General features: G+C 40.1%; 8 protein-coding genes across 14 annotated transcripts in view; 7 read left to right on the forward strand and 1 right to left on the reverse strand.

The window, feature by feature from the left end:
- The window catches only part of PRTG (protogenin), a gene marked incomplete at its 5' end in the record, with an annotated part of 76,888 nt that extends 69,294 nt beyond the window's left edge, over positions 1-7,594 (forward strand). The window contains 5 exon segments of the mRNA XM_084213631.1: positions 2,692-2,874; positions 3,407-3,527; positions 4,465-4,630; positions 5,601-5,705; positions 6,788-7,594. Coding sequence (XP_084069757.1) covers positions 2,692-2,874; positions 3,407-3,527; positions 4,465-4,630; positions 5,601-5,705; positions 6,788-7,159 — 947 coding nt within the window. The 3' untranslated portion in view covers positions 7,160-7,594.
- Positions 7,595-21,509: 13,915 nt separating this feature from the next.
- PYGO1 (pygopus family PHD finger 1) lies at positions 21,510-30,239 on the forward strand. The gene is made up of 3 exons (XM_084213372.1): positions 21,510-21,628; positions 26,041-26,126; positions 27,850-30,239. Exons 1-3 carry the CDS (start codon positions 21,580-21,582, stop codon positions 28,969-28,971), a joined length of 1,257 nt encoding a protein of 418 aa, XP_084069498.1. The 5' UTR covers positions 21,510-21,579; the 3' UTR covers positions 28,972-30,239.
- A 7,686-nt stretch (positions 30,240-37,925) lies between these two features.
- Positions 37,926-45,742, forward strand: DNAAF4 (dynein axonemal assembly factor 4). Its single transcript, XM_084213370.1, has 9 exons — positions 37,926-38,143; positions 38,744-38,891; positions 39,254-39,387; positions 40,399-40,639; positions 41,380-41,525; positions 42,115-42,224; positions 42,936-43,089; positions 44,105-44,210; positions 45,254-45,742. Exons 1-9 carry the CDS (start codon positions 38,021-38,023, stop codon positions 45,361-45,363), a joined length of 1,272 nt encoding a protein of 423 aa, XP_084069496.1. The 5' UTR covers positions 37,926-38,020; the 3' UTR covers positions 45,364-45,742.
- A 1,838-nt stretch (positions 45,743-47,580) lies between these two features.
- CCPG1 (cell cycle progression 1) lies at positions 47,581-69,040 on the forward strand. 5 transcript variants are annotated; one of them, XM_084213995.1, is made up of 12 exons: positions 47,582-47,764; positions 49,329-49,376; positions 51,977-52,048; positions 55,908-56,022; positions 56,501-56,580; positions 56,780-56,987; positions 57,987-58,082; positions 61,018-61,272; positions 61,675-61,686; positions 64,253-64,374; positions 65,424-66,835; positions 67,995-69,040. In XM_084213995.1, the coding sequence occupies exons 3-12, from the start codon at positions 51,989-51,991 to the stop codon at positions 68,170-68,172; spliced, it is 2,538 nt and encodes an 845-aa protein (XP_084070121.1). In that variant the 5' UTR covers positions 47,582-47,764; positions 49,329-49,376; positions 51,977-51,988; the 3' UTR covers positions 68,173-69,040. The 5 variants fall into 5 exon arrangements, with proteins under 5 accessions (XP_084070122.1, XP_084070121.1, XP_084070120.1 ...); XM_084213994.1 differs by lacking the exon at positions 49,329-49,376; XM_084213996.1 differs by lacking the exons at positions 49,329-49,376; positions 61,675-61,686 and having other exon boundaries at positions 47,581-47,764.
- Positions 69,041-69,062: 22 nt separating this feature from the next.
- Positions 69,063-76,514, reverse strand: PIGB (phosphatidylinositol glycan anchor biosynthesis class B). The gene is made up of 12 exons (XM_084213999.1): positions 76,416-76,514; positions 76,193-76,325; positions 75,805-75,922; positions 75,082-75,186; positions 74,791-74,921; positions 74,052-74,192; positions 73,606-73,657; positions 72,984-73,195; positions 71,735-71,799; positions 70,716-70,926; positions 69,773-69,953; positions 69,063-69,210 (listed from the first exon to the last, which is right to left on the reverse strand). Exons 1-12 carry the CDS (start codon positions 76,495-76,497, stop codon positions 69,079-69,081), a joined length of 1,563 nt encoding a protein of 520 aa, XP_084070125.1. The 5' UTR covers positions 76,498-76,514; the 3' UTR covers positions 69,063-69,078.
- LOC311158541 (uncharacterized protein) lies at positions 76,436-77,262 on the forward strand. Its single transcript, XM_084214000.1, has one exon. The coding sequence runs from the start codon at positions 76,525-76,527 to the stop codon at positions 76,885-76,887; it is 363 nt and encodes a 120-aa protein (XP_084070126.1). The 5' UTR covers positions 76,436-76,524; the 3' UTR covers positions 76,888-77,262.
- A 1,490-nt stretch (positions 77,263-78,752) lies between these two features.
- Positions 78,753-109,710, forward strand: RAB27A (RAB27A, member RAS oncogene family). 3 transcript variants are annotated; one of them, XM_084213842.1, is made up of 7 exons: positions 78,782-78,857; positions 89,224-89,341; positions 101,753-101,925; positions 103,498-103,583; positions 104,219-104,322; positions 105,034-105,157; positions 107,357-109,710. In XM_084213842.1, exons 3-7 carry the CDS (start codon positions 101,773-101,775, stop codon positions 107,553-107,555), a joined length of 666 nt encoding a protein of 221 aa, XP_084069968.1. In that variant the 5' UTR covers positions 78,782-78,857; positions 89,224-89,341; positions 101,753-101,772; the 3' UTR covers positions 107,556-109,710. The 3 variants fall into 3 exon arrangements, with proteins under 3 accessions (XP_084069969.1, XP_084069968.1, XP_084069967.1); XM_084213843.1 differs by lacking the exon at positions 89,224-89,341 and having other exon boundaries at positions 78,753-78,857; XM_084213841.1 differs by lacking the exon at positions 78,782-78,857 and having other exon boundaries at positions 89,062-89,341.
- A 3,245-nt stretch (positions 109,711-112,955) lies between these two features.
- On the forward strand, positions 112,956-119,496 carry RSL24D1 (ribosomal L24 domain containing 1). The gene is made up of 6 exons (XM_084213678.1): positions 112,956-113,073; positions 114,902-115,015; positions 116,580-116,652; positions 117,372-117,435; positions 117,896-117,981; positions 119,090-119,496. Exons 1-6 carry the CDS (start codon positions 112,993-112,995, stop codon positions 119,161-119,163), a joined length of 492 nt encoding a protein of 163 aa, XP_084069804.1. The 5' UTR covers positions 112,956-112,992; the 3' UTR covers positions 119,164-119,496.
- The last annotated feature ends 22,004 nt before the right edge of the window (positions 119,497-141,500 follow it).

Genomic DNA, 141,500 nt, shown 5'->3' on the forward strand with positions numbered 1-141,500 from the left:
GAGATAATTCTAAAAACTTGATGACTATGCTCTCACAGAGGATAATTCATTTCACCATCACGGAGAGTGAGCTGTTCTAGTTCAGAGCTGTTGTTCTTCATGCTGCTCCTGAAGAGAGGGCAAAGGACCAACAGGCCCTCTGAAAGGTGGCAGTGCCACTTTGTCTGCTGTAGCACAATGGAGTTTGTCAGGCTGGCCTCAAAGAGAATGGGCAGCTATGAAGAGTAGCAGAAAAAGGACTATTAAACTAAATTTGTGACAAATAACTACTCTGAAATATCAGTCAGGTCTAACTGCAGGGGAAGATTGAGCCCATGGGTTTTCACTATTAAAATTGTTCAGCAAAACAGTAATTTTAATAAAGTTGTCCAACTAAATTGTTGGAAGAAACAGTGATATTGTTATATTAAAAGACAAATTTACTGTTATTTTTTACTCAGTAAAAACCCCAGCAGATTTAAATTCACAGAGAGCTTATACTTGAAGACTAAATCTTGTCATTCTGTTGATGATACACTGTCTTTGCTGCATGCAGCAAAGTGGCTGAATTGCTTTCAGATGCATTGTTCAGCTCAGTCATGCCTGTGAAACTGAGCAGCATCTCTGGTAGTATTTCACCAGAGATTTCAGATGGCAGCATGGCAATAACAGTAAACATTTTCATGTGTTCCCATACTGAAAGTGTTGGAGGGAATGAGCAAATGGAGAGCTATAAATCTCAGTGTATTACTGTGTCCATCAATGTTAGAGCCACAAATTTTGCATTTTGACAGATATATTGGGGTTTGAGGCATGGTGTGGAATTCAGGCATCTTGACACACTAGGCCAATCTGTTATGCTCTTAGTTAAAGTATAGATGAAAAGGTCTGTGAAAGGAAATTAGTATGTAGAGATAAAATTGGGCCTGTACCCTGATTGGTCCTGTGACAGTCCTTTCATAGGTAATTTGAGATAGAATCTGGGTTTGGGTTTTTTAATGCATTTATTCTGATTAGATCAGTTAACCCTATGCAATAAATAGCATTGTTTTGTCTTGATGCTAAACTTTCTTCTTGATGCTAAACTTGATGCAGAAGATTTGTGAAATCTTGACTCCATTCCATTCTCATACCTCCAGAAATCCCCTCAAATTTAAAAAAAAAATTTAAACAATCACCAAACCAAACAATCTCAAACCAACCCTGCCACTTTTAAAAGTCCTAGCATGGGCTTTAGTTCATACAGGAAATTTTCTCCCAATCCACCCCCTAATTGGACTGAGCTTGTGTTAGGCCTGGCAAAACCAGAAAATATAACTGCATTTTGGTGCTGATTGATGGTGTGAGTTATGTTCCAGTCACCTCCCCCTTTTTCCCGAGCTCTCTTCAAGTGGATCAGAAGTTACAGCCCTTGCACACTTGGTGTGCAGTAAATCAGTTCCAAGTGCTCCCTTGCTTTAGCAATGCAGCAGATTGGAAAGGAGCTGGTGGCAAGGAGCCTGTGATATTGAAATGTGACCTTTCACCCTTGCTGGTGCTAAATATTACAGCTCCTTTGGTTACAGATACCTCACATTTACTTCAAATGCTTTCAGCTAATGGGCTTTTTTTATAGAAGAACTGAAACAGCTTTTGAAGTAGCTTCCTTTTTGCCAAATGTATAATCTTTTCTGTCAACAAAACAACCTTGTATTTTATAGGCTCCCATGATGCTATAAATTTGGACTTCTCAAACTGATTTAAAAAGTTAAAATTTTGACTTCAATCTGAGAAAGTAAATGGAATATGTGAAAGCAAAGAGATAGATTTAGTGCTGTAACTGCCACTGTAGGGAAATAAAAGCAGCATATTCCTGTGGTAGCAAGAAACACAAGCGTTTTAGAAATGAATTGGAATTCTAAGCAGTAGTTGCAGTCCCTGGGCAGGCAAAGCTCTCATTGACTTTGATAGGAGTTTTGCCTGTCTAAGGACAATGCTAGTGAATCCTATTTATGTTCTTAATCTTTTTTCCTGCCTTCAGGGACTTTAAGAAATGAATCCCTAGCATACGAAAAAGACATTTTCTGTAATATTCTTAGTAGCACAGCTTAGATGCACAGTAATCAAGGAAGCCTACACAGGTCTAAATAGGGTTTAATTTTATTTTAAAATCGTGTATAAGGTACTCTTGCAGAGCTTCCTGTTCATTTAACCAGACCTGAAATTCGATAAACTGAACCTGGATTCTTTTGTTATGTCAATTTTCATTCACATTCATGGTGCAGTAGGTGGAGGAGAGGCACATGTGCTCTGTATGAGAGAGGTTTGATGTTCTGGTTTCTCTGCCCGAGAGTCTGGTTAATGCTGGGTGCATCTCATTGCAGATGGGATCACAACATAAAGACTGTCACACTGAAATGCAGCTGCGCTAGATTTAGGGTTGGAGTGCTGTGTGCCACAGCCAATACTTGAATCTTGGTTTTGAACTATACTGGCACTTCACAGTGTCCTATGTTCAAATAGAATGGAGAGAAAGGAAACCAGGGATGAGAAGGCAAGTCCAGTGTTCAAGCTGTAGCTTGTATATGCAGGGTAGAGGGTATCAAAGTGATCACAATCCTCAAGCAAGATTTAGAGGTGCTATTGGGAAAAAAGTGTAGGTCCCAATGTCTAAATCTGAGTCTTTCCCCAAAATTTTGTCAAACTGGAACTGTTTATTGTATCTTTTCCTAGGAGCAATGACTATGGCTTTGCTGGAAAACCTTGTAGCCGGAAACATCTACTTGGTTAAAATAGCAGCCTCCAATGAAGTGGGAGAAGGACCCTTCTCAAATGCAGTGGAATTTGCTGTCCTGCCAAAGGAGACATCAGAGTCTAACCAGAGACCTAAACGCTTGGATTCTGGAGATTCCACAGGTCAGGAGCAGTGTTTTGATTACTCTGTCACAAGTACTGGGGAGAAAAGATCCCTATTTGTTTTAAACCATTCTGTTTTATGCGAGGAAGTCCTAATAGTGTAGCATTTTCTTCTTCTAAATGAAACAATTTTGGATTTTTTCTCTCAGTTCAACTCAGAACTGGTCTAATTCTCTTGCTCAGAAATGGAAAGTTTGCCTTTCAAATAAGAATACATAACTGGTTTGAATTTTACATCAGTAAATTTGCAGCCAGTCTTCTAAGACATTTCCTTTTAGTTCTTTATCTGTACCAGTAGCTCTGGGTCTGTCCTCTTCCTCCCCTCCCAGGACTGCACTGACCAGACACTCCTCTGGTCTACAAGTTTTATTTTCAAAGGTATAAAAATGTATGACAGAGAAGGCCTGGAAATCTCATTAGAAGGAAGCATTTGTCTCTGTGGTTGTAACTGTAACCCTATTAATTTCCTGACAGGGAGCAGGGGTTAACTCTTCTTATTTACTGAGCCTTTCTGTGTTCCTTTTTGATACAGCTTATTCTGACTATTACCATCTGGACCAGAAATCAATGACTGGCATTGTTGTTGGGGTTTGCATAGCCTTGACCTGCATCCTTATCTGCATCCTGATCTTAATTTATCGCAGTAAAGCCAGGTATGTTTTTGTTCTCAAAGACTGAGCTCTTTTTCATTGCACTCGCTCTTGGACATGCCTTCTCCTCCAGGAGTGCTAAGTTCTCTGAAGTACTCTCTCTTCACCTGTTTCTACCAGTGCTGGAAACAAAGTACTTTGTTGGCACATCCTACTCTACCTGAGCTCTCTCTCAGGGGAAGGAGGAAGAAGCCACTGAGTCAGTGGTGGTGCTTTGACAACTCAGTATGAGGCATGTTTGCAGCTGAGCCCCTGTTTTGGGTCAGATAAGCATGCTGCTGCTCATCATCTGCTCCTCCTGCTGAGCCCTCCAGCCTGCCCACACCTGGCTGGCAAGGTTTTAAGCCCCCTGGTGCTGCTGGACAAGAGGAACTCTGACATAAAGGAGTTCCATGATGCAGATTTTAAAGCAGATCCATGATGCAGTGGTGCAAGCCACCATCTATGTCTGTCATCAGCTGCTAAAGGGTATAAACTGGCCCAGTGACTCTGCCCAAAACTTTGGGATCAGAACAAATATAAGTAACTTGAAATAATGAATTAAAAAACTCACTTAAAGTGTTTTCCAGTACAAGGGCTTTTTAGCTTACAGGCAGGAAAAAATATGGACTGGGAGACAGTCTCTGTGTAGTATGGTGGAAAGGTCTTAATGTCATTAGTGGTTACTTCCTCCAAGTAATATTATGACAATAATCATGACAATTCCTGTCTGCACATAAGCTTGTAGCCTACTGTGTATGATTAACTGGAAGCAGATGTTATTTTTATCACAAGCAATAAAATTTAAATTCCATGTGAGTTAGGAGTATCATATAACAAAATGTTAATACCAAGAATATACCGGGATTACTTGATTAATAATAGCTTTGAAGTTTATCCTTGATTTTTTTTTATATTGTATTCCTGTGGGTCAATTTTATTCCTCCTTAACACTGTGTAGGAAAGCATCTGCTCCTAAGGCTGTGCAGCAAAGCACTGACCAGCTGTCACATACCAGCATCTCATTAGCCAGTCCTAATGAGGTGGAGAAGAATATTGAAGGAATTGCAGAGAATGAAGAATCCTTATTGCCAATGATAGTGGGAAACAGCTTCATTGATGCTAAGGTACTGTGAGTTTTGCTAACTCCCAGGTCAGAAATCTTTCTTTAGAATTCATTGTTATAATATCAGAGTTCTTATCAAAAGTAAAATATATATCCTATGAACCTCCAGGAGGCTGTTTTACTAATGGGACAAGCACAAAGTTGGCAATCCAGGCTGAAATTTTCAAGACTTATCTGCAAGGTCAGCTGGAGATCTGGTTGAGTACACTTGTCTTCAACTGTGCTCTGCAGATTGCAGAGTTTGGCCCTGGCACAGCATCAAAGGATAAAGGCTCCACAGACTCAGGGCTGCTCTGTGGCCTCTGCTGGTCCCATGAGAAAAGTGAGAGTTCCTGTCAGCACCTGGCTCAGTCAGTGCCTGTGCACAGTCTAGTCAACTATGGCACTAAGCAGGTGTTCAGAAAAGTATTATTTTTCCCTATATTTACTGGTAAGACAATGTTGCAGTTTATAAACTCATACTCAGTCACATTATAAATTAGCCTGGATGGCAGAAAGTACCAATGGATGTGCAGAACCTTCAGTCCAGGAGTCCAGTGGGACACCACCACAGTGGCCTTCCTTCCACATGCTGTGCTCAGGCTCATTCTGTTCACACTGCAAACATGAGTGCAGCTGCTCCCTGAGGAGGTGTGTGAGAGCTGAGGAGCTGAGGCATGGAAATGGACCCAGCAGAGCACAGACACTGGCAGGAATGGCCTCATTCTAAGTACTGGAGCAGGAGCTGGAATATTTTGCTGTGTGCCTGCAGTAGTGCGGCTTTGGGCCTTGCCAGATTTAGTGGGTCTGCTCTTGACTTGTCTTGAGCAGAGATGTACCAGACCACTGGTACAGAAAATGTGACTCACTACTGAGGCTTCATTTGTCTTCATTTTCAGTATGGAACCAATAGGTAGGAATAGAAAAATATTTTCAAGTCTCTTAGAAATTTACTTTATTAAAATAAATGTCTGCATTTTCCTCTGTTGTAGGGAGGATCTGATCTGATTATTAACAGCTATGGGCCTGTCACAAAGACTAATGGCAAGAAAAGGTGGTTGTTCTTCCAAGATGCTAAGAAGGCAAAGGCTGAAGAGGTAATTGCTTTAATGGGAAGAGATGCACAGTCTTTACTGTAATACCCTCTTTGCAAAGGAAGATACATAGTTTTCTGTTCATGGAAAAACATGTTTAGTGGTCTTAGTATTAATTGGTACATTTCAATTGTGTAAGGTTGATGTGTTCTATCTCACCATACTAAAGTCTGACAGAAATTCCATTTTCTGACAGATATTGTTGTCAGGACACTGTGACTCTTTACCATTGGCAGACACTGTAACTCTACTGTTAACTGATTGCTTACTTGCCTTTTCCTTTGTATCTGAAAACAGAAGGATTTCTGTGTACTTTGCACTGCATGAACTACTTCTGTAGAGACTCTATAAATATAAACACAAATTAAATATGCATTTACAAACAAAAATAATATTAAAATAGAATCCTTTCCTACTCTGGCAGCTAAATTTTTTTTTGGCTGAAGAGAAACAAAGAGGGGAAACTAGATGATATACCCACAGTACTGAGAAAATTGAGAACTGTCTGGCTTCTGAAATTGTTGGTCTGGATGTATTTGTTATTTGGCTGAGAAAAAAGAGCAGTTTAAAACTGAAGTGTTAAACCAAATCTGGAACATTGCGATGCAAATTCATGCCTATGGAGCATATAACCATTCTTCATTGCATTTTAACTTGTATTGTGCTCCTGTGTGTTTAAGAATTAGAAAGTCTTGATATCCATGTTGTAAAATCGTATTGAAAACTATTTCTATAAACAACTGTTTATTTCTGATGCCTCTATATGGAAAATTTTTTCTGTTGCCTAAGGAGTAATGCTTGAAGAATATGCATGAGGGGATGGGAGGGAGCTCTACCAAGTGTGTTTTTAAAATACTCTTCACTACTCTCCAACAAAATAATTTTTTATTAGCCATGCTTATCTAGAAGGATTGTTTCATCTACTGTGGAAAAGTATGTGCAAGACTTGAGATTGCTTCTCTCAGGGCTTTCCTAGAGGAGTTTAAAAATAATCATTCTGTTGGAAGAGGAGCTAGGAAATGCAGTAAAAAATTCCAGTTATGGCTCAGCTTTTCTGAGGCTCTTTTCCCTGTGCTCTTGTGCAGCCGCAGCGGAGGTTCGTGTGCCTGTACCAGCCGGGCCCCGCCGTGCTGCTGGGCCGGGCCGGCTCCCCCGGCTGCCCCGTTCCGCAGCCCGGCTTCCCGCTGCCCTTCGGCGCGGCGGCCGACACGGAGCATTCGGCCAACAGCGAGGGCAGCCACGAGACCGGCGACTCCGGCCGCTTTTCGCACGAGTCCAACGATGAGATTCACCTCTCCTCCGTGCCCGGTGCCACCCCTCCGGGCAGCAGCCCTCTGGCCGGCCGGGACTCGGCCGCGGGGAGCCCTCGGGGCAGCGGCGGCTGCGGGGAGGCCCCGGGGCTGCCGCCGGCCGCTGCCCCCCGGCCGCTGCAGAGCCTCCCCGCCGCGCCCAACTGAGCCCCGCGTTCGCAGCCCGTGTCTGTTCGAAGGACAATGAACAGGGAGCCAAAGTCGCGTTGTGGAAAGCCTGGCTGACCTAGCAGGTGATCCGTAGCTCAGTTGAATGTTGGGGTTGTTGTTTTTTTTTTTTTTTCCTATGGTTTGGTTTGTTTTTTTAAAGCTCACTCATTTTGAATGTTCAGTGGTCAAAAAATGTGAAAGGAGTGAAGATTTCTGCCGAAGGTTAAAAATACGTCACTGGAGCAAAGGGAAGGCTGTTGGCCCTTTTGCTGACTATCTACCTCAGTTTGCCGAGAGGCGAACTCTGAATGACGACTGCTTTACCTCATTTGTGTTCTAGTTGGTCTCAGCTATGGAACTGATGATACTTCCTAGTAGTGTTGTTTTATTTTGGGGTTTTTGTTTTCGTTCCCCACCCCAAGTGGTGTGGAGAGAGAGAGAGAGTGTGTGTGTGCGTGCGTGTGTGCTTGTGCATGTATGTACTCAGTGATCAGGGAGTTGTATAGGTTGGTGGACAAGATTGTTTAGCTGAAGCTCTGTCTTTAAAAAGAAGGAAACCTCAGAGTATAAAATGTTATGATTTCATGTGGTTGACACAGAGTATGTTAGAAACTGGGAGAACTGTGACTTCCACATATACAGCCACATGAAATCTTTTGTACCTCTTGATTTCTTAGACCCTCAGTAAGCCTAGGACAGTGCCTTTCCTCAGAACCCTGTGCCAGCAGCTGCTGGCAGCATATATGCTGTACCCTTGGGGCTCTGGGACATGCTGGATTTCCCACAGTGTGACAGATATTGCCCCTGTATTCACAGTTAAGGCTAAAAATCATAGCAAAATGAAGAAGTACTCAGCATTTTCAAACAGCTTGGCTTTGCCTGAGAGTTATGGAATAGATAACAACACTGAGTATTCCAGTATCACAGTACTTCTTAGCAGTGGTGCCTTGCATTATATATTATGAAATTACTGATTTGCCTTATTCCTTTTTAGCATTCGTAAAGTTCCTTTGGAGTACAGAAAGATGCCTTAAATGCTTCTTAGATCTTTTAAATAAGCTGTAACATGAGTTTATAGTTCATTTTTACCCATCTTTGAGTGCTGACAAGCAGTGCTTGTAGTATTTCTCTGAACTGTTGTTAGGAAGCAAACCTGCTCCTTGCCTTCACCTAGTGTGCTATTAGCCAGGAATTTTAGCTCAGGGAGTGACTTTACCTATATGTCAATCTAAAACTCTGATAGGCTACCATGAGAAATAAAAAAGCCAGAGCTTGAGTTGAAGAGTCTGTTGAAAGAGGTGAGTACTGCTACTGCCTCGAACCCATGCAATTCCTGTTTTATACTACCTCCTTTAAAAATGATTCTAGTGTTTTTTTGGATTTTGTTGTTGTTGTTTTTTCCTGTACTCAGGGAACAGTCTGTTACTTTTAAGCTGCCTCACGGAAACGTGGAGCAAACTGACAGGGTATCATTTTGTGTTTTAATAGGAGAGAGCGAGAGACAGAGAGGAGGCTGGAATCATCCAATGTTATAAACTTGCCTGTATCTATATCCAGTCCTCTTCTCACTCCTCCTCTTTCCCTGTTCTACTTAAAAAAAAGTAGGAAAGAAAGAAAGAAAAAGAAAAAAAATTAGGCATATGTTTTTACTTTTAAAATTTGTTTAAAATATAATGATGTGAGAAATCAACCATAGGAACTCCTGGCTCTATTTAAGTCTGTCAGAACTCCCACTGACATTACTGGGACTGAGATGTCACCTCCAGGTGTGCCAGGCTGATGTCACCTCCTGTGTTGCTCCTCAGTATCAGTAGGCGGTCAGAAGTTTTGGGCAAGCCCTACTCTCATGGTTGGATTGTGCTGAGGAATCGGGCTCTGGTTCCTGGAGTTCTTTCCCCTGGAGCTGTTGCCAGTCCTGAAGCACACAGTACACACTCACCAGTGGCCATTCAAATGCTTGAAGAATGATCTTGTACCAAAGACTTTTCTGTGGAGGAAAAGGAAGCCACATATTATCCAAAAGGAATTAAACTAGTTAAAAACCTCTAGGTTTGAAGAGCTGAATACATTTATTGAATAAGTAGTAACTAACAAAAGCCTATAGGACTTGATTGTAGTAGCCAATTGCATAGGTGAGTTGTATTCAACAATTTTAACTACCTTGTTGTTACAAGAGCCTTTAAAGAAAGTTAAAATGCCAGCAGATATCTCCAAAGAATTCCAAGTGTAATTTTTTTCTCCAGCTTGTAGTTGATGAACAGTACAGTATTAAGAAAAATATTTTTAAACAGTTTTTTTACTACTTGCTGAAGAAAAAGAAAACTTTTCACCAAAGATTTATTTTCGGTCTTGTCAGGCAGAACATGTAGTGTACAGCAGAGTACTGTTTTTAGTTAAGTAGAGTGTGAATTAATCAAAACTAGAGTAAGAATGTGTAACTGTAGAATGAAGTTTCACACTTCATCTTTCAGAGTAGCCTCTTGTGTTAGTTGCATTCAGAAAGAGCTGATATGCAGATGGTAACTGCTTCTCCAAAGACTTGTTTGCTGTAAGTACTGGCAATGGGGTATAATTTAATGATCCTCGTTACAGGTAAATACTATAAATCCTAAACTCTTCCTTCCAAGGACTCATTCTGTAGTTTAACCTATGGATAATCTGAGAGAAAGAGGCTTCAAATAAAATCTGCCAATCTGATGTAGACGCTTGAAGTTCAATAGCCAAAGAGTTGAAAATACTCAGTGCATTAGAGAGCAGCATGTCCAGAGCTGGATTCATCACCTAATGCTTTATCAAGGTACTTCTTATCAGCAAATAAAGAAAACCAAAGATATTTAAGGTTACCTCAGCATATAGGAAAGCTTAGTTAGGCATTAATTATTCTGTCTTTTTCTTTATTTTTATGTTAACCAAATATGAAACACTTCTCCAGAACCCAGTCTACATTCATGCGCTTCCCTTTGGCACAGTCATGATTTTTACAGAACAAAAAACCCTCTCCTCAAAATTCATGGCCTAGTACTAATATATCACAAGATTTTGTGAGAGAAAATTTGTCTTATGATTCAAAACACCAATAAGGTAAGCAAAGGAATATCCAGAAAAATTGTAGAAATTGATAATGTCTCTGTTGAATTTAATAGCAGAATCAATCCTTCATAATTGTAATAGTGCAAAATTTCAAAGTTTAAATGCTTCATAGCCTCGAAGGCAATGCATGTAATTATAAATATGATCTTACAGATGATAATTTTTTTCAAAGTCTATACCCATGGCTGTCTAAGGGAATGAGTTTTTCCCTTTGTTCATTCCATTTGCCTAGAAAGAGCTGGTAGAACACAGCAGGCAGACTGGTTTCAGGTTTTCCAGGTTTTTCTTCTAGGTTATGTCTGTAGAAACTGGGTCCTGGAGAAGAAAAAAGAAAATTTCTTAATTATGAATTTTGCTAAATATGTTCTGGAAAATGAACATAAATGTGAAATTTAGTGTTACACTATGTGAATTGATTTTGTTTAAGTGTTGTAAGAACTAAGGGGCCATGGCAGATGCAATGAGTGTATGTGCAACCCTTGTGTTTAAAAAAAAAAGGCAAAAATGTTCCTGTTGATGTGACTTGAAAAGCATCAAAACTTACAGAGGAAACCTCAAAACTGATTTACCATGGTGACAATGTAAGAGAGGATCTGCCCTTCAGTGCCACAGCAAGGCCTGGAGTCAAAACTAAATGATCAATCTGCCCACAGCTACACTTGTGTGCTTCCTTCATGTTTCACAAAGGCAAAGCACTGCCACCTTTCAGGAGCTAGCCAGGACTGGGAGTGTGTGTGCTGTGCAGGACAAGGCACAGCACCTGGTTACTTTTTAATAGCTCTGCTATGGTAAGAGAAACCTGACAAATCTATGTATCACTTTCCTATATTAGTAATTTCCTATATTAGCTCTCCATTTTTTGGATAACTGGTGAGATTTTTAACAGAAAAGAGTATCAAGAGATTTCTTTGCCTGTTTTTAATGATTCTTGTAGTTCATTCCTTCTCTGGGTTTAATCCCAAGCTTTTGATATGAGCTTCATCTTGTCTGTCTTATTCAAATCAGGGTCCTCATCCTGTTTCTTTTTAAGCCAGTGGGAGAATTAATTTGTATTTCAGTTTGCATAGTCTGGACAAACAAAATAAGCTTCTGTTTGTTTTTTAAATTTTCACAGTACTATTATTTTAAAAGGACAAAAGTCTTAGAACTCTCCATGAATCTGGTATTAGCCTGTAGTATAAACACTGAGTATTTCAAGTCAGTTTACCCCTTTTTCATTGCAAATCAAGTCAACTTGAATGACTTCTGCAGCCTGGGTGTACACAAGCATAGCTACTGCTGGCTCTCAGTAAAATGTTACTCTGAGCAAACTCTGAGCTTTTGTTCATTTTGCGAATTTTTGCTCATTTAATGAAGTTCATGCAGGGAAAATTCCATCTCCTAACATGGGGAACATTGGTAGGTTTTGCAGGGCACTCCATGTTTAGCCAAAATCCCATCCATGGCAACCAGAGAGAGCTGCCCAGGTGTAATGCTGGTGGTGTTCCACAGATATCAATTAACTGACATAATTCTCATAACATTGAAAGCAGAATTACACTTAGTGATTGGCTAAAGTGGAAGTTCTCAGCTTGAGCAATCATTACACACTTGCCAGTTGCTGCAGCTCTGCTAATGGCAGGCAACCTCTAAAGCAGAGAGATTCCTGTCTGCAGGAAATGCTGAGCACCTTTCTCCAATAACACTGTGTAGCATTTTGGAACATGTGTTTCAGAAACCACAGTTCTTCAATACAAGTCCAAATCACTTTCTGTTAACAGAGAAAAGAAATGGTTTGGCTCAAATGTAAGTTCATTTTTTTGAAATTCCTCTAGATTTACGCTGAGCCCACTCCTGACTGACTCAAAAGGGATATTAAAACATGCTTAAGGCTTTGCTCTGTTGGGCCCTCTGGTTCCATAGGCTCCTTCAAAAAAATAAGTTTTCAGCTTTTCATGGTTACATACACTCACATTGCATCTGCCTGGTGTGTTTTCAGTGAAGACTAACTGTATATGAAAAACTGATTTATACAAATGTTGCTTTTTGATTGTTTGGCTTCTTTTTTTTTATTTTTTTTTTTAAGTTGTGAATGACTTGCCAGTGTAGGAGCCAGGTGTGTATCTGACATTGTGGTGGTCTGGATCCTTTCACTCTGTGTGCCATTTTCTTCTAAGGGTAGCAATGGCTGACTGGCTAATGGAGGATGGAGCTGAATTGTATTAATTTTATATTTGTCTCAGGGGATCAGCTCCATGAATTCCATTGCATGAGGGAAGCTAATGTTTGCCCTGATTTGAATGTAACTTTTTAATGTCTTTTAAAAACTATTTTGTTTAATAATGTGGGTTTGTTTTTCTTTTTCTAGCATTCTAGTAAATGTTACCTAGTGTGTTGGTTCATTTTTCCCCTCCAGGGTTGTTTATATACTACCCCAAGGTCATGCCAAAAAATAATAGAAGTTTAAATGCCAAATGTTTATGAAACTGCTGTCTAAATACTGATTGATTGCACAGTTGAAATAAAAGTTTTCCTTAGTAAAAGTGTTGATTTTTTTTTTCAGTATCTCCAAGGAGTGTTTCAAAACAAAGAAGATAAAAGCTGCAGCACCTCATTTCAGGCTGAGCAGACAGAGTATTGTTGGCACTTGAAGTCATAAAAAGAGGTAGACAGTAAACTGAACGTATAATTGAATTTCATAGAAGTTGCCCAACCATGTATTAATGTATCACTTATGTACCTGGAATTATTTCCCACCTAAATCTCTGTGTCCCACTGCTGAACACCCATGCAAGGTCTCTGTTCTGCTTTATTTTCATGGGGTGTGAAACATGCGGTTCTCAGTGCAGTTGTTCTCCAAAGCCTGCAAAGCTGCTGACAAAGCTGCACTGCTGAATTTCCCCACTTTCCTCATTTACACCTGTTGAAGCCCATGTTCAATGTATGACAAGACTGAAAATGCAGCTGCTGTTGGTCAGGAGGCAAACTGCTGCTCTTACAAAGGACTGCATGCTAGATGGAAGTCAGTCGAGTTCAGTTAGTGAGGAAGTTGTGTTCTGGAGGGATTAAATGGTTTCTGTTCTGGCAGGTTGGTCACTGATTGCCACCTGAGAGCAACGAGAACTTGGCTGGGCAGTTCAGAGAGAGAGGTTCAGAGCTGGATTTAGAGTAATGGTGTCCATGCAAACTACTGGAAATGAAACCACAGAAATTACTGCTGTCATTTACAGGGTCTCTAGGGAGACTAAAATCAAAACATCAGTGGAAGTGGAATCTTGCAATACTTGGTAGGTGTGACTTCAATTTTTGTCTATGTTGTTCCCTAAAAGATATGAATTCTTTACTGGCACTGGATATACTTAATGGATATGGAAACATATTCACAGGTATTTCAAAGCTTTGAAAGTACTGGGCATTGAAGATTTGAAATAAATGTCTGCTCACTTTTTTCCATGTCCAGGAAATGACTCTTTCTGAATACATTTACTTCTTATTCTGACTATCTGTAAGAACATGGGCCCTGTCACTTCTGGGTGCCCCTAAGAGAGGGCACACTGTGAGCACCCCTGGGAGTCAGAGCTCCTCTGCTTTGTCAGTGTCTCCTGCTGAGCACTTGGAATGTCTGAATTCTGTGGTAGAACCATGAAGTCTCTTTCCTTTTGAATCCTCAGAAGACAAAGGAAATCCCAAAAGCCTCATCATGCTTCTTTATGAATCACAGCTGTTCCTACCTGCAGAGTCTGCTTATTGACCAATTCTTCCTAGCTTATATGACATTTATCCCTGGGAGTTTTAGAGCACCAGCTGTGGAGATTATTTATAAAATCAACTCTAATCCAAAAGTCTTTATTCCTTATGTTCAAATATAGGAGCACTGAAATATAGTTATTTAGAGATAATTGAGAAAATCAGACCAATGCTGAAAATATCATCAAGTATTTTAAGAGAGTACTTGTAAAAAATGAAAAAAGCCTAAATAGAGTAAATAAATCACATTTTAAAAGATAACAATTTCAAATAACTAGGGAACAGTCAGTCTTGGACTGTGCAGTGATACAAATGCTCTACTAGTGCAATCCACCAGAGATGTTGCTCTTTCTCTAGGTAAGAACAGGAACCAACTGCAGTTTCCAGTTATGTTCCAGGTTCATTTTACAGTCCAGAATCCTCGTTCTCAGTAGCAATAACTAAACAGTAAAGCTCCATCTTCCAAGGAGTTACTATTGCAAAGAAAGGCTTAGAAGCAGCCCTGGTTTGGGATCTGATGCTGTGCTACCTTCCTGCCTGAATGTCTGAGCTACAGACAGGTGAGTGCTGTGGGCCACTTGCACTGAATGGCCACATTCATTGAGGTGACAGCATTGCTATTGCTCTCTTTAGTTTATCAGTGACAACAAGCTACAGTCTAAGCTTGTCTGTTTTTTTGGATAAAGGGATGAATACCTTGGAATATGAAGGCCTGGGCTAAGAATCTCCTTTGCACCTGAAGCCAGACTTCACATCTTGTTATATATGAAAAAAGACCTCTGCTTTCCTTTCATTTATTAAAGTTACTTCTCTCAATATATACTAGTAAATGCAGTTGGGTTTTCTGTTTGGGGTTGCATAAACATTTGTTACCTGTAGGTTTAAACTATGCCTTATCTTATTTCTGATACATTTTGGCACTGTGCAGCCTAGCCTGTTTTCCCTTCTTCCTTCCTCTGCAGTCATGGCTCAGCAGTGCTTGCTGGACAGTAAAGCATATCCTCTGTCAGTAAGAGAGAAGCTGCAGGTGCTGATGTTGCTGCTGTCCACGTTGCAGGCTCCTACTCTTTCTATAACTGAGGTTTTAAGCCTTGGCTTCACCTTTTCCTCCCCACACAGCAAAGAAGACGGGATTTGAACCCCTCTCTCTTCGCATACTTGCATGTTAGAGCCCCAGGTAAACACATTCAGATTTGACAAGGAGAGATCAAGTTGTTTCTGCCTGAAAGAGGAGTGTAAGCTTTATTTAAATCCTGTAATTTAAATCCTATTTACACAGGAAAGCACCTTTAAAACATACAGCAAAGATAAATAATTCAGGATGTAGCTGTGCTCAGTGACAGATGCTGTTTGTGGATATCCCTGGTCCATAGGATCCCCCTTGGCTGCCAATAGAGGCCAGGGCTCTGACCTCTGAGAGACTCCTGCCTGTCCTGGTGGCTCTGAGGCCCCCGCAAGAAGCAGCAGAGATGGTTTTCTGGCAGTGCTGCCAAGTGGCCCAAGTTCCTCAGGGTTTCTCTGGAGAGATGAGACATGACTCAAGCATCACTGGAAGTTGACCAAAATTCCAGGTGGGTTCAGGGGGTGCTGGATACTGTAATTATCCATGGTTTTGACGGGTGAAAGTAAATTTTTATGGGCAATGGAAGATAATGTTTCCTATTATACTCTGTGGGACATTTTAAATCGCTGCTTAAAACACTGGATTCTACTTTAGCTGGAAATAAAATGGGGACTCCCCAGAGCTCCTGTTAATAGAATGGTTTTGAATTTCCTTTTATCTGCATAGCAATACACTGGGAAAAAAAGATTTTCATGAGTAAAGCCTCAGATTTCTGGCTAGGCTGCCAGGCTATTGCACCACATGAAAGCAGAAAAAGTGTTGCATACACTGCAGCTCACTACAGCCTTTTAACAATTTGCTGTTTGGTGTGCTGGTCTAGGAGATTAACCCCCCCTGGTTTGCTGAAAAACCAGGGGTTGGGTGACAGACCTCAATCTATGTTGCCTCCTCAATTTTTGCAGTTTACAGACACAATAGCATAAAACAATCCCACTGAACTACTTGCTCATAGCCTTCCTTGTGATAGGTTAGACAACTGAAGTTGGAAGTAAGATAGTTTACAGCACAGACTGTAAAATAATAATAATTTAAAAATTCCATTAAAATTATTCATGTTAGCAACCATCCTGCTTTGGAATAGGTCCTGAATATTTAAAAGTCAGTAACAGCTTGCTTGGGCTCTACCAAATAAAACAATCTGGCTTTGCTTTACACAAAACCCACAGTCAAGGCAGAATGAATCCCTTGAGATTGAGATTTCCAGCTTCAAAGGATAAGTAAACCCCAGGCTTGAGTTTCTAAGTATTTCAATTAAAATTCTTCTGATAAATCAAAAGCAAGACAACCTCTAGTTCATAATAGGAAGAATTCTGGCTTTTAAAACACTTTACAGAAAAATGGCTATATTAAAGAGGAAAGCACTCTCATTTTTTATAAGCTGCTTCTCTACCTCAGTGGTGTAGGCAGGATAGAGTAAAATCAGTGGGGAATGTCAGGGTGTCAGAAGCCATTGTAGCACAGCTGACAGTCCCAGGAGTTCACCTGTGCTGGGAAAGGCTCAGAGGCCACCTCCATGCTGGGCTGTTGGGCACAGGCCAGGGGTGGGACCCTGGCACCCAGCACCACAGCCTGGGGTTCAGAGGTCTCAGCCCAAGGGAGGAGGTTGCCATTTATAGTGGGGATGACTGGAAACAGCCTTTTAATAGGAGCATTCTGCAACTCAGTTTAGCATTCAACAAGGTTTTAAGAGTTTATGATTATGTTTCTTTTCTGTAGCTCAACTGGGCCAAAAAACGTAGAGCCCAGCCCTGCAGTTGCAGATAAGAAAATGACAGGATCCCCACAGGAACAGCTGTATAGCATCCTAAAACCTCTGCCTCTAAATTTCTGATTTGGAATTGTCCCCACTCAACATAATACACGCCAAGTAATTTAATCCAGTTTGGTGTTTGCAGACAGATAGTGCATATCTTTTAAATAATTCTACATTCTTTTCTTGAAATCCTGGATTTCATGTGAATTTTAGCCTGGGGATTAGGGAGGCTCCTCTCAGATGCAATGGGTGAGTGCAGCATCTATGTAACTAGGTCACGGTGTACTTAGGCATATTTAGTTTTCTGTTCTTGTGTTCTTCCCTACTTTAGTGGCACAATAAACAAAAGAGGGAATGAAGATGGATTTGTTATCTCCTCTCCTAGGATGGCAGAAGAGATTTCATAGTGGAGTTTTTTTGCTACATTTGCTAACAATGTTTGTGATTTTTCTTTTTTTTTTTTTCATTTTGCATTTTGTAAGCAATGAAGTGCAGGAATTAAATGCTTCCCTTCTTTTCATCAGACCACGATAAACAGGAAAATGCAAAGAATTCAAGATGATGATCCAGAAAGAGTGAGAAATTGCATTTCTTTCCTTTCCCCACAGAGTGTCCCCATTTCACTGTACGTTGCTCAACAGGCGACCACCTCTGAGCAGGCAGAAGTCCATTTTGCAGAGAAGCCTACAAAGGTTACTCAAGCATGTATTTGTCCCTTTCCAAAATGTATTCTATTGCAGTTAACAAGGCAAACTGAAAGTTCCTTTTTACTGATCAGAGAGGTTTTATCTGTCTTGGTGACTTGAAGATCATATGAGGTTTTTTAATGCATATACACACACACTGGATTTCCTGTCAAAACTTTTGTTATTTGTTGTATATATAGCTGTAAATACAATAATTAAACTTAAGTTCCTAGATAATCAATATCATCTTTATATTTTAATTATTTGGGTACTAATGAATTTTGATGTATTGGATATAAAATTTTATAGTTTAAAACGAATGGAAAATTGTAGGTTTTAACTTTATAAGTCTTGCAATGTTGGCAAGAGTATCCGAGTGCATGAAAGCTGCTTTTTCTGAGATACTTCAGCATATACATGTTTCAGACGTAAGCTGAAAAAATAAATAGGCACCCAAAAAAAATCAATTAGTCTCGCTAGGTTTCATAACTAAGAGCTTGCTTTGAACTTTAAAAATTTTGTTCCAGTATAGATACGACACTAGAGTGGCCTTTGTACAGCTGAGACATTTTTTGATCAGTTCACTTATAACTTGTCTTGCAAAGCTTAGCAAAATGTGTTTCATCAACCAGTGATTTGCAATGTAACTAGACAAAGGCATGATCATTCTCAGACTTGTGTCATATGGAAGAAAATTAATGTAATGGGCTACAGATAAAAACTTACATTCTTTCATGGATCAATTCATAAGCCAATATATTTTGCACTTTTTTCCTACAAACAGTTTTGAATTCATTTCAGACTGAAGTTAAAACATGAATAAGCAATTAATTAGATCTTGTTTTGTATTTTGTACTTTGTATTATGTGGCTAAGTGGCTAGTGCAGAAGTTTAGACAGTCCTAATTTTTGCTGATTAAAAGCAGAAACGAAACAGACGTGTGCTGGTGAGGCCTGGTTTGCATCACCAGAACAGATGCAGCATTCACCAGCAGGCAGAGCAGCTTGCACTGAAATGGCTTCAATGACTCATGCTAGAAGTGTTTCAGTTACAGCTGTAGCCCAGTCAGGTCGGCAGAGATGCTCTGCTTCTGACAGACCCAGAAGGGACCTGCTTAACACATTTTCCCAGAGTAGTATCAGCTGCATAGCCAGCCAGGCTAAAAAAGCATAAAAAACACATCTCGGTGTAACTTATAAACATGCACGTGTTCAGTTCTACTACCAACAAAGGGACGTGTGGAGGAGAAGAACAAATGAGTCTGGAGCAGGGGTTAACTCCAGCAGAACAACAAACCCAGATTTTGGTATTGTCTCAGGCCTGACAGAAACTCCCTCCAGCCTTGATAAACAGTCCTGTTTATCACAGTGGTGCTGTGAAACATGTACAAGGTTGTAGAATTAGCACTTATATTTGTTTAACATGAAAAGAGTCCTTTTAGAAAAATGAATTATTGTATTTTTTCCCTCATAGCAAGTGAGGGAATCAAATCTACTGATGCTGGAATGCTGTTACAAGCTAAGTCTATTGCAACCCAAATTTCCTTAAACGTGTCCCTTTTTTTCCAGAAGGAAATTATTTCAGAATGACAGCATCATTACAGTTCAAAACAACTTTGGAGGTCTTGCCTTTCAGTCCAGCCTCTTGTATAAAGCAAGTCTAATGCTGAACTTGGGCGAGGCAATTCTGGGGTTTGCCCCGTTGGAAGCTCATTTCAAATTATGGGTCTAATTTTTTTTGTCACACTTCTGTGAAGAGCTTTGTCTCTCTTTTCTTGGTAACTTCACTTAAGTGTTGGAAGGTTGCTAACTAGCTACCCCTAAGTCTTCTTAATTAATGCCAGCTTTTGAGAGGAAGAAATGTTGGAGTAATTTTAAGGACAACCAATGAGCAGTGAGGCTTACCAGGTAGTGAATTGTGTGTCATAATGATAACTTCAGTAGATTTTGGGGAAATATTTGGCATGCTGGTGTAGCAGGCACCTGAACCAGTGAATTAGTTCCTTTCAGACACCACATCAGCTATTTCCAATGAGAGTTTAGAAGTGAATCCAACAGGATTCCCACAGATTGCTCACAAAAGACCTGAGCCCGTTAAAAGCTGAATTTGGATGAACAGCAAAACAGACATAATTTTTTGCAAGTAGAGCACTGGGTTAAATCTGAATTCCCAGCTCCCATTTCTGATGCAGACAATGTCCCTGTAGGAATCTTCATAGACTCAGTGACATCAATCTGCGCATCCATAATTACAGTCTACATGCCATTACACGGCAGCCGTGCACAGAGCTCCTGCAGCCCTGGGAGAATCAGCTGGGCCTGCAGCAAGCTCTGTCACAGAAAATGCAAATCTCTTCACAGATAAGGCACATCTTCCTCCAAATATAGACAAGCTCACACCCACCTTGCTAATATTCTCTTCAGTAAGATTACACAGTATCAAGCAGCACATCCCATGAGAATACTGGTGGTGTGCTGTACTTTGAGGTACGCACATCTGGGATTGCTGCAAAGTAAGAGACTGTGGACAAATAAAAATGATGTCTAGGGAAGGGCAGAAATCAACATAAATTGAATTACTCTCTCCATTTTACTTTTGCATTTTGCAAAAGTAATAGCATACCAATATCTTGTATACTAAGTAATAGCCATACCAATATCTTAACCTTTACATGAATGTAACCTTTTCCGCTCAGAAAAAGTGTTTCAAATACTGGAAAAGTATCGACTATCCATCTAACAAGAAGGTACATAAAGAAATAGCCCTGACAAGTATTTTGAATTCAGGCACGTGAGCAAACCCCTTATTGTACAGCTGGGCATTTTTTATCCTTATAGGAAGAATAAATCTTTACTCAAATGGTACTTTTAATGCAGCTAATTAACAATTTTGATCTAGATCAAGAACTGCATACCTAACACCTCTAAAACGCAGCCACTTCAGATGATGGGAAGCTGAGGCAGAATCCGTTTGCACAAAATGACACCGACACCGGCAGCGATTTATCTGTCCCGTGTGTTTTTAAGGGTTCGGCAGGGTTTCCCGACGCCGTGAGGGCACCGGCTGGGCCCAGTGGTTTGCGCGGTACCCCCGGGCCAGAGACCCGGCCGGCGGGTGACACCCGGTGTGGGGAGTCCCTCCCTTCAGAAGGCCCCCGCGCCTGCCCGGGAGCCGCCGAAGCGCGGTGCTCCAACGCTTCAGACACCCACCCCCGTGGGCGGGAGAACGGGAGCCGCGGCCCGGAGGCGGGAAGCAGGCGTCAGGCACGTGCCGCACGGAGCCGCGCCGTGCAACCCCTGACGGCCCCGGACGCGGTCCCGGCCAGCGACTCCCCCCGCACGGCGGCTGAGGCGGCCCCTGCCCCCTCCTGCCGCGGCCCCCACGCTCACGGGCACTGCCGGCCCCGGCCCGCCCCGCGGCTGTCCCGCGGCCGGACCGAGTCCCAGCGGTGGCCAAGCGGAGGGTGGAGGCGCCGGCGGAGCCGCCCCGGCGCGACGCCTTTGTTCCGAGCGGCGGCGCGGCCGGGGCCGAGAGTCCCGCCGCGCTCATGGCGGGAGTAGGGGGAGCCCCGCGGAGCGCCCCGCGGCCGCTGCCGCCCCTGCGTTCCCGGGAGCCGGCGGGCAGCGGGGGCTCGGCGCGCTGAGCGGCGCCGTGTCCGGCGGGGGCGCTGCGCGGGGCCCGGCAGCCCCGGCGGCGGGGGCCGGGCAAGGCGGGCGCCTGCAGCCTGCGGGGGCCCTGGCCGGCGCGCCTCGGCGCACCGCGGACCCCGGGGCGGCCTCCGGGCAGCGGCGCTCCGCTCGCCGGACCCCGCCTGGCCTGGCCCCCGCCTCGGGCTGTAGCGGAGCCCTCCCGCGTCCAAACTTTGCAAAGTCTCGTAGCTCCGCTGCTGGGGCGGCGGCGGCGAGGGCAGCAGCGGGCGGGGGCGGCGGCGGAGGAGGCGGGGGCGGAGGGGGCGGGGTGCGGGCCGGCGGCGGCGGCGGCAGCAGCATCAAAGAGCCCCGATTCTTGCCGCCCTGGGAGCCATGCGCTGCTGTCTGTAATGTCAGCGGAACAGGAGAAGGACCCCATCGCGCTGAAGAGATCCCGAGGTACGGCGAGGGCTGGGCCGGGCCCGGGGGCGGCCGCCGCTGGGGCCTGGCTCCCGTGCGGAGCGCTGGCGGAGCCGCGGGATGCGCGCACCGGCCGCGCCGCCGCTCCCCGCCGGGCTCCCTTCGCCGCGCAGCGCGGCCCGGGCCGCCCCCGCCGCGGTGCCTCCCTGCGGCTGCGGCGGGGCCGGCGGTGCGGGGAACGCTCGAAGTTTGGTCGGTGGGGCCCGGCCGGGCCCCGCGGGCTCCCGCAGCCTGCGGGCCCTGAAAAGCAGCCCCGGGGCTCGCTGTGCGCGCAGGTGTGCCCCGCGGGGGAGGGCGGCGTGCGGTCCTGTCTCTTGTGTGTCTGGGGATGTGCAGCGCATTAGTATGCAGCGAGCATACTGCTGGTGCAAGGGAATACGGCGGCAGTGCCACATGTCCGAGTTCGTGCTGATGCAGAACCCATAAATTACACTTGAGTGTTCGCTCTTCTGCCCCCAGTCCTGGCTCTTGTGCTAGAGTCTAGTTGGGGTTTTGTCTTTCCCTTTTCGGGAAATGAAAAAAAAAAAAAAATCGAAATATTATTCTTTACTTATAGCACCGTTGTATGGCTCTGGTGAGATTTGAGGTATGCGTTTCTTTCAAAGGAGTAGGGAGAAGGGCAGAAATGCAGGGTCTCTTCCGACTTCGGCAGTGCAGCTGACTTTAATGGCAGTGGCACATCAGCCTGCGTAGTGATTGTTGTGTCCTTATAGTCCTTAGAAACAGAAATGCCTCTCTGAATGAAATAATCAAAGACAGCAGGATAGGTGACTGAGTTGGGTAAAATCATGGCAAAATTATAAAATTTGCAATTTATTGCTTCTTGTTTTCTTGCCCCGTTTTGCCTCTGGAATTCTATTGTTCTTGATGTTTTAAGCTTTTTTTCTGGTGTGATAAGTGGGAAAAGGTGTGGATTCCACGGTTCTTATTGTCATTGATTTACAGTTTGCTTTTCTAAAACTGCTATAGTAACAGCTGGATTGCAAGCTTGAAAATGTGAGAATGAAGACACGCAGCAGTGTTACAAAGGAAGCTGGGATTCATTAGACTCCTCCACTCTCAAGCCCTGATTCTGTAAATATTTAAGCATATATGGTTTCACATGCTGGAGTTACCCACCAAGTTCCACCTGATTATAGCTTATTATCAAAGCTGTTTACAGTCTCAGGGCCACAGAACAGGCTCACCCAATTTGGTTGAAATTAGACTATTTTTAGTTTTTTTTCTATAATGAAAAGTTTATTCAGCCATTTATGTTTCTTGGGAAAATGTTCTTACTGAGATAAAGTACTGTTTAAAAAGACTCTGGCATCCATCCTCTAAAAACCTAGACTGAGATTTGTCAATGAATATGAAAATATTCCATACTGTATTTGCAGTATGTTAAGTATGGCATAAATTACATGCAAAGTGAAAATCCCTTAATGTGTAAACCAAACTACAACTTGCAATTCTCCTAACTAACACTGAAAATGTCCATCTTAGGTATGTCCAAAGTAAAAGAGAATATGAGACTTCTCTTTTGCCCAAGTGTGAATGGCTGACATTAATTTTATCTGTAGTTAAATAGGGGAATAGTTATCAGATATGTATTTATATCTTTAGATCCATGAGATACGTGATGTCCCAGTCAAAAGGATTGTAGTTTTGCCCAAAAAATTAGTTTTGGACAATGAATAATTTTTCATTAGTTCAGCATTCCAAAATGCTTGGTACTCCTTTAATGAAAGTCTGTGTGGTAGGTACCAAAAGTGACTTTGTGGAAAGTTTATTTTGGCTTCATGAAAATGAGCCTTATTCACTCTTTTTTGGAGGTATGCTAGGACTAACATTCTGTTTCCTTTCATGTATAAATTAAATCATTATAGAACCCACAGGGAAAATATAAATTCTTAGGGCTGAATTAAATCATTGGCCTCACACAGTGAGAAGTGAAAATACAAAAGCTTTGTGCCTTTCCAGACACAGGACTCCCTTCTGTAAACCGAGGCATGTGAATGGCTCTGCTGATGAAAGTAATTCAGGTAGAAATTGATGGAACTTTTCACTGGAATTCTAACGTTCATATGCTTATGCTTTTGAAGAATGATGTCCCAGAGAGGGAATTTATATGTAGTTTTATTAAGTTTTAACTTCAGCTACTGTAAACCAGTACTTGTGTATGACCCTAAGTATTCTACTTGATCACAAATTTACTAATGTCTGTGCTGCTAGTTATTGAATTTATTAAAAGAAATCTGGATATTTGGAATATTTTGCTATCAGTGGTTAACATCAATTATTTTTTAAGAGTACAGGGACATGAAGAGGAGGGTAATTTATTCAGTTGTGAGGATGAGTGTTCACAGTGCAATCTTGCACTAAATTTAGTATAAACTTATAGGAATCCTGGAGAAGAAGCCAACAAAGTACAGGAATGGTTTTGAGAAAACAGATTATAAAGAAGAAGATTTATAGAGTTGAAATTTAGGGGAAATTTGCCATCATTCTTTATGTAAAACCTTATGCTGTAGTCATTTAGTATCTGCAGGTAATGTAGTAGCAATGCTTCATGGCACACTAAGTATATGCAGGATTTTACATTGTAAATCAAGGCAAAAAGGTTTCTTTTTAAAGAGTAATCCCTAGTTTCTCTGATTGTATCTTAGACCACAATATGTTATGTGCAAGCCTGAATTTATTTTGAGACCTTGATTGTGACATCATGCCCTTGTCTTTGAAGTTCAGACTTAAAATTTGATAGGTGTTGATCTGGCATGTCCATGTATGTTCCTTATGTGTAATGAAAAATAAAATCAAATTTTAACAGTGACAGCTAGACCCAAAAGGAACTTATTAAAGTGGAGGTAGAACTGGATTCTTACTTGAAGTAGGACTGGTAAATTCCTTGAAACCTCAAAATAAAAGGAGGCCTGGAGGAAGTACTAGGAGTGAAAATTTGTCAGGCCTCCTTGGATCAGGAGTATTTTGAATAACTTGGATACTCTGGTCTGCGTACAACAGGACTGCTGCTTCCCTGTGAGAAGAGATTTTGTGTTACCTTGCTGAATATTCCTGAAGCTGGTTTACCTGTCTGCTGGGAACACTTGTCTAACAGAGCAGTGTAATGTCATACATTGTGCTGCTTTGCATAATACTGTTGATAATTCACAGTTATCTCCAGGTTGTCTTTGGTAATGAAGACCTGTGTGTTCAGCAGGATGCTTGCATCTTGATAAAGTTTGACTTGTATTCTGAATATCAATTTTAAACAAAGAACAGTAAAATTTTTAGGTTGGATTGCCTGCTTACTGTTCTGTGCTGTTGTTATATATTTATATAAAAGAGCAAATAAGCTATTATCCTAATGGACCTGAGAAGAAAAAAGAATTAATATAGTTTCTTAATATAATGATGTTAGTACTTTAATATGTGTTGCTCTGGTATCACCTGAAAATGCTTCTCATACTTCAGCTCAGGGTTTTCTTTGCATTCCCATATTGTGGCAATTTCACTTGAGCCTGTGAAGACAGACTGACTGGGATAATAATGAGATTGCTAGATTTATTTTGCACTTAGGGTCTAACTAGGGTTTTAAAACGAAACCCACAATTTGTACAAATTTGAGAGCTTGTCCCACTGTTGTGAAAGGTGGAGAATCCCAGGGGAAGTACAGATATCTGTTTGTATTGCTCAGGGTGAAGTCTGATTGAGCAACCAGTGAAATGAACATTCCTTACTTTTTTTTGTGCCAGGATAGCCTTGTTCAGTTATTTTTAAGGTCTCTGCAGAGGTGGGCTGGTTCACTTATTATTGGCAGGTGTCTTTTTGTTTGATCAAGTCTTGCATTTAGTGAAATTTGGATTTGATGCACAGGAGATTAGTCTAAACAACATGGCAAGTTCTCAATGGTTTTTGTTCATGGATCTACAACTGCTGGCTTTTCTTTTCATTCATAGTAGATTGTAACAATATGTTGTATATTGCTACACTGATGCTGTGTCTATGTGAGTTAAGAGGTGAGTCTTAGACATGGCTTTTTGCAGTTCTTAGACATGGCTTTTTGCAGTTCTTTTGAAAGTTTTATTATTTATGCAAACAAGAAATATTTCTAACTGGTGATGTGGAGATGTTAAGAATCGAGGGACAGATAAAAATAAAATAAATGGAAATGTCTATTTCAATAAGAATGAGCATGAATGGGACATGAAAGTGGTAGCAGACAGAGGCATAGGAGGGATGTTAGCTTACCTCCAGATTTTTGCTCCTTTAGTACTTGCAACACAAGGCACCAGAGTCAATGCAAATTCAGTATTTGTAACAGATATCTGAGGCTATGGTAGTTAAAAGCAAACTTACAATACAGTCTGCAATAAAATTAATGTACTATTGCACTGATTGATGTCTTGTAGGTGGTGACAGTGGATTGGATGGGTTAGGAGGACCAGGAGTTCAGCTTGGGAGCCCTGATAAGAAAAAGCGCAAAGCCAATACACAGGTAAATTCTCTTTGCTTCTTTTGAATTCTTACTAAACAGTGCATTTAAATGTTTGCTGGTATGAGTATCTCTCATTGTTCAGAATATCAATTTCTTGTCAGAAATAGCAGCTACATACCAAGTATTTCAGTTTTACTTTGAAGTTGAAATCTTCCTGAATACTAGTATTTGCACTGAAGTTATTTTAATCCCTGTAAGTTGCCAAAAACACATAAAGAGAGGAGCACAGTGGAACTGCAATCACTTGGATTTTACCATAGGGATTTGATTCTGAGGCAGACGTTTATTTAATGACTTTGTAGCCATTGGTAGGAATCTGTCAAGCATGAGTAGTCACCATGAGACTACTTCTTACCTTACTTTCATTTCTATATGTGTAGGTTTGTGTGCTAATGGTACACGTTGTTAATGTGTTGACCAAGCTCTTGGCATACTCCCCAGGTGATTTCCAAGCAAAAGCTAAGACAGGTAGAGCTCTTTTCCAGTGAATCCTTGCAGTGACATTTGTATGCAGTTGCTCTCTTCAGAAAAGAAAGCCTCAATATTTTAAGCAAATGGGTATCTAGAAGGCCGAGTATTCCTTTGTATGTTCACTCAGCTTTGAGTATCTGTAAATTTGGTACTGCCCAGTGGGAAAACCATTATTTATGTATGTAGGTAAAAAAAACCACATTCTGTTATGCCTATGCAGAGTACATTGAGATGATGATCTGTTTTCTTCATGCCTGCCTCCACAGCTTTTTCCTTGGAAGCAGCCCTAGGCTAGGGCTGCTTTTCCTGTCTAGGGTTAGGGTTAGGCCTAGGGTTAGCGTCTCAGAAACCACAAAGCCCAGAGCTCCAGGCACACTGCAGCTGCGAAAGGCATCCCAAGGAGATTGCGAAACTGCCACAACATGCCTCCCTCCATGGCTTTTTCCTTGGAAGCATCCCTAGGCCAGGGTTGCTTTTCCTGCCTAGGGTTAGGGTTAGGCCTAGGGTTAGCATCTCGGAAACTGCAAAGCCCAGAGCTCCAGGCACACTGCAGCTGCAAAAGGCATCCCTATGGGAGCGCAAAACTGCCACAACATGTCTGCCTCCATGGCTCCAGTAAACACTTGATCATGCTCTGTAACCAGAGCATAATGCTTTTGCTTCATACTTAATGTCTATGCTTTGCAGACTGTACACAATCACTGAATGTTCCTTTTGGTATAGAAATGTACAGCATAGAGTATTCCACAGACTATTGAAAATACCAGTGTGGTTACTCCTATATTCTTAGTGCCTTTTTTAGGGATATATTGCCTTTAGACTTGTATATCCGCATGGAAATGAGGTGTTTTATCAGATGTTTTTTCAGTAACATCAACCCAAAATATAGTTAGGGAAATACTTCAAATCTGCTCTTCAACATTTGGAAATACTTTGCGTATGTATTTGTGAGAGTATGATTTCTGTATTGTTGCTTTTCTTTTGTAAAATATTTTAGAAGTCACATATCAAGTAGTATTTTCAACTGCAAACTTTTTAAAACTTTGAAACTACTCCACATTATCTGGAGCTCAAGCTAATCTTGTGCCTCTGAAATTCCAGACAGTTTGGCAGGGTACAGCGGGTGAATTTTACACAACAGCTGAACAGTTCTTTCAGCAGTTGTGTTGCTAATCCAGAACCTTTTGGTGTTGGTCTGTATTGCAGGGAAATATTAAAACTAATTCAAGTGTTGTATTTAAAATATTTGTAGGGGTCGTCATTTCCTCCTCCATCTGAATATGCTCCACCACCGAACCCAAGCTCTGACCACCTTGTAGCTGCAAATCCATTTGATGACAACTATAATACTGTGTCTTATAAACCACTTCCTTCAGGAAATCCATATTTTAGTAATCCTGGTTATCCTGGCTTTGGGGGCTATAACACCTTCAGAATGCCACCTCACATGTTGCCCAGAGTGTCCTCACCATATGGTGGTTCTTACTCCCTCAGAAACCAACCACATCCTCTTCCTCAAAACCCTGTTGGCATGGGTTTTAGTCGACCCCACTCTTTCAGCTTTGGTCCTCATGATAATCCAGGTTTTGGGAATCAACCACCTTATGGCAGTGGTCAGATAAATCAAAATGTCAATATGTCTGCTCAGCATTTCAGACCAAATCCTGGGGAGAACTTTGGCCATTCTGGTCAGATACCTCACCCTGATGTGCCAACTAACTTTGGTCCTGGAAACAATCCAAATTTTCCAAATTCTCAGCTAGAGTCAAACCATTCTTTTGTTCCTCCACCAAACACATACAACCAGACAAAATCATCAGCACAAAAGCAAGACTTTAGTCAAGGTGCAAGCAAAGCATCCAGCCAGAACACTGCTGCTCATCAGCATCATCACAGGACAGAGGACGTTGTGAGTCAAGATAACAGTGACCTGAAAAATGTTACTCGAAATAATGTGGTAAATCAGGATAACAGCCATTCTAACAGTGCTGAGAACACCAATGCTGGCCACTCAAATGGGACCCAGACCAAGTCCCGCCAGCCTCGAGGTACTGCTGAAGGATGTAACTCTGAAAAGAGCAGCAAAACACCCCTCCATCCCAGTCGTCATGGACATTCGTCCTCTGAACCCGTCTACCCGTGTGGAATTTGTACACATGAAGTCAATGATGACCAGGATGCCATCCTGTGTGAAGCCTCTTGTCAGAAATGGTTCCACCGGATCTGTACAGGCATGACAGAGTCAGCCTATGGCCTCCTCACGGCAGAGGCATCAGCAGTGTGGGGCTGTGACACTTGCATGGCTGACAAGGATGTGCAGTTAATGCGCACGAGAGAGACTGCAGGACCACCTGCGCTGAACACAGAGGGCTGACAGCCTGAATGGGTGCTAGTGGAGCAAATACTCGGTATGAAAATTCGGTTACAAATTGGGTACTTCACTTTCTGCAGACAATCAGTTGTGTTTGATTGCTGTCATGTTTTTTTCCCCTAATCTGTATTCATTCATAAACTTCCATCTCAGCTTTTGTACTCTTAGTTTTATGTGGGCAAATATTTTACAGGATGGAATATTTTTTGTTTCTGATTAAACTGTAACTGACAATTGATCGGAAGTAGGATGAGCATTGACAATATTATTGAAGGAAAAAATGTGCCTGTATGAATAGCCCTAATTTGCTAGTGTATATTAATGTGCTAACTAACACTAGCATTTAGTGCTTGGTTTTAATAGTACTATATTTGCAATTACTCATTACTTTGTTTTTTTCTTTTGGCGTGAATGTCTGTTATTGATGTTCTTGCTAGCCTTTCTTTGAATATAGTAGAGATGACATGGAGGAATGTGCAGTACTAATGGTTGTTATTTTAGGGTAAATACAGAGAATTTTGTATGTGCTTTTCCCTATTTTTGAAGTAAAGCATTTATGTGCTATTCAAAAATCATGAATTCATGCTTAGTAACACAATGAAACCCACTAACTGTTACACATTTGTTTCCTTGAAAAGGCAATAATCTCTTGACTTCTCAGCAATTACATGCTGAAGGCTCTTGCTAGGCCTTGCATTATTTGGAAATTGTTGTGAAATAAGATTAAATTGGAAAAAGAACACATTGAGTTTATGAAGTCCACTGCTTTAAATCTAGAGAATGCCAGAAGTAGGGTTGCACATGTAACCTTAATTCATTTATCTTGAGAACTTACCTTGGGATACAGTCTGTGCTCTGTCACGGTTGTGCAGTCATGCACCTCTCTATCATTCTTTCTCACTGATGGTTCCAGTCTCCTGCCTCAATGCTGCCTGAGAATTGGGGATGAAGTAGTGCACGGAAAATCCTGCCCAGCTTCTAGGGCTGTCAGCTCCAGCCTGCTCAGTCACCCTGAGCTTACACAGTCCACTTGGCATGAAGGAGGGGACAAGGCAATAGAGTGTGCTGTCTGAATTGCTTGATAATTTGGCAGCAAAGACTTAAAACTAAATTCCCACCACTGCCTCAGCCAGTCTTGCAGTGAGGGGGTAGGAAATCTAAGGTGAAGAATGAAAATAAGCTGTCATATCAGGTGAGTTCAGCTCACATCAAAACTAAGTAATCAGAAGTTTAGCTCCTTTGCTAAACCTGATATCCTACTGACAAGTAGGAATGGCACTAGAGCTTCATGTGTGATGCTAAGAAATTCTATTTTAATAAGGGTAATTTGATCTTATTCTTGATCTCAAAAATAACTCCCCTTCTTTTTTGAATGTCGGGAAGCATCTAGCCTTGATCAGTTCAGCCTTAGCAGTGTGATGAAGTTGCACATGCAACTGAAAAAGTTTCTTTTGAGAGAAATATTGTTTTGAATTAATAAAAGGAGGCACTGTGATAACAGATTCTGCTTGGAATATGTACCAGTGCTGGAAACAGTCTTTAAACAGCAATTAAATCATGTGTCAAGCTTACAGGTACTAGTCATGTTCCTTAATGTGATAAATTTTTCAGGTCTGTGATGATGAGTGATATAGGAGTTTATAGAGAATTCAGTCATCTAATAAAGAGGTAGTTTTCATGGTAAGCCATGCTAATGAGTGAAAGTAAGGCCTGTTTGATAGTTCACCATTGTGTTTGATTTTTGTGCTCCACTGTGTACATTCCTGGAAGATCCTGTGCAGATCTACAGAACTTGTTTTATTTTAAAAGTGAAAAGTTTTGCTGTATAAGTGCAGTATTACCCCACCGTTTTTTTTTTTGTTTTGTTTTGTTTGGTTGGTTGGTTTGTGGTTTTTGGTTTTTTGTTTGGTTGCTTTTTTGGGGGTTTTTTTTGTTCCTCTCATCAGGAAAAAGAAAATAATATCTAGAGTGTGACATATTTCATATCTTGAGAATTTTCCTGTATGGAGATGTAAAGTCTAAGATAGATCCAAAGCTGCTGTTTTCAACAATAGTTGCTTTAATTTAGTATATTAACTAGGCTTAATCTTGTTTTGTTAGAGGTGTGATTTTAAAAGCACCAAGAAAAAACCAAACAAGCAACAACCTCTGTTAAAGAGATTTATCTTCAGTAGTTCTCCTAATGACTGACAGACTGTTTGAATTTGCTTTTGCTACCTGAAGTAGCAATTTAACCAAACCTTGTTTAGATAGATTTGTTCCTCTAGGAATCAGTTTAACGTCTGCAACAATTAGCACTGTGAACATAATGGAGCTGGTTCACACCTACAGTAATGTAAGTGAAATCAGAATTTTGCTCAGTGAAAATCCAACCAAAGCTCCAATGATGATATTGTTACCTTTCCCACTCCCACACCCCAGGCCTCTTGTGAGAAGATTTTGGGGCATTTGTTCTCAGAAGTCTAATTCACGTTTTAACATTTGGAGCAGACATGGTATTTAAAATAGCCATGTATTTCTTATTTTCCTCAACCCAACATGAAGTTAGGCAACTGTTTTCTAGATTAGCTGTCAGGACATTAGTATTCAAACACAGTGTTCTTAAATACTTTAAATCATCTGGAATATAATTTTATAAGGCCTTAAATTGTGTATTTATGAAACTTATTCTAACAATTTATTTTAGATTTTTTTCTAAACTGGTATTATATGGGTTTGTAACTCAGTAAATCTTCCTCATTTATTAACTTGTAAATTCAAGGCATTAGCAAATGTCAATGATATGAAATAAAAACAAATGAACAACAAACTCCACACTTGTTAGCACACTGATCTTAGAGATAGGACTGACAAGGATCTCCAGAAGTCATCCAGCCAATATGCTTGCCCTACTGATATGCTCTTGGCATACTTGAACTCTTTATCTAGAGAGCCGTTATATTTTGATTTTCTCTGCATGTGTTGACTAAGTAGTAGTTCAAGTATGCACAGGAGAAACAGCAATCATGTTTAATTAGTGAGGTACTAGGAAAATGTCAGCTGATTAGCATTAGAAGTTAGTTCTAGAATGATAGGTGGGAGGGAGGGAGGGTTGGCTAGAATAGGTGAGGGTTTTTGTAATACATGAAACAATTTGTATTGAACTCTCATGTGCTTCTTTCATTACTGGCGATTTAGATTGTACTGGTGCTGCACACCAAAAATACTGCAAAGATTTTGTAAATCTTGCAAACCTTAACATTTTTGTGGGAAATGCCTGTGTCCTTTTACATGGTTTCTGGTCATGATCAGAAATGCAGCCTTATATTGCTCCCAAATTTATTTTCCCCCTCAGGCTGAAATAGACGTAAATTTGATTGTGCTGTCCTTAATACTTTTTTGCTAGTGACCAATTTTAAATGAGAAAACATGTAAGTGACAGTGCTGGATACAGACTAGAGGGCAGGTAGGAAAAATCCTGTTTTACTCATTCCTTCTACAACTTGAAACTAGCAGGTTTGTGCTTGTCTCTTGTGAAAGAAGATGGGACTGATGCTTACTTCCAAAGGTTGTTTAGAGGCCTAGTTTTTATTGAGATCTTCAGATGAAAGAAGCTAGAGAAATGTAATGAAGTTTGCTGTACTTAAAAGAAAACTATAATTTTGGGGGCTGCTCAAAGATTATACTTTGTGACCTCTGAAGTTTTAAATCTAAGAACCAGTTTTGTAATCACATTTTTCAGGCTTAATTTCAAGCATGTGATAATTAATGAAGTCAGTGAAACTGCATGCACCACACAGTCAAGAATGTTTTAGAGTGTTTGCAGTTTCGGGCCTGTGATATTTGCAAGTGAAATGCTTATATGGTTTGAGATTTTTACAAAATCAGTGGTGTTAAAATGTAGCACCTTTTATTTCAACTTAGTACAGTAACACATCTGCATTAAATATATCCCTCTCATTTTATAAATAAACATTGCCTGTCAGTAAAAGTATTGGTGTAACATTTTTAAAAAAAGGAAGTCATGCTTCTTATCATGTTGTATGTGACTTAAATGACTGTTTCATATTAAAACTAATCTTTCCTTATGTACTGCTTAAATATACCTGTTTTGGGATATCAGTTCAGTACTTTTTATACAATCTTGAATGTGTTCCACATTGGTGACATGTATTTTTGCAACAACTTTTTTGTTTTGATTTTAAATTAGAGCATGTCTGATGTAATACATGCATTAGTGCTGTGGTGTGTGACAAAGTTAATGTATGTAATTCAAATTGGAAAAGTTTCCAGACTTTGTCCAACATTAGCCCTGTGGCCAGGGATTAAATTACTATGTAATACAAATTATTTCATACCATGATGTGTTTTAAGCTACTCTATGAAGTATGTGAAACATTATTGTTTATGGATTGGGAGCTGGTGAGGTATCTTGCATAGAATGAGGTATGATAGATGGTAGCAATTCATAATTAAAACTGAGTACCTTTCAGAACACACAGCACTGATATGCATTATCATCTTGTTGCCATTACTTAACATGAATTTCTTAATATTATCCATTGATAAATGGGTGAACATTCGGTAATCAGCTCTTGTGTGTGAAAATTCTATTCTAACACTCTACTTGTTTCACAATACATAATTTTTTTGTTTGTTTAGAAGGCATATAATTTTTTGTCTATTGGATGTGATTAGATATGCACAGGAGGATGTAGAACTGGGTGTATTTTAAAGTTATTCTGCAGTAGCTAAGTTTTGGCAGAAGCTTTCTATATTAGAATAGACTCTTCCCTAAAATTGGAAACTAAGTGTACTTAGCAGAACTCTTTAAGGCAATAGAACTATCCTACACTGCATCTTGAGTTGTGCACATTCACTTCTTTATGTGGAAGTGATAACTTCTGCTTTTTATAGAAGAAAAGAAAGGTCCTTTTAGTGGCCTAGTGCTGTGTGTCATCAGTTCTGGGGTAATTAGTTCTGAGTAGTGTTCAGGCCCTCAGAGGTGCTGCCTCTAGCATAAAGTTTTCAGTGTCACCCTTTGTCTCCTGGTTTAGAAATGGCTTACCCAGCACCATGGGGAATAACTATTTCTGCATTGTTTACCATACATAATTTTCCTTTTCATGTTCAAAGAAACTGCTTCAAAATAATTTTTTGATCCAACCCCACCTTTTTCCTTAGAGATTTGTGCACTGTATTTCAGGAATTGCTGTACTGGAGACATTTTGGGATTGGAGTTATGAGAGCTGTCTGTTCCTAGACACTCATCTTTTCCTCTACAGAATGGTCTAAATCTGAGCTTCCTTATAACTTAAGGAGGGCAAGCTCTTAATATATTATTTTTCCTTTTTGTTTTTCTTTCTTGATAGTTTTATTTTTTTCTGAAATGTGAAATAATACAAAGTTGTTAGGGATTTTTATTCAAAACTTGGTCTTTCCTCCAAGCTTGTGTTTGTGGCCTTTAGAGCAGGCACTATGGTCTTTAGGGCCTTCTGACTTGGAATTTTTTGTCCACCTTCTCCTTTTAGAGTTAAAAGTGAGTAGAAAAAGGCAAGTTACCAATCTACTGCCATCCAAACAATGCAAAATATAAGCTGATTAAGATTGTTGACATTTAATTTTTTTTTTTGTTGTTAATAATGATGTGATATTTTTACCTTTTAGAAGAACATATATCAGAATCTGATTCAAGTGTTCTTGGAAAATGTATATGGTAGGCTTTGTCCAGCACTGTATGTAACTTTGTTGCTTTCTGTTGTCTAGTTTCAATTTCTTTTAAAATAAAGATAATTTTTGTGGGGAAATTGCATGTGGACTTTCTGAAGATGATGTAATGCCTAGATGGATGCTTCTCATATTCTGCCTGTGAGAAGGCATTTGGATTAGGTGTAATCCTGCAAGAAGCAGCATGAGGTCATATGGATCAGAAAATGCAGTTCCTGCCTCTCTTGGAGAGCTCCACTGTTCTGTAAAGGTGTTCATGTGCAGTGACTTCAAAGGAGATGGGAAAAGATCTTGTGCCTTCAGCCCTATTTCTTCATGGGATGGGAAGGAAGACTTAAGCACCATTTGTCCAAATAGATTTTTTAAAATAACTTTCTGCACTTGGAAAGTGATTATACAAAGAATTATTTATTCCAGTTTATAAAATTATTACTGAGCTCTTCCTGTTAGTTAAAATGCCAGAACTAACACATACGTTACCAATAATTTTTAAAAGTAACTGATATAGGTCCCAAGCTACATATGCAAAACAGTTTGTTGGAATAAACAGTGTCATAAAATGTTTCTGCTTTTTGTTAAAAATATGGAGGGATGGGAGAAATGAGAGAGAATTTAGAAAGGATGTGAGAAAAAAAGGTTAATAATGAAAGGTAAGAAAATGTAAACTATCTAAATTACTTTTTTTCCCTATATTAAAACTTCTGAAGCCATTAGAAGTGAAATTCCCCTGGAAAAGATTTATGTATGTATAGGCAGCTGGAAGGTGCAGAATATTAATAATATTATTAAGGTTTGTCTGGAACATAAATCTGCATCCTTCATAGAACAGGAGATGGGAATTTAGGAATCAGCTTTTCAATGGAAAAATTTATCTTCTTTCACTGCAAACTTTCCACTGCAGACTTTTGACTGATAAAGTTAGTGCCAGCAGAAGAACCATGCTGCGTGGGCATCTTTTGTTTATTTTTCAAGTGTGTGCCACAGTGAGAGCACAGCAGCTTTTCCAGGTAAGGCTGTGGAGTGGGTGGAGTGGGTGGAGTGGGTGGTTTTGCCCATACACATAAATTCAAAACCTTTAAGGTTGATCCCAGACCTTGCTGAATCCCTTTTGTGTCCTTTAGCAGACAAATCTGCTACTTTGATATAAAAACATGGTAGTGATATTTACTGTCTCTCCTACAAGCTTTGCATTGCAGATCTAGGTTTTAAGTAAACAGACATTTTGGTTGATGTATGGGAGCTCTTTTATGTAATTTGAGAAGAGTAAATACTGGTAACCATAACTGTGTCTTGTTAAGCATTATGCATAATATAGTTCTTCTAGCAGGAATAAATAATAAGCTGCTTCATTTCAGTATATTCTCTGTGATTAAGCTAAAAATGACACCTGGGTGACCAAGGCAGAAGACCTGCACTCAAACTTTTGGATGACTACAGCTGGAGTGGTAGGAGATTTTGAGTTACTACATTATAATCATTCTTGTCACTGTCATATTTTCTGAAAAATCCCTTTGCCAGGATTTCTTCTTCTGGGAAAATGAGAAGCCTCAGAGAAAAAACAATATTATCTTATCTACTTCTCCCTGCTGCTTTGGAATGTGGCTGGAGATTGTTTACCAACAGGTGCATGTCTGATTGGTTTCATGTGAATTGTTTTTACTTAGTGACCAATCACCATCAGCTGTGTCAGACTCTGAGGAGTCAGTCACGAAGTTTTCATCATCATTCTTGTTAAGCCTTCTGTCTGTATCCTTTCTCTTTCTTTAGTATAGTTTTACTATAGCATTCTTTTAATATAATATAAGTACATAAAATAATAAATCAGCCTTCTGAGAACATGGAGTCAGATTCCTCTCACCTCGTCCTGGGGACCCCAGCAAACTCAGCACATTCTAGCTGCTGCTGCTATGTACTTTGCATGTTCTTGGAAAGAGGAATTTAATTCAATTATCAGATTCCAGTCCATGCAAGGATTCTTCCAGATGATATTGATGTGGGTGAGTAAGGGTGAAGAATAACCCAGAAGTCATATAAGTTATAATGGATTTCTTGCTCTAAAAAAGTTATAAATCTCTGTAATACTAACTAATCTCTGTAATACTTTTATATATAAACAGTACTTAAAAGTAACCTCTACTATTTGAATATTGCTGTGTATGATATGTAATAGAACAGAAAAATTAAATCTTAACATAAAAATTAAATCTTCAGTGATACACATTAGAAATACTAGCTAATGTGAGCCATGTTAAACTCCATTACTCTTGGTCTCATTTTAAAAGAAAGAAGGAAAACGAGACTTTTTGTTCTGGATTTCTCCTAATATTTCTAGGCAATTGTATACTTTTGAGGAACTTAAACATACCTGAATTTTTATCCGGCTGTGTTTGGCTCATCTTTCAGGCCGTATTCTCCAGAAGCAGTGGCTTTCAATATACTAGACTTTATTTTGGCACATACAGTGTTACAGTTTGTTTGAGAAATGCGGCAGTAAAGCGCAAATTACCTCCTGAGTTCTTGGCAGAGACAATCAGCAGACGATATTGCTCAGCCGTAGCATGGGGCTGCCTGTATGACCCAGTTATTTTTAAGGGACATGTGGAAGTTTCAGTGCCAGCATTGCCAGAGTAGGTCGAGGAAGGTGACCCTTCCCTCTGCTGAGCCGTGGGGAGGCCGCTCTTGGAGTTGAGCAGTTCTGGGCTCCTCCGTACTGAAGACATGGAGATGCTGGAGCAAGTCCAACATAGAGCTACCAAGTTCTTTCAGGGGTTTGGAGAATCTCTCTTACAAGGACAGGCTGAGGGAGCTGGGCCTGTTTAGCCTCAAGGAGAGGTGGCTGGGAGGGGACCTCAGCAGTGTGTGTAAATGTCTGAAGGGAGGTGCCAGGGCATGGAGCCAGGCTCTTCTCAGTGGTTCTGAGCAATACAACAAGAGGCAACAGGCAGAAACTGATGCTCAGGAAGTTCTGCCTGAGCTGAGGGAGAACTTCTCTCCCTCAGGCTGCCCAGAGAGGCTGTGGAGTCTTCCTCACTGGAGATATTCCAGAACTATCTGGACACAATCCTGTGCTATGTGCTCTGGGATGACCCTACTTGAACAGGGAGGCTGGGCCAGATGTTTTTTTTTTTTTAATAAAAACTAATGTCTGGTAGTTTTTGTCAGCAGTTCGTCTCTTTCTAGAAACGTACGTGGATGACACGAGCTGCGTTCCTTCCCGCTCCGCGGAGCTGTGAGCGCCGGCAGCCGGAGCCGTGCCCGCGGCCCTCAGGCCCCCGGGGACTACAGCTCCCGGCGTGCGCCGCGGGGCCGAGGCCGGGAGCGCCCCGGAGCTGCTCCGGCCGCGGCGATGCCGGTGTGGCTGCGGGAGCACAGCTGGCGCCAGACCCTCACCGCCGTGTACCTCTCGCTGCCCTTGCGCGGCGCCCGGGCCACCGCCGCCAACATCTTCTGCAGCGAGCAGTACCTGAAGGTGGGGGCCGGCCCCGCTCGCCTCACGGGCCTCCGGCCGCGCACGGCCGCGGGGTGACTCCGGAACCCTGCTCAGAAGCAGGCGTGCCGTGCACCATGGCAACTCTTCAAATTCAGGACCTTTTACCTTTTCTCATCTCCCTCTGTCTGCTGCGGGCTGTTAAATGCCCGTCCTGCGGCAGAGCATGAGATCATGGCTTTAGCACTGTTCATTCCATACTAATGCTCTTGCCACTCAACAGGTGCTATCTGCCTTTACTGTCATAAATGGACTAAATTTATACATTTGCTTATACCGTGAGTTATACACTTGCTTATACCGTGAGTAATCCTAAATTTGAAATCCACGGCTTCTGTTGCAGTGCTGAAGAACCGACTTTTTCAATCTCACTAATGAAATACATAACCTCGTGATGGCCCACCTTTAACAGGAACCAAGCACCTTCTCTGGGCTTCTACAAACCTCCACAATGGATACCAAGCAAATTAGTTCTGTCAATTATACCTGTTTCTTGAGGTTTACTGTATGCATCTGCTCTGCTTTGAATATGTGAGAGTTAATTTAAAATAGTAAATATTAGCACACATTATATTTTTGTAGGTAAGCATCCCTCCCTTTTTATTTGAAGCCGTTTTATATGCTCCTATTGATGACACGAACAGCACAGCAAAGATTGGAAATGGAAACATTTTCTTCACTTTGTATAAAAAGGAACCGGCCATGTGGGATTCCCTAACTCTAGCAAATGGTAAGTTTTCTACTCTGAAAGTTAAATTGTATGGAAGAAAACCATACTATGAAACTTCTGCTGGTAGATATCTACTGAGTTCTACCTTGTTCATTATTAAAAATAGAAAGTATGTGAGAACAAAGAATATCTACTAATTCTAGCATGTGTGAAATAAAACAATATTTCTTGTACGACTTACATTTTGTGTTTAAGCAACTCTTAATTTTTCTCTTTTAGAGATGGGCTTGGTAGACCCCTGTTTGTTGAATTGTAATTGTGTTGTATTTTGCCAAAGTAGCAGAAGAAATCATGTTTTCATTAACATGTTTATGCCAATAGAACACCAGGCCTAAATAAATAAGATAGTTTATTTTTTTAAGCTAACAAGGAGAAACTACAACATCTGAGAGAGAATGCTGTTCTAAAAGCCCAAGAAAAGGCAAAAGAGGAGACAGAAGCAAAAAAAATTACAAAACAGGAACACAAAAAATATGCTTTGGAGGCCACAATGAAGGTAGGTTTAGAAGAAGCTCTGCAAGAGATTCATGTTAACAGATACCAACTAATCTGGCAGATGCTTTGTTAAATGTATGTTAAAAAATATGAAAAGTTCCAATTTTTATTGTAGTGGTGGTGAACCTTATTATTATTTCTTTGCATTTAAACCTATTTATTACCAAATATGAAAATGTTACTGACAAAGTGCTTAGAAGTTGCCACTTTCTGTGAGTAAGACTACTGAAAGTTTTTGGTGACAAGCTCAGATTTATGTCTGTTCAAAGGAGGCTACAGTCATGTGACAAACCTGTACTCTTTTGTGGCCTTTGCAGGTGTTTAGTCCTTTAGCACTGTGAAAAAATACTGATTTTAAAAATTCTCACTTATTCTTTGTTGTGTTTCATATCAGACTTGCTTTTTTTTGTCTTTAATGTGTTTGTGTCTTTGTTATTCTGCTTTTTATTTTAATAAATGTTCTTAAAATTTTTATGTATATAAAAAGTCTGGCCCCTTCACTTGTGTTCCAAGGATTTTTTATTTTATTTTTGGAGCATGCAATGAAATTTCAAGAGTGCATATGCAATATTGACCAAAAAGAACTATAGTTAGTGAGTTAGTAGCAATGTTCTACCTCTTCTAGATATGTAATAATCTCAAAGAGGAGAAATAAGAAACACTGTATTCAGATCATCACATATATTTTATGTTTCTGTATTATCCAGAGATCTACATTGGAACATGGCTACGATTTTCACTGTTTAAAACTTATTTCTGAATGTTTCTGGATTGTGCCTTAGGGTTATTAGTAAAATAGTTTAAAGATGAGACCTCTAAAAGCTGATCAGAAATCTTTACTCTCATAAGCATTTTCAAGCATCTTAATTAACTCTGCTTGTATGGTCACATTATTGGTTACACTATGCTTTGGATATGGAACTGAGAAAATAATGGCAACTTTAACTCAGTCAAGTCAGTATTATTAGATGTTCTGTATCTCATAGGGTTTTTTTTATTGTTGTTCAAATAGCTCGAGGAAGCAGAAAGAAAAAGAATCGAAGATCTAAAAGAAAAGGAGCGGCAGAAGGTCACTAAAGAGTTGGAGTTATGGAAAAACCAACAAAAAGATGGTGATAAATACAAGAGCATACAAACAGAAGAGGAGTTACATCAAGAAAGAGAGTCATTAAAAGAGAGAAAAAATGAAAAAATGAACAAAACTCGGATTCCTAATGAAGGAAATTCTAAGACAAGACTCAAATCCACAAGAGGTTGTATAATTGAACTGTACTTTGTAATTCTTTAAAGTGTGGGTATAACTTTATTCCCAGATGTTTGTAATTCATCACTTATCTTTGTCTCCACCATACTGAACCAGTTCTTGTAGCTTGCAATTATTTTAAAATTGTTTTCAGGCAATTTATTGAGCTAAAGCACATGAGTTCTTAGCTCTTGTTGAAGTCTTTGGAAATACAAGAGTGGTTTTGTTCTAAGCTTTAGAAAAGTAAATCAGAAAGCCTTTCTGGCAGTGTAATGCAGACTTCCTGGGGGTGGGATTTCTGTTACCCAAAGTTACCTAGCTTTGGATTTCATGGAAATATTCAATCTCCTTTTGTGCTCTCTGTCCTGTGTCTTGGATCCATGGAAAGCCAATTCAGGGAGCTAAACCAGCAGAAGATATTTAATTGTTTGTTTGATTTGATAGGTTAGTTTTAGCTCTTATTTTTGCCCTGTCACAGCACCATACAAACAACAAAGAGAGAGGTGTAAGAGGAGTTTAAGTTAATTTGTGACAGATGCTTTATAATTCCATTTATTTACTTGCTACATTAGGAAGAAAAATTGTTTGAACCTTCCCTTCAGAAGACCAAGTCTAAGCTTTTGTCAAGCAATTAGAGGTTTAATTCTTGTGTGCCACATTTCTAAGGCAGATGTACTTTGGGCTTTAGTAGAAAACCAGAAAAATATCTTGCTTCATTTTTCATTTCCAGTGCTCTAACTCTTTTCATAGGTCATGGTTCCTGTAGTATATTTTCACAGGATTTAAAGGAAGAACAGTTACCGGCTCCCCGAGTTGCTGCTACAATTAAAGTCAACTTTACACCACGAGTTTTTCCCACAGCTCTGCGAGAATCTCGTGTTGCAGAAGAGGAGGAGGTAAGGTGGGGAATTAATTATTGTGTATTCAGTCAATACAAAAATAATGTCTGTGCCAAGGAATGTTACCTGTGCATTATCCTCATCTGCCAAGGAAGGCAGTCTTATTTAAAGATATAAAGAAACAATTTTATACAAAAATTCTTTTCACCATGTTGTGCAAATTAATAAATAACATATTCCTTTTTTGGGAGGGGAAGAAAAGGCAGCAATATTAATTTAATTCGTTGAAGTACAAAATTTGAAGTGTCCTAACTCTTATAGTTAAGATTCTTTCCGTTCTGTCTTAAAGAAGCTCACAGCTCTTTTGAGCTCAATTCAATGAATACAAAGTAATTTCAAAAGATCAAAACAGACAAGTAAACAAAAATGTATTAGAGTTGTGGTAATCTGACTTCTCATGGTAATAAAATATTTGGGGAAACTTTGAAGTTTTTCATAATAGACACTATCAAATATTTTTCTGTGTCTGAAATACATGGTCAATAGAATTCTTTTGATAAGTATGAGTGAAGAGAGGAAGATAAAATCCTTTTCTGGATTTGAATTTTTGCTTCAGAAATAATACTAGAACATTCTTTATTTACAGTGGCTACATAAACAAGCAGAAGCTCGGAGAATAATAAATTCTGATTTATCTGAGCTGGAAGATTTAAAGGAAGAGGAGAAGAATCCAGATTGGTTGAAGGACAAAGGAAAGTAAGTTGCATTCCACTTGAAGGTGTATTGAAAATTAATTAGTTTTATGGTGTTTGTCTACTGTTCAGCTTTGGTATATTCTTTTATTCTAGACAGAGTTAGTGAATGTCTAGAGTAGTCATGGGATTCATACTACAGATTTATTGATAGCTTATGGGGTTAAAATCTGACAGAATGAGATGCAATTGTTGAAGCTCATGATGAACAAAATCATTGTAAACACATTATGTATAGTCTTCTTTGAAGAAAGTTGAGCCAGTGCACCATTATACCTAAGTGGATTTAATTTCATTTGTACTTTTTTAGTGAGACATTAAACGTCTGTGTAAAATAAACTTTAGGGACTTGATACAAATATTGGTTTATTTATATAGCTGTGTTATACAGGAAGCTTTGATTAGGCAATCATAATCAGATATACAAAGCCTTCAAAATGAGTCCTGTGTCTACATAAATGTGTCCACTTTTACAGTCCTTCATTGCTTGTAAGCAGTGACTATTTTTGTCGTGTGTCTCTAAGCTATATTATCAGCAGCAAGGTGCACTGAACTTCAGCTATGCTGTTCTCAGAAAAGGCTATAAAGGGGCATTTCAAAGGAGAAGATGTTAAAAGCTCAAATTTTTGAAAATGAGTTAACAATAAGTAGGTGTTTATTTTGTATTTATACTCTTCTTTAAAGTGCATGTTTCACTTTTTTGTTGAATACTTAGCAAAATGTTTGCAATGGGAGACTACCTTGGGGCTGTAAACGCCTATAACCTTGCAGTGAGGCTGAACAATAAACTCCCCCTGCTGTACCTGAACCGTGCTGCTTGCCACCTTAAACTGAGAAATTTGCACAAAGCTATTGAAGATTCCTCCAAGGTATAAAAATCCAGGAGCTTAGGCTGTCATCTTTTTGCATTAATGTGATTTTTTACTGTGATATTTCTGTTTTAAGCAGATCTTAATACCTATTAGTGCAATTCAGAGTTTTAAAATTCAAAATTGATGTAATGAAGCCATGGTGAAATATTAAAATTTGATAGTGATGAATGAACTTTCAGAAATTTAAAACAATACAACAATAAAATGAACCCTAAACCAGGCTTTCACACATTTGTGACAAATGGCCATATTTTGGCCAGTATGTTTCTTTACAGATAACAATATTGTAGCAATATGTACACTTGGAAAAGCCCACAACTTGGAGCAGAGAAAAACAAAACCAAGTATACTCATACATTTTCTATTATGTTGTGGTGTGCTTCATTTGGTTGGAAGGAAAAAAAAAGTGGTGATGATGAGCAGGATACCTTAAAAAACTTCCAAGAAGCCAAACATTTTCAAAGAAGGGCTGTATTGTCCTGATGTTTTAGCAGCTGTTATTTGTGCAACAAGAGGAATGATCTTAAATGGCACCTGAATAATGTGGGAACAGTTTTCCAGGAATTATTATTTTTTGAACTAACACATACTTGAGTCTTCAAACTTGGGGGTTTTTGGTCTTGCTTTTTCCTTCTAACTGCTACTAAAACACATGTGCTTTTCTTAGTGCTACCTTTTATTGTTTTCTTTTGGTAGCATGAAAGGTCATATGACGTATGAATGCAGAACACATTATTTGACCTCAATAAACATTTAACATGGCATTTTCCAGTTTTTAGCCATGGCAATGTAACTGTAGTTGGCAAACTGGGATGATGGATACAAATCTTAATGACTAGAGTCACAAGCCATTTATAGTTAAATTTGAATAGCTATTTTCTATTTCTGTTTGAATAGTTATGTTACTGTATAATAATAGTAATTAGGTGAGAGAAGTGTTTGTAAATTAGAAAAAACACCCAAATTATGGAAAGCCTACTTATAAATAATTTGGGTGTTGTCATTTGTGAAGGCTCTGGAACTGTTGACACCACCTGTTCCTGATAATGAGAACGCTCGATTGAAAGCCCATTTGAGACGTGGAACAGCATTTTGTCAGCTGGAATTGTACACTGAAGGTGAGGCCTTGGTTTTATGAAAACATGCACAGGAATTTATAGTGACATGCAAGTAAGTCTGTTTAGCTCAGTGAGGCTGCTCACACCTTTATGTTTTGAGAGGTGATTTGAAGGAGGTCTGTATAATCTATGTCTATTTGTTATGAGTCTTTATACCACATTCTTAAATTTTTTTAAAATTTACTGGATGCTTGAAAAATTTTTACAAGTTTGAGAAAATGGATTGCGTTCTTAATTTAAGGAGTTTTTCCACTGAAGATATTAAAATAACCTAAAATATTTCTAAAATACTTGTGAAGTGCTTAGTAACATCTTTGTAAAATGAGGTAGGAAGCCCATATTAATGAGGTAAATGTTTGCTCAAGTACACGTGATATGTGTGAAAATAACTGAATTTACAGTGTCCCTATTCAGTTCCTAAGAGTATCAGATCAGTTTTGTAAAGCAAATTTACAAGTGAAAGCTGGTAATAGAAATTGAAGAATATTCAAAATGTCAGTGTTGAAGTACTAAGCTTTGGCCATTGCTTACCTTTTTCTGCAGGTCTCACTTGGTTATTTCCTTACAGCTTCATTTGCATGTTTAAACCTTATAAAAAAGACTAATGTGGGCAAGATTTTACCTCCTGTACTCAGGATTTTCCCCACAAGCTCTGGTTTCCACAGTTCATGGTTTTTTATTCATATTTTCACACAGGATCATTTCCTCTCTTCTGCAGAACACTAGAACAGTCTCCTCATGCACACACCCATATATAGGTGTATATGTACATGAAGAAAGAGGCTCTATTTTCATGTTTCAAAACCTGAAAATACTTATATGGTAGAGTGTTTCCACTACAATGTTTTATAAAATAAGATAAAATATAAGTTTATTTGCTGATGGAAGCTAAACTAATGTCATTCTGATTCCATCTTACTTAAGGACAAACCTCAAGATCAATACTTTATGCATTTGACTGGGGAGTAGTTATTTCCAGTTCGTTGCTAAAGAGGATGCTCTTGCAATATTGATTGATATTCTTATTAATGTGTCTATATTAGGCCTCCAGGATTATGAAGCAGCTCTCAAGATTGATCCTAAAAATAAAATTATAGAAAAAGATGCTGAGAAGATTCGACAACTAATTCAAGGAACAATGCAAAATTCTTAATTAAAAAAAGTATAAAAAAGAAACTTTGATGCCTTTGAGGACATCAGATGGAATCTTATTTCTCTTCAGTGTGTGTTACCTAGACATTTTTCTGCTTCACTTGGAACACTTACAAAATTGGTAAAAGATTGGATATATTATTGGAAAGTATAGTATTATAAACATGATTAGATATATTTTATACAATTCTGATACAAAGTTGTTGTATTTTTGCTTTTTGTTAGCATTCTGTATTACTCTGACAATCTGAAACCCTGGACCTTAAGTGGTTCCTTTTTGTTAAGTGTTCTTTCCAAACTGGGGCCATTTCAACTACACTTCTTTCAGTAGCAGTTTTAGCAGACTTCTGAATTTTCTGCATCAGCCTCTTTCCTGAATACCATTTTTGACTGATTTCTGTCTTTATAATAAAGTATTATATTATCATGCAGATATATATATTATTGTGTGCAAATTTTACAGTGTTCTATCAGGGAGGAGGTGGCAGGCATTGTTTCCAGATGTTTTACTTAAAGCCTTGAGGTGTTGAGTGTTGAGGTGAGTCAGAAATGTCTGGTAGGAAAGCTGCTGCCTCTGCTTTCCTACAGAAAACTGCTGCATTGCACTGGAAGGGGCTGCAAACACTTTTTCATAACAGCTGGAAGGAGGGCAGTGCAGCAGTTTGAGTGCCTCTATTGACTGTAATGCTATACTTACTTACAGATATTGCTGTTTTCTTTTTATAATTACTGAGGGGAAGTAAGGGCTAAGGAGGAGAGACACTGGCAACAGGACAAAGATCATCTTAGCCCTTCAGCTAACAGGGCAAAGCATTTCAAGTTTGTCAACTGTTTTTGGTCAGAGCAAACATTGCTCAAGATGTGTATTGAAATACATGCATGGTGGAGAGTGAGGAACTTAACATTTTGACCTTATTTAGTAAACTGTGGACAGTGGTAATTTGACTCATAATGAAGATGGAAGACAGTAAAATTTGAGATTGATGTAAATTTCTGCATTAGTGATAATCTTGAGCATAGAAAATATCTTAATATGTGTGGCAGAAATAGTATGGATAATAAAAATATGAAAGAGAGTAAGAATAGAGTGAGACTGTGGGTGATTTGATTTAGTTCTCACCTTTTTTTCTAAGATACAGGAATATGAAAAATAGAGCCCTAGAGAAATTTATTGTGACTGTGCTTCCTCACTCATGTTCACATGCATGTATTTTTATTTTTATTATGTTTATGTTGATTTTTATTTTTTTCCCTGTAGGGAGTGAGTTATCACATGACAAATACTTTTTGGTCTGTTTATGGAAAGTGCTGTAGTCCTGTATTGATGAGCCTGCCACAAACCTTTTCTGAGTGAGGTACCTCCCTTAGTGCTGCTGAGCAAGCCAGTTACAACCTGCTGCTCTTGAGAGGTGCAGTGAAAGCTTTTTTCTTTGTTTCTCAGTCATGTAATACATGAAGCTGACGCTGAAGTTGCTGTCTTAGATAAAATTTGACTGAGACATTGCCTTTATTAATGAGGCGTGTTGTTGTCAATCTCCCTTTTTTTTTGTTTCAGTATCAGATCACTGGTAGGGTCTAAACCTCTGGGATTTTGGATCTGCTCTGTTTGTACAGTGCCTGTTGGTGAGATGTGATCTAGGAACATGTGTGGGAGTTATGAGCTGCCTTATCCCCAGTCTTGAGTGGCTCTTGGGACAGTTTCTCCTGAAGCAGCAGGGCCTGTGCTTTGAGGAGACTTCCCAAATTAGATAATACCCTGTCACCGGAGTGATTCCACCTGAGGCTAGAAGAATCAAAGATTTGTTGTCCATATAAAGCACCTTTGGGATTTTTTTTTTGTTTTGTTGTTGTTTTTTGTTTTGTTTGGTTTTTTTTTTGGGGGGGGGGCGGGGAAGTGGCATGTTCTGGGGTGTTCGTTTGGTTGGTGTTTCGGGGGGCGAGGGTGTGGGTGGTGTTGTTTGTTCATCCTTTCCCTCAGTACAAGCGTTCCTGGCATGTAACGGAGCGCGTCTCCTCAGAGCTGGCTGTCTCCTGTGCCGGCTCTCCCGGCACAACGCTCCCCGCGCCGAAGGGGCCTCCGAGCGGCCCCCGGCCGGCACAAACGGCGCCGGGGCCGCGGGGCCCGCGCTCGGCGGCGCGGCGTTGCCATGGCGGTGCCCGGGGCGGGCCGCGGGGCGGGCCGGGCGCTGCGGTGCCGCTCCGGGCGCTGCGGTGCCCGGGCCGCTCTGGGCGCTGCGGCCGCCGGGCCGCGGCGGGGCGCGGACTACGCTCGCCAGGGTGCTGCGGGCGCCGCCCCGCGCGCAGGCGCCGGCCCGGGCGGGCCGGGTTGTTTGTGACGGCGTCACCGGCGGCTGCGGCCGCGGCCCCTCGTCCGTGCCGGGCCCCGCGAGGGCCGCGCTCAGGTAGGCGGCGGGACCGGCCCGCGGGGTCGGCCGCCCTGCCCCGGCCCGGCCGCGGGGAGCTCCGGGGGGCGCGGCGGCTGCCGCGGGGAGGGGCCGCCCGGAGCGGGGCAGAGCCCGGGGCGCCGGGGCCGGGGCGGCCGTTCCTGGTGCGGGGAGCGGGTGAGCGGGGCCGCGCGGGGCGGCGGCGCCGCTCGGGGGGCGAGCGGGCTCCGGGCGGCGGTCACCGCCGTGCCGGCCTCGGCCCCGGGCGCTGGCGTTTGCCAACTTCCTTCTCTGTCATCGTCTGCCGCTGCCTCGCCGGCTGATGCAAGGTGCTCTGTTTCATAAACAGTGTGCTGGCGCTTTAACTGCGCTCTGCTTCAGGTGCGCTGCAGGAACACCTGCGGTACAGGGGGTAGGGACTGAGCCGGGAATGGCCAGCCTTGCGGGAGTCTGGCTTTCCTTCATAACAAGGAAATATTCTATATTCAATATGAGTTGCTAAATATATTCTAAGAGAAGAATGTTACTTTGGGGAAGAAATTACTACTTAGTAGAAATAATAAACTTCCATGAGAACCCTGAAGTTTAATAGCACTGAACCTGTTTTTATTTCTGTTGTGCAACAAAGAATCGACTGTAGAAGAGAACTGAGAGTTTTTACTTGGAATGACAGCACAGCAAGCTCTGTAGAATGCTTTCATGTCCCTCTTCGTGCCCATTACTCATCTTTGTCAATGCTTATTGAAGGTTATTTTTTAGTCTAGGGAATCCTTTTTTTAGATGATTGAGCTTAAGGGTTTATTTAAACTGAAATGGTCCTTCTGTTTAATACTGGTATTTATTTTGCTTCACAGTAGATAAGTAGGATGTGGTATCTCAGATTTATTTATATATATATATATGGAATAACTTGGTATTGTGTTATCAACAATACATATGGTTGTAAGCTTTTCCACCTTATGCTTCTGGTTTACATTTCACTAAGGATAGGAAAATAGTTAATGCTTCTGAGTTCCTGCCCCCCTTCCCCAAATACATACAAATCACACTCTAAGCATAATGAATATTTAATTTGTCCAGACAGAAATTAAGAAGGTGATGCCAAAAGTGGCAATGAAGATACGTAGTGAGCATACAAAAGCAGGGCACCACGGGATTGGTTTTGGTTGGGATTTTTCCCCAGTCTTTCCTTCTGGCTTGGCCTGACGTACAGGAGACCCTAGTGTATCCTCCAGTTATCCCTGCTGTTCCTGGACTAGAACCCATTACTGTCATCTTGATTCATTAGGAAGTTTGAAGGCTTTATGTCTTTTTAATTCCTGCTCAAAGCTACCTTTTTAAAAAAAGTTGCATTCAGGAAGACAGTGGCAGCATTTCCAGCCCCTTTAGGCTGGTTGGAGAGGCATATTGGTTCTTAGTGGGTCTTTATCATTTGCTGGAGAATCAAACTGGAGAAGATTTTGTGAGTGGGTCAGTTTAGCCATTGGGTTGAAATTAGTCTTCTGTTTTTCAGTGTACTTAAGGGATTGAATTTGACCTCGGATTTAATTATGATTATGTGCATTTTATTAATCTGTTACAGAAATAAGCTGTTTAGCTGATGATTGAAGTTTAGGAACACTGTACCTAGGTAATTTTTTTATTAAATCTTGTAGGTCTTTTTGATCTTTTAGATCTGAGTAATAAAGTGCTTTTATTTTGGTAACTGTTTTACATGTGTATGTTTGCTGAATGTACCTGTCGGAATACATTTACCCTAGAGCTGCCCTTCAGTCTGATGCCAAGCTATCTATGTATTGTAATTTGGCAAAATTTAGCAGTTCTAACCATAAACCTTAGTGTTCTGTGTTAAAATTATTTTTAAATAATTAAAAATATTTAATATTTAAAATATTAATTAAAATACTAATATAAAAATATTTTCTATTTTGGTGGTTTGTCACCTGTGGGGAGGTAAATATGCACTATTAGTGTAGTATACTGGTTGAATACAAATAAATAACTTCTAACTCAAGGCCTTTTATCGAGACAAGTGAGCAGTAGGAAATGATGATTGTTTGTCTGCTTGTTTCTCTGTTTGTTTATTTAATATATTTTGATGATGTCAGTACCCAGGGTCTTTGTTTGGGATGGGAAGACGGGTGTTTCTGTGGAGCCCAAAGCCATGGTTGTATGTTCAGAACAGAAGATACCTTTGGGTGTCTGCAGTTACCTGTCAGTGTGTTTTTGGCTCTGTTGTGTTCACCAGGCCCAGGGTGAAATGCTGAGTTAGCTGGAGGAGGAGAGATGTTGCAATGTCCAGTGCAGAGTCTGCTGTGACAATTTGGGATTTCAAAATCTGTAGATGTGCTGGTATCAAACTCTACTGGTGCCCTGAGGTTGTCTTTTAAGAATTCACTTCAGACTTTGCAAGGCAGCCAGTGATATTTCTGCCAGGTGATGAGTTCTGGTGCTGGGAGTTCCCTTCCTGTGAAAGGAATGCTGCTGCTGCTGGATGCCCAGTCAAATTTAGAGTAATTAATGACAGCAAGCAGATGTCGTTGTCACATGTCAACTCCAGAACTTTGTCTTTGCCATTTGGGCATTTGTTATTTTGATGACTGAAGAAGTATGATTTAAAAATAAATCACGATTAAAAAAAAATCTGATCCTTTTATGCAGTGTGATTTAAAAAAACCCAAATAACTCAAACCAAAATAGATTTCTTCCCACCCCCTCCCAACCTGACATACCCTGGTTGAGATTCCAGGAAAAGCACTAATGAAGGAAGAAAAATATTTACAGGAAAATGACAACCATATTCAAAGTAGGGCTTTATAAAAGAACCAGAAATTCAGCTTCTCTCTAAGTTTCATACCGAAGTTGATTGTTAGTGAATATTTAACAGCTTAAACTGTTGTTGTGATTGTCACCATTGCCTTTTTTTACAGAGGAACTGTAAATATATTAGTAGAAGTTGATGAGAAAATAGTTTTATCTTAGCAAAACCTGTAGTAACTACCATAATGCAGAGATATGAGACACATGTTTACTGTGTTTTGTGAGAAACCTAAATGGAATTGGAGGTTTTATATTTTGTTGTGCCAATTTCTAGCCACACTGGTGTACTTAGATGTTCTCATTCCAAGTTTTATGTATAATTTTTGTGTTGAGAAACCAGGAGTGAAGGCAGGATTGATAATAAAGTAGAGAGCAAATAAATTTAAACACATGGATGCTTCCCTCTGTGTTCTTACTGGAATTAACTCAGAGTGGGAAATAAAGCAGGTGTCTGAAATTCTGTGATAAAAGCTTTATTGAACCATGATCTCACTGGCTGTTTTGTTATGTTGATGCATAATATAACAGGCAATTGATTAGAAATTGTTCAATTTTGGGAATATTTTTCCCACCAAAATGAATCCATAGTAAATTTTATATAACAACTCAATATATTTTTTTTTCAAGGAACAAAAAATGTTTTAAACTTCTTTATAAAGTCTATTTGCTAGTTAAGGACTTGAAAAATTGATTTGAATATGGTGTTAATGAATAATCTGTATTTCTGGTAAATTCCTGTTAAAAAGGAGGAAAGATATACAGGCAGCTGTGGCTGGACAGTTCTCTTCTGAAAGTGGCTGCCAGTCATCTGGTAATATTATTTTTAAAAATTATACTTTGGGTTATTTTCATTCTGTTTTTGTAGTTGCCAGGTACTCTCAATTTTCCTCGGAATTGGTGTGAAGGAGTGAAACAGGAAACATTGATTTTGCCAGTAGTTGAAGAAAATTATTTCCAAAAGATCCTAATCTGTTTCTTCTCAAAAAAAAACCATCTCACAGTGTTTTTCTTGAATGAACTGTAGTTTCTGTGCATGTAACAAAGCAGAAATTATTTCATGTTTTAAAATTTGTCTATAGCATCATTGTTTAGCTGGAATTATTAATTTATTGACTAGCTTTGTGTGTGTGTGTCTAGTCTAAGAGCTTTTTGGCTGACTGAAATAAGTATGGGCCTAGCAAAGCTATATTTGCTCCAAGTATAAAGGAGATAGTAGGAAATAAGTACAAAATAATATATTTTCTTTCTCAACTTTTATTCTGTTTTTATTTCTCAATTCCAGAATTACAATTTGTTTGCTAGTATATTCTTCTGTAACATCATAGTTTCCATTCTTCTGTTTATTTATTTTTCAATAGAGCAGTGAAATTGTGTGTCTTATATATTAAAAGAATCTACTTTTACCTGCAGTGCGCTTTGAAAATGTCTGAAAATTCCAGTGACAGTGATTCGTCTTGTGGCTGGACTGTCATCAATCACGAGGTACCCAGTTTCACATTGGTACAGTTCTGTCATTTAAGGCTATCTATAAGCAGTAAAATACCATTTCAGCTTAGTAATTCTTGTTTTATGTGGATCTTGCATACCAACAGAGAATATAGAAGAGCAATTTAGAAGTAAATAATGAAACTACTATTTAAAAACATGTATACTTTTACTATAGTTGATACAAATTTTCATATTTAAAATAACCTCTTTTTCTGCAAAGGTTTTGCTTTGAAGAGCTGATAGAATTTCAGTGGCATGCATTCTTCTGTTCCACCCTGCCTGAAAACATTAGTATTCTATGTAACTTCTCTGTTTTTGCTAATATATTTCTTGTCCTCCTGATAAATCTGTACCCTCACCAAAACAAAGTTAGTTGGGAATACTGGGCAGGAAAAATATCCTGTACAGAAGGGAATGATTCCATGATTTCCCCAAGTTTTTTCTACCACTAAGGTATCAGATCCTATTTTTAGCAGTGGCTGTTCAGGAACAGCCCTCTGTCCTTACATAGTCTTCCTTTACAGAAAATTAGGATAGGGACAAGTGTGCATTCAACCACTATCACGGGACAGGTGTCTGAACCTGCTGTTGGTTTCAAAGTTTGCATTGTGGTGATGAAATCAGTGCTGTCAGTGGAGTCTGGAGAGCAGGAGCCTTATGGCAAGGTCAGCCCTTAGGTTTGACCAAATGACTGCACTGACTGCGCTGGTTGACACAGTGCCTTCAACACCTGCTCAGGTGCAGACACATGAATGTACATAAAAAGAGTTCCCACAGTGGACAAGGCAGGTCTGGGTTGCTCAGAACCCCTTAGAAGCCCTTCCTGGTAGTGTGGGTATCCAGTATCCATTCCTCCTTTAGTCCTGAGGATTTCTGTATCTCTGCAGATCGTGGCTGATGTGTGAGTATAGGATGGGTGGGCTGGTTTGCTTGTTTGGTTTGATTCTCATGTATTTAGCATTGTCTTGTAAACTGAGGAGGCCATTGAGCCAGAATCCTCAGGACAGATGGGTTGACAGTTTTCCTGGAATGACACTTAGTATTGCCTGCATCTACTCGTTGTCTGCCCCAGAAAAATATTCAAGGACCAGTACTTGAGCTGTTTCATTCAGAGGAGGAAAGTAGGAAAAAATGGCTGAAGATCATGCATAGTGCTCATCTGTTCTTCATTGCACACTGCCCTGTTTTGCAGATTATAATGAAAATGGGTAACTTGGAACCAAGCTATTACAAACTTGTGATTGCACTCATGTTTTGACAGTTCAGTGTCACAAGTGGTACAGTTTGAAGTTTATAAATATTGGGCCATGCTTTCATTTCTGTTGGCAGCCAAGTGGTATTTAAGAGATGGTTAAAACTTCTTTTCCTTGTTTTGGGTTGGATGACAGGTTGGGAATCTTGTCACCAAACGAAACAGAAAACTCACGCATTCCATTCCTCAAGGCCAAGTGGGCTACAAGAGTGTAACAGGCTGCTGGACTCACAGAGTTCTGATAAAAGTAAAAGGATTTAGAGACTGAGTTCAGCAGTTGAATTATTCAGCTGTGAAGTGCAGACTTTATTTTCATTCTTGGGATGGTTATTTTACACTGTAACTGCAAATGAATTATGCTGTCTAAATAAGTTACCATAACACAAGATTGTAGGATGGCTGGGATTTGTCTAGTCAAAGCAGAACAGATTTCTGTGACATGGAGATTTTGTGTTCCCAGTTATTCATCTCTGATTCAGTGAAATAAAAATGGGACAGCACTAGTGTTTGAGAGCTGCCATTATTAGCATTCTTCTGGTAGGACATCTTTGAATCTGAGCATGAAGAAAGCAGAATGGATGAGATGGCCAGGTACTCTTCACAGAGCTACTGCCCATGGAGGGGGGATGTGGCCTTCTGTATACTGCAGTGAATTGATTTGGATATTTAGGACAGGGGTAGAACTATGGGTTAGACAAATTTGGAGTACTGAGGCATGATTTTCTTACATACTGTTGTGACCTGTATTGATGATGACACAGTGGAATCTGTTTGTGGACACGTTTTGCAGTGAGTTGAGGGGCAGGAAGTGGCTGTTGTCCAGGCTGTGGCTGCAGGGAGCTGGCAGCTGTGGGTGCTGCACTGAGTGTGGGCTTTGGACAGAGTAGCAGTGCTCCGCATTGCTGGACTGCTCCTAAGACAGGGCTTGCTAATTTTGTGTAGGAGGGTGGGGAGGTGAGAATACCTTTTCTTGACCTCTTTGTTATTGCTGAGATGGAAGAGTGATGAAGGTCCAGCATCAGATGAAGCGGATCAGAGAGTTCACGCATTCCCACCTGTGTGTTTTACCATGTGCTCAGCTAGCCCATTATCTTGGGTTTTTAGCTAAAATTGTAATCTGTATTAAGCAATAATCCTGATGTTTTTGTTCTTGTTGGGACTGGGCAAACTGAAATGATGTTTTTCTTCTTATTATTCACAATTTAAGAAATTAAAGTAGTGGTTCTATCACACCAGAGAAAATTGTCACATAATAAACCTGTATATTTATCTATAAAACCCAACCAACCCAAAAACCCCGAATAGCTTCATATTTTCTTTCCTGAGATTTCACTCAGATTATAGTAAATTACTTGTAAATGAGGGGAATTTCTGCAAAGCACATCAAATCAAAATTGTGCTACTTAGGTAGCCAAAAGGAAAAAAGATACAAAGTGTTTAAAAAAGAAAAAAGATACACAGTGTTTAACAGTTTACCAAAGCAGTTAATTCTTTCATCCTTTTAAAAAAGAAGCATAACTTTGTAACATGATTATAGAATGTATCTTATGCAATTATTTTTGAGGCCTCTAATCTTCCTGAAGTACAGTCTCCCTAAAAACAAAAGCATACATGTTTGCTTGAGTCCTGAAATGAGACATCCAGGGAAACTGATCTGGAAGTATTGCTGCTACTGTAATTTCACACCTGCTGTTGCAAAAATAACTATCTCTGTTTACAAAAACAGCTCAACTTATTTATGGATCAGAGTGACTTAGTGTTTTTTCAGTTATGTTTTGCATGTTGGTAGTTTGCTGATAGCCTTACTGGTGTCTCATCAGTATTTTTAAACCAAAATGACAATATAAAGATTAAATATTTGGAATTGTCAAGCATATTGCTTGACTTTAGTACCCTGCAGTCTCCTGGTGTTGCTTATTTGCAGTTCCTGTTGGGCTCTGGTGTTGTTGCTGCCTGGCACCTTTCTGAAGGCTCCATTCTGAATTAAAGACAGAAATCCAATCTAGAGTTTGTATAAATATTTGTTTTTGAGGTGCCAGAAATGTACTATATAAGCAGCCTTTCAAAATTTCTCATGGGAGTTGAGATGGAGTGATTTATACATAGTTTTTCCTGGTAGTAGTATTTATTGGAGCTCATGTTGATATGCTTGAAAGTTCTATTTTTGGGAGGGCGTGTGAATTTGCATACAATAGATGGACCTAGGAGCAAGAATTAGATCCCATACTCAAAACCTCCTCTGTTTCTCTAAATTCCATTTAATAAACAGGTCTAATGAAGATAATAAACATAGTTATTTAAAATACTCAAGGTAGTTGTTAATGCCTCAATTGCCGTCATTTTTCCCCTTTAGAATTGTCCTCATCTAACTTTTTTTAACCTTGGTCATGAGTATTACACACTAACACTTGTTTTACTCTAGTTAATTAGTTGGTATTTCACTTGCTTTTCTTTGGGCAAAGTTGTCTTCAGTTTTAAAGGCTCAGTTTTTCTGTTTCTGTTTTTATTGCTAATATTCTGTTTTATTTGTAACTCTTTCTTCCTACTTTACTATTGGAAACCCCAGTAACTGTAATGTCCATTTAAACTTTTCACCTTCAGGGTTCTGACATAGAGACAGTGACCTCGGAAAATGGAAGCACAAATGACAACCATGAGTTTGTTTCAGAAGAATATGTTTCCTTGCAAGAAGAGGAGCAGGCAATTGATGTGCAAGGTAACATATTAAAAGAGGAGCAGTTTTATGAAATAGCATTGGCACAAAATTAGTATTTTCAATAGATTTTTATGTGCTTTGTGGGTCTCTGTCAGGGTATTTGCTTCACCTGTGTTATGGAAAATATTCAATCATTGACTTTATAAAAGTATTTTTTCCTGAAATTTGAAATTTCCTGAAATGGGAAATTAGTAGAATGTCTTTCATTTTGTCCATACTTTGGATGTGTTATAGAATAGTGTGCACTGCTGTTGCTGGAAGATAATTTTAAGAAGTGTTATTGATAAAAGAAGTATTCTCTAGTAATGTCATAGATGAAATAAGTATAATTTGGAAGGAACCATCAATGCTTGTACTCCTAAAAAAATGACATTATGACGCAGAGTTTTAGTATTATATGTGTGTGGGCATAATTTGTGGTTGCTGCTTTTAATCCCATGTCTGTTTGCTTGTTTATTTCTTCTTTTTATTTATATAGCTCAGTGCAGCAATGATGAAGAGATCCCAGCAGTAGATAATACTCTATCTGGTTTTGAGGAAACTCAGACAGTTCCAGAGGTAAATTATATTACAGACTACATTATTTAGAAGCTTCTCTAAGCCCCATCTGTCAATGGCAAGAAATGTTTTAAAGGCATTAAAATAAAGACACAAATTTTTTCTTTCCTGAAGTTCCAACAATTTTTGGTTATTTGTTTGTTTTAATTACTTCATGTTTTTTGTGTCTGAATAATTCTCATACTGTCCCTTTCCCTAGGGAAATAAAGAAAAAGTTCCTGATGATGGGTCCTGCATTGGAACTATTAGTGATGATTCTGACATTGTTACACTTGAAGCTCCAAAACCAGAAGAAACTCAGAGTCAGGAGGAAGCTCCAGCTGATGGTGAAGAAGCTCAGAGTTCAGAGGATTTTAACATGGGTTCCTCCTCTAGCAGTCAATATGCATTTTCCCATGTAGAAACTGGTAAGAGCAATACAGTCCTAAGCAACTGTGTGCAAAAATGTCACCAGGGCAAAAACCCAAACCAATTTTTGGTTAGGGAGCCCTCTTTTTATGGAGAGAGGAAAAAAAGAATGGTTTTGTTGGGTACATATCCATGTATTAGAGTTTTTCTAAACTCTAATGCCCTCTACAATTTTGTCTAAATGTATGTCTGCATTTTTTTAATTGAAAGCAATCTCTTTCATTAAGTGACCACTGTTTTAAATGGAAAATTGATTTGTAGCATGTCTTGGAGAATTAAAATTGCTTTAAGTTCACAGAATAATTGTAGGTTTTCTCTTGGCAATATTTTGGGCTTTATATAGAGTTGGCATAGAGGACTAACAAGTGGGAGAGGATTTTTGGTGCCATGAGGACTAAGCAGTATGACTACAAAAACTTCGTACCACCCTCATAGCTATGTAGTGTATTTATATACTATAAGATGCTCCCAGTGCTTGTCTGAAATAAGCAGTGCATTATAATCAGGAGGAAGGGGATGGATATTTGTCCAATAAAGAACCTCAAACAAAACCCCAATAAATCCAAACCAAAAACTTCCTGTTTTGTTGCTGTTCTCTAGTTCTCTAGTCTTCATCTATAATTCTTTTTGGCTGCTTGTTTGTAATCTCTTCTGTTCTCTTTGTTCTCTCTGACACCTTTGTAGTGCTGATTTTTTCTTTCAAATTAAGTTTTTTTTACAAGAAGGATTTTACCTAAAATACTGTTTTATCTTAGAGTAGGATACAGCATCATTAAACTTTCAAGTATCTGCATAGTATCCACTGGAAACAGAGAGTGACAGCTTAGCATCTAATTATAATCAGTGAAGATTTGTAACAAAGCTGTCACTTTCTTTAAGTCTTCAGGGGAATCTGACTTAATTTTTAAATTAAGATTTAGTTGACTTTTTTCTTTTAGGGATGAGTTCTAAAAGTGTCTTTTTTTTTTTTGTTTCCCCTGTGTTTTTGTACACAAAAGTCAGTTGGCTGGAGAAGCTGTGGAAGATTCCTGATTGTGTAAGGGGATGGGGAAATGAGGTGAAAGAGCATGTATCTCGCAGTCTTCCTTTTCAAGGTGGTGTGATTACATTTGATCAGCTTGTGCAAAGCTGATTGCTTAAGGCTTGCATGGAGTGTTCTTACAATTTTTGATAGCAATCTGACTTGATCTTGTCATAGTCATATTCTAGACAGATGCTGAAAGCCAATCCTCCCTGAAGAACTTGGCTAAGCTCTCGGTGTCTTATGTGCTTCTTTAAAAAGATGTTAACCTTGCATGTAGGTTTGGAGCAGACATCAGTAAGGTTTGTAATGCATTTGAATGTGTGTGCTTGGTTGTTTCAATGGGTAGTTCTTGTTGGATTCCAAGCCTACATGTGACTGGCAAAAATAATTTCTTCCTTCTAACATAAGCTGATTGCAGCATGGCCTTTAGTGCTGGGCATTCAACTGATCAAGTGTTGCAGAAAATGTCAGGAGAATTTTTGCAAGTATTTTAAATGCTGAAGTTTTAGAGGTGGAAAAAAGTGGCAACAGAAATCTTTGCCATCCACTTCCTGAGTGTTCTTTTGTGTTGGAAAAGGATGAGCCTCAGATTCTTCCTAATGTAGATTCTAAAGCATTCTATAAGGATTTTCTGCCACTTCTTTTTGCAAACCAATTCCTGTTTAGGTTGTCTTCATCATGCAAACAGAAGTGTTTTAATATTGCTTCATGAATGAAGTTCAGCCAGCAGAAGTACCCATATGCTAACAGGGAACTGTATCTGTGCAGAAATATCAACTGACTTAGTCTAATTGCTTGTATAGATCTGACACTTCAAAATCACAGTAGAAACTAGGATTTTGGACTGCTATTGGGGTCACACTTGGTTTCATTTGTACTCCTTTCCATCCTGGTACTGTTAGAGCACAGCTTTGTACTGAAATCTTACAGCAGCTGTAGGGCAGTGTCATTCTTGCCTGAAAGTGTAATTGCTGTTGACAACTTGACTGTAAGTACTTATGAATGGCTTTAAGTATCTTACAGCATTTTTCTTTCTGATTGTCTTTTTTTTTCCTCCTTTCCTATTCTTTGCTGTCCAGTGTGTATCAAAGAATTTTCCCATTTGGCTAGAAGCAGCTCTTGCTCCTTAACCACTTTTGTATTCCATGTGTGTAAACTTTTTTGGTTGCTGAAAAACCCTTAAAAACCCCACAGATGAACAAGAAAACTACCTCTTACTAAGTTTGTCCTGTATATTTCTCTCTAATGTCTGACCTCTGTGTTCTAGGAATGCATTCTGAATTTTGCCTTTGTTTTCCAGGATTGGGAAGTATGCATCTGCTTAAATGACTGGGTCTAAAATGGTGTCCTTCTCTACTAAGCTACAGAAATTCATTTAAGTGTCTGCATGTCAAAGTCACTGTTTTAGTCTGGTTTGACTGATTTACTAAAATGGAGTTTTTTATTAAGGGAGGGAGTTGTCTTTCATAATCTGTCATGTTGCTTGTCCATGGACTTAGAAATTAGAAGTGTTCCAGATACTAATTGATAATCTTTTCTGGGCTTGGTGCAATCACCTCTATCAAGTTGTAATTTATTTTAAATGAAAATCTTAAGTGGTAGTGCATTTTATAGATAATAGCTAGCACTGCTTGGCATTCTGCTCTGTTCAGTGATGTGTGCATGGCTTTGCTCAAACAAATGATTTTTCAGTTGTGAACTGTTCAAAGACAGACTTTCTATATTTGTATTTTTACATTCTGAGTAATGATGTCTCATAAGAGAATGAACAACCATATTTTAGGAAGGGGCATTAGCATTGTGTGACTGTGAGCAGCAAAATTAGTGTCCAAACAGGAACACTTTGTCATGTCTAGAGACTTCACTGATCCCATCGAAATTATTCCAGACATGCGAATTAGGTACAGAATGTCGATACTTGAAAGCTAGTTTCCCTCCACTACTGCTTCCTCTTGAGATTTACCTTGCACTTGAAAGTTACACTTTTAAAGGAGGGAGATTAAATAATAATTACTTATATACTGGATTTTATAAATTTATTTACAGTATATGCAGCAGACATTTGTACAAATGGGAACAAGCAATTACAGCTCTGTTGTTATTTTCCTGGTTAGAACATGTGGCTTTTGGGCCATTAGAACATGAACATACAAATGATATAATAAATATAATTTTGCAAAAAATCTATAAAAGGTACTTTTTTAAGGTTAGAATTTGGTCTTATTGCAAATCTTGTCTAATTTACCAAAACTTCAGTCAGGTAATAGAAGAGTGTTGGGAAAGAACAAACAGAAAAGCACTTGAGTGGATTTTTTTCCTGTGCAGTAATAGTTGAAAATGGCTTTTTTGAAAGGTGGGTAAAGATGTTAACAGGTCGTATATGGTAGATATTAAAAGTAAACAAAATTGCATATTTAAATAAATTTATGTCTTGATTTTGAATATTTCTAATAGCTGCATTAATGGAACTGTAATGGACTTTTTTCTGCAGTTCCATGCAGATCACAGAATGAAATTTTTTGAGGGTGTGTAACAGAACGATGTCTGTCTTCTAGAAGGCCTTCTTTTAGCAAGCCTTTATATTGCTCTTTCATTATTAAGTATTTCAGTTTTAATAACTGCAAGAAAAGGAAAACTGAGTTCTTAGTCTTTCTACTTCACAAGAATTTGCAGAGGCAGTACATGTAGATGCTTTAGGAGGCAGGGTTGACTGAAGCACTTTGTAATGTGTGAATGATAAGGTATGGGGAAGTGCCATACAGCTTTTTAGTGATGAATTCTTGATTGTCTATCATTTAGTTTTAAGAAATTAATTTTCAACTTTGAAGAGCACACATTCTTGCATAATTTCCAGCACAAACTATATCATTAGAATTTTAATTTTCTTTTGTTAACGTTCTCAAACACCAAATCTATTTTATGTAAATATTGCGGATCCTGATAGTCAGTTTGCTCTTTACCGCAGAACTCAATGCATTTAACCACCGCTGTTTGTTGCTTTTCAGTTTTCTCATCCCAGGCCAGCCCCGAGGAGTCCAGCAGCGATGAGAGCAGCAGCCAGAGCAGCCCGGCCGTGCGCAAGCGGCGCCCGCGGAAGCGCGGGGTGTCGGGCTCCGAGCCCGAGGGGGCGGCCCCGGCGGAGCCCGAGGCGGAGCCGCCCCGGGACGAGCAGCGCCAGCGCCAGTTCGGCAGCGGCCTCAACAGGTGCATCATCCTGGCGCTGGTGATCGCCATCAGCATGGGCTTCGGACACTTCTACGGTGAGTTCAGGGACAGCAGGGCACGCAGAGTCCGCAGCTCGTGTAGCAAATGCTGTTTTGTTATGACTCCCATGTTTTTTCTTGTTCTCTGCTAACAACCTAAAGCTAAAGATGAGAGAAAGCAACTGCAGCTGTAGTGGTAATACAGGGAGCTCCTTCAGCAGTAAAACTGTATGTAATATACACTACTTTGTACAGTAATGGGCTAAATAGTGATTTTTCCTCGGTAGCTCTAGTTTTATATGAAAACATGCCTTTCTTAAAAGACATGTGATTCAGTTGGAGATGGGGATATCATTCTCTTTGGATTTGGTGTTGACTAACTGTTAGGGATTTCAATCTTGGCACTTCTTTTGAGATTTATGTAAATTTTCACTTGATCCCATTTTTTTTTATTTTTAGGTAAACCTGAAGGTAAGAGCCTTGAGTGATGTACTGTGGATGCTCTGCTTGCACTCAGATTTACTTTTTAAACCCTGTGTGTGTATCTGTACACACATATCCATATATGTATGCATACTTACATTGTGAAAATAAAACAATTAATCAAGTCTCAGGAATTGCTGATGTATGTGGGATTATAGGAACAACTAATCCAATCCTACAAACACAATTTATGTAGTAGTAACTGGTGTGAAAACTGTTGGGTGAGCAATGGCATGCTAGAGGCATAGAGGAGCACACTGACCACACCAGTCTGTGACAGTGCTTGTGGGGGAACATGAGATTTCAGCTGATAATCACTTCACTGTGTTTAGTGTGGTCTTAATGATATACTATCTTTTTAAAGAACTTGGAGATCTGTGGATAAAAAATACACTTGAATGTGGGGTAATGCATTTTTTAAGGAATTCACTTGTTCATTCATTGAATCTGTACTTCTAAATAAAGATTGTCATCATTGATGACAGTGATGGCAGCATTTTTCAGCAGAAGGAAGACAACTCTGTGTGGCTTCAGTTTTTGCTTCTTCTGGTGAAAGTTCTTCATGGTTATGTGATAACTTGTCTTTCTGCCACTAGAAAGGAAGTAAAGTTCTGCTTCCATCTTCCTGTTTTTAAGTTTGGTTTTTTTCTTCCCAACACAAGCTTGCAGGGAGAATCCATTTTCCCAGAGGATTACTTTGTAATTTTGTGGTTCAGCTTGGAATGAATATTTCCCACAGCACTCTTCTAATGTTAGGTTAATTGTCATGCAAGAGGATTGGAAAATGGAACTTTTTATAAAATTACTTTCCTTTTTTTGGGTCAATATCAGAATAGTGTTTTCCTTTTAGCTAGAGCTCTAGGACTCCCTTAAGACTTTCAGAGATGTAGAAAGCAACTAGATTAGATTAATTAGATTAATTAATAGATTTTAATCAACAATTGTATCCTAATCAATATTAAACTGAGTTAACTGGTTTTATGATGCTCTAGGAAGAAGAACTGAAAGAAGGGAAACGTTTCTGGTAAAAGGTGAAGCTTAAATTAGGTAGAAGGTCCTTTCCAGAAAAATGTCTCCTTATGGACATTCAGATATTTAATTTTTTTCTTTAACCAGAAACTGCAAGGGGGGCTGTAGCTATAATTCCAGGGATTTGGATTGGTTACTTAAAGAATCTGAAGGATACTGTAACTTAGAGTACCAGCTGGAAATACAAACCAATTACTGAGGAATGGCACCTCAATATGTTAATTTTTAGTGTTGCTAAATGTCATTTTTGCTTACTGTACTTAAAGTAGGATTTTTGATAAAGAGAGAAAGTGAGCTTTAAGTGTTTTTCTGTAATTCAGGTTCTACCCAACATAAACCCTGTAGGCTAAATGATGATTTTTCAGATGCAGGCTTTAGATTGTTAGGATTGATGGACTTCCTCAAAAGTATCTATAAAAGATAAATATTAAAACGAAATTTGCTGTCAGTATACTTGAATTCATTTATGAAAGGTTCTGTGGTCTCAAGAAGTGTTTACTAGGACACTGCAGACTTAAAATCATTGCTGTAAAAGTGATTCACTTAGCTGAATGGAGCTATTATTGTTCAACTTGGTTTAATATGACAGTCTTTTTTTAAGGTCACACTTGACAATAGAAAAAGATAAGAGAGCACAAAATATTCATCAGTGTAAGTGTACTTAGAGTATTTCTTCTGTTTAACAATATGTCTCTCCCTGCCTTCAAATACAGAAATAGAGCTCTGATTATAGTGCAATGGTTTTGAAAGAAAAATTGCTTTTGCCTTCTTCTCTAGAGTAAATTCAAGATAATCTTAAAAGCAAATATATAAAAAAATACATCAGTGTTAGGATTTAGAGAACATGTGTTAGGTGAGGAAGTATCAGTTAAGAAGCTGCTCTTGGCAAAAAAAATTTTGGTGGCCAGTACAGCAAAAATACTTTTTCTGAAAACCAGGGTGTCTCAGCCTTTGTCTGGCAATTTAAAAACAGGACACATGCTTACTCTGCAGCCTTTTCTTATGGATAAGGGCAAGACAGGGCCTGCAATACTTGCTGCGTTGTGAGCAGTGTGTAATAATTGTATTTCTGCTTGAAAATTTAAACACCGTGCTAATACCCTCTTATTCATGTAATTCAATTAACAGTCAAGGTTGTAGTTCTGAAGTGGGTAATGCATGGACCAATAGTCTCCCTTTTATCCTGATTGACTTGCATGTTACTAAAAAACTTACAGAGAAGTCACAAGTATTCTTTCCTGCATAACTTATTGGTTTGGATCTAACTTATTTCTATCTAGTGTTCCAAAATTCCTTTATTTGTAAAGGAAAAAACAGTGTGGAAGCAAATTTTTGGGTCTGAGAAATGGTTTATCATTGAAAGAAACAATTTTTCTACAGCTAAACAGTAACTTGTAAGGACAGGGCTGAAATGGCAAGGAGGAATGCTGTTCAATTTGCAGAGAAAGATGTGTTTAGGTTCCTCTGTTCCTCTAACTGCTTACTCTAAGTCACTCTATCAAAAGAAACATTTTTATCTTTGTAGGTACAGTGCAGATCCAGAAACGGCAGCAGCTGGTGACAAAGACACGTGAATTAAAAGATCTGAAAGATGACCTTTACCAGTGCCAACAAGAGCAAGGAGATCAAGTGCACCACAAAGTGGGGGTAGGTGTGAGCTTAGCTGAAGTCATTGCGTAATTCTGTTATTAGTGTGTATTTTGCTCAAAGAGAAATGAATTTCTCACACAAGTCCATTACATTTTTGTCTTTAGTAAGTTCTTTCAGAGAACTTTCCCCTGAATTCTTGATAAATGTTTGTGTTGGTTGAATTTGCTCTCGGAATGTGTTTAAACATACTGGGGTTTATGTTTGTAGTCTGTAGTTTTATGTCTCCTAGTCTGTAGTCTAGGAGTTTTCTGGACACAGAGACTGTTTCCCTGTGATATAGTGCCTGGTTGTCATAAATGAGGTCAGCTGAAGTAGAAAATGCTTGTAAAAACATGTTGAACCTACAGGTTTTGTGATTTTGCTTTCTAAATTATCAATAGTTATTAATTTTTTTAATACTTAAGCCATACTTCTGGTTTTTTGCTGTTGCATTATCCAGAGAGAAGATTAGGGAGTGGGATTTTTTTTTTAGGTTTTCTTTTATGTGTCTGTTAGCAGCATTTGTATATAATTCAGTATGTTCTAGAGCTTGCCAATGATGCTAACAGACTGGGCAGCTCCTTTTGTGTTAGTATATAGTTACACAAGCAGGTATGTTCAGATTTGGTTCAAAATCAGTTTGTGAATTTCTGCCCCAACAGCTAAATGCCTTTGCTTCTGCTAATTTTTTTTTGTAATCTGTAAATCCAGTTTGCTGAACATAAATCAACAGCAAAGATGCACATTTTAATTTCCTTTTAAGATGTTAGAGTTCATGTACCCAACTGACTATTCTTTAGCTAGTTAAACCAATACAAGTGAGGGGTGATGACCTCTGGCTTGCTGGGAGAGTTTCTCACATGGTCTTTGTTGCCTAGAAAGTGTGTGATAAACAAACCCAACTGAGATAAACAAACCAGCTCTATTTTTGCATCTTGCTGCGTTTCATTGCATCCAAAATGACAAGTAAGCTTTGTTTGGGCTACCTTGGTTTTTCATCTTTCTAGCTAAAATTGTAACAATTCTCATTGTAGTATTTCTGCTTGTTTTCTTCTTGTTTCTTTTAGTCACTCAAGGGAGATCTTGCCACATGTTTGACCTTTACTGAGGTGGAGAAGAAATCCTTTGATTCTCAAAAAAAAAGTCTTGCTGCGGAAAATCAGCACCTAAGAGAGTCTCTAGAGAAAGAAGAAAAAGCTTTGGCCTCACTTCAGGAAGAATTAAGGAAGCTAAGACAACAAATTAGAAACTTAGAAGATAAAGGTAGTAGCACTGAATCTATCGTAATAGAAAATCAGAAGCTAAGGGAGCATTTGGAAGAGGAAAAGCAAAGGAACAGCAATTTTCTCAGGCAAAAGGAAACACTCTTTGCAGAGGCACAGATGCTAAGGCGAGAACTGGACAAAGAACGTCATGTTACAGAAGCTCTGAAAAAAGAACTAGAACAGTTAAGTTCTCGTCAAACACCTGACAGTGCTGCTGATGATGATGATGAGACATTAAGAGAAAATCAAGAAATAGAAACTCTGCGAGGAAGACTGGCAGAACTAGAAAAAAAGCTGAACTTTGAGCAACAACGCTCTGACTTATGGGAGAAGCTGTATGTTGAAGCAAAAGACCAATCTGAAAAACAAGAAATTAATGAAAGTGGACAAAAGAAAGGTGCTAAATGGCAAAGTAAGAGTAGAAAGAAATCAAAGGAGACATTTTTTGGTTCAGTTAAAGAAACTTTTGATGCTATGAAAAATTCCACAAAAGAGTTTGTCAGACACCATAAAGAAAAGATTAAGCAGGCTAAAGAAGCAGTGAAAGAAAACTTGAAAAAATTCTCTGATTCTGTAAAGTCTACATTCAGACACTTCAAAGATACCACAAAAAACATCTTTGATGAAAAAGAGAAGTCATCCAGTGATAAAAGATATGAGGCAAACAAGAAAGCTCGAACTTTTTATCGAGACCATAACTCCTACGAGAATCTGAAGCACATGCATTACAGGGGACCTCACATGCCCAAAGAATCCAGAAATGGAAGGAAACATCATTTTACAACGTTTGAAAAAGATTCAGATTCCCAGAAATGTCTCAATGATCATTTGTGTAATAGAAAACATCAGTTTGCCCTTAAGGGGTGCTCTGGTATTTTTGAATGTGCTCATCAAGAATTCCTTAGTCTCTTTAACAGAGTTTCAGATCCCATCAGGGTGGATGAATTTAATCGGCTAATGAGAAAGTATTTGCAGCAAGTTGTACATAACTTTCATCACTGGAGAGAACTAGAAAATTTCATCAATAAGTTTTTTCATAATGGATTGTTTATACATGACCAGATGCTGTTCACTGATTTTGTTAATGATGTCAAGGATTACCTGGAAGATATGAAGGAATACCAAAGTAATAATGAGAAGGTTTTTGAGGATTTGGACAAATATGTCTACAGATACTACTTCCATTATGATAATTCACCCCAGTATGGACCCAGGTTTGTTTCCATGTTTCCTGTGCTTGATAACACAAAGAAGTGTTCTTTGTAAAGACAACCAATGTCCTTGCTGTAGTGGATGGTCTTTGAGCAGGTATGTGTGTGTATACATATACACACACAGATATGCTTGAAGACTTTCTGAAGGACTTAGTGGAAATATTAGATTATGTTACATAAAGTGGATCTGTAGAACCTTTATATAAATTTTGTGTGTGTGCATAGCACAATCTGATGTTTCTGCTGGGTTCTTTAGAAAACTGTAACTGCCAGTAGGATTTCTTTAGACCAAACAGCTCTGATTGCCCATCTGATGGAATGAGGAACTGTCTTGGGCTTCCTTTTTGTCCTTTGCTGAATGAGGTTTTTGAGTATATTTAAGGTGTGTCTGAGTCCTGTTCTGGCAGATATATTTCACTGCTGTCCTGTAGATTTGTGTAATACTGGGTTAGTCTGTATGCCCAGAGCAGAGCTCATCACACAGCAGGCTTTAGTTCAGATCCTGACCCTAAGTTTTGTTCACACTTGTTGACAATGGCCCTTGGTGTCAATTATTTCCTACATTCCTTTCCTGGATCTAAAGCTGTTCTCAGGGCTTTACAAATTTACACTTGTATTATTTATCATTTCATGTACTTTACTGTAGCTGGAAGTCTGAGCTATTAACTACTTTGGGGTTACTAAGTATTATGTAACGTAGCACTTTCTCCTATTGAAAGGTGAACCGTGAGGGTTCTATTATAGCCCTATTATCAGCTACCCAGTTAATGTGGTTTTGGCAAACACATAAGTTTATGATTTTATTTATAGTCCATTTTCCTAATTTATTATCAAATGAACTTTTTTTTTAAATTAAATACCTATTTAGTGAGAATTTCAGTTTGCAGAAAACAATTCCAAATTCTTTTACTGATACTGTTATACAGAAGCTTGTGATACCAGCTGCATTTTTATTTTTAGAAGGCATTTCTTTTAGATATACCATCTTATTGATGATTTAAACAAAGAAATACCTCCCCCATTTTTCTTACAAGTTAAAGGACTATTTACTACTAATTTTGTTCTCAATGAACCTCAGCATGTTAAAAGCTGTACTTGAAAATGTAATTGTGTTACAAAATGCTTTTAGTAGTAATAAGCTTTTGTTTACTCCTTGCAGTCGACCTAAAAGACCTTTTACACAAACTGAAAATTCCAGACATGAAAAACAAGCTCAGAAGTACCAACACCGTTCTAAAAGAGAAGGTAAATGGCATAAACATGGTCGCACTAATGGAAGACACATGGCAAATCTTGAAATAGAATTGGGGCAACTACCCTTCGATCCAAAATATTGAGTAATTTATTGTAAAAATTAAAATTCACATGCTCTCTGGAAACTAGTTGTTTTTCAACAAAGCAGCAAAATGCAAGTTTTTTTTTTTTCTGAATAATTTGATTTTTACACATTTTTGTTAACAGGCAGAAGTCAGGCTTTCTGATTTGCATATTCTGTTCTGTTGCTTTAACTGTTCTTTGGAAGCAAAGATAGTTTGGGTGCCAGCAGTATTGTTGCAGAAACTAGGCATGCCATGACCTGTGTATGAAAAAATGCTTAATTGCATTCCATTAGTGTAGTTAAAGCTTGAGCCATGCATAATGTACCAACTACTAACTCCAATGTTTGATATACTAACTTCATCTCATCCTTCAAAAAATAGATCAACATTGTGGTAATGTATCTGTTAGTGTTTTGTAACCTTATATTTGCTTCCTGTCTTTGGGGGGTTCAAGAGCCTGTTGAATTGTGAAGAATTTGCTGTGCTGCATTCTAATCAGCGTGCTGATTTAAACACTTGAAATGTCTTGCATATCTGCATATTGTAGAAGAAAAATAAAAGAGACATTGTGGGTAAAAGTCTTTTATTATAAAAAAAGCTCAGCATAGCTGTACAGTTCTATAAAAACGGTCCAGTCTTGTCTGTATTTTATTGATTAAGTATTTATATGGTAATTTTGGTCTTCCCAATGGTTTCCCAAGTGTTGTAAGGTAGGTCAGCAGCCCCACCCTGCCCTACTGCTACTGAAGCTGCCTTCAGGAGGAGTTTTATGTGTTTGCAGGCAGCCACTGGCTACCTCATGGGACTTGCCATTGGCTTCCCCAGTTTCAGACTCAGTGCTTTCTCCTTTCTGCAGTACAAGGCGTAAGCATAGCTACTGCTATGCAAAACTGATCTCCTTAGGTCCGAGCTCTAGCCTGATCTTCAGGGATAATTCATTTCAGTTTTTCTCCTGTAGATGGAGATGTGGCTTCCAACTCGTCCTTGAGGTACATGAGTATGAAAGACAGTGGCTGTTTTCTCATAGCCCCTTAAAGCTAGAAATGATGATATTTCCTGCAAATGAAAATACATTCATTTCCACAGTAAGAAAACACAGCTGGGAGCATAAGAATAGTGTTCCAAAGTCTCTTGACAACCATCAGTTCAACTGTCCCTGGGAAGCTTTATCCTTTATTTTAGGAAAGCCTGCTAGAAAAAGAAGCACTTGTCCTGTTTGATCCTGTCTGGAGCAGATATTCACCAGCCACCATTGTTTGAGTTAATGGACTTCATTAAAGATTTGAGGGGTTAAAAGGTACCGTGACTGCAGGTGGTTTTAGTTTTCCTTGTTGCTTACTTAAAAGTGCAGTTTTTGGGAACAGATGGCACATTTGTTTAACATTACTTTGTGGCCTGTAGAATTTGCACAGAGGAGAGGGCATACATGAACATTAAATATGTAGCAGTGGAATGATATCAATAATCTTATTATGGGCTAGAGGGGTCAATTTTAATATAAGCTACATTTTAAAAAGTTGTGAACAACAATTTTCAAAAATTTTAACTATAACACTTGCCTAATTTATTTTATAACTTATGCTTAGAAGTAGTTTGTTTCATCTTGCAGTTACCTTACCTGTTCTAGCACATTGAAGAGGATCAAGTGACTGGGTAATAATGTGTCATTGTAAAACTCCTTATTCAGCCAGCCAAGTGGGTTAGAGTAAAACACATCTGCTTCATCAACGTAGCTCGCATTGCCAGTCAGGTCTGGCGGACACTGAAGGAATTTCATTTTTAGAGGACAGTGAACATGACTAGGGAGAAAAACAAAAACACATTTCATGATCAACTGACCAGAATCAGAGATTTAAAATGACTCATTATTTCAAAAGACACCTCAGTCAAAACAAAAATCAATCACACTTTTTTCCTCAGAGTAGTATTTTCTTCCCTTCAGTACTTCATATGAAAGCAAAATAGAGCAAGCAGACTCAGCTCCAAACTGCTGGGACTGTGTTGTTAACAGAAAATACATTTATCTTAATAAAAATACCATTTGCACAACATCAGTTTCCTAAAAAGGTACTTTTCCATATCAGCTTCGCTATTTATATCTGCTTTAACATTTTGTTTACTTGCCAGGATCTACTGAAAACCTTTTGCAGTGACCTAAGTCACTGTTCTAATGACATTTCTTTACTGCCTAGCAGAAGTAGTAAAATTAATACATTTTGATTTTAACAATTAGTGTTTAATTTTGCTAAAAATGTTATAATGAAGTGTGACATGCTTAGTGAAGTCATTAGACTTAGTGCTAAGTAAGTCATATACTTACTGCATATCCTCATACAAAGCTATTTCACAAAAACAAGTAAAGCTTAGATGCTGAATTTTATTCTGTGATATAAGAATTTGGCTTATGTTCCCTATTCACTCGGTATTAACTGTATGGAAAATCTAAACTCTTCCTGTATACATTTATATACCTCAATTTATTAAGCCTTGGAAAAAAGAAATCTTGATTTCTGATTAAGAGTCTGGATTTTAATGTAGTGCAGTGTTGACACTTTTAATACCTGTAAAATGGGGTAGAGTGGCATGGCATCAGGATGAAAACAAAAGCTTGTGACTGCTGAGAGTGATTGCAGAGCTGCTGGATGTGACTCATAACATCCAGAGTGCCTCGCTGGTGAACCAAGCCTGTGTACAGGGCTGGGACTAAATTGGATAACAGCAGGAAACTTGCTGCAGTTTTCTTCCATGCTTTCAGGTATCTCAAAGAATATCCTATAGAAACATTTGAGTAAGTTTGGGAGATAGACAATTCATACATTTTTGAAAGTACCCTAATACAGTGGCAAAACATTACTCAGTCAATAACAACACTCTGCTTTGAGGTACTTTACTGCAGTGTTCTTTGAGTCTTTACTCTTTGAATGGAAATTCAAATGCTTTGAATTTCAAATGCTTTGCTCTATTAATTCTTGGATTTAACAGAGTAAATTTTAAGCCCACACTGTCTCCTGAAATACAGAAATATAATTTCAAAACCAGTGCTTTGTCTCTTTAAACTTAATTTCTTGTAGTAAAAAACAGTCCATTCAATAGTTTGGATGAATGATATATGGCAACTTACTGATCTGTTCTGATTCATGCAAGTCCATGTAGAGCCAGAATAAATGGTAACTATATCTGCATGGCTGTGGTATTCTTTTTCTCCAAACTGCTGAAAACTACAGCATTCCTTTATTGTTATTAAATTTTGAGCTTCTGACCTTGAAAAAGCATACTCCTTTTTTTTCCCCATCTCCAATCACTGCCCCTTTTCCCCACTTTGCTTGATGGAGCTAAAAATGGGAAAAGGCACACAATTGTCATGTTTTTGCAGGAATACTTGTATCCACGCTAAGGATTCTTTATCTGTGCTACATTCACTTGCTCTCCCTCATCTTTTTTCTTTTTAACTAGTTGTAAGAACAGGCTAGGCTAATTCTAAGACCCCTTTATCAAATACCTACATTGACCATTAACAGTCTCTCTTAGGGTAAAAATTATATCCAGGTGAGGTTGCAAGACATTTGAAACCAATGCTTACCACAAAATATCATGCAGAATGGCAGTACTGGATAGATGAACCTGAATTCCTTATGGCTCAGTGTGCTGTAATAAAACATACAGTAGTACAGCAAGAAAGTTAAATGCTTCAGTTCTGTTGACAAAATGTGCTTTAGAGCACAGAGGACTGGAAGAGCATGTGCATGTATTAAGAAACTTTTGGTATTGAAGGAGTTAAGAGTAAAAATTCAAATTGTCACTTTTGAAGAACATAAGAACATTCAAATTAAGACTCTTTGGTCAGTTTAAACCAAGCACTGTTAAAAATTCCTGGCTACTACAATTCTGATTCTTTGACAACTAGATGTAATTTAGCCCGTACTTCACCAGTCTGTTTTCTGTAATAAGACACAATAAACAGTATGAATGAAAAGCTAAGATTTGAGTGCCCATTTGTGTCCAGCAAATTAACAGTCACCCCTGCTAATACAAAAATACACAATTTCCCATGATAACTTTTTGGGCTTTTCTGGGGATTACTGCAACTCTCATGTCTTGGGAATCAAAGGGGTTCTTACAAAACCAAGGGAGGTAAAAAAGCCCTAAGGCAAATGAAGCTACTTCCAGTTTTGAGTTGGAAAGAGGAAATTGCATTTCTAGTCTTGCTACTGTTTTGCTGTAGTCTATTACTATGACAGTATAAAAGTACTTATTGCTTAGTATTTATTTACTTGCTCTATTTTTTCATGTCTGAAAATGTCTCTCCTGTTTACTCTACAATTAAGTCTGATGCTTTAGAAAAAAACTTACCTTTTCTTATACTTCTGAGCTTACAGTGAGAAATACAGCCTTATGGTAGTTAAGAGCTGTGCATAAACTTGTGAATGGAATAAGTTTTAGAGTTCTAAGAATCTCGCATCTTACTGGGGATGTATTAAAGAACCAAATGAAATGGTGTTTTTATTAACAGGCAATCTAGTAAACTCTGTTTTCTAACTAGTTCTATTTTTGTTTAAATACCTGCTGGGTGATTGAGTGTTGGCTTTGGGATTTTTTATATTTAATTTCATGATGAATTATTTTATTCTTTAAAGGTCTACCAGAAGCAGTATTACACAAAATTCTAGAACCAGTTTTATAACTGATTGCATTTCTTGGAGTGTTTGAACAGTTTCTATAAGTTTTCTATGGCTTAAACTGAACACTATGCTGCTTTGTTCTGGAGAGGACAGAAGCTTTGCAAAGAACAGAAGCAGTGAGAGGCAGCAATTCCCCTCAGGAGAGATTACCTGTACACCAGCAGGGTCCAGATCAGTGCCAGCAGAAGGATGCGGAACCTCCGTGGTGCCAGCGCACAGCCGTGAATAAAGAACGGCAGATGGGGACCCAGGACAACTGGCAGTCCCTGAGTGAAGTACCAGTGCCAAGGGTGAGAGCCATAAAATGTTCCCAAATTCTGCAGCACGTTGAATTTCAAGAAGTTCAGCTGAACCAGTACCCACTGGGAGATACGGTGGAGTTAAACACAAATCCAAAGTCAAACCCAACAGCTGCAGTGAATTACACAGTCATCATTGGCCCTATAGAATACATTTTCACTCCTATTTCAGGTTGTTTTTTTTTTTTTTAATAAGACTCAGCATGGACTTCCTATATTTAGCAATTAATCACAGAAGTAAGTTTGTAGTTTGTTGATGACTATTGAGGACTTAGCATACTGATATTATGTAGCAGTCCATCATTTGAAATATCTGAGAAGTCAGTGTTCAAGGGTTTGTGACTTAGGATATATTTAGACATCATAGGCCAGACACTGTCACAGAAACAAGTCAGAGAAATCGGAAATATCCATCAATGCTAAAATACTAAACCCCAACCTTCTTCTTATAAGTCAAGTTTAAAAAAGCTTACCTCACCAAAAAACACACGGTCAATTATTAAAGAGGTTCCTACTGTGACCAATCTGCAAAAATGGAAAGTTTGTTGCACTGATATTGCCTGAATTCCTTTTGTATCTTCTCCAGCTGTCAAAACTCTGATTCTTAGTATTTTTGAGATTAGCCATAGTCATGGCCATTTTACAGTGGCCACTTGCCATCACTTGGTATTCTTGGCACAATCCCAGATTAAGCTGGAATGCTGCTCACGTCTCACCATCATGAAATCTTTCCTGGTGCTTTTTGCAGCATATACAACAGTTTAAAGGACATGTGCCCCTTCCTTTAACTTTTCTGAAAGGACTCTTTGTTCTCTTTTTTAATTACATGGTATCAGGTTTTTTGGCTTATCTGCCTTTGCAGTGGTAAAACCAAGATGTAGCCTTGCACAGTCCCAGTTTAAATTGATAAAGAACTTACCCAACTGGAATGCAGTTGTGTAGGATAAGGTCTGCTTTCCTCTGTTCTTGCAGAAAATGGCTGAAGACCAAAGGCATCCATGGGATAACAGCAGTGGGACGAATAACAATTGCAAGTGCAACCAAAGCTAAATACTTACAACTAAAAGGAAGAAACATAAAAAACCCAGCAGCTTATCACAAGGTCTGGTCAATTCTTTTGCAGACAGTGACATTTCAACAACTGTCATGTCTCTGGCCAAAAGTTTTTCATACTGCAGGTAACTTTTGACTCTCTGAGTGCAGATACTCTCTCTTGCTTAGAAGGCTGCAACTCTAGAATTGCTTTGTTACAATGGAGTTGCTAAGTAGAGGTACTTACTTTAAAATAGCGAGTGATAAAGAAAATTGTGACCACCAATTCACCTATATCTGACCCCAAAAAGCTTTTGTTCTTTTCCTAAGTTACTGTATATTCCAGTGTTTTAAAGCTTACAATAAAAGCTTCCCATAAAGTCACACTTTGCAAAAGGAAAGAGGGGAACAGCTAATTTTACATCCAGCTATAACATAATCTTAAAAAAAATAATTAGAGGAAATACTAGAGTGTTCCTACCATGAGACATAACTCTTGCTACATGAATGAGGGGGCTTTGGTTGCCTTAGATGTTAAGAAAAAAGTTAGCATTTTAAACAATATCAGTAGATTGGAGTCATCCCAAACCAAAAATTATCAGTACTGTTAGGAGAAAGTTTCTCACCTGTTCCCCATCTTGGAGCCTTTTATTGGATAGTAGGAAAGGGCAAAAATGGTAAGAATAGTCTCCATGGTGTTTGTTAGAGTTCTGGTACAGGAATACCATGTAAACCAGGAACAGAGTTGGCAGAAAAACTGAAAATAATTTTGAACACATTAAAACAAGTTCACCTAAATGAAGGTGGTAATTCTTCAAGATGTGACGTATCATTTTGCACTTATTTACACTCACTTATTTTACAATGCAAAACCAGTGTTTATTAACATGCATAATTTTTTAAAGGCTGTGACTCACCACAAACTTTGCTGTTTCTGAATTTTCAAGGTGTTGCACTAACGAATAAAGCTTCACATCAGCAAAAGCAGCCAGCACTGCCTGTGCAAGCCTAGGGACCCAGATCTGTGTAAGCAGAGAGAAAACTGTACTTGTTACAAACCAAGTTAAATTCCAAATTTTAAGAGAGGACTGAATTAGTGAATGACTGTTCAAGTATGAAAATAGTGTACTGGTGAGTATTCTCTATAGTTTTTAAATTATTTTAAAAATGAAATAGTAAGGGCCTTGGGTAAGGATAGTATTTCTGCCAAAACAGAGAATGTCTGAAGTTCAACTGAAAGTGTTCAGAGATGGAAAACAGAATTATCTGCTTTACATCTCCAACAGAAATCAAAAGGGGCTGTTAGTTCTTGTGGCTTGACTGCAAATACACATTGCTAAACACTTTGGAAAACTGAACTACTGTGCAATTATGATGTAGTGGCAAACACAATCAATCTGAAAATCCAAGAGATTGACAGAGACCTGTGTGCTTGCAGGCATCAAGTGTTGTGACTGGAAATCTATTAATGGGTTCTGCCCCCATGGGCAGTCAGTGGGATCTCTGTGCTCGCACATCTCTAATTGCCAGACTCAAGGCTTTGCATTTTACTTGGACAATGATAAAAATACGCTGTGTTTAAATACAATACTTTAAAATTGAATTTTAGTTGCAGATGCACATTGTTTGATTATACTCACCAGCAGCTGAACATTATCCTTAGCCAGCAGCTGTAATGCTTTGTACATGCTTGCAAAGATCAGTGGGTATGAGTAGCCCCTTAAGTTACTTGTCCATTCCCAAGTCAGGTAACCATAATTATGAATATTAAGGACAGATAATGACCAACTGCAAGGAAAAGCTTCACCCGAGCCGTCCGGGTCGAGACCGTCTGTCCCTTGGGCCAGAGCGATGGCATGTATGTTGCTGGTCAAACCAACACCTTATTGCCGGGGAAAGCCGTAGCCGAGGGGGGAGAGCCGCGCCCGAGCGCTCACCCGCCCAGGGGACCGCAGGGGCCGCGTCCCCTCCGGTCCGCGGGGAGCGATGAGAGAGCGGGGGGTGGGCGGCGCGGCAGGCGAAGGATATTTGAAGACCATGCGATGGGCCACCTCCAGTGACTGCCAGTACTCGTCCGGGACGAAGCTGGTCTGGACGAGGAAGCAATTGAGCGTCCGCAGCGCCAGGGCGAGCGCCAGCAGCGACGCGGGCGCGGCCGCACCTGCGGGGGCGAGGCTGGTTGGTCCGTCACGGGCCCCTCGGGGGCCGCCCCCCTGCCCTGCCCCTCCCCGCCCGGCCCGGCCCCGCTTACCGGCGCCTCGCTGCGCGGCTGCCCCCCCGGCCGAGCTGTACAGCACGGACCGCCGCTTGCGGAGCCGCACCGCCTCCGGCATCCGCGCCCGCACCTCCCCCGCCGGGGCATGCGCGACCGCGGGAGGCGGGACAGCGCCGCTACTTCCGTCCGGTGCCTGCAGCCAGCGGGAAGCCGGGGCTCTGCCGTGTCCCGCGTTCAGGTGAGGGCGCCGGGGCCGCGGGCCGAAGCCGAGCCGGGGCCGCGCCGCAGTGCGCGCCTTCCCGCCCCACGCGTGTCCGTGAGCGCGGCAGCACCGTCTGCCGGCATGAGGGGTCGGCTGCCGCTGCAGCACGTGGCCGTGGCCGTGGCGCTCGGCGTGGCCAGCGGGCTCTACATCTACGGGCCGCTCTTCCAGCCGCCCGCGGTCCCACACGGCCCTGCCGGCCCCACCGCACCGCCGCCGGACGCCGTGCCCGACAAGAGGCCCTGAGAGAGGCGTGCGGTGCCGTTCCCGCGCCCGCCTCGCAGCCCGGCCCTCGCACGCCCCGTCCGTCGGGGGCAATGGAGCCGCTCGGAGCCGGCGCGACCGTCACCTGCCGGGGCCGTCCCGCCCGAGCCGCCTCTGAGCCCGGCCCCGCGCTGGAGCCGCCCCCCGCTGCAGCTGCCTGCCTGCGTGTTTGGTACCAGACTCCGGGACGTGAATGTTGAATCACGGATGACATGCTGAGTGTCTGAAGGGCTGTTTCACCTCTAAATTTAAATAACATCAGGAAACTCGAAAAAGAAAGCTGCTGCAGTGTGGTTATGCTTCATGGGTTTTGTTAGATAGCATCTGATCCTCCAAGTGATAAATACCATTTTTCTCTGCTTCTCATGGTGTCAGTTCTTAATATGTCAGCTCATTTGGGAAAGCAGTTGTGCAAATGGTTGAGAAGGGAACTGCATCCAACTTTGGTATCATTAGCTTATAAACAGACCTGGCCATATGTACATAAACACACATACCACATGTGCTTATACACAGGTTTCATTCCTGACAGAGGGAGGCCACAGTAGATATTGAATACATAAATCTGCCTGGAAAATGGGTTATACTTGAGAAGAGCCTCAGTGTGTAGCTCAGGAAGGAAGCATGGCTCTTGGAGTAGGTGTGGATTAGTCTGACAGAACAGAATCTGAGATTTGGGAAAACCATATCAGTAGATACTTCTAGACTTCAGTAAATGCAAAAAGAAACCAAACCCAGGAGATCTTGGGACAAACTTATGCCAGGTTTTGGTCTTACCATAATCTTGTTTGGACAGAATGAGGGAAGAAACTAGTTGTTTGTGTGTCTATATTTTAAGCTATATTGTAGGTGGAGGCAGTGGTATAGAAGCTGAGGTGGGAGGGTAACAGTAGAAGGTGGGCTAGGAGGTGCAGTTGAGTGCAGTAAATGCAGTTTGGACATGACATTACGTGGGCAGGGGCTTTAAATTGAAAGAGGGCAGGTTTAGATAAGATACTGGGAAGAAATTTTTTACAATGGGAATGGTACACTGGCACAGGTTGCCCAGAGAAGCTGTGGCTGCCCCATCCCTGGAAGTGTCCAAGGCCAGGCTGGATGGAGTTTTGAGCAGCCTGGTCTAGTGGAAGGTGTTCCTGCCAATGGCAGGGGGTTGGAACTAGATGGTCTTTAAGGCCCCTTCAAACCCAAACCATTCCCTGATTCTATAAGGAAATGCTACATATTGCCACAAAAGTTCAGTGCTATCACTGAATTACTGCAGTGTCTCCAGCAGCTTCCTTTACAGTAGCACTAAGTATTGAAAATGTTATTTTGAAGAGGTGTAGCTCAGGTCTAGCAGGCAGGCACTTCCTTTGTAAATATAATGACTGGAATTGTCCATAAAGATTGCAGTTGAAAAGCCTCAAGAAACAGGGTGTCTGAAGGGATGCAGTTGGAAAGGGTTATTAATGCAACTGAGCTTAAGACTCTGCTTGCTGAATTCTCGAGACTCCTGGATTTAAAGCGTTTACTGGGAAGCTGCTGAGAGTGAAGAACACTCTCCTCTTGCCGGGGAAGGCAGGCAGCCAGCAGGCGGCAGGAAGAGCTCATTAAACCACAGTGGTGTGCATTAACCAGGCACCGCGGATTTTCGCTGCAAAACCTGTTTTGCCCCTCATGAATTCTTACTAACCGCGCGAGATCTTTCAGAGAGGGGAGGAGGGAAGGGCTGAGGAGCCAGCCCGGCTAACGCCGCTGAGCCCCGCGCCGCGCTGCCCTCGGGCCGCGCTCAGCCCGCCCAGGTGGCCGCGGCGGGGCCGGGACACGCCGGGGCGGTGCCGCCCGGCCCGCCCCCACCTCGGGCTGTACGGGAAGTGATGTTGCCTTGACGGAAAAGACACGGTCGGAACCCAAAAAAAGGCAGGTGCGGCGTGACGCGGCTGCGGGAGCTCCGGCGGCCGGGAGGCGAGCAGGTAGGGCGGCAGGGGAGGCGAACAGGGCAGCGAGCAGGGACGGCTCGGCTGGCAGAGGGCTTGGTCAGAGCCCCGGGACGGTGTTTCGGGCGGGGAGCTCTTCGTGCCTGCGCCCCGCGGCTCCGGAACAGCGACCCGGGCTTTGACAAAGGGGCCTCGCTCCGGAGATGAGAGCGAGACGTCCCTAGCCTCGGCCTTGGGCCGCCCCTCAGGTGCTTCCCCTCACGGCTGCTGCCCGCAAACAGCCCCGCTCGGGCCTTCCCGCGCTGCCGCTGCAGGAGCTGCCGGCTCCCTCCGCTCTACACCTGCCTTGCTTCTACACAGGAGAAGTGTGCTGCATGTCTGGTTTAAATTTTAAAAAAGGCTTTAAAAATGGTCAGTCGTTGTGAGAGCACTGTAATAATGTTATATCTGCCTAGCCGGGAGTCAGATCTTACATGTGATTATCAACAGACCTGTTGCTCCTTTCTGAGCACTGCGTGTTTTTGTAAGGGAGGCTTCGTGCTGAGAAGGCCCTTCAGCCTGATTTGTAATGCTTGGGCTGAATTTACACTTTGATGATCTTGGATCTAAAGAAAGCTAAGTCCATTGGAAACACCTATTGATTTTCCTAACTCTGTAAGTAACTAGAGTATATGAATATATAAGTGGTATTTTTGATGGTGCTAGCAAAGTATAAAGGACATGCTTAGAACTGTTGAAACCACTCAATTTTTATGTCTTAGATGTGTATCAGGAATATTTTGAGCTTTCTGACTGTATGGCTCTTCTAACACTTCCCTCATAGATGGTACTTAGGAGGTTTTCATCTGGATAACAAATATATGTTTGGAGTTAGTTCTGCAAGGTGATGTGTTGCTGCACTTACAGGTTTTTCTTCGAAACTCTACAAAATCTATACTGCCCTTTCTTGGAAAATTAATCTGACATAGACATCTTCTCTCAGCCCTTCTTTCTTGTCATAGACTTTTACTAATTTTGTGAGTGTTCCAAGTATTTTCCAGCCAGGGAAAAGCATATACTGCAATATGCATTTCAAATGTTGATAGGTAAATGTAGGAATGGTATTTGTAATGCTAAATGAATGTCTCAAAAGCATGGTTAAAAAGATGTTCCTGTGTTTCTCGTTCAGGGTTCTGATTTTACATCTACTTAATCTCTTGCGCAAAGGAGTTTGGGAGAGAGGGTGTGCTACAACTTACACTGGTTTATTTTCACATTTAACAAAATTTCTCATAAGCAACCAGATGTCTAAAACCAGACTGTAAGTTTGTTTCATCACTATCATTAAACATGGGAACACATTATTTTATCGCTTGATTACACATTTCCTTTTCTTTCAAAGAGAAGATAAGGTGAGATAAAAGAATTCTTAAGTAGCATTTGACATTAACAGAAACAAGTATTACGTGCAGTAACCCCTGTGTGCCTTTGAATTCTTGGTCGTGCTGTTCCTGCCAGGGATCTCCCGTGCTGGTAAATGACCAGAGTCTGTCAGTTTCCAGCATAACTCTGCACTTGCAGATCAACACCATTGCTAAGATCAGTCTGTCACAGTCAACAGAAGTGGTTAGAATTTAATTTATTCTGAAGAAACAGGCACAATTGGCACTAGAGATGGAATATAAAGAATGAGAACTCCTTTTCCATGTTGATGTCTCAGCAAATAATTAAGTTGCATTTATAAATAATAAATCATCAAATATTTCCATCTGTATTAAAGCTGCATTATTGTACTCTGCACCTGTGGTGGGTCCTGCAGAGGGTTATTTAGATACTTAATAGTGAACTTTTCCTGGGCTGGGCATACACAGTGCTCTGGAACTTGCTTTTGCTCCCCTTTCTTTGTAGACACCACTCAGTGCTGTAGATACAATCTTTGAGTTTACAGCACTGGCTTCAAAAATGCCTAAAAAAGTTGTGTAAGTACAGCATGGATAGATAAATTCTAACCTGTAAGGCAGCTTTTTTAGCAGAAACACTTTTTTTTCTATTTATACAAACATATTCCAAGTCAGTCTTTCTCTGGATATTGCATCTGGTTATGAGGTTTCTTTTCGTCATGTCTTTTTTTCTTTTCTTAGTCAGAGCTGCATCCCTGTCAAGAGGCAGGACTAACTTGAACCATGTTAAATCAGCTGAGATCACTTAATGATTTAATGATCCTTTTATCTCCAGTGGAGCTTTGTGAATAAGTCCTAGCCCTGACTTTGTTTTCTGGAACACCCTTACATTGTTGTATTTTCATACATAAACCAGCAGAATTTACTTTTGATTTATAGTAATAAGTAGTCTCAGTGCCTGTGATTTATTTTCCAATCTAATAAGCCTTATGGCATGTAGATTAAAATATGACATATAACCAGCACACTTTTTTCCTCTGGTGTTGATGTGGCTTCAAAGGGCTGGGGATGCTTTGGGGGGGTGTGTGAGAGTTTGCATATCCTGGGTGGTGGAATTCCTTTCACATATGGGCACATTTCAGCACTCTGGAGCTGACCTAACAAGTTCTTCAGTATTTTAGTCTACAGGAGGAAAAAAACCAGGCAAATGTCCTTGCTTCTATGGCTCTGAGGATAATATCAAAGTGTAAACCAGTGCAGTGATATTTTCCTGAGTTTGCAAACCCATTTCTCATAGCTGTTTTCTTTCTCTGATGAGAAATGGGTAAGAATCAAGCCCAATTTCTGACAAGTGTCAGAAAAAGACACTTGTGGAAAACAACGTGAAGACTGGTAGTAAGGTAGCAAAGGGGCAGGAAGCAGCAGTGAAGATACAAACTCAGCAGGAGTGCAACTTTTCTAGAAATTAGTGATTTACAACAGACAAAATATTTGGTTAGTATGTAATCAGTGTTTTTAAATTAAAAGTCAAATTTGTGGACACTTGCAAAAAGTATTTTGACTTCTGCAGTAATTCTTTGTGTACATGAGATACGTGAATGAAAGGACTGTAAAGAGTACACCTTGTGAAATATTTTATGTGCAAATGGAACACTGGATGGGAATATGGACACTGCTACACAAATCCAGTAGCTGAGTCCAAATTAAGTTTGGAGATTGTGACTGCAGTTTTGCAGCTGTGTACTGCTATTGGTTTAAAAGGTGGTAACAGGATAAAGGAATAAATAGCAAATAGATAGAAACTGACTCTTCAGTAACACTTTCAGGTAAGGAGCGCTCCATGGGTAGAAGCAATGCCTTTTATTAGGGCAGTTTATTTCCTTGGAAAGGATAGGCTTTCAGGTATGTAAGCTCTTTTCAGGTTTGAATTAGAAACAGCAGAATGTAAAGCAAAATTGAAAACAGTGGATGCACAATTTTTATAATGCTTTTATTTAGCTTATGTCATTAGAAGGTGATGAAGGTTCTCTGGAGAAGTGCTGTTGCCCAAAGTCAGTCCAGTCTCACTCTTAAAGTCTGGCTCATTATTTCCATAACTGGGGGATATTTCATTTGGTTCCCTTATCACCCAAAGACTGTAAGGAAAATGGTTGCTCTGTGAACTGAAAGGAAGAAAACAATTCATTCCAGTAACATCCTTGGGGAAAGGGAATATTTGAACTAGACTGAAGGCTGCTAGTGGTGATAAGGACTAATAAAGCATGTATAGTGTGTAGGGGGGAATAAATTTTTTTATTAATAAAAATGCAAGTTTTCTGTTTTTCTCCTGTCTCCACCAGTCTTGCTACTATGGTATTTTGTATTGGTAGTTGCTGAGGGAAGTGACCTTTCTCCTGGAGATCCCTGCTGATAATTGTGACTGTCATGGAGTGTGGTGCATTTTGAGAATCTCAGGGTATCACTCAAGGCTCACAGTTGTGGGACTGCTTGTGCTGTGAAATGGTTTTATGCAAGGTTTGCATGAGATGATTTGCTGCTGCAGTTCTTGCCAGTGGCGGGTGCTTTCCATGTCTGCTTGGAAACCCAGATAACATTCAGAATGCAAATTATAGCAAAAAAACTGGATAATTGGGGTCCTTTTATGGTGGCTTTATTTATTTATTTTTTTTCAGTTGCAAAGGGTAATCATAATTCCTCATTCCCCACCCCCACTTGTTTTGTTTTAACCAAACTTTATGCATGACTGAATGTGACCCAAAATACAGGTATCAGGGCAGTTCTAGCCCTGCTGGTATTATCCATTTCCAACAGATTTTCTCATGCAGCGCTTTCAGATCCTGTGCATGTAACTGCACATGCTCCACTGACTTTCTCCTCTAACACTGATTCAGTTTGACAGGTCTTTTCTGTCGGGGCATGAACTGTCTGACTAATACTTAATTTTTCCATATTTTTTCTTGGAATGGTGTCAGGATAGACATCTCTGTACAGAGATGGTGTTAGCCAAGTTTGAAGATAGTACTGTCTGATTTGATTGTATTTCTTCTAAATTTCATAGCAAAAGTCTCGTCATTTTAGATTGGATAAATATAAGTTGGAGTTATTAAATTAAGTTAGAATTGTTAAAGTAGTAGTTTTTAAAATGTTCTTTATCTATGAAATGGAATAGGTAAATATAAATCTTTATTTGATAGTTTTCTAGAATTGTCAGGTTGGATATAGCCCACAGGGCTGGAGATCCTGCTGTGTGTCAGGAGGAGCTGCAGACCAGGCTTTGAAAGGCCTGTGAAAAGAGCATGCTGCAAAAGTGGAATCATGCTTTTTAGCAGGTTTTGAAACAGAAGACAACTCCTCCTCCCCCAAATCTGAACTGCTGATATGGCAAAACTCCACTGGTTTTATTCCATTCACTTTTTAATAATAGATGTGCTTAAATTTAATTTGGTTTTAAAATAGATAGTGTCTTTTAAATCCAACTTGAAAGTAAATGTAAAATTGAATGATTGTCACAGTATGTGCTGCAGCAGGTACAACCTGGGCAGCTGGTGGGTTTCCCTTGCAGAACTGGAAACTCTTAACTGCCAGCTTTCAGGGGAGGCACACATCCCACTCTTCCCTTTATCTAGTCTGCCATTTTTTCACCATTTTTTCGCATAGTGTTCAGGAAGTTCAGATCTTTGTGGTTTCTTCCTCTCTGTAAAGGAGTGTTAAAGCTGATCAGCAGATTCAAATGCTGGGGGAGAAGGCAGAAATAATAGAAATTCAGTGTCTCTGCCCCTCTCTAATGAGCTTTGTTTCCTTAGGAAACCAGGCTAAGAGGCATGTCCTCATTTCAGCTTTGTTTTTTGCATTGCAAATTTGGAGCTTTGTTCCAAGAAGTCCTTATTGCATTCATAATCTCAAGTGTGGTGTGTTGAGCCTTAGGGAATTTTTCTTCAGCCTAGCATCCTGTGGGAGCATGAAGAATGGGAGCAGTAACGTTTTTAGTAATTGGGAGTCACACAGGGAGTGGAATGGGGCCAATGGAACTCAAAGACCTACTTTGGTAATGTACTGCAGAATCACCACCTTTCCAAGCCCACCCATTCCTCCTGCACACCCTGAAGGAGGGCAGATCAACCAGTCAGGTTAGTTAACCTGGGGAGTCACTGAATAAATGGGAATATGAAGGAGCTCTCATGTTAATGGTCTTCATGCTTTACAAAATGATAGAAAAAAATAGGCATCACAGGTGTTTAATTTGGTTTCATGTGCTTTATTGCATGGAAGATCAAACAATACACTGCAGAAGCAATACTTTGCTGTAGCTCAGAAGCAGCAGACTTCTCTGTCTGCCACATAGTTCACATAATTAACCTTTCCATTTTTCCCCCTGAGAGCAGAGTTAAAGTGCAAAAGGCACTGTTGACAGTTTGTGAGGAGAATGATGAACCACTTGCCCTATTAAGTAGATTCAGAAAAGATGTGAACAGGATATTCTTGTGCTGGAAAGAAAACTCAGCTCTGCTGAGACTGGTTTTCAAATAACATGTTGGATCAGGTAGTGCCAAGAATAAACACATATCAATTAAGTTGAAGTGTAGATAGAAATATGACAGAAAGTTTCAAAGCTGTATTAATTGTAAAACATTAAAAATCCTTTCTTAGGTAGCTGTAGTGCACATGTTCCTTTAAATGGGCACACCAGCTTCCTGTAAAGATACTATTTTTTAATTAAAAAAGTTCACTTAGTCATCAACCCTTTAAAGCAGATAAAGATCATTGATCTGAAATGAGATTTGTAGCTCTTCAGGCTGAAGATAGAGACATCAGATTATTGGTGTGCTTTTACAGCTTCTCACCCAGTGTAGGGCCACTGGTGTCTCATGCAGTGCTGCTCCAGGTGCTCTCTTCATGCAGTCAGGCCTGCACTTTGTAGGTTTTACAAAATGTGAACCAACACAGTCTCACAGAACTGTAGCACATCAAATAATTCATCCATCTTTAGGTTAAATGTTCTTTTGAGTACAGATTATGTAATTTGAGTAGTGTGAATGTTGCCAAAATGCCATTTCCTGCATATAAAATTATCACATTTGCTCATTTCACTCAAAATAAATAATCATGTTTATTCATTCGCTTTTTATTGCTATTTTAAATAAACCTGTTTTGACCATTTCTTGGTGTTGTACCATCTTATACAGGGACATGTACAATAGTATTTTTTAATACTGTTTTCTGTCTGATATTTCAGAACTGTAATAAGAGAGAGAGAACCCGGTTCAAATATTAAAGGGTTCTTTCTTTCCCCTTTTGATTCAGATCTGGAATAGGCATCTCTGCTTGGCTTTGCCTTGGGACAGACTGCATAATACAAAGTGGTGTGGAGGCAGAGGCTTGCAGTTTTGACAGAATTGACAGATCAATTAGAATTGTTTGTTTGGGATAATTTTACTAATCTTTTCTGAGGTCAAATATAACCACATATAAATCTTATTTGGGAAGCAGTCTTTTGATGTTTTTTCTGATGACAGAGTTTGGTCTAAAGTTTTTTGAAGTGCTGATGTTGAGTACCCAGCTGCTGCAAAGGATTCCTGTCTTTAGGCAGTGTGATGTTCTATGAAAGCAAAATTGATGCCTTTAATTTGTTGATTATTTTACTGTTAACTTTTTATTGTTGAAGAGACTCTGGTAATTCTTGGAAGTTAGTTATCTGGAGACTCTCTTGGAGGGGATTATTTTTAAGAACCTCATTTCTATGTAAAATGCTACACATCTTAAGTATGCCAATGCTTTATCACATGCAATGCTAAAAGAATGCTCTGTCACCATTACTAGAAATTGCCTAGATTGGCTTACAGTTAAAAGAACATAATGAAAGTTTTACTTTACTTTATAATATTACTAAATATTTAGCAGTTGTGCGTTTGGGTAGCAGGAAGGCCTGCCTGACCTACTTTTATTTTAATCACTGAAGGGATATTTCATTATTTGGTCCTGGCAAAGTTTAGCTATGACAGTTCTGGTGTGAGAGCTGATTTTGTGAGTGTAAGTTATCTTTTTTTTTTTCCCCTTTGAAGGATATTGGTGAGAAGAAAGCAAAAGAAAAAAGTTTTTTGTATGGAATTTATCTCCTCCTTTCAGGTCCTTTCAGTTCTGCCCTGAGGTACTGACATGCTACTGCAGAGCAGGGGCAGATGACACTGATGTTAGGTGCAGCTCTTGGCTTTGAAAACAGTTCTGTAGCATTATCTGAAATGGGCTGTTCCTAGATCAAATCCTTCTCCTAGTTCTCGCTCCAGTGGCAGGTGTCTTTATTTCTGCAGGCAGGTAACAAGCCAGCATTTTTCTTATAGAAGAAACATCTGCTACAGGACAGTTTGGACACCTGCAACTTTTCTCAAGGGTATGAAGTGTGTGAAGGCAAATATTCTTCAGCTTATACTCAAGAATGCTCCACACTATTCACTGTATTTAACTCCTCAAATTTTCTCCTAAATTCCTAGGCCTGTAAAGCATAGAAATGTTTTACAAGTAAACCATAAATTCCATGCATTCAGATAATCTTGTTCATAAAACTTGTTAAAACATTGGCAATATTGAATAACTGAGTAGATAGGTATTCCTTTGTAGATCTGGAGCTTCAAAACTACATTTCACAGTTGCAGTAATTTTGATCCCCTACATAAACTAAGTAATTGTCCAAGCTCCTGCAGCCCCCTAGGACTGGGGTAGCAGTGGGAGGAAGGCTCACCTTGGGCTGCCTGCGGTGGTTCCTGTTCCAGCTGCTGCTGCTTGGTTTGTGATAGCTTCCTGCCACCACAGCAGGGCTGCCTCAGCTGCCTGTGCAGCACTTGCTGAGAGGCTGCAAACATGTTTGTTTAAAAACAGAGACTATAAATAACCAAACATTGATGTCCTTCCAGTTTATAACTCTCCAGTCTGAAATCAACGTAACTTCACCCTCACCCTCTGAAATAAAGAAAGCTTTATTTCAGCTGTACCTTTCTGGCAAAGTCTTACTGTTTTGGATAGAACCCTTGCCTGCTAGGGAGGAAGGAAGAATTAGTTGGTGTTCCTCACACAAAGTTGGTAAGAGACAAGTTGAGCAGCCTCATTTCATCCTGAAATAAAACACTGAAGTCTGGGGATTATTTATTAATTCTTTTCCCATTAAAGATGGCAAACATCTGACTGTATGGGAGAGTTTGAACTCCATTTACATTGAGAGAGATTGAAGTTGAGGCTTCCAGACAGTTTGTGCTTAGTGTGTGTGTAGTTACCCCCCAGGGCTGTTTGCAACATGGCAGGAGAACTGCTGCTTTGTCTGTCAACACTTCTTATCCTGTTCCTCCTTCTGCACTCTGGAGCAGTTACCAGACATTCTAGTGTGCTTGTGGTCTGAATATTTCTTCACAGTTAAGCAAATGTGCTGGTATTGATCAGGGAAGCAAGCAGTTCAAGAAGAAAAATGTGCATGTTGCTGAAAATTGAGCACAATTCTGTTTTTTAATTGCATGTAGGAGCAAAAAAGGGCCTTTTCCTCTAAAACTGGTGACATTTTCAGAAGATTGGGTTGAGCCAAGAATGGATAGAGTTTTTAAAATTACAACCTGTAACTAAATGTCAAAGAAATGGATTTTAGTTAATGCTGGAAATATGCTAAGGCAGGGCATGAAAAAGTGTTCCAGCTCTGTAAAATACAACTTAGATGTTCACCAGGGCAAGGAAAAAAAATTGCTTTGATTCACATGAAGAGAGTCAAGACAGTTGAGCACTGAGTTAAGAAGCTTGTGGAGTTGTCTTTGTTGCTGGTAGATGAATCCATATATTAAATATTTGTAGCAGCCTGTCTGCAACACTTCTCAAATTATAAGATTGGAGACTAGCCTGAGACACCACCTTAATTTCCTTTCTTTGCTGCTCTTGAAGCATACATATATAACAAGCTTGAGGAAAGAAACTGAGACAAGAAAGGATTGTGCAAGGACACTTGTCTGCAAAAGCCCACATCAGCTAAATCTTAGCTGTAATAAATTTTTTTGTACAGTGAGTGCAAAAGTTGCTTTGTCCACAGCTTTCAGTGCTGTCCTGTGACATCTCTAATGTCAGTGTGTCTGAGAGGGCCGAGGCCTCGTGGGGCTGCAGGGGGCTGTGAAGGTCCTGTCTCATCCCTTGGGCCCAGTGCAGGGCTCTCCGTGCAGTGAGTGCCTCGGTGCAGACACTGCTGTTGAAGCTGGGGCAGAGCTGTGGATTCTGCCTCCTGGGGGCCTGTGTAAACCAGCTCATTGAAGAGTTGGTTTACATGTTAAAGCAGTAACTTTATTTTCTTGAAGTTATTTAAATGTTTTAAATGTCTGCTTGTGTCTCTTAGGACTGTGCAGGGACAGGAGCTTGTAGGTTTAGTGTCTGTGTTTCAGAAAGTTTCTGGCAACATCCTCACTCTGATCTCTTCTTGGAGCTTGTTGCTATCAGAAGTGGTTCAGCAGAAAGGACTGGACACAGATGCCTACAAAGCCCAATGGTACAGCTGCCAATATCCTCCCAAATCCTTCCAGCTCCTGCTCACATGGTCTCTCTCTGTGGTGTTTTTGCCAGTTTTGTAATCAGTAATTTTTTCTGCTATCTTAAGGTGAGAAATAAACCAGTTTGGGGAACTTTGGTGCTTGCCATATTTCAATATAGTAGACTACTGTGTTTGCTGTGTTTTTTTTTTTTTTTTTGGTATACTTAGAAAAAGTTGTGCTCACACATTGCAACTTCCTCTTTTTAAGACAAGGGGGAGGGTCAGTAGTTTATGTAAAGGTTCGAGGTGTATTACCTGGTTTAGGGAGATCTAGTTAGCTACTTTGCTCACTTTTAAAAGGGGGAAAAGAGATCACTTGATCGGTCAGCAAGACCACATGACAAGCAGCTGAATGTAATTAGGTGGGGAGGGTGCCTGTGTGGGGCTGGCAGCTTCCCATGCCCTGCTAATGTTAGAGCTATTAGTCTGAACTACACTATTTTGGTTTTATTTCTTTCTCTGCTGATGCTTCCTGTAGATAAGAAATGGCTCTTTTTGCATGACTATGGTATTCAAGAGATCTGACCTGTGTCAGGAAACTTGTCAGTGAAGCCCATTTGGAAAACTACAGATCCATTCACAGCTGTTAAACATAGGTATGTAAACACTTTCTCTTTTCTGTTTATTTTCCGAAGACTTATTACATGGTTTTCCTTGAGCTGACTGTGCCAGCTGTTCTATTCAGAGTTTTGAAACACTGTTGCTGCACTTTAACAAGCTGCCTGGAATAGTCTGATTTTGGGAGTTCAGCGTTGCTGCATCCTCCTGTTCTAGAGGGAAAAGTAAAGCTGGGGAGGGGAGTACATTTCGTTTATGTAACACAGACTTTGGGGTTAAATGACAAAACTGCAGCTCTTTTGTATGTATTTAGTCATTGCTTTTCATAAATAGATCAGTCAGACTTAAATACAAACCAGGGTAAGTTTATTAACAAAATAAATAAAATGACTGCAGTAAGCAATGTTTGGATCCAGGAGCCCTAAGATGCCTGTTCTGGTCCCCAGTCATCAGCCTACATTGTCTTCTCTGGCAAACTTGTCAAAACTTGTTCTGCAGGGAAGGTACAATTAGACCGCTGATGGTAAAGTATGCTGTGCAAAAACCATTTAAAATACTGAAAAAAATAACTCAGTATTTTTAAATGTTGCAGTGCTTGAACTTTTTTCTCCTCTGTTTCTTCCTGTGTTCCTATTAGTATTTAAAGATAAATTATACTGACTAAAACAGTCCTTTAGAATGGCTGGGTTTTTAACTGCATTGTGCACTAGCATGTTTATCATGTTTGCCAAAGGGATGATAAAAGGCATGAACATGATGTGTTGCACAAGCTGTTATTTTTAATTGCAAAAAAAAAACTTGAATAGCAAGGAACCATGAGGGCTCATCTAGTTCACATTCCTTGTTCAATCATATAGTAATGACTTGAATCTTAAAATCAATTATCATAAAAGCAATTGGAAGATGGACTGTTATTACTGTGTTTTGTATCTCCTTTGGAAGAAACTCAGAGTATATGTACCCAACTGACTAAGTCATGCCATGCCACCCCAAGCATGATTTTGTAATCAAGCATCCTTTCTAGCCATGTGTTTACCAGCATTTTCCTGATCATGAACCAAACCTCCAGTTTTTATAGACTGTAGATAACCAAGGAGGAGTTGTTCAGAGAACAGAAAACACTATTCTTCTCCACTTCTCTAGAGGTCACAAGGCTTTCCCAGGGTTTTATTTGATGTCTAGCATGGAATGTCTTATTTAAGATGACTTTTCTCCTCCAGAACATCAACAGCTGACTTATGTTTATAACAGAGAAGTGAGAAATTAACAAATGTAGTTTAAGAAATATATTTTCTGTTTCCTTATAGACATCCCCAGTGTATGAAAAGTTTATATAAAATAACTGGAAAAAGGATTTTGTAACCAGTGATGCTTGGCTTGCTGTTTTTGTTTTTCCTGTGCTGTTTGGATGGATTGGTTGTTGTAGCTGCTTCACTGTAATTTACTGTTACATAATACTTTCATTTATTGCATTACATGTGCATTTTGAATGTGTTACAGAAATTATTTTTAGCATATTTTAGTACAGTGATTTCTAATAGCCTAAGTTATTTGGGGATTAAATTTTGATAATGTTGGAATTCTTTTTTACACTGCAAAATAATATGCTAGCATTTGGTGCTGCTACCCTTTCCTTCACCACAGTCTTCATGGATTTCAGTATATTTGCATGTTTCCAACAGGTCTTTCATTTATAACACTGTCTTAACCAAAATAGCCTTAGTAATTAAGCTGGAAAAGACAAGCTGGGAATCTAATTCAGCTGGGCTTCTTTAAGCATGTCACTAACAATGGCTAAAGAGAAATAGTAGCTTTTTAATGGAAAAAGATCTGGAAGTATCCTAGTAGAAGGAGAAAAGCTCTAGATAATGGGAAGGAGAAAAAGGAGTAACTTCTATTTGGTCTTCTAAAATGTTTTACTTCATAACTAAGAAACAGTGTAGTTCCTGCTTCTGAATTTGTTTAAACACTGTGACATAGGGGTAAAATTTCTTTTAAAAAAAATCTGCTTTGATACATTGTGATGCAACTGTTGGTATAAACAGAAAAACTGGGATCTTGGTGAGGCAATTCTCTGGGAGTCAGTGGGTTGGTTAGCACAGCTCCACTATAGGCACTGCAGCTGTACTGATTAGTGCTGAGATTTTCATTTTTCACAAACTTAATTTATTTTTACTGAAATCTCATTATTGGATTCTTAGTTTCTTCCATAGTAAATCACATGTACTGATTTAAAGTCAAACCAAATACTGCGAGCCAAAGCCAGTCTTTTAGCAGAAGATGAAACACCAGCTACCTACTTTAATGAGACTTTTCATTTAGAAACTCTTGTGGGACAGTACCATTACATGCCCCCATTTTCTTGTGACTTGTGCTCAGAAGGGCATAGCTGAATAGGTTCTTTCCTATTACTTACCCTTTATATACCATTTTTCATTTCAGAGGTTTGATGCCTTTCTCAGTTATGGTGTAGAATTGTTCTATGAAGTTAGTTTGGCAGTTTTTGTGAGATTTTTCAGTTCCTCACAAGCGTACAACATTTCTATTTGGTGTCTCATCAAGCCAGCACAGTCTTGTATGCACTGTATGGTGTGATAACTGCATACACATTTCCCTGACACAGTTTTTGACAGGAAACTTGCACTGATTGGATCAATTAGAGCATTCTGACTGGCAATTTGTTTTCATAGAAAAGCTTTATATATTTTTTCTGGAACTTGGGTTATAGAGGTGCTTGTTCTGTAAGCTCACTGCTGCTAAGTCATTTATTAGCTATAAACAGAACCATTCTGAATTTTAATTGAAGACTTCTAAGGGTAGAGGTAGGGAATTTCCTGTTACTATAGGTCAGCTCAAGTGAAACTTGAGGATGTTTTGTGTGCATGAAATGTTAGGAAAGAATTCTTTAGGAAGGCACGTACAACATGAAAAGCTGGCAACAGCTGCCAGGTTTCAGGTGAGGTTTTACTCTGCAGCCATCTTGAGGCCCTCCCTCTATCTGGGAAGAACTAAAAGGAAAGGTATGGGCAAACTGTGACGTTAGACCTGTGCTGCTTTTTGCTTTCCTTGCTCATAAATAACCTATATATAGGTTCCTTCCTATATAACACCAATTAGTGTAAGAAATTCTGGTTTGCTGTGCTGTTTATCTCAGGAGTCTTTGCTGTGTATCAGGATTTAACTATAATTCATGCTGTATTATGGGATTCTGATCTGAGCAGCGAGATAAATATTGTTGGCAACTCAGGTTGAAAAACAGCAGGCTTTTTGAATGGAAGCTTTGTGTTGAGCAGATCAGGCTGCTAATGAGTGCTTCTTTTGAATTATGCCTTCCCTAAGGCTCTAGAAAGCTGTGCTAGGACAGGAATTGAAGCCAGCATTTTGCCAAAGCACTGTCTGAGTAGTTTGGCAGACAGCAGGGCCTCAGTAGAAGGCTTGGGCAATGGTAATTTGTGCTGCAGTCCCAGAACTGTTCAAGGGATGATAGGGTGGAACTAGGGGCTTGGCTTTCAATTCCCGAAAGACAAGCCCACACAAACACTGTATTTTACTTTGCTTTAGTTTGAGTGATACTTTTGAGCCACAAGCATGCTCCAAGTGACAGTGTCTTGCTGTGACACAAAGATTTCTGTGAAGATTTGTGCTTTGCTGTTGCACATTAGTGACTTCTCAAGAGAACAGGTTGTGGCCTATTGAATACAGCCTATTTCAGTCAGAAGTGGTGTTTTGTTATGTAATGGGCATGTTAACTTATGGCCAGAGTATTCTCAGCAAGTTATTTCCAACCTTTTCATAACATTTATGAAGCATGGAAGCATCACATACACTATGTCCAAACAGGTTTGCTGAACAAGTCCTGCTCAGTACTGGCTGAAAAATCTCTTTCTCAGACTGTAGCTATTACAGACTCTGAAACTGAAGGCTCAGTTTCTTTTTGAGACCTTTTGGGAGCAGATTATTCACAGCTGCCACCCACTTGTTGAACTGTTTGAAGTGTCTTGCTGCCAGCTTGCCCTGCTCTCACTGGCTCCCCATGGCAGCATGACCTCAGGTAGGTTCAGTGAACTCTGCACCTGCAAGGATGCTTCTGTCAAGATTTTCTGATCTTTAAAAGATTGGGAGAAGTGAATGCTAGCTGTGAGCCTCAGTTTTATCAATCTGGAGCTATCCTTCAGTCTCTGCCCATTGTGTACCCTTCCTTGCTTAGCATCTCTGACTGTCCTGTGATGCTGGATTTGAGGAGTAGAAGAATAACATTTTCTAGTTGCTGGACAGTATTTTAACTGACAGTTTCCCATGCTTTCCCACAGATAACTATGAATTTATTTTGTCCTTTTTGTTACATTCATTTAAGAAATCCCACTGATTAAATATTTTCACCAGTAACTTATTATTATTCCTAATGTCGGGCCTGATATCCATAGATAATAGTTTTCCATCTCACTAGAAATGGATATGGCTTAGTTGTTCAGTCAGTAACTTTGATAACCAGTAAATGTTCTGGGAAACAAACAGGATGTTTTCACTTATTGCTGGAAGGATGATGATATTGGTCCTGCTCCAAAAGGCCATGATGCCTTGTGATTAGCTGCTTTCAGAAAACTTCTGATGGACTTAAAATTTTTGGATATTTCAATGGCACCTAAATAATGAGAAAGCATTTAACTTGCTAAGAAATAACTAGAAGAACAAAATGTTAGAAATCCTCTCTACTGTGACCCCTGTTAGTTTAGATCTCAATATTACAGAAGAGCAATAATGCTGAAGAATGGCAGTGGCTGCTGAAAATAAGGTTGTATCTTCCAATTAACAACCAGATTAGCAAGGAAAAGTGTTTACTGCCTGTGAAAAACAAAGACCCCATGTATTTCCCAGTCAAAAGGATGAAAAGGTGGATTAAATTCTGCACTGCAGTTCTTTCCTGCCTCACCCTTTTGTGTGCTTTCCCATATCACCTTAGATGAATGATGTAGTTTTATAGTCCCATTTGTATCATATTTGTGTGGCCTTCACTTTTATCTAACAGACATTAGGAAGTATCTTCAGGTGTCTGGTAGCTGAGCTTCTCCATTGATTTCTAATTGTCCTAATCAGGGGAATTTATTTTGACAGATTATTCCTCTCTAATACAGGTTGTATCTGGTATCCTTCATAAGTTAGGCAGTGTAATCTCTTGGAGAATTATTTTCTGTATTCCAGGTTATCTGGCCTATGAAACAAGGTGGAAAGTAGCTGAGACCTTTCCCATTCCAAAAGAGAAATATATCTATATCGGGTTTTTTTAAGAAGCTGCAAATATTTTCCTCTGGCCGTTTATAGTGTGTGCTTTAATGGAATTCAGCAAAGAACCTGGCCTGACTGACATGTATTGCAGTCCACTGAATCACCCATATAGGCCGAGCATAACTTATACTTTCTTTAGCACATGTTTGCTTTGAGATGCCATTTCATTTATATTCTACCTGCCCATATGAAACTGCTTCCTTTTTCAGCTTTTAGATTTTTAACTTTTTAAAAAAATTATTATTATTTCTCTTATTCTGCATTTTCATGTGTTTGCTTATCTGCTGGAGATCTTTATCTCTTGGAAAAACAAATCATTCCTTAAAGAAATATGCAATTCTTACTATCCTGTGTGGTTCTTATTCTATTCTCCTTTACCCTTTGGTGGCTATTTCTGTGGGCAGAAATAGAAGGGTGCTCTCTTTTCTTGCCCTTCTGAATTTGAAAGTGCTGCTGAATCAGTGGATGGTCAGAGTCATGGATATTTCCCACCTGTGAATATGACCAACTTTGTAGGTGAAACCCTTGTGGCTCCTGTTTGTCAGAAACAGTTGGAAAATGTGTGTATCTGTGTAAGACTGTCATTCATAATTCCTTGATCCTGTGAAGAGTAGGTACAGTGCAGTGATGCATTCCGGGTGTAAAGGTTGGGCTGTGAGGAAGGAGGTGGGTCCCAAAGTGGTCAGAATTGTCACATTAGGGAGGATGCTGAGCATTGCTCTGAATTAGAACCTAGTGAAAAAGCATGGAAACACTTGGAAGCCAGTGTGGCTTAATGCATTTATTAGAGGAAGAGGGGAATGGTTAAGGATGGAGTAAGTAGTGTGGAACTGCTTAAAAGAAATTAAAAATGCTTGCTTTACTTTCCCCAATTACTCTGGAGTTTATTCCCTTTATACAGATGTTTGCTTAAGTGCTCTAACTTGAAAGCAGCTTCTGATGAGAGTGCAAAGAGGTAACTTGTGAGACAAAAGCTCTTGTTTCCAGGAGGGGACAGATCAACTGTTTTCATCACATTGCATTGCAAATTTTTCTTTACAATATTTCCTTACCATGGAGCATGAAAATGTTAGGAAGTGATGAGGGAACAGAGATGGTGCTGTGCTTTTTGAACAGAAGTTGAAGCTGCACAAAGGTCCTCCTGTATGGGGAATGTTGAATAACCAACTGCAACATTCCTGCTTTTATTCTTAATTTTTTTCCAGTTCCAGTGCTGCTTTTCATTCTTGTAACTGAGATAACCTTTGAAATTCTGCTGCCTGATTGTTGGTTTGGGGATGCTGAAATGCAAATGCAATTGCAAAACTTACTGTTGTTTCATTTCCTGGCTTTTCCATTCCTAGTGTCTCCTGGTTTTCTGGAAACAGTCGAGAATCTGCTGTTTCCTTGCCTGGCCTGTTGTGCAAGGTTCTCACCACAGACCTGCTGCTCCCCTTTCGTGTCCCTTTTCTGGGTGGGATTATCATTTTCTGTATCTCCTGTAGTAACACTGATGTCTGTAATGTGAAAGCACCTCAGACTAGGAAATACAGGGAACAAGAGAAGCACTTGATTTGAAGAGAATCCATTCTTGATAAGGCCTGATTTCTCTGTGTGTGTGTGGAGGCTCCAGAGCAGCAGCTGTCCAGGCACAGCTGTACAGACACACTCATTCTCACCGTGCTTTGTGTGCCCATCAGTTCGTGCACTCAAAATGCCGCAGTTGCAGTGATGCTGAAAAATGGTTGTAGAGCACCTTCAGCCAAGTAAAAGTGACATCAGTGTTTGGAGGCTAAAACTTCCCAGCTGTGTTTTTGTGCCTAGTTTTGCAGGTTATGTATTTTGAGCACCCTGAGAATTAGTTAGATCTTTCCAAGAAAAAGGCAGTCCTTAGACAGTGATCCTGCAATTCCTTACAATTTGTCAGCAGTTGAAACTAAAAACATTGGAACTGTAAAATGTCAGGTAAAGCAATTGAAACTAACCAAGGATTATTTTTTTTCATGTTGTTTATGTTACAGAAAAGCCCTAGAAGTCACAGAAAGTGTCATTTTGACCAAAACTAAAGCAAGCCAGGTCATGCATTTTCCTAAGAAAAACAATAGTGCAGCTCAGAACATCTTGGTGAAGTGCATATTCATTAGTTCTCTTCCCCCAGCACAGCAGGTACTTGAGTTTATGAACAATTGTTGTCATGATATGCTTACATGACATTGGTATGGATCTGGCAGGTTTTAACAAAGCACATCTAACAAGTGCTGACTAAGCAGGAACATTATTTAAGTGTCTGTCCCTTGTTTGGACAGAGCTGGCTGGTGTCTGGCTGACCAGTTCTTCAGGCGCTCGGGTGTGCTGGAGTGTTAGAGCAGGGTGAGGCCATTCCGTGTGTTCGCCCACGCTGAGCAGGAATGTGGTTCCTGCCTCGCTGCAGTGTGATGGCAGTGCTGCTGTGACAGGACTACTGACTTACTCCTCTGCACTCTGCATCACTTTCTCAGTTTTTTCTCCTGGAACAGATGGAGTGACACTCTCAAAGTTTAATTTGGTGTAGTGCCTTGGTGAAACAATTTTTTGTATGAATTGATGTGCACTTGTAGAATAGTCAAATTGGTACAAATGCATTATTGCCCACCGAGACGTGTAGTGTCTTCTTTTTCTGTCTGGGGGGGATTTTGGTTTCATTTTTCCCCAATGCCCATGTCAACTCTAATCACAAGCATGAAGCCTCAACAGAAAGGAAACAGTTTACATTGAAAACTGCTGTATTCTCAAACGAGGGCTAAAGAATGTAAAGCTGTAACTGAACAGGTGTGATCCATATACTCCATCATTATTGCATTTTTGAATGAAAACCCCTGCTGGGAACAATGTAATTGTTTAGAGGTGTGTGGGTGATTTTGCAGCAACTTTAGATCTGTTCCAAGGTAGGTCTTGCACAAATCTCTTTTGAAATGCTGTTTGCCTCTAGGAATAAAAGGGACATGTGAGCTGTGTAATTGCTTGCCAGCCATGCAGTGAGGCAGCACCCTCCTAGACACAGACATGGGCACACCTCTTTATCTCTGAGCGCCCATCAACGTGGATGCAAACAGCTGACACGTAAGCCTCTTGGCTGTGTGCTGAAGAGGTGGTGCTGGAAAAGTACTCCCACTGGAAGTACTATCTCCAGTGTGCTCTAACTATTCATTTTGCAGAGTTTGGGGTAAGTGGTATGCCTTACTTTAAACTGATGTGCTTGAGGATTGTTTGAGTAGGGGCATGTTCAGATTCCTGAATTTTACCCTGTGTGTATGTATACATGGTTTTATTTGCAGATCAATGCTTTTGTTTGGTTGGTTTTTTATTTGTTTGGTTTTTGTTTTTGGTTTTTTTTTTTTTTTTTTTGCTTCTGTTTCCCTGTATTCATCTCTTTTGCCTTCTTCCTTCTTTCCATCAGCTCAGTAGCAGCACTAGAGTTGCATATTTTGTGTAAGGCCAGTTCAGTAAGAATATTCCTTATTCCCATACTGCATGGGGGAAATCCTGCATGCCAAGCCAATTTCCTTAATTTATACAGGAGCAAATCTGCCATAGTCTGGAATGTTTTATCACACAATAGTGCTGTGATATCTGTGTCCCAGAGGCAAAAAGATGAACCCATTAACACTGATGTGTGTAATGTGAAAGTGCCTCAGACTAGGAAATGCAGGGAACAAGAGGAGCACTTGATTTGGGGAGAATCCCTTCTTGATAAGGCCTGATCTGTGTGTGTGTGTGGAGGCTCCAGAGCAGCAGCTGTACAGGCACAGCTCAAATGCTGGCTGTGGGGGTCCTGTCAGCCATGGAAAAGGCCAGTGGAGCTTTTCCAGCACTTGTTCATAGCTCTTGTCCCTCTGCATACCAGGCAAAGTGCAAAGCCTGAGCTGAATGGGATTTCAGGAGGGATTTACAACAGGCAAAACTGTGGCGGGCTTGATGTGGAGCTTAAAACTGTGTCCATTTGTGATTTTTTTTTTTAAACCAAGGAGTTCTTACTCTTAGGAGCAAGATTTGGGAACAATTTTTTTTTTTGGTGACCTGGTGAATTCTGATTGTATCATTAGTTTTTTTCAGAATCTTCCTTTTCTACCTCCTACTCTTCTGATATGTGAGGTATGGAAAAGTGGAAGGAAAGACTGGAAAGTGTGAAGCAATAAAGCCTAATTTTAAAAAAAAGCAAAATTGGAAGAAAAAATGAGATGGGTTTTAGTAAGAGGGTCATGATTTTTAAAAGCTTCACAGCAGTTTTTGCTGTGAATATATTCTTATTTCTGTTATGTGAAACTGAATGTGTCTGGACACTAGGACTGCAGGTCTCGGAAGTTGAGGGTGGAGATCACTTTTTAAATATTTGTACAGGGAGGAGGATAAGGCTTGAAACGGCTATGAAAATAGCTCTTTACATGTCTCCAAGGATAGGTTAACTGTGCAGGGTTTCACAAGAACCACTCCCTGGAGATATTTGAATAATAGATTGACATTGTGGGGTGCAGTGAGAGGTGTGTGCATTTCAAAACCAGAGAAGAAAAATTTCCTTCTCAAGCAAATCTTTAGAAGACATTTTAAGAACCCTTCCTGTGAAGGGTTCCTCACCCTCTCTCAGTCCTTTGGAAATGGTATTTTGTAGCAACCACAGGGAGAACTGAGTGGGCCAAATGATGAGGCATGTTCATCCTGACCGACACTTTACAAATCAGATATGACACTAGGAATACCTTTTTTTGCCTAATCTTGACCTTTCTGTTTTGGCCAGAGCTTTCACACAGCCCTGTCCAGTGGAAGGTGCAGCTGAACTGAAACAGTTCCCTACAGCTCCGTGGCACAGCTGCAGTGCCCTTCCTTCCTCTGTGTGGTCTTGCACAGGCTGCATGGTAAATCAGCACTCTCATTGGTACTTGTTATTAAAAGTATGTTCTGTACACCTACAGCCACCCGACAGAAAACCAGCAGGAGAAGGCAAATGCCTCTGTGCAGGTGGCATAGCACAGTAAAAGGCATGAAGCAAGCTTGTCTTCATGTAATGTACTGGCCCTAAGATTTACATCTAAGTTTTTTAAAGCAGCAATTAATTTAGGGATCTTGAGACTGAAAGAACATGTGCTTGAGTAGAGGATGAGCTTATACAGACAGCTCTTAGCCCTTTGAGAACAGGAGGGCAAAGGAAATACCATGTGTGAGATGGAAGTCTAAATAAAATGCAGTCTTTAAAGAAATCCATCTCTGTTTTTTAAAATACTTTTCCATTTCTTCTGGTACATTTCAATGAAGAAACTTTGGTAGAGCTAAAAGATAGGGGTCTGGTTTTACTTTTTTTTTCCTTTGCCAGCAGGGGAGAGGATTAAAAAAATTAAACAAGCCCTCCCAGATTATTTTTGCTGATACATGTGAGTGTGTCGAATGGATCAGGGTTCTTAATTTCTTCTGAAAATGTTGTTATGTCAGTGTTCGGGCTGCCTGTTCAACTTGCTTATTTGAATATGCTGCTCCTTCAGACCTATGTGGTGGATGCAGTCCTGCAGTTGTGGTGCATTTATGTAGAAAGCTCACTGATACCTCTTGCTGCAGGGCTCTCCCTTTCAGCCTTCTACTCTATTGCAAAACTTTGGTTAAAACACAACAGTAGGATGTGAATTAGCCGGCTGTGGCGTAGTGGTGAGTGTGAACTCTGTCACCTAAACCCCCTTCCTGCTAGCTGTTACGGGCATTGATGGCATAATGTGAAATACACATTGGCTGGGAAAGGGAGACTTCAGTGCTTTTCACAAGGGGAAAAAGTGTCAGCTGCTTTCCACTGACTTTTCAGCTGGAGAATATCTGGGGTAAATCTGACCAGTCTCTGCTTTTTAGTAAGCTGCTTATGGCCACATCAACCAGACACAGTTCTGACTTGTAACCGAGAGCGGGACCATTATAAAGGTGTGAAGCTTTTAAGATAGTTACGGTTTTAGCTGAATGGTGGTGATTGACGCCCACATGCTGGAGACACAGTTTGTTCCAGACCTCAAGCTGTGAGTTGATATTCAAGAAATTAATTGGTGTTTTGCCATTGATGCAAACTACTGCAATGTTTGACTTGAAATTAATATCTTTATCTAGTTCAAGCCACAAGCAGTTCCAAAAATACTTACAGTTGAAACAGCAGATGCTACTCTTTCAAAGTTTTATTTTATCATCTGTTTTTTTTTGTATTTTTGGCATATTTTTCTGTCCTTCATAAGAGGTGATTTTATGCTGGTTTTCTGTTGCTTTTAGAGTGGTTATTTTAGGCTTATCTTTTCATGTTCATGTCTTTGAACACAGCACAAGGCAGCTCTCTTCTGTTTGTTTTGGGGGAGGGAGGCTCAGTAGCTACTCAACAGGAAAGTGCCAGTGCAGTTACATCAGCTTTTCTAGTACAAGTGAAATTTGCCAGTGATTTTTGTTATGCATCTTAGTTGTTCTTGCACTTAGATCAGACTATAGAGAATATGGTTATTTTTGAAAAGGCAGAAAAAAGAGAGAAATTTCTTACATGTGTAATGAGCCATGGAAAAAAATGTGTGTGTTTGTTTAATGTCAATTCAGGATCAAGATTTAGTTTGAATGGCTAGCTAGCATCACAACACAAACTTTAAAAACTGAAGATTCTTCCTCAAAACAAAAACCTCAACAAGAAGGAAGTCTTATTCAAGACTAAAAAAATATCTATTTATAGAAAATTTCTTAAATTTTGTTTAAATATAGTGTACAGTCCAGGAAAAAATTCTTTTTTTTTCATGTGTTACTAATGCCATAGTGAGTATGAGTCCAGAATTGCACTGCTAGTACAATTAAGTAGCTTTTGCCAGCTTCCAGGAGGATTAAAAACAGTTTGGCAGTTACTGTTCCAGAGACCTTGAAGAGTTTGACCTTGATTTTCAGTCTTGCCTGAAGAAGTCAGAATTGTGTTGCCTTCCCTTTCCAATAAGAGGAATGTAATAAAACTAAAGATGTACCTTTCAGTCACAGTTGCATTTAATATTGGCAATTTGTTTAATTGAGAGTTTAAAGTGAAGTTGGTGTAGAGGAGCACAGAACTGGCCCCACCACTTGCTGCTTTGTAGTTGAGGGAGTGATTTGTGTTTTAAACATTTGTCAGAAGTCCTGGCAGAGCTCTGGACTAACTGTTCCTTTTTGCTTTGCTTTTTAAGGTGCCGCCTGAATTCTCACTATGTCTGATGGGGACTACGATTACCTCATAAAATTCCTAGCACTTGGTGATTCTGGAGTTGGAAAGACCAGCCTTCTTTACCAATATACAGATGGCAAATTTAATTCCAAATTCATCACAACAGTGGGCATTGACTTTCGGGAAAAGAGAGTGGTGAGTTTGTATGAAATGTGCTGCTTGAAGATGGTGTCTGTCTGTGTGTAGGCCTGCAATCAGTGTTATTGTGTGCTTCATTTTGTGACAGGAAAGGCCTCATCTGACCTGGCTGTTTTAGTCATTGCTGTGTGCAGACTCATTTCCCCAGAAGTTAAAAAGCTGACTCTAAGAAACCACTTCTTTCTGATCAGCAGGTGTTGATGAGTGTGTCTACTCTGTGACTAGTGCACACAGTACCTGGAGTGGCACTTTTACTGTTGAACTCTTTTCACGAGGAAGGACTGAACTGTAGTAAAATGTTTTTGCTGGATATGAACTGAAATGGCTACTGAACAAAGGTGCAGTTTTTTAAACATGTAAATGAAATGGTACATGCAGCTGATCTGGCTTCCTAAGCAGTCACTGCCAGCAGAGAAAAATTATGAAATATAAGATTGCTTTTTTTCAACCCCTGAATTGTTATTAAACTAAGCAAATGTACTTCTGATATGAAGCTGAGCACTAGAATACCATAACCAGTTGGATGCTGGTCCTTACTGCTCTGAGAAATGTAGTTGGCACAAGCTTTTTATTGTTACATACAGCTATTAAATGTCTTTCATTGTAGCCTAGTGATTTCCTGTGTCCAGAAATCTGGGTGGGGTAATAGGCATTGTGCAGACTGGCTTTTAGTGCACAACATGCACCACAGTAGTTCAAGGACTAGATATCTTAGTTGAATGCCAAACTGGTCTCTAGAATAAGTCATTGTCCCTTTTGTGGGATCATAAACATGGTGGTTTACTTGATCAGCATATTTGATAACTCAGGATAAGGTTTAGGCTTCACAGCCTGAATCTTATAATACATAAACTTGCTGAATTTGTGGAATTCTAAAGATCTGTTTGTAGCTCTTGTAAGCTTAGATACAATGACATTTGAAGGTAACGAAGATGACTTAACTTGAAGCATTCTAAACAAGAAATTAATCTATTTTTATCTGATCCTTCCAAGACTAATAAATGCCCTTATTTATTTTTTTCATGCCAAGCAAACTCTTCAGCTTTTATTTTTATCATCCAATTTTTGCTTTATCAGCTGCAATGTGATAAGATCTACCCTCAGCAATTTTTCAGCAGCATTTTGGCAGCTAAGTAGAGATGTCGTTATCTCTTGAGTATATCCTGTTTGCTAATGAGGTTCTGCTACTACTACAAATACGTTGCCAGATGGCATTGTTGCTTTCTTATATTTTATTTTGAACATGATGTAAGGTAGTAAAAAACCCAGAAAATCAAACTACGAAAATTAATTTTGTTTCATGGCTCTAAATATCTATCTGGAGTCCCTAGTCTATTGGGCCCTGGTTTTGCAGTTTCCCTTTTACCATTATTTTTAAGTATTGAATTGGATGCAATATTAAAATGCATCTCATACTACTTTTGCCTTACAAAGCAGAGGATTGAGCTGTCGTTGGCATCTGTGCATCAGCAGTGCTAATTTTGCTGTATTTAATGACTTTAACTGTCAGTTCTTTTGTGTTTTGTAGCAACTGGACTGGTAACAGTCCTGCAAATTTACCTTTTCCAGGTGTATAGACCAAATGGGCCGGATGGTGTTGGTGGCAGAGGACAGAGGATCCATCTTCAGCTCTGGGACACTGCAGGGCAGGAAAGGTATGGCCCAAGATTGCAATGGGAGCTTACTGTAACAGCAATGGAAAGCTTCCTATGAGTACCCATTAAATTCTAACTGTAATTTACAACTGTAGAACACAAAACCTGTAATTCTTGCTTTTTAGTCTTTTTTTTCATAGTCAGCACATAAAAACACTTTTAAAGCTTGTCTTTTTAAATTTCTCTTAGATTTCTGTAAATATGTTGATGTCTTGGGAAAGTCAGACGGGCAAAGGCATCTCAAAGGATTCTTTTCTATTGGGCTATCAAAAGACTAGCATTCTTGTGGTTGTTATTCTTACATTCAAGGACTGATGTGTAGAGGGGATAAATTTTTGTTCAAAGTTAGAATTTCATTATTGTTTTAATTTTTGAATCTTGATCAAGGCATGCTTTATAGTAGAAGACTGTTTAAAGCTCTCACCCTCAAGTCTCCTTGATGCCTTAGGCCTTGATTAGGCCACAGTAATGTTAGCAATTTTTCTTACACAGTCTCTGCCTCAGCAAAACAACTATGAATATTCCCTTCTGGTTCATTCAGTCTTAAGTTACCTTAGTTCTTCTATGATTGTAAACAATTATGTTTTCAAAGTAACTTGTCAGATGAGCAAATTAATTTCTCTTTGCTGGTCTAGGTTTCGTAGCTTGACTACAGCTTTCTTCAGAGATGCCATGGGGTTTCTTCTGCTCTTTGATCTGACAAATGAGCAAAGCTTTCTGAATGTCAGGAACTGGATAAGTATGGCTTTTTTTTTTTCTTTTTTTTTTTTTTTTTTTTTTACTTTCTGTCTTCATGGGTGAAATGGGGTGTGGGGGTTATGTTTGTAAATATGGAGTCTCATTGAGAATTAGAGCTTAAAATACTGTTTTTTATGGCTTTCTCAGTAAAATAATGTAAATGTTGTATTATAATTGTAATAGCTGCTAGTGATGGCTTCTAGGGCTCACCTGAAATGCAGCTTTGCCTACTGAACTTGGATTTTAACCTATATAAAAGAAAGCTGGGACAATATCCTATCCCTGGTTCTGATGCTGTTCAGTAATTTAAGTGTGTGGGAAGCCTATGCAAAATATTTTGGCTCGCCCGAAGCTTTGTCAGCAAAATATAATGGAAGGCAAATCTTGCTTGGCTGGTATATCCAGGCAAAGGAGTTCCCAAACTGCATCATCCATCTGGAGAGGGAAGCAGATCCTTTCCTGGCAGCTCACTGTAGGTGCTTAGTGAGTGTAACTCCTTCAGCTGCAAATGCACAAGTTTCTGTGCTATCTCTGCCCAGCTTCTGTTTCCCTGGGTTTTTCACTGGGTATGTGGAAGCCCACCTGTTCTCTGACTCCTCAGGGCCAGTGGAGAAGTGCTGTGAGCCAGCAGAGCAAGCTTGGTTTGTGGTAGTGTTCCTAGGGAGTGTGTGTGACAGTGACTTGTGACCCCTCTTCATGTTGGTGCTGCCAGGTCAGCTACAAATGCATGCGTACTGTGAAAACCCAGACATTGTGTTATGTGGAAACAAGAGTGACCTGGAGGACCAAAGGATGGTGAAGGAAGAAGATGCTAAGGAACTTGCAGAAAAATATGGGTAAGTAACTTTCTTCCAATTATTGCTGTGTTTAGAGCAGAATGAGATATTTTCTGTAATGCTTTTTTCTGTATACTGAAAGTTACTGTGAGAATAAGCATTTTAGAATGCTTAACTGCTTGGTATGATATCTTTTTTTTTCTGTCTGAGATTAATATTTTCTTCATTGCTTAAAAATAAGTACTTAGTATTGCAGTAATCTTGCACAGGAGATTGGGTAATCTTCTTTGCTTGGCAGTAAACAGTGTAAATTTTCACAAATTTTCTGGAAAAGAGAGAATTTAGAGAGGCAGGTAAACAATGGGTCACTTCTTTGCTCTTACCTGTGCTGAGGCATCTGCCCTCTCACAGGCTCCCAGGGAGTCTGAAAACTGAGTCAGACCAGTAGGAAGGCAGGGTAGCCTTGCCCTTCCCCTTCCTGCCAGGCACGGGTCGTGTGCTTCTGAAGGAAGTATGCGAAATCTTTGTTCCTATCAGATATTAACTTGTACTTTTATACTCCCTTAACTCTTTCATGGGGCTTATCTTTGGATTGCCTTTGCATTTCACTGAGAATCAGAAACACATTTGTGAAGGAAATCATCTGATGGATTTGTTGTGTTTTAATTCACATAGTGGAACAGTTTTCTAGCACATGAACTGGACTTCTTCTCAAATAAAAGCTAAGTTAAATGATATGCTCCAACCACTAATCCACCTTTGTCTGGAGCGATAGAGTAGACCTGCTCCAAAGTAAAGCCCACAGGACAGCAATAGTGGGAACACTGGCTCCTCAGTGCAAGCTGCCTTGTTCTGCAGGTATTCTGCTGTGTCATGATGTTTATTAGGCACAAATTAGTTTGCCTTGGCCTTAAAGAATCATTAGAGGCAAATCAGAAGCAATCTGTCTATGAGAGAGCAATGGTTTAGTGCAGTAATACCTTCTTACTTTTTCCTTCTGTGAAAATGCTTGCTTGAAGTCAGGTCCATGTCACACAGACAACAGCAAGTGCATGTGGTACTTTAACCAGCTGTTAGTGAAGGAGCAAGACGTTTTAAACAGCAGCAGATAGCTGTGACCATATCTTAAATCTCTTTGCATGTGACTTCTGAAAAGGATTTATGTAGTATTTATCTTTGTGGCTGAAAATTTAATTTAGCAGCTTAATTTAGGAAAGTGAGCTAAAAGCCGAGGTTGTGGGTCACATCCAATCTGTAGGCAGTTATAAAGTTCTCTGCCCTGTAGAGGTGAGACAGGACAGCTGCTAGGAGTCACTTTTTCGTGAGAGGAGGCAAGATAAATCCTGCTGCAGTGAACAGTCTTCTGCTAACTAAGGTGTGAGATAGTGAATGTCCCCTTCTGTGGAAGGGCCTCATATGGATATGTGATGTATTTGAAACAGATTGCAAGAGACCTGCACAGACAGAGCAAGACACTTTTGGCCACTCATTGGGTCTTGCAAGTTAAGTAAGAAATACTTAAAATTCTGAAGTGAGGGTATCAGTTTCCTGGGCAATAACACAAATGCAGCCACTGTAGCACCACGCTATGGGGAGCACTAAGTACAGAAGGCAATGGCCTGCGGATCCACAGTGGAACATCCTGACCCACAACAGTGAAGAAACAAGCAATGTACTTTAGAAACCAAGGTGCCAGAAACTTTTCTTAACAAAGACCTAGGTGTTCTGAGCACTGAGATTTCTTCTTTTATGTAAGAAAGTTTAGAATTGTGGCGTCAATAAAAGAAAGTCACCTTCTGCAGAGATGGGTCCCACCACACTGTGAGTCTTTAGTGCCTTGCCTGCAGAGGAATGGCTGTAGCAGCATTCCTTCTCCTGCAATTACTTTATATGTCCTTGTGTACACAAGTATTCTCCTCACTGATTTCTATGCACATCAGCTCTGGAGTAACTGCATCTCTTGCAGGGAACGGAGTTTAAAAAAACAGACCTCAGGAGCACAACTCTGGGAAATCATGCTGACAAGTGCCTCTGTAAACTGTGGACTCCATTAACGTTTGCCCTTCTGCCCTACCTCCAGTCAGCCATTGCATTAATTTCTTTTGCATTTCAGAGCACTGAGCACTTCGTGTCTCTCTGCTATGGAGTAGTAGTGACATCTTAGTTTGAGTTCTAAGTATATGGCAGTAATACTGTATTTTTTTTTCTTCTGTGAGTGATAACTGTATGATGTAAGGTTATATTTTTTGTCTCCTGCAGAATCCCATATTTTGAAACCAGTGCAGCAAATGGGAATAATGTAAGCAAAGCCATTGAAACTCTGCTTGACCTCATTATGAAGCGCATGGAACGATGTGTGGATAAATCCTGGATCCCTGAAGGGGTGGTGCGCTCTAATGGGCACAGCTCTACAGAACAACTGAATGAGGAGCAAGAAAAAGGCAGATGTGGCTGTTAGCCCAGTTACAATTAACTTAAATGTGTATGATACAGTACAGTTGCAGCTTACCTGTTTAACTTTGGGACAAATCGCTTTGTGTAGTTATTTAATGAGCTATATTAATTCTTTATATGGATTTTTGTTTGCTTTCTTTCAAACAATGTTAATCTCCACTTGTAAGGTATGCAGTTTATTAGCTTTGGGACAGAGGTTTAATTTGGTTTAGCTGGATGTTCCTCTAATTCTCTGCTTAGGAGGAAAGGGGTCGAAAGGAATTTTCATTACCAAATTCAGAAACATGTCTCTGTGGGCAGCCAGAAAAGGTAGGCTTCTAAGTTGAAGGGTTTGCAGTTGCCCTTGGCAGTCTCCATTAACTACACAGAGTAGGCATTTAGATTAAATATTAGATTAGATATTGTGACAGCTGTTGGTGTCTCCTAACAGCAAGATAACCAACTTGCTTCTTGGTTTTAAACAGAAACATTTAATCATTTCACCATTTAATAACAATCTTAAAGAGCACATCCTGTGTTTTCCACAAAAGTCTGAGAGTGGTTTTTCCTTGCTCTCCTAATCCATCAGTTTTCAGTGATGAAAACCAAAGGGAAGCACTTCAGTACAGAATAAAAAGATCCAGAGAAGCACAGGGGTGTGCACACTTTGGGGCATGTCATGTAATTGAACATGTAAACTACAACTGTACTATATGAAATACATCCAATGCAGCCTATGAGACCTCCTGACATCATATGAATTTCTAGAACATGCATGTATGTAAATTTATAAGTAAATGGCAAAACTGTGCATCTGTTATGTTTTTTTCATACTGCTACTCATGTTTTAACAGGAATGTAGGGCAACCTAGATGTCAGGAAAATTTCATCAGAGTTGGTGCTTTGCACTGAATTTGTTTTGCCAAACACAGATTGAGACTGTTTCTTCAAATTTGGATTGAGAAATGAATGATTATTGTCTTCTGGTGAGATGCAACTAAGATACTAGTCCTGTAGATCAGTATTTCTATGAATTTATAATGCTCATTTTATTCTGCCAACCTTTGTGTCCTGAACATCTTGGTTATCATATAGTAATTTATGGCTTGTTCATTTCCTTTAGATTGTATTTTAAAAAGAATGTAGTTACTTTTCTGTCCCCCCCAACTATGGATCACATAAATGTAATTTTTGGTGTCAGTGGATCATGTTACTCTAACCATTTTTATTTATTCATGTGACCTAGGAAACAATCAGTATTTTTTGGGCTTTTGCCCAGACTGATTTATAAGATGTGCCTACCAAACTGTTTTCTACCCTGGCAGAGGTTGTATAATTGTAAGGTATTGCCAATTAAAATCATAACATGCCAAATTGAGTCTTGTTACAGACCTTCCAGAGCAGCTTGTTTACAGAACTCCAAAGCTATTGCTTCTTTAGAAATTATGTATTTATTTATTTAAATATTCTAACTACTGCAATTTCAGGCAAGTATTGATACCAGTTATGGAGCATAACAAAATTTTTGAAGGAAGGACCAAAAATGTTTCTAGAATAGGATCTAAGGAAAAAAAAATATTTGATGTAGCTTCTGGTTATATTAATTAATACAGGAGTAAGTGTTTAAACTTGGTTCTTAAAATATTTTACACCGTAATGCATTGTTCTTTAACAAACACAATGTGTAAATATTAGATTTTTATCACAGCCTACACAGACTATTTTAAAAGTGCAATATAATTTGACTGCTCTGGGGCTAGGACAGAGGTAAAAGAAATTTATATGAGTATAGGGTTTTGTTTTTTTCTACTCCACTTCTAAAATGCTTGTAGACCGGAGTTACTGTAGTTTAATTCAGAGTGCCTTTTGAAGTTACCATCATGTTTCTGACCAGTAGAGTAAGAAACTCTAGTGTAAGACACAATACATTTCAATGTACTTCAGTGTCTGAATTTCTTTTAATGTAACTCTTTGGTTTTCAGAGGGTTGCAGTGGAACTTTGTCATGCATTAACTTGAAATGGGAGTTTTTGTGCTTATAGCTCCATCCAGTTCCTGAAAACTTTAAGGATTATTGCAACCAGCTATTGAGCTAAGTGACTACTGAAATAGTGTAAAAATATTTCCTTTTGAATACTTATGTTTAAATTGGATATTAAATATTAAATACTGAAACGGTCATATTTGTGTCATGCCTCTATTATTTGTAACTATTTGCAAAGAGGATCTACATAAAATTGCTTTGATGTCAGCCTTTGAAATGTGCCATAAGATTTATCTGTTTGAATTGCTCTGTGACAAAACTTTTGTTCCCTTTTAAACTCCCATGAGAAATCATAGTAAATGTTTCTTGACAGTAAATTACACTGGTCTTACTAGACTGGTACTGGTTTTAAGAAACAAAGAAACAAGAATTCTTAGGTGATGTGAAACTTATTTCAAGAAAAGTTGTTTCCATTGAGTGGTAGATGGAGACATTGATCTGTAATTGAACAAAGTTTTGGAAAGTGTTTCCATTAAGATGGATAGTCCCAGGATTTCTTAGAATAATATAAAATAGTTAAACATTCCTGACATGAACTTTGCCAGCGCTGTTGAACTGAATTGTAACATTTCCTCTTGTCTCTGTTCAATGTCAGCCCCTGTCCTGTGCTGTCCCGTGTGTTGTGAGGATTCTTTGTTAGAATGTGTCCAAGGTCTGTGCTGTGGTTGAGGTACTTGGTGACCCTCTCTTGCACTGAGCAAACCAGTCAGACAGGAGCCTGGTGAATGCTGGGTGATGCCAGGAGGAGCCAGACCCAGAGAGGACAATGGAAACATCAGTTCTGTGTTCATGAGACATTCTGAATGCTGCTCATCTGAGCGTGTCACGTGCTCGGAGCAAAGGGAATCAAGCAATACATTTTGTCAACTTTATTGCTTCTACAAAGGTAAGGAGCCTGATTTTTCAGAGTAATTGCTTCCATCGAGAGCAGTGTCTATTACCAGGTAGGTTATAATGTGCTAGAGGACATTGCTGCTATTCAGAGGTTCCTTGACAGGCAAGAGAATGAGCTGTACTAAACCTCATTCAATTTAAAAAGGGCAAGTGTCACTGGCTATTCCCCATGGGCTGCAATAACTCTATGCAGTAGTGCTAGCTGAAAAAACATTTTTCAGATAAGGGAATGAGCATTCTGGTCCAAAGCAGGTTGACCAAAACACAGAAGTGTGCTGCTGTGGCAGAGAAGGCCAGCTGTATCCAGGGCTGCACTGGTAAAATGAAGGCGGCGCTTTGGAAAAATCAGTCTTTCCTTATCTTCAGTAATTGTAAGATTGACTGGAGTTCTGTACCCTCTTCTGGACACCTCAGTAGAAGAAAGACGTTGACACATGGAGTGAGTCCAGCAGATGCCACCAAGATCAGAAGGCTGGAGCACAAGGGGTAGGAAGAGACAAACCAGAGTTTGCTTAGCTTTAAGCTAAGGGAGACCTTTCTGCTGTCTTGATCTCTAATGGGTGGAGCCAGACCCATCTCAGAGGGCACAGGGAAAGAGGCAAGAGAGAAATGTTCTCTAGAAAACTAAGATTAAATAGTAGGAAAATATTGCTACCATACAGGTGGCCAGAAATTGGAACAGAAGCTCAGGAAGATTATGGAGTCTGTCCTTGAAGACACTAAAAACTAAACTGGATATGGCCTTGAGCCTGGTATTAATTTGTTCTGCTTTGAGCAGGGGTTTGCTCTAGATGACCCCTAGATGTGTCTTCCACCCAACATGATCATATGTCTCTTATCCTACAAGTGCATTTTCTCGACAGTTGTTCATTCTTTCACGTGACTGTATGACAGTTATTTTACTTCTATTAGGAAGCTTCTACAAGCATGTAAATATTTGCAGATCAGAGCTTTGTTATGAGTTTAAGGTAGTGAGTTGGGATTTCTGGTGAAACAGTTCTTGCTGTAGTTGTCTGTGTCAAGAACAAAGAAACCACTTGGTTTGCAGCAAAATCTCTTCTTCCAGTGAGGCTGTTTTTCACCTGGATACGTAATTCCATCTGTGAATAACTATTAATGGAGTAGAAGAACATATTTGTTTTTTATAATTAATCTGGATTCTGTCACCAGCAACCTTCAACCTATAATGCCTTTTAGTCAGGAACAAGCACTTCAAATCTACAGCATAATGGCCTGTAGAGGAGATTAGTGCTTTGATGTGAAAAAAAAGAGCTGGGAGTGATAATTTTATGGTAAATGCTTGTACTATCACTGTGCACTCACATCCTGTCTGCTGGATGTATTGGTGGCAGTCTGTAATTCAAAGTGTTTAAACTGTAGAAGCCACCAAACACTTCACCACACAGTGCTCCTGGAAAAGTGAAATAAATACAGCCCATGGGAAAAAAATGGCATAGGCAGGAAACTCACAGTAATCAAAATGAAAAAGGAGAACAGCCCGGGACCTAAGCAAACTTGTTTACTATTTGTTTTTTTCCTGTAGCTGTAAACTTGTCCTCATAGCTTCCCTGATAAAACTAGACTCTGTGTGTGTCTTTAGCATCTCCTAGCCCGGGTTGCCATCCTCTTTCCCAGCCTCAGAGCCCTCGCTGGGTGCAGTGAGAGCCATTAACAGCCCGGCCACTCCTGTGCTCCAGCCCCACTCCCCGGCAGCAGACGGGGCTGAGGGCTGCTTTTCTGAAAGACTGGAGACAGCCTCTGTGCTGATAAGGTGACTCCACTCTGCTAAAACAAGTTTTCTTTCTTCCTCTGATATTTCTTAATACAGCAGCAAGCTGACTGCCTTTCTCTTGTTGTTCTAGAAAGCAAAAACTGCTTTAGAAGCACATGCAATTCAACACATGGATTTTTCACCAGATACTCAGGGAGTTAATTTCTTCTAAATGGAGAGGCAGGAATTGTGGTGGTAAAGACTTATGTGGTGAGGAGGATTTCAGACTCGGAGCTGGGACAGCATCCTACAGTTGAAGAATAGAGAGAAGACCTCCAATGCCAAACAATTTGGATGGTACAGGGCCTAGTATTTAGGTCCTTTCACAATAAACAGGTAACTCTAGGAGAGAGAACAGAAGGAGTAATAGGCACCTACCTGTATGATGTGCAGAACCATTGGTTTTAGACAGGACTTCAAATTTTGCTTAGATTTTGGATTTTACAGATATGAAAACAGCACAGAAAGTGTTGCCTGAATTTTACAGTAAATCAACTGTAGATTTAAAAATCTATGTCTAACTCCCTTTCTTTTCCTTGGGTTACTCTGTCTATCCTTTCGTCCGTATCGATTCGCTAATTTCCCGCCCTTGGAACGCAGTATTTCCTTTGTAACAGAAGCCAGGGCTCCGGGCCCGTGTGGGCCGGCGGCGGGGCCGGCAGGGGGCGCTGCGGCAGCTCTGCGGGAGCCGGGCCCGCCCCGCGCCGCCGCCTCCGGTCAGCTGGGCCGCACTTCCGCCCGGGCCGCCGCCGCCATGCGCATCGAGAAGTGCTACTTCTGCTCGGGGCCCATCTACCCGGGGCACGGCGTCATGTTCGTGCGCAACGACTGCAAGGTACCGACCGCCCGACCGGCACCGCCCTCCCCGCAGTGCTCGCGGCCGCTCTCTGCGCTCTCTGCGCTCTGCCTGCGCCGGCGGGCCCCGGCAGGGCTCGGTGTCACCGGCCGCGCCTCACGTGGGGCACTCACAGCCGTAGCCCCTGTCCCGGGCCGGGGCCGCTGCTGGCGGCCGGCACCGGGCCTTGCCGGGGTACGTACGCACCGCCCGCGTGTGTGGGCAGGCGGGAGCCCGAGATGAGCGCAGCTGGTCGGAGCACGGTGCTGAGAACACCGAGGTTGTGCGTTCGATCCCTGTACGGGCCATTTGCTTCAGAGCCGGAGTCAGGAATCCTCGTTGCCCGTGGGTCCGTTCCAACTCTGACTATTCAGTCAGTCTGCGAAATTCCTGTCTTGCTGATACTCAAATATTAGGACTAGGAGCGTGTAGTAATTTGGCAGGTGCTGTGGCCGTCGGCAGGAGCGGTGGCTGAATGATTAGTTTTTACTTTTTAGTAAGAAATAATACACTTCGCAGAGCAACACAGAATGCTCACTCTTTAATTTTCAGACGTTGGCTCCAGGTGGCAGCAGGCTGAGCTCTGGGCAGCGCGGGTTGCAGAGTGCGCGGGCGGAGCCGTGGCTGCGGGCTCCGCTGTGCCCCCCGGCTGAGGCTGTCGGAGCGGCACGGCCGCGGCACTGCGGGCTCTGCGCCGGCCTGACAGCTCTGTACACAGTGCTGTGTATCGCCTCTGCCGCGCTCCGGGTCGGTGCTGCGGGGCGTCCGGCGTGCAGCGAAGCTTGCGCACATCGCTTCCTGCCCGGGCCCGGCGCGGGAGGGATCGCGGGCTGAGTCACAGCGCGGGGGCCTGACACGGGCTGTGTGCGCGCCGCGGCCACGGGGGGTGCTCTAAAAACATCACTTGGGAACACAGCATCTGTGAAAAGGCAAAACACCGTGGCAGGTGTGCCTGAGGTGAGGTGAAAAACCGTGGTAGAAGAGTGTAAAAATAAAAATAGCTATTCGAAGATGATTGCCGTAATTAAAAGTTTCATATTTTCTATTAATTTTTTTTTAGAATTTCTATTAAATTTTAGAATTTAGATTTTTTTTAGTTTTTTTTTTAGAATTGACTATAAGATGGGAAGGAGGATATGGCTGTAGAAAAATAGGGTTTTCAAAACCTCATGAATAACATGTAATTCTGACTGGTTTCAGGTGAAGAGTCTCTAGTATTCCACAGAATATGTAGAAAAATAGGGAAAAAAGAAAAAAGGCCAATTAAAAGGTTTTGTCATATGCTTTAACAGCTTTCAGTAATTTCAGTCCAGGACTTAACTAATGCGCTTAGGATTCCTGAACGGTACTCTTTGGGGCTCAAAGCTGCATCCCAGAAAACAGACGTTTTTGTGTGTGTGTTGCATTCAGTATGAGAGGTGTGAGGATTTTTTTGTTGTTCTCAGGATGGTACTGTATCTAAGAAGTGCTGGCAGCTGTAGAAAATCGTTTATTCATACTACAGGTTTGGCTTTATGGTTATTTTTGCAGATGATAATTCTCAAAACTCAGGTGTATTTTATGTATAATCAGCTTAATTGTAAGTACTTGTGCTTAACCCTGGCAGCTGTGAAATTGACTTTATAATGAAAAAAACAATATTAGTGCTTGAAATTGTTTTTGTTAATAGCTGTATTTTCTATAAAAATACTGGCATTTGGAAGCTGAATATAATTTGTAATGAGCAGTATGGTTAGAGTAACCTCAGTGTTTGATATCACGCTTGCAGTGGGGCACAAATAACATGACTTGACTAAGATTTTTCTTCTTTATCACCCCCTTCTTTAAGATATTTAGATTCTGCAAATCAAAATGCCACAGAAACTTTAAAAAGAAGCGCAATCCCAGAAAGATGAGATGGACTAAAGCATTCCGTAAAGCAGCTGGCAAAGAACTGACAGTGGTAAGAAGCTGAGCTGGTTCCCCCTTTACATTAGCACACTGAAATGGCTCTTCCTGGAGCTGGGCTGGGTGCCTTGAAGGATTGTAATTTAATGAAATGAGCTGGGGAGAAGAGGGATTGTGGAAGAGACTGTGAGAGTTTCTTGAGAGTGAGCTGTTCATTCAGCTTGATTAAAACCTGGATCTTCCAGTTTTGGGATGGAAGCCAGTGTATCAGGTGTCTGTTCTGGGAACACGTGGTGGCTCCCAAGTCCAAGGTATTTTTTCCCATCAATAAATCCTCTACACTCTGTATGTGTGCAATTGGTAGTCGTGTTTCTGCACAAATAATCTGAGTTACCAGGTACCTGAGAAAGTCTCTCTATGTAGACCCTTAAAATACTTACCTGTGAAGTTTCTTTAAAGCTTACAATGTGTAGGAAAAGTCTTTGCATAGATAGGAGTGTTTCAAAAACAGCATGAGATCTCAAATGCAATTTCGAAACAAAGTTGCTTCAGTGGTAAAAGTATTAAACATTCATATTTGGTGGGACAGTCCTTAAATAATTCAAGAATTATTGTGACTTAATTACCTATGTTTTTACAGAATATTAAAAATTTAGTAAGCATTTTGATACTGTGATTTCCTGCCTTTTGTGGATCTTTCAAGGGAAAGAATGTGGTTTTATTTTTTAATGTGACTCTGAAAAGCCATGGTTAATTAGCATCTTCAGTAATTGTGTTTCTTGCTTTTGGGTTGTTTCTGGCTATGTTGAATTACCTTTTTGAAAATAACTGAATTTAAAATTACTTTATACATGTCTAAATAGATGACAATATGTTCCAAATTTGAGGTACATAATGTATTTTAAGAATAAAGCCAATATATGAGCTTAGTTCTGTGTAACTCAGCTTTATCACAACAAAAAACAACCTTTTGGCAGGGAGAAGTCCTCAGATAAAACTGATAGAAAGCTAAGTGTGCCTGGCAAAAAAAAAGATCATGAAACTGTTTTTTCATCTTCAGCTCATGGGAATGAGGGGGCACAGTTGGGGGGATGGCAGCTGTCCCAAGTGCCAGAGGTATTGACTGAAATATTTCACGATTTCAAATTAGACCGTTTCAGTATTCTTAAAATAAAATGGTGGTTGGGGTATTTTTTAAAAACCATTTCAAAATTACAAGCTGTTGAGTAGAGCTTATTTGTCCTGTAATAAATGCTTTCAAATCTACAGGTTTTCAATTTCACCTTCCACCTGTCTAGTCTGCTCTGTATTTCCTATTCTACATGGGTTTTCTCTGTTCCTTTTGTCTTGCTAAATAGAAAATAGCTGAGGGTGATGTTGTGGTAAATAGTTTTCTTCAGACAAATCACCGTGGCTCCTGACACTTTGAGGTCAAACACTCGACTCGATTTCCTTCTCATATTTCTCTCTAATGATCTTTCAAGTCTAGGAACTGAGCTTCTCAAAGGGGGGAAAAGAATCCCATAAAATATTTAGTTCTGTGGGTGACTGCTACAGTAAGAATGTATTGATCTAAAAATGCTTCTGCATAAGTTTATATTTACTTTTTCTTGATACAGGATAATTCATTTGAATTTGAAAAACGTAGGAATGAACCAGTGAAATACCAGAGAGAGTTGTGGAACAAGACTGGTGAGTCATTATAGGAAAAAATAAATAAATTTTTTACTTATCATGAATGTGTTTTCAAAAGACTTCTTAGAGTATTAACAGCTTGTAGTGATTGTATTTGAAATTACTGAAATCATGACCAAATTCTTACTGTGTGGAGGAGGTTTGAGTTGTAAACAGGTGTGGGGTTTCACTTGATGTTTCTTTTCAGAAACTGGTTTGAAAATGAGGACCAGAAATCCTTTATTAGTCTTCAAAACCCCTTAATGGTTTTCCAGCTTTTTAAGAGGCTCCCAATGTAAGCCTTTTACATGATGCAGTTGTTTCTGTGTTTGTGCTCATGCCACTTCAGTTTGCTTCATAGAATCAATTGTCATAAAATAGGAGAACTGCTTATATTCTTATACTGCTTATGTGAATGAATGCCACAAAGGAGAAAGTGGTAACTTGCATCTTTTTTCAAGTAGAGTCTCTTTTGCAGTGATGGTTAACTGTAGACATTATGTGTAGGCACAAAAGTGGAAACATAAGTTGTAAAATACAAGTTATCAGAGTTGCTACACAGAACATTCCATTATCCTGCTCTTGGGAGAAGCAATAGTTTCCTCTACATAGTTCAAGAGTTACCTCTGGTATTTAGGTATTATGGAAGTACTGTTAAGAGCTGCTTTACAAAAATAGCATGGATTTTCTGCTGCAGGGATTTAAGCACATTTGAAACAACTTCTGCTTTATTTCAGTGGATGCAATGAAGAGAGTGGAAGAAATAAAACAAAAACGCCAGGCCAGATTTATTATGAACAGGTGAGAATTATCTGTGTGATGGGAACCTCTTGCCTGTGTGAGTTAGACAACCTTTCCAGAAATGGGATGATCCAGTTTTAAAGAGTAATTTGCTTTGTATATACACAGTCATCCAAGTGATGGGATAAAATACACTGGGTGGGCTCTACCCTGTGTTATTGGCTGTCCAAGGAAATGCAGCTTTTGGACACTCAAGGATAACTGTAATGTAGTACTTGTTTGGATACAGAGTCTTAAATTTTAACAAAATTCTGATAGGAGTTGGTACAGTGCTGCATTTTTTGTGGCTTTGTATCCAGTATTTTTTAAAATTGGTTTTCAAATACTTTTTACCTTTATTTTTTCATAATCATAGTTATTTACAGCCTGTACATACCTTTAGTGAGAGATATCATGCATTAAAATGAAAGCGTACATCTCCTCTTTGAAGGTGATTAAATGTAATTTTCCCCTTTCCCAGATTGAAGAAGAGCAAAGAGTTGCAGAAGGCAGAAGACATCAAAGAAGTCAAACAGAATATCCACCTTCTTCGTGCTCCCCATGCAGGTAAGAACTTGATTTACTGGTTTGCCTACACAGTTTTAGGATGAGTGACTCATTCCACAGATCAATAATCCTGTACATTTGTCTTACAATTAATTTGTCTGTTGAATATGGAGAGTAGTTCTTGCCAGTAAATATAAGTGGTGTCTTAGTTCTGAATCAGATATCCTTTTTATTTATCTAGTGCTGCATTCATCCTTTCTCTTTAAATTGCGCTCAGTACCTACTGCTGCATGAACTGCATGTTTGTTATCCAATGCATTTATCTAAGTCTTCCCATTGACCTGGTTAGTTGAACTCAACAGACTCTACCACTGAATGATATAAAATACAGCAGTTCAACTTTGCTGCTTGAATTTGTCAGTCAGTTGTGTAGAACTTACATGAAAATACTGTCCCTTCAGTGAAGTCACATTTAAAATAAATTGTTTACTTTTAAAAATACACTTAATGAAGTACAGTAATGAAGACAAGTTAAAAACATTTCCATTAGCTCTTGTTTTATAAAAATTACCAGTGATTTTGTTTCTTCATTATAAGATATTAATTAGAAGCCTGATGCACAGCACTGTGTGGTCCATGTGTTGGTCAAACCAGCTGCCTTCTTTGTATTCTGCAATTCTGACTGGGCAGAGAGCAGAAGAAAATTTAAGTCTTGGATTTTTCTTTTTCCTTGTTTTTCTTTTTGGTCATCTTATTGAGAGTTAGCATTCTTGCTGTCCAGCACAGCATTCAGGAGGGCTTTAAATGTTAATTTGAAAACTAGGGGAGAAGGCCATTGATCTTTAATAAGTAATGAATTTTTGTAGTCCTTTGCAAGGTTCTGCCAGGTATTGGCAGCTGTATCAGTTTGTCATAGCAGATGAAAACACAGGTTTGACTGCATTTTAGATTTTGCATAAAAACAGCATCAGCTTTTCTGCTAAAACAAGTTTAAGAGGTGATGGAGGTTAGCAGTAAATACCTTTGAGCTTGATGGATTTGCTCATAAACAACTCTTCAAGCAATATATTTAGGCTGTTTCACCTGGAATAGATGTGTATATTCTTCAAAGAAAAACAGTTATTTGGGTTTAGAGAAACATGTTGAATTTGATTTGTTCTTTTTGAAGGTACACCAAAACAGCTGGAGGACAAAATGGTGCAGAAGCTACAAGAGGATGTGCCTATGGAAGAAGACTGTTAAAGAGCTTTTATTTGCTATTTATGTCTCTTCAGCAGTTAACAGTTCCTTACTGCCTCACCTGACATCATTCAGAAATGTGCTTACAGTGGAAGAAAAGTACATTTTAATGAATAGCGGTCATTTACAATTTGAATTATTTTTTTAAATGAAAAATAATAGGATAGATACTACTTTGGGCAGTACTTAAAATTCTACAATTTGAGAAAACCTTGTCAGCAGGATGGAGAATGAGGCTTTATTGTTTGAGATACCATGTACTCCTTGGAAACTCACACTTCTTCGGGGTAACTTTTCCAAGTTCATGCAAATAATTAAATAATAAAAGATGATGGTCCTGAGCTTTTTAAACTTTGTCTGTTGTTCTTCCATAGTGGTAAAAGCAGATAAGAATCTATTTTAATGATTACAGTGTGGGGGAGGATGTATTAATTTTCATCAGTCCGGTGTGGTCCAGACATATTTTCATTCTTGCCTTGGGGAAGATTTTTCAATTTGAAGAATATAGTGTTTGTTTTACTTCCTTTTTAAGTCAGCCACCTCAGGACTCCATTGCAGTTGACACCCGGCAAACCTAACACTGATGCAGGACTTAGGTTTGGAAAACAGTAATGGTGACATCACCTAGTCTGGAGTTGGCCCTGCTGTCATCCTCACCCACCAAAATTCAAATCTAATGTCTAATCAGGCAGATGGAAATGCTCAATAAATCACACTTGAGACTGTTTTTACCTGACTTTTTACCTGCTTGCAGCACCTGGTGAGAAGGTGCCCTTGTGATTTTTTTTTTAAATTTAATTGCTGTGGTGTCCTGTTCTCTTGTCTGTCAACTGGAGCACAGGGTGAGGTGGGAAGAGCTGCAGCTGAACAACATGGGGCCGGTGGTCATTCTGCACATCTCTGCACAACCCACTGCATGCAGAGACCTTCATGGGGAGCTGCTGAGCTGCAGAGGAGCGGTGGCTTTCTTTTAGGAGGCTCACTGTCCAACCACATTTCTAATAAAAATTGTTATTCAAGACATTTTGGTGAAGACCTATTTTCTTTGCTTGCTTAAGATAAAAATTTCTTTAGATTTTGCATTTTGTTTACAAGACTTACAGAGAAAATGTCCAGCTGAGCAGTATCCTAGTGGTCATGGATAAATACTGCCAAACAGGAGGCAGGAAATGCATTCCTCTTTCCGTGTGAACAGCTCTGGATCAGACAGTGGCTCGCCAGAGGAGTTTGGGGATAGGCAAACTGGAAGCCCTCATCTGTGTGTGGGGCTGAGCTGTGCCCAGTCCCTGGGGAGGCAGGAGCTGCCAGTGTTCCCCCAGAGCAAGCTGGAGAGAGAGGGCATTTTGTGAGCAGCACATTGTTATTCAGGAGAAATCCTGGTTTAGTGTCATACATCCAAATCACCGGTCCTGTCTGTGCCAAGATCCAGTAGGAGCAGAGCGCAGGGTGCCTATGAGAACAGACAAGACAAATGATGATGATGGTGTGTGAATATTTAATCAGAAGAATTATTTATGAAAAACTGGTAGTGCTAAATTCCATTATACTGTCTGTCTTCTTGGAATTTACCAGGTCTAACAAACGATTGCTGTTTTGTGTTTGTACCTTATGCAGTCAGGAGCCTTTCTTCAAAACAAGCTGATAGGCTCGATCAGAACAAATGTGATAGTCAAAACCAATTTTTAACAAATGCTTTTTAGTTTCAGTTGCTGTCATCTTTACGTACAAAACAAAACCAGATGTATAGTTGTTTTCTTTCTTTTTTCAGACTACAGAAGTTGGAAATGTGTATTTTAATAGTGATTTAGTAAGCGGCTTTTCCTCTTATTTCCTCTTTTCAATTTTTAATCCATCTCTTAGTGATTTTGAGTTAACGCTGGTTTTTCTTTGAGGGGTCAGGCCTCATGCTAACACGTTTTGGCTGCTCCCTCAGTTCCTTGTGCCCAGGGCCCTGAGCAGGGGTTCCAGCCCTGCCCTGGGTCCCCAGAATGCCCTTTATGTCCCTCACCAAGTCCCCCTGTGGTTTCGGTGTGTGACTGTCCCTGTCCCCGTCCCTGTCCCAGCCCGGCTGCTCGGGCAGGTGTGTGGGGAGCCGTCACTGCTGCGGAGCTGCGGCCCGCGCCGAGCGTGGCTTCTGTGGGGCGCCGAGGTCCTGAGGGAGGAGTGCGGTGCCATTCCTGCCCTTTGAGCTGTGCAGTGCCAATGCCGCCCTTTGAGCTGTGCGGTGCCATTCCTGCCCTTTGAGCTGTGCAGTGCCAATGCCGCCCTTTGAGCTGTGCGGTGCCATTCCCTGCCCTTTGAGCTGTGCAGTGCCAATGCTGCCCTTTGAGCTGTGCGGTGCCAATGCCGCCCTTTGAGCTGTGCGGTGCCATTCCTGCCCTTTGAGCTGTGCGGTGCCAATGCTGCCCTTTGAGCTGTGCGGTGCCATTCCTGCCCTTTGAGCTGTGCGGTGCCAATGCTGCCCTTTGAGCTGTGCGGTGCCATTCCCTGCCCTTTGAGCTGTGCGGTGCCATTCCTGCCCTTTGAGCTGTGCGGTGCCATTCCTGCCCTTTGAGTTGTGACTCGGCCGTGGCCCCGCACACGGCGGAGGGGCCGCCTTGGGCAGCCCGGGCCGGCCCGGCAGGCGGGCAGGGTGCGGCCGAGCCGAAAGCCCTCACGGCGGCCCCTCACGGCGGCCCCTCACAGCCCCTGCCTCACGGGGACTCGGGCACTCCCTGCAGGCCCGGCCTTCTCCACATCTTCATGCAGAGTAAGGCCTGGAGATACTTTTTTTTTTTTTGCCTTTGGTCAGGGGTTGGGTTTGCAATCCGTCCTTCTCACCTGGGTTGTCTGTGGAGGTTTTCTGCTCAAAGTTTGATCCTGAGGGAGTGACTGAAAGAATGGCGGGTGATAGTGGGGCTTTGGTTTTGCTTGTCTGTTTGGCTTTTAAGAAAAAAAATGCAAATTCCTTCTTTCAGTCTTCAGTCTTTCCTTTCCAAGTGCTAATACAGTGTGGAAAAAGTGTAAAACACAGCTTTCTGTATAATCAAATTGTGCTGAGCTCATGCAGACTTCCTTCGTAGGAAATTGGGCTTTCCCATAGTTCTGAGATTTTTTAGTCAGATTTTCCTGAGATATTCTTGCTTCAGAGTAACAGCACAGTAGAGCCTGGTACATGTCTGTGTATGTCACAAAGAACTTTAAATCAGTTCCTTATGTTGACGTGGTCATAGGTGTCCATGGCTGGAAAAGCGACAGACAGCTGCTAACAGGTCCAAAGGCTTATATCCCAGGGGATATTTCAACCTCCAGGCTCTTCAATTCCTCAATTACTGTTCTGGCCTCAAAAATTCAATCTCCTTTACCAGCCTAACTTATTTATGGGTTGCACTGAATTGTGACCAGAGAGAGCAGAAAGCTGAAATAAATCAAGCACTGATAAAATTGTTTAAGCCTTCTTGATGGCTGTCTGTCTATTTTTAGATCTCAATTTAAAGAGACCATATGGAAAGAAATTTATTTTGTTTTATTCATGTTGGACAAGCAGCATTACTTGAGATTGGTTAGGAACAAGGAGGAATAAGGATTTGTGGAGGTAGCTGTGTTGGAAAGATATTCTCTTTGCTGCTTTTGGGTTTGTTTGTGTGTTATTCTCCTCCCTCTTCCTCCTATCCTTAGATTTTTCATATTATATTTTGTTTGGTGAAGTCACTCTTTCTTTTTAAACAGCTGGTTTTTCACCTTTAAAAAGTACTTGGGTAACATTATGTCTTACACATATGTATGGCAGTAAAGGTATGTTCTGAATAAGGGGAGATGTCAGCTCTTGCCCTACAAACAATGAGATTTATTAGTGACATTGTTTCAGTGTGGGGAACAGACTCCTGAATGGAAATATGTGTGTTATTTATAAGGCAACAATACTGTGCATCCACAAATTGTCACTGGGAATCAAGGCAGACATCTCTGCATAACTGAAAAAAAATCTTATTTGCAGGTATTTGAGCTGTTTTCTGTAGGCTCTGCTCTGCACTAAACTTGCAAATTAAGAGAATTACTTTGGTAATCAACTTGACTGAAGTGATTCCTGAGTGGAGAATTTGAAAGATTTCTTATTACTTGATAAAATGAAAAGCTGCCAGAGATTCTCCCTTGTGTTGAGGTGAGGTTGGTTACAGCATCTCTGTTTACACAAGCTCCTGCAGCAGGAAGTGTTTTCATTCAGCTCGCTGCAGAAATTGACGCTGCAGAAATTGACTCTGCAGAGCTGCTTGGGATGAGCAGTGAAATAACCAAATGGTTTTGTCTCACTACCCGCTATTCCCACTGCTGGGCAGATTGAGATTGCATTTCAAATCCCTGCTTTTCCCAGCATTTTGTACTCCCTAACATAAAACTTGGGGACAGAGTGGTGGTATAGGCCATACAGGTTTAGCTTGAAACATGAAGGTGGGACTGAATCCAGCAGTCTTCAGGCCTGGCTGTACAGACAGGTTTTTCTTCTAACAAGCCAAACAGACTGTTGATGGGTTTGGAAGTCAGGAAGAACCAGCCAGGCTGCTCCCCCCGGCTGCTGCTCCTGCCTCCTCGGTTTAGTTAGTTGTGCTGGGCACAGATAGAAAGTCATTCAAGGTTAATTTGATTAGCTGTACCCAGCTTCTGGGGATCTCTGAGGAAAATATGTGTATTTTTTTAAAATAGAAGATACAGATATCGTAATATGATCTTAATTCGTGTGTGATATTTAGAAACAAACAGTATTTAACCTTGAGCTAGGAATACATTTAAAATGTTCTATGCACAGAGCATACTTTAATCCAGATTTCTTTAGGGCATGGCCTTGCTACTGCTTGGGATGCCTCATACAGATTATCCCCAGGATATCTGGGGAATACTGTGATGCTGCATTTAAAGAACTTTCACTTTTTCTCCATGGATGGTATTGATTTGGGAGAAGATTGTGTGCCAGACTTTGTCACTGATGCTGTCAGAAGCTGTGATACAAAGGTGACAGGAAGCATTCTTCACTGTTCACAGCTGCTGTAGATTCAATTGTTTTGAAGAGGAAGGAGATGGCTTTCTGAAAATTGCTTTTACTGGCTCTTGAAGAATTTCTACAGCAGATATCCAGAATTCAGGTTCTGCTTCAAAAGATCCAGCTGTGAACACAGGAGGCATTCTTAGGTCAAACTAAATGTGGTTAGCAGGATAAAGACCTCTAGCAACAAATTTATCACTAGAAAAGTGGTTGCACACAGTCCAGTTTATTTTCTTATTGTATCATATATAATGACCTACTTGAACCTCGTCACATGAGGAGCGTGTACTCTCCCAGTTTTCTAAGGAAATGCCAACTTCTGTTAAACTACTTCTGCCAGACTGTGTAGATTTTTTGGCAGTCATTTAAATCTGTTTCATTACCTGAGTTTCATCTACTTGTCCAAAGCTTTTGACTTTTCAGGACAATCTTGTTAATTCCAGTTCTGGTAATATGTAAAGCCTTTAGACTGAAAACAGAGGAACTTTATTGCTGGTTTGTATCCTTTTAAACTTGTAGTACTTGTGATGGCCAGTATAGCAGAGCTTTTAGAGAAGAATCACAAAACATCAGCTGAGTACCCTTTTCCATGGTTTATTTTCCTAAACTCAGTCAGTAATTTAGGGATTTCTTTGGAAATTTCTGGTGAACCAGTCTTTTATGACTGTTTCAAGTCTAAATTTGAACCCCTCTGTACTTTCTCAATGATCCTGACGAATACTTCACACTCCTGATTATTGTGAGAAAGAACTTCTTTGTGATTTGCGTTTTACACTGTTGGGTTATCTGTTGTTCTGGTACTGTGGGAAGCTGAATTACTAATTCTCTTTGCAGTGTTGTGAACCTCTAGTTGCCTCTTTTCTAAACCAAAGAGTCCTGATCTCTTACTCTGTTCTGTAGAAAGGCCTCTGAGCATCTTTGTTGCTCCTTATGTCTGTTCTTGTCTGGTTTGTGGGATGAAACGATGACAAATTCCTGCAGTATTCAGTATATAGATGGGCGTACCCTTTATGTCTTCACTGTTTCTCCTTTGTTCTTTGTTTCTTTTGTAACTGTGTTCTTCAATATCCCCAGCTTTTTCCTGCATGCTTTGTAGAAAGAAAATAACCTTCACTGTTTACATTTATTTAGATTTAGAATTTGCCAGTTCATTCTCTGTGTTTTCTCTTTCAAAATCTTTAGTGAACAGACAAGTCCATGACTACCTGAATGCATCATGATTAGGACTGTGCTTTTAAGAGAAGTGAGATAGACAGCATTATAAAAAAGATAAACACAAAAAATAAAACAAATAAACCTGCAGGAATTAAATTCTGTCAAAACAGATCTCAACAGATGGGCATCAGCTGCTCTTAGCAAGCAGAGAAAATCACCTTGAATGTTCTTCATTTTTGAGAACTGTGACTTGGAAGTGAGTGGTGCCATTGTCTTAAATGTTTAAACGTAGTTGATTGTAGATGCAGGGAAGTGTGTGCTGGTAGGGAGTTTTATGAATCATTTACCTTTGTAGGAGTACATTCTGACATCCTAAATGCAATGTGCCATTTCCCTTCCCACACATTACATGCAATAGCTAAGTGGTGAGTAGACAGCTACAAGTCAGCAGATCTGAGTTTTATTCCTGGCTCTGTTTCCCTTGGTAATTCTACTCAAGTTGTTCAGCTTTTCTGAGTCCTCTCTAAAATGGTCTACCTGAATCACGAGGAGTATGTTCTGTCTCTTCCAACTTTTCCATGCATGGTAAGGCATTGAAGTCAGACTTACTGCAGCAATTAATGTTATCATAGATTTCTATGGGACATTTTTAATGTAATTTTAATTTTACTTTTCCAGCTCTGAAACAGAGTTCCTTTCAAATGGAGTTCCTTTCATTCATCCTTTCTATCACTTTTTTTGGATAGGTTTTGTCACTGACTAAGGCCTGTAGGGCCAGGTTCAGTCATGAGACAGTTTTCTGGTAGCTCTGGAAGTCAGAGGGAATGGTTCCTGTGTATGCCCAGCAGAAATCAGCATGATACCAGTCTGATTTGGTGCCATTCAGTAGTGACTGACCCAGTTGGTCTGACCCCAAACACCTGACTGGGAATAAAGCAGCTCCATGCAAATAAGAAGTTGTCTATTGTTTTACCAGGAGATTGCCAAGGGTGTTGGACATCTTACTTCAGCTTCTTTTGCTGAAGTTAAATAGCTGGTAATTCTTTAGTTCTTAAATCTAGTAACACTTTGTAGCTGTGATTTTTCCCTGAAGCCATGTTTCAGAAACTCTCTCTGCTTATGTAATTTGGAAATCCTAACAGAGCTGTTTAAGTCTAGCAAGCAACCAAATTTAGGACTGGAAACTTTATATTTTTTGTCACCAGGGACAGAGGACAAAGGAGCTGAAGCGTTCCCAAGCTATTCACTGAGGATATAACACAGATACTTTGTGGTTCCAAGCTTGCAGATTTTATTATTTGTAGGATGAAACATAATCTCGTATTTTAAAATGTAAATTAAAACTTTTTTCCTTAGCCCTCAAGCTTATGAAGAATGTATCTCAGCCAAGTATAAATGCCTGAAAGAAGTGATGTCTCATTTGGTCTGCAGACAAGCAGAACAGGTAAGAAGACTTTCGCTATTCTAAACCCATTTTTAATTCTGAAACTTGAGTTAATCAGAATTGTCAACTCTTCACCTTGTTGATCACACTACCATTTGATTTCATCTTACTGTTGGAAAATCACTCTTACTACCTGACAACCCTAAAGGTTTTGATATTACTTTGTTGCTGATCAAAACCATTTTTTTGCATATTAAAAATTCAGAGAAAGAAAAATTCAGCATTCGAATAAAAAAAATGGATTGCAACACCATCTCATGTATTTTCATTAAAAATTCTTAAAATTCCTCATTTTCTCACTTGTTTTAATGAAAGAAGACCTTGTTAATTGGTGTGAGAACGCAGTGGAAAATTGAGGCAGGTTAAAATCCTTGGCTGAAATCAGATTTGTATGATCTGTGGTTTAGAAACTTTATTTGCTTGAGCCATTGCAGCCTGAAAGAAACAAGTATCTTTCTTGAAAACTTGATGATGAGATCCCACATAATCAGTAACCTAGGGCAAACTCCTACGGATGGAGGAAGTGCAGTCAGAAAAGCTTTCCTTGGATGATGATAACTTGAAATGAGTCTCAACACCCAGTCATTAGCATTCAAAGCCCTATCCAGTCACAGAAATGTCTTTTTGCTCTTTCCCCCTCAAAGCTATATTTATTAGGAGGTAAGAATGTGATACAGAAGCCAGAACCTGAAGATGTTAAGTGTGCTGTGATTCAGCTGCCTGGCAAAAGATCTTACTTTGGCAGTCCCCAGACTGGTCTTGTGAATTATTCCTCAGGGAGGGAGATTTCTTTCCAGAACTGTCCTCCTTTGGTGTGACCATCTGCCTCTATATAGTCATTTGGGCAAAAATAGATATTACAAACAGAAAATTGCTCTGCTGCCAGATTAGCTGCAGAATACACACTGATGCTTTACTCACTCAGGGGGATTTAGTGCCTGGGCTCTTTGCTGGGGATAAAACACTGTATCATACTTTCCCTTCCTGTCGGTGTTGGATTAAAAACTAAATCCTGCTCATTTTACTTTCAGAAGTAGTCCCAAAGGATTTTGTTAGGATTAATTGCATATGAAAAGCAAGTAGGATTTAGCATTCTGTGTACATTCAAAATTAAACAGAGGTAAACATTATCAAAAGTTTTAACTTACTGATGTTATTTCAGCTTGTTTTATGATCTGAATATTTTCTACTGAATACTTCAAGATGCTTATGGAACTTCAGAAAAGTCACATCTCTGAAAGGAAGAGGGAAGGCATCTGTGTGTGTAGGACCTCAACTCAATGAAGACTTGAAATAGCTACTCAAGTCCTTCTCCCTTTCTGAAGTTAGGCACATAGGTTGTTGAACTTGGGACTTAACAAGGAGCTCTGCTCTTTTTTTTAATCACATGGACATTTTTTTTCTGTAGTTTTCCTCTATAATATTCTAAGGCTTCTGCTGGGGAGAGGATGCAAAACACCTTTATGATACATTTGGAATAATGCCCTGAAAAATCCTTTTGTTTTATGGATTTGGAGTTTGCAGAACAAATTTTAGTTCTGTGGGTAGTGTGGATGGATGTAGGGATGAAGAGCTCTAGAAAGTAAAATCAATACCTGATAAACTTGGAAAGTTACTGCATCAGCTGTTCCAGATTGTTTTTTGTGATGAGGGAGTGGAAGAAGTTCTATCAAAACAGACCTAAACAATTTTTTAACCCTCTAATCTTTTGTAATCTGTTCTGTCTGGGTCTTCTGTGAGATTATTTCACCGGCCTCAGTCTTTGACCTTTTTGATATTACCCTAATTTGTAGTTAAGGGTTGATTTTTTTAATATTGTATGGAATCTGTTTCAATTACTTGCTCTCATGCAATTTAACTGAGTTTACAGTACTCTAGAAGGATCTTTGGTGAAGACTGTCTTTCCTGCAGAGGGAATGGAGGGAGTCTGGGTGTCCAGGTGCCCTGGGAGCACACATGGACAGGGAGATAATTTAAAAGACAATGTAATTTTCCCAAATCCTACAGAGTGCATGGCCCTAAAGTACCTTAGGGATACCATCAGTTTTCAGAAAGGAATTTCAAGATCCAGAAGATAAGCAGTAATCTTGGATGGAGCTTGTGGGCCTGTGTGAAGAAGTGGGGAGGAAATGCTGTTTGATACCTTTAGCTGCAGGGTTTCTGTGTAATGTTCTGGTTCCTTGTTGCTGTTATTTTTCTGTTTTAAAATTAAGGCTAAATATTTCATAGGAGTAACATCCCGTCTGTCTTGAATGAGTTGTGCCTTGGTCTAGAAAGAAGCAAACTGCATCTGAGGCCATCCCTCATTCAAGGGAGACTTTGTCTGCAACAGCTTTTGTGCAAGTTGTGTAACAGCTTGAGCAACAGCTTTCAATAAATAAGAAGTTTCCCTTGTACGTTCTGCTGCCCTGCAGCTCTTTGCTCCATCCATCACCACTGTCCTCCACAGTTTCCCCAGCGAGTCCCTCCATACCTGCCCTCTGTCTCTTTGCATGGTGGAATCTGATCCTTGCCTAGTCCGTAGGTGCTGTTGTGATAAACACTCTTGAGAAAGAGTAACATGGGATCAATGCTTCAGCTGCATTTTGAAAGCTCCCTGCTAAGTAAGTTTAAGTGAACTTCAAGTCCATGGTTCTTGGCCTGAATCTCCTGTTCCAAGGAAACGTAATCGCTTCCTGAATAAACTAAAATGACCTAAAGTGACATAATGTGGTTTTCCCTTGGGACAAGGGTACAGAGCTCTACTTGTCTGTGTCTCTACATTTGCCATCTTTTTAAGTTACCTCATGTATAGCCCAGAAGTTTTATGGGAGCATAGGTAATAAATCCTATGTGATAACTTCCTGCTGTTGCATCATCTGGGGTAATTCAGTGTCACTCTCAGATGGTGACAGACAGCAGAGCAAGCACCAGAGCTGGATGTGATATAATCATTGTGATATTCTTTGTCTCTAATTCCAGGCAGAGAGGAGAACGTTGTAAATGGTTTAAATACTGAAATACATAATGCATTTTTAGCATTTTCTATGGGAATCCCTCACATTGTGTTCAGGTACTTGTCCATCATATGGTATATTAGTTGGTTATAAAAAATTCAAGAACCAAAGGCATAATTCCATGTAGGTTGATATGAAGGAGGCACAGTGTTTGTGATATGCTGGTATTTTAAACACTTTTGAGTTAACAAACTCATAAAAGGGGAAGAAATCTTGATATAGTTTCTCAAATTAATTTTTGAGCTTTTTTTTTGAGTTATCCTGATTTGATCTCAGAAGTTCCCTAGTCTTTTGTTTCAGCCTGTCTTCTCTGGATATTGACAGTGATAGATGATTCAATTACTTAATCCTTTCATGCATGCTTTCACTTTCAGCAAAGCAGCAAGGTGCAAAATCAGAGTGTGTTTAAGACAGTTTTAGTCCTCATTTTTAGCTATGGTACATTACTTCTACAAGAAACAGCTGATTGTATGTGAAGCATAACTACTTGAATGACATCTATCTACTACATCTTTTAATTCTCAGTGCTTGGTGTGTTGTATGGAGAGATATTTACTGATTAATATTGCTTTGCAATTAGCAGGGAAATGGGAAACGCGAAGAAGTCCTACAGGAACTGCAACATTCTGGAGAAGTAAGCCTGTTATTTCATCCTTCCACAAAGTACACCACTCCCCACTGTATGAGGGTACATTTAATTTATTTTTTCAGCTATGCCTTATCTATTCCACAGTTGTAATGTTTTCCATTGAGTTCGTTACCAAATCTGCACTGCTCTGATCATGTGGCATCACATTTAGACTTTGAGCTGCATCATTGTCTTGCCATCTGTTAAAGCCCTGTGTCTGCTAAGCACTATCCTGAGAGAAGGCCAGTTGCTGGCCAAGTCAGAGAAGGTGACAGGTTTTTAATTTTGCAAACAGGATGGGAGTGGTGGGGGACTGAACAGTGAGTGGTGATTGCTCAGACAGTGGTTGTGTCTCTCAAGCAGCCTGCTAACAGCACTGAAGTCCTACCATGAGTGGCTCAGGTTGTGCACAGGGAATGGCTCTTTTGGGATTAGCTGAGGGAAGTGGGCTCCTTGGGGGGAAGCTGTGATTGATGGATGCCTGGTGGGTGAGAAGTCAGAAGCTATGACTTCTTTGTATACCTGAGAAGGCCCATATGAATAACTCCATCCTGTATTTTCAATTGATTGTATTCACAATAGGCTACTTAGGAACTGATGATGAAGAGATTAGGAGTACACAACCCCTGCCTCTTATATGCACACAATCTTCAGACCATTTTGCACCAGCAGGTTGCTGGGTGCTCCCTTTGCCAGTCTGCACATATGGATTTCCATTTCATCAAAGGAGACAGGAGGGAAGGGCCCCAGCAGCTCAAAGCAGGTCTGGTGTTTGGTTGGGTCAAAAATCCCACAAGCTTTAATTGGAACTTGTTCTGCTTTATTCTTTCCATGCCTTGATGAGAGCACTTGGAAGGAAAAAGGGATTAGAAACTTCTATAACAGCCCTAAAGAGCAGTGCCTTGCAGGGATTGTGACTGTAATTAAAAGCCAGTCTGGGGATGGACTATGAGTGTTTATTGTTCCCCTAGAACTACTGTGGGCAGATAGGGCATAGAATGGATTTATTTAGGATATAAGGAAGAGGGGATGCCATCTCTAGGCAACAAGGCTGCCTGCAAGCTGTCACACTGAGTCTGGGTCCTCTGAGAATGCTGCTAGCACTGCAGAGCCTGAGGGCTGGGACAAGAGCAGAGGCTGTAAACTGCAGGGATGTAATATATCCCCACCACCATGTGTGGAGAGCTGGGGAAGAGGAATTGTTCTGATTCTGCCTTTTGAAGCATGACTATGACTCAGCTGGGGACATTACATGAAGAGATTAGATTTATGGGCTGGAGCCTTTCATGAGTCCTAAGCTCACCTGGCTAATGTTGTGAATTTCAGTACTGGCTCCCCTTACTGGAGTGTTTTTAATCAGGGGGTTCTTTTGCTAAAGGACTTGTACTTTTGCCTGACACAATGGAAAGAAATGACAAGAAAGCCTGAGTTTTTGTTTTCATCTCAGGTCTGCCATTCTGCCACCTCAGGTACTGAATGAAGCTGTAAATTAGTTTCTTCACTGCCTGGGCTGTGGGATGAGTGCAGGTGCTCTCTGCCTACCTGGTGGGTGCTGCCTGCCCTGGGAGGAGGGACAGGCCTGGTTTCTCACACGCTGAGCCAGCTGCTGGAGATGTGGGGATAGGAGGGCCCCAAAGCTCTGCATTGTAGGACTTGCTGTGCACCCACTGCAAAATGTTCAACCCAGAGGTTTTTGCCAAGAATGTTGTTGCCTTGGTGATTAATGCATTAACTAGTTAAAATAAGGGAAATAGAAGGTAAGTTGTTGACTTGATTTCCCCTGTGTTGTGTGCCTCATTAGACTGCACTAGTCCATCTTATGACTTCTGAGATTTTCTCATCAGTTGATGTAAATATTGTCAATGAAATAAAATCCTTATGGAAATTTAATTTGCTGAGTCATCAGATCTCTCATCTTGTTTGATTATAGCCTTGTTGTCAGAGCCAGGCTTAATGTGCTTTAAATTCCTGGCTTGTTACTGACTTTTTTAGCATGGAGGGCATTTTCACAGTGTTACAGAGATAGGAATTTACTCTCTAATTCTCAGAGAAAGAACTGTTCCTGGCTGAAGCAAGGGTAGCTTACTAGAGAAATTTCGATAAAATTAGGGGGATTGATTGTTTTGCAGCTTGTTTTGTTTGTTTTTGATACAGGAAAGATATATTTTCAGCATGGGATCAATTGGAAAGGCATTGCAAATGCAAGCTTCTGAGTCAGCAGAGAGCTGTCCAGGTTAGGAACTGGAATGAATGGTACAAATTTTTTTGACAAAAACAAATGAATCTATAAATGTACCTGTTTAGGCTAATAAATGTTTTCATAAGTGTTCATGCCATGTCCTGGTTTGACTAGCAAAAACCTTTGCTGTTGAAGAAAAAATAGAGGAGAATTTGAACAATTGAGGTGAAATAAGGGCAGGAAAGGAGAATTTAATGTTGTCTTGAAATGGTAATTCCAATTAATTGTGACTTGTAGCCAAAATAAATGGTGCAGTTCTACAAATGGGGAGGCACATTTTAGGGGATAATATGCCAGGTATCATTGACAGTTTTGTCTGTAGTTTCCTCTGTGTTGCTAATGTGAATAAGTTTTAAATGAGCTGTCTTCAGGAGATATCACTCTCTTGTACAGTGGCCTGTGCAAGATGATATCGGGCTTAGACATTTGTGTCTTCATAACTAATTATAACCTTCTCAGTGTGGGCTCTGGTGGACAATAAATCCAATTATCTCTTCAGATCCCCAGGCCACTACGGGAGGGCTGTGTGCAAAGCAGAAAACGGTGCTTGTTATTATTTGCTAGAACCTGTAACAAACATTGTTATTTTAACATATTACTGTTACAGTCCCCTCTATATAAATGATCAGCATATGGGAAGGGTTTCTTTGCCAGGAAAATCTGATTTAAAAACTGAATAAAAATATTCAATCCCGTCTCCAAATTTATCCAGTATTAATATTGCTGGCTCAGCATACTCATCCAGACTATGAACATAGTAAATAAAATGTTTTCCCCCTGGAAGATCAGAGCCTCTGTGCCTCAAGTGTGTGTAGCTGCTGGGCTGGCCTCACTTCCCAGGACATCCCAGTGTGGCGTTGTTTCTCCTGCCATGGTGCCTGGTAGGCTGGCTCAGTACAGAGCCTCCTTGAGAAGGTAAAATGCTGAAGTGCAAGGTTTACTAAAGAACAGGTGAACAAAGCAAGTGTGGAAAGAGGGCATTGATGGATGGTGCTGGTGGTTGGAGAGAAGTGATGCATTTCTTCTGGCTGACACAGCAGGGACAACTGGGATGCAAGTCATCAACACTGAAAGTTGTGAGGGGACTTTTTTGTGTTTGTTTGGGACTGGGACTGTCTGTATCCCCATGATAGTGACAGAAAGAAGATCATGAAATCTTTATCATTAAGAGATTTTTCCTGGAGAAAAAAAATTACAGTTTTTATGTAATTGTAATGATATTTAGTCGAGGGGATTAACAACTTTTTAAAAAAGTTGTGGACACAATTCTAGTGCTAGTCCAGGATTAATATTTTTTTTAAACAACAACTTTTTAATTTGCTGCAAAGCCAAAAGCCATTTTGGAGATAAACTAAGGAGATAAACCTTCTGCAATAGGTAAGTCAGAGGTTACAAAACATCAGCATTCTAGTGACTGCAAAAATATCAGTACTATTGAATTATTTCACAGGGTCATAAAGGAGGTCTTTTATAAAAGATTCTGAACCTATATGCTCTCTCACTGCTTACAATTTGAATTTTAAATTTAAAGTATTTTAATACACAGTTGTAGGGATAATGACTATTCTTGTCCTCATTAAAGCCCTTATTTGGAAAAGTGAGAGTGGATAATAAGTATGAGTAGGTATCTAGACAGCAGGGTCAGAAATAAGAGCACAACTGCTGTCTGGTAATGACTGGGAGCTATGTTACAGAAAGAGAAATTAAACAGAGAAACAATGCCTTCTAATTACACAGCTAAAAAAAGCCCTGGCTGCTTGTTTACAATACACAACTGAAAGTATATTGCAGTGAGGGCAGGAGGAGAGATAACCAGTCCTCTGATAAGTGGAAACTGAGAATGGGTAATTAAGAATTACCACTCATATTGATATTTTGTCTCTAGTGTTGCCTGGTTTCACATGTTCTGTTAAATTTTCCATTGACCCCAGGAATTCTGCCCATGTAAGGAGCGATCTTGCCTGCCAAGGAGGCCAGGAGATAGAGAAAAAAGTGTTTTCTCCTGAGTCTTCAAAGAGAATATTTATGTAACCTGATGGTAAATATGGAGAATGTGAGTTAGTAATCTTTGGAAGCTTGATCCTGCTGGCCAAAACTGTCCAGTGTTATCCTCTCATGACTATACTGGTGTGTGATTTGCCTGCCTTTAGGTAAGGCTTAGCAAACCTCCTTTAGTTTTAATATTGCTGCAGCTGCAAGTCAGGTTTAAATTCTTGACACCATTTCTCTGAGTTCTGAGAGGGGAAAAAGAACACTTTAAGCTTTTAGCATTACATTTCTAAGGGTTAGGGAGTAGACTATATCATTAATATTCGGAAAAGGTGCTGGCTTGTGTCAAGTTGTCAATTACAAACATATCAGCCAAAATCAGCAGCAGGGAAAACCTTGATAAAACTAATAGAGAGTGGTTTATCAAAGAAAGGTGAAATTTCAGTGGAAACACATTTTGGTTGACTGGTGATTTTGATTAAAAAGATAGTGTGATTGCTGGTGGACCTTGTCTAGGACAGAGAAATCATACTTATTTATCTTGCCTTAGAAAAAGATGCTGATAATCTTATTGAAGGGAACAGTAACATTGAAATAGTGAGCAGAAGAATGCAAAAGGAGAGGAATGAGGATTTCTGTGGAGAGGAGGTTGAAAGTGTGGAAGCTGCAGTTCTGTGGGAGTTTTCACATATTGTCTTATTCTCATGTATAGCTGAAATACAGTTTAAAAGTGAATATGATTCCAGAGCAATCAGAACTTAGTGTTGTGATATATTCAGGAAGATGTTTGCATCTTTTGTGCAGTGATGCAGCTGTGTTGAGGCAAATATATACCTCATGATTTTGTTTTGAACGCCCCTTGGTTAAAGTTAAGATACTTTATAGCAGAATTCCTTTTCTGATTTGCAAATCTTGTTAGAGCAAGGGCATAAATGTCAGCAGTAGGAAAGAATGAAAAGATTGGCCTTTATGCCCAGAGACAGCCTCTTATCTGCATTCAACTTGTTTGTGACAGAAAAAGTCAGACAGGTAAAACCTCCAGTGAAGCACTTACATATCACTTCACAAATCAATTCCTGGATATCCCCAGAGGATTTGCACTCTAGTCCTACACAGACACCCTGAGAGGAGGGAAAAAATGCGCTAGACTTAATTCCACTGTTTGCAGTCTATACTTATACACTCATACCATGGCATGGGTCTCATGTAGACTGCTACAAACTGCATGTTCCCTGTATTTCTCTATTTTTCAGGTTCTCAGCAGTTACTAGAACAAGTGGCTTGTGGGTTAGCGTGTCTGTCACCAGCCCTCTGATGGATCACATGCCTGGTGTTATGTTAGCACAACACGTTTGGTGGTGTCACTTGCAAGAGTTAACTGATGTAAACTGGACCTGAAACAAAGGGAACCGTAGGAATTTCCACTAGAAAAGTTATGTCCCACTGTCTCTGCTATCTGCTAATTGGTTCATAATATATGCTATTAGCAGATGGTAATTTGGACCAAAAATAACTTGTTTTTCAAGTGAGTGAAAATGGCTACCTCTGTTTTGAAAATGACTTCTGGTGTTTCCCATGTTCCCATGTTATCTACGCCACTGGCAAGCATTCTGTTATTGCACCTTGTTATTACATTTTAGCTCAACTTGCATGGCTGGTATCTCAGCTGAAACCAGCAAATTCTTCTCAGCCAGCAATGCAATAAGACAGCCAAGGGTCCTGATCTGGAAAAACTTGTTTCCAAATGTGTGCACTACTTTTGCAGGGTATGCAGCTCTCATTCCTCTTTAGAGTGTTCCTTACTATGATTGAACACTCAGCACTTCTGGTTTTTTCAGTCTTCTGTCTTCTCTTTCCTCGCTTTCCTCAGCACAGTCTTCCTCCCTAATAAAGTTAAAAATCTCTCTCTTCTGTGACCTTGGCAATTGGAGTTTTCTTTTCCTTCTTTTCTTTCTTTTTCCTTCTTTTATTTGAAAGCTTGGTGTGCTTGTTTCTGGCTGCCGTGATTAGAGTGGGAATGTCTCAAGCAATCTTGGATGGATTCTTTCAAATCTTGGGGTGTGCAGATGATGAAATTAGGCACAGAGGCAAGTGTCAAGGCTGCAGAGGATTCATTGGCAGAACTGGGAACTGAGTTGTGTTTTGGTCATGAGGCCATTTCGCTCAATTCATCAAGGAATATATTCTCAATTTTCATAGTAACCCTTTAAAAATTGTCTTGGATAATTTTTGGCTTTGAAGTGAGTTCAGAAGTACATGTCCATATTTTTATAGAAGTCTTGGTTTTGGGAGCAAGTTTCTGTTTTAGACCTGTTTCGCAACATGGCTTTTGTTGATTGCTGTCCCAAAAGACCAGGAGAGGGACACTGGGATAGGGGTGAGTGGCAGGCATCATGGGGATGGTACCCATCCATGTTGTTTTTTTTCCTACTCATCTATTCCTTTGCTCCCCCTCATTTTCCCCCATTATTATTTGTCCATAATGAGTCCCACTTCTGTTTCCTTTCTGCATTCTTCTCCTATTAATACTGTTCTTTCCTGCATCACTGGAGTGCTGTCTCCTTCCTATATCCAGGATAGTTTATTGACCTGTCCCTGGAGTGTAGCAGACTTTATTTGTGACTTCAGTTAAGGTCAGGAGCTACATGTGGCACGTAGCTGGTCTCAGCTGCTTCCTTTTGGCTCTCATGATTTAGCTCCTGTGTTTTATGGGACACAATGGGACTGAAAAGATGACTTTTCTCCTGGACTGAAAGGTGCAGAAAGCAAATGGCACACCAGGTGGGTGTTGCCAGAGGGACACAAAGGTACTCACCACTGTTTCAAGACCTTGATGAGTTTTGGCATTATTGTCCATGGGGACAGCTGCTGAAGGATTTCAGAATCTGGCATGCAGACTCTATAATGCGTCATCTGTATTTCTGAAAGAGTAAATGGCAGACAGTGATGCATAGAGTATCAGAACATAACTGAAATAACCATATTAGACTTTCAGGGTCTAGCAGAATTGGATTGCAGTGTTGGTACAAGTACTGTTACACTAGAATGAGGCATTTTCTGTTTTCCAAATAATAGGAAAAATAAATGTATACAGAGGTGTTTCAGGAGGGGCAGGCAGCTGACCCTTATTTGTGGGTGCTTAGCCTCAGCTGCAGGTAAATGGGGGTCACACTGTCAGGGATATCTGGTTTGACTGCATGGCTCCAGCTTGGCTCTGGCAGGATTTACTGGCTGTGGTTCTGGCAGGCTAAGGGAACCAGTCAGATGTGAGTGATTCAGCTTTGTGCCTGGTGTCAGCCCTGCTGGGTGCAGGCTGGCTCTGTGCCCAGCTCCTGCTGCTGGATGGTTTGTGTGGGTGGGATGCTCTGACAGCAGTGAGTGCCAGCAGGGCCCTGTTAGTGCTGAGGGGAGCCCTGGGGCTGTGCCCTGCTGGGGTGCAGAGCTATGGGGTCCCTGCTGTGGGACACTTGCCCGTGTGCTGCCCAGTGCCTGCAGGCTGGCATCGCTCTGCGGCTGCTCCTCTCACCCTGCCTGAGGGCGGGTGGCTCCAGGGGCCATTGCTGTAGGCCCTGGATAACCCTCAACATTGCAGATATCTACAGCCTCTCTGGGCTGGAACAGTGCAGAAGGAATTGTAGGGCTTGTCAGGGAACAGACAGTACACAGTCTTGGGAAGGTTTCTTTGGCTCAGGAAAGTAAAGCCTGGGAATGGATGTGGATGTGTTACTATAGAAATATGCCTAAAGAACCAACTCCAGGAGTAGTTGTGCCAGATAGATGTTGGCACAAGTAATAGGCATGAATTGGCAATGAATAAATTTGGATTGGAAGTCAAGTTCCTAACTGTCAAAAGAATTAAACTTTTGCAGAAGCAAGAGAGGAGTTCAAGAGCAGTTCTTTTAAGAAATTACCTGAAATGGGCCTGGTAGCAAGTTGCTGGAGTCTGTATCAGGAAGCATCTTAGTCCCATGCACTTAATTTGCAAACTATTCAGCATAATTTTTTTGAGCTCAGACTGGAGGAATGCAATACTAGAGAGAGAATGAATCAAGAAGTAATCATGAAACAATTTTTGTTGTTAGTGCAATGGGTTTTGATGATGTAGTGAACATAGAGGTTTTCTCATGACTGAACAACAGAGTCAAGCAGATGAGGTTACTGCAGATTAGTACCTAATTCTTCACTTGTGTTACTCCTGGGTTTAATCATTTGATGGAGTCTGTCTTGTAGATTTTCTTTTTCTCACTTCTTGTCAAATCAGGAGTTTATTGTTCTCCACAAATTTCTTGGTGATGTTTTCTGAATGTTCAGTGGATACCAGAGATCAAGCTACCTACTTCAGGTTGGCATTCAGAAACTCAAGTTTCCTTTAATTTCTGGTAATTTTAGATAACTTGTGAAAATGATTACTTATGAAACCACTAAAATGTCAGGAAAAACACAGGAACTACAGCCTTTTTCAACACAATACTGAATAAAATATGTAAAAGGCCTATCAGATTCTGACTTGTTACCATAAGAGTCAACATTATGATGCAAGGCTTTTCAAGATTTAAGATCTTCTATTTTGTGAAATGGAAATGTTGAGGTTATTGTTGCATGGAAATAAAATACCTTTCAAATACCTTGCTCTCTCTCTCTCTTATTTTTTTTTTTTAAATTTTTAATTTTGGAAGAGGAATGTGCAATTTTTAATAGCCCTTTTCCACTAACTGATAAGATACCAATTTATTAATCTGTTGTAAATTCTTGAGGATTAGCAGTGGCATTAAAATTAAATGAAAAAATTAAAATTAATTCACTTAGATGTAAAGTCTTGATCTAGACCTAGGTATTGGATTTGGGGTCTGTCTTCTCATTCAAAGACCTGGGAATCTGCACACTGGCTGAGGTCTGGTTTTGTTGCTTTTTTCTTTTTGGTGTTGCAGCAGAGTTTTGTCCATGATACTCTAAAGAGTGATTTATTTAATTTCTAAATCCTGTTCTTATTAAAACAGGATTCTATGTTAATTGATACACATGACACCAAAAATTGAGAGTTTCTGAAATAACTGTTTGCAAGCAGAATATAAATTATGTTCAACTGCCTGGGGAAGAAAAGTGAGTGGCTCTTCTACATGCTATTGATCTCAGCCTTAGAAACAGAATTGCCTTTACTTACACTTGGGTTTCATTTGCAATTAAAGCTGTAGAAAGAAATCTGGTTTTTCAGATCAAATGAAGGTTTTTATGTGAGAAAATATTATCAATTTCTGAAGAAAAGATATTTAAATAAGCTTCTTGTGAGTCACTCTATGGACCTTATGTCCTCAGGTGGGATAAGATTTGAATATAAACCATTCCTGATCTTCTAAAGCATCTCTAAATCTATAGTTGGTGTGAAATTGCTGCATTTACTAAAATAATTGGAGTAAATTATTGCTCAAAGTGTGGCCTTCATAGACCTACCTATATATAAACTTGCTATATTTCATTCGGTTGAAACTTTGTTCAGTAGTCTCATTTTCAGTCTAGTATCAGCTTATTCCTGACTGACTTCTAAAATCAAATTACATCTGAGTTAAACTCAACTCCTTGTAGCTTTCCATACAGAAATAATTAGCTTGATTTAAAATAATTGCACTTTCTTTAGAATAATGTGACTCATTTTGTGGTCAAGGCATTGGCCTCAATAATTAGGCTCAGAGATGGTTTCTGGTGAAGAGTACATGCAAAATACCACTCTGTGCCAGGGCAAAACAGATTCTCATCAATAACTACAAAAAAGGTTCTTCTCAAGAGGGCACTTGGATTTGCTTTCCAGTTAGTGGATGCCATCAGCGTCCAACTGAAAAGTCAGGTTTTAAAATCTAGTGTTTAAAGGACCCAAAGGAAAGCATAAACATAGACTGAGGGGGATTCCACTGGTTTGGCTGGATACTGCAGCAGTTGCTTTGAGCTGGGATTTGTGGGATTCCTGTATTTCAAGTACTGAGGCACAGAAGTGTTATGAATAATTGTGGCATATGAGAGCCCAGAATGGCAGGGTAGGATTCTGGCAGAGTTATGTATTTTCTGTCTCCTTAGAGCCATAGACACAAGCAAGCTGTCTGTTATTTCATCTCAGTTTTCTAAGCCGCTGTGATTTGCTCTTTTTAGTTGCATGTCAGCTTCTGTCTGACTGCCTGTTGCATTTTGATATGGAGAAGAAACTGATTCAGCTTACCAAAAGTGTAATTTCAGAGACCAGCTGCTTATGGCTGTCCCTGCCCACATACAGATTCCACAAGTACATGTGAGGTAGCAGATCTGCATATCAGCAAAATTCAAAATTTCCAGACTTCAGTGTGGCTTTTCATTCACTTGGGAGCTTGTAGAATTGAGTTCCAGCTCTGCCTTAGAGTAGTGTAGATTTTAGGGTCATTATTCCTGTAAATATTAAGCTTAACTAATATTCCATAATGTCCATATTCACTAGTGAATGAGGCAATGAACATCCTTTGCTGCTATGTGGCTTTCTGCTCATTAGTTTTCTCTTTTTTACCAACTGTGGTGTAGTTTGTGCATCCCTGTGGTATTCCTTGGAGAGGCTGCTCAGCAAAGCTCACTGTGCTCAAGCATATTGCACGAAGCTTCTCCCTCTCCTTACCTACATTTCTAACAAACTGCAGATGAGTGTCCACACTGTCCTTTCCTCTGATGCCATAATTTCCTTTTCCCTTCTTGGTTTCATCTCCTTGTAGTAACTACTCATTCCAGGCATGCCCCTCACTCTAGTCAGTCAATCTGGCCATATTTGCTCCTTTCAGCAATGTACTGATTTCCCTTATTAGCTGAATTACTACAAGAATCCCCTTCTCCCCTCTCTTTTTCGTGTAAATCATGCTGGTATT

This window comes from Fringilla coelebs (assembly GCF_963513975.1).
Source record: "Fringilla coelebs genome assembly, chromosome: 12".
NCBI lineage: Eukaryota > Metazoa > Chordata > Aves > Passeriformes > Fringillidae > Fringilla > Fringilla coelebs.

Bases quoted from the DNA above. Each gene is read 5' to 3' on its own strand.
- PYGO1 (XM_084213372.1), top strand. From the start codon at position 21,580: ATGTCAGCGGAACAGGAGAAGGACCCCATCGCGCTGAAGAGATCCCGA. The intron at 21,629-26,040 runs GTACGGCGAGGG...GATGTCTTGTAG, and splicing joins CGCGCTGAAGAGATCCCGAG to GTGGTGACAGTGGATTGGAT. The intron at 26,127-27,849 runs GTAAATTCTCTT...AAATATTTGTAG, and splicing joins AGCGCAAAGCCAATACACAG to GGGTCGTCATTTCCTCCTCC.
- DNAAF4 (XM_084213370.1), top strand. From the start codon at position 38,021: ATGCCGGTGTGGCTGCGGGAGCACAGCTGGCGCCAGACCCTCACCGCC. The intron at 38,144-38,743 runs GTGGGGGCCGGC...ATATTTTTGTAG, and splicing joins GCAGCGAGCAGTACCTGAAG to GTAAGCATCCCTCCCTTTTT. The intron at 42,225-42,935 runs GTAAGTTGCATT...TTGAATACTTAG, and splicing joins TGGTTGAAGGACAAAGGAAA to CAAAATGTTTGCAATGGGAG.
- CCPG1 (XM_084213995.1), top strand. From the start codon at position 51,989: ATGTCTGAAAATTCCAGTGACAGTGATTCGTCTTGTGGCTGGACTGTC. The intron at 56,988-57,986 runs GTAAGAGCAATA...TGTACACAAAAG, and splicing joins ATTTTCCCATGTAGAAACTG to TCAGTTGGCTGGAGAAGCTG. The intron at 66,836-67,994 runs GTTTGTTTCCAT...TACTCCTTGCAG, and splicing joins TCACCCCAGTATGGACCCAG to TCGACCTAAAAGACCTTTTA.
- PIGB (XM_084213999.1), bottom strand. From the start codon at position 76,497: ATGCCGGAGGCGGTGCGGCTCCGCAAGCGGCGGTCCGTGCTGTACAGC. The intron at 70,927-71,734 runs GTAAGCATTGGT...ATGTTTCTATAG, and splicing joins ATTCTGCATGATATTTTGTG to GATATTCTTTGAGATACCTG. The intron at 69,211-69,772 runs GTAAGGTAACTG...TTTCATTTGCAG, and splicing joins TCTTCAATGTGCTAGAACAG to GAAATATCATCATTTCTAGC.
- LOC311158541 (XM_084214000.1), top strand. From the start codon at position 76,525: ATGCGCGACCGCGGGAGGCGGGACAGCGCCGCTACTTCCGTCCGGTGC.
- RAB27A (XM_084213843.1), top strand. From the start codon at position 101,773: ATGTCTGATGGGGACTACGATTACCTCATAAAATTCCTAGCACTTGGT. The intron at 104,323-105,033 runs GTATGGCTTTTT...TGGTGCTGCCAG, and splicing joins GAATGTCAGGAACTGGATAA to GTCAGCTACAAATGCATGCG. The intron at 105,158-107,356 runs GTAAGTAACTTT...TGTCTCCTGCAG, and splicing joins GAACTTGCAGAAAAATATGG to AATCCCATATTTTGAAACCA.
- RSL24D1 (XM_084213678.1), top strand. From the start codon at position 112,993: ATGCGCATCGAGAAGTGCTACTTCTGCTCGGGGCCCATCTACCCGGGG. The intron at 117,436-117,895 runs GTGAGAATTATC...CCCCTTTCCCAG, and splicing joins GCCAGATTTATTATGAACAG to ATTGAAGAAGAGCAAAGAGT. The intron at 117,982-119,089 runs GTAAGAACTTGA...TTCTTTTTGAAG, and splicing joins TCTTCGTGCTCCCCATGCAG to GTACACCAAAACAGCTGGAG.